Source organism: Delphinus delphis, chromosome 3, assembly GCF_949987515.2.
Source record: "Delphinus delphis chromosome 3, mDelDel1.2, whole genome shotgun sequence".
NCBI lineage: Eukaryota > Metazoa > Chordata > Mammalia > Artiodactyla > Delphinidae > Delphinus > Delphinus delphis.
Window position 1 is genome coordinate 50,555,887 of NC_082685.1, and position 128,054 is coordinate 50,683,940.

Consider the following 128,054-nt stretch of genomic DNA (forward strand, 5'->3'; position numbering starts at 1 on the left):
AACTGAATTCTTATTCATGCCAGACACTACAGTAAGTTCCCTCCATACGAACGAGTTCCTTTCTGAGAGTGTGTTCATAAGTCCAATTTGTTTGTAAGTCCAACAAAGTTAGCCTAGGTACCCAACTAATACCATCGGCTATATAATACTGTAATACGTTTATAATACTTTTCACACAAGTAATACATAAAAAGCAAACAAACAAAAAATAAAACATTTTTAATCTACAGTACAGTACCTTGAAAAGTACAGTAGTACAACAGATGGCATACAGGGGCTGGCATCAAGTGAATAGGCCAGAGGAGTTACTGACTGGAGGAGGGAGAGGAGGTGGGAGATGGTAGAGCTGAAGGATCATCAGCAATAGGAGATGGAGGGCGAGCTGCAGTTTCACTCACGCCTGACGCTGATGGCACAGGTTCTGGCTCCTTGCTGGAACCAGATGCACGTTCACATCTTTGAAAGTTCGCAGCTTGGAGGTTCGTATGTAGGGGACTTACTGTATACATATAGCTTTTCATTCATTATCTCATGTAATCCTCACAGCATGCCATAAAATTCACTGTTAACCCTACTTTACAGATTAAAAAAAGTGAGGCTAAGAAAGATTCAACTGTCCTGTGCTAGGTAAGTGGCAGAACAGAGTTTGGATCTTGCTCCCCGTCCTCAAGATCTGACTTATATAAAGCCCACGCTCTTAACAACTACATTATTGTATGTATACTATTTCTAAGTGGCCAAATTCAAACACATTATTCTGCGGGGAAATGGTGGAAGGAAATCATTTGGAAGCTTACACATGGGCCCCTCAAAAAGTTGCAGTCATCTTTTTTATTTACTACAGTTCCTGAAATCATAAAAATGATAGGTTCCATGCTAATAATCCCAAGAGACCGTCAACCAACAGAACACAAATTACATTGTTTGTGTACCTATTCCCCAGGCAGATCAGAACTGACTTTTGCTTAAAGGTATTTGCCACCAATGTCTTCAGGTAATCTGTGAACCCCCTAAAGTTAAAGTTAAATTTATCTGTATCTACATGGATTTTTCTGGGATGAAATTTCACAGCTTCGACCAGTTTTTCAAAGGGCTACAGGACCACTACACTAGAGACAGACAGTATTTAGATACTGCACCAAGAGAAAAATTCCTATAAATTTCATCTTCCTCGAAATGACAGAGGTGCCCACAAACAAAATACCAACATTTCAAGGAATTAAAAAATAAATTCTGTTAAAGGTACACGATTTTTAACTTTACTAATAACTGTATACCCTTACGCATATAACAACATAACTCTTTCTTCCTGAGTCCTCTCAAGCAGTATCTGAGACAGCCTTCAGAATGCAAAGATTCTTCTGAATTGCTTTTGGCCTTGGGCAGTCTTGTTGGCATTGTAGCAATGCTTAGCTTTCCCTAACTCACATTTGTGATCTTGACCTTTATGACACTACTTCAGGAGTAGGAGAAAAATATTGAAGTAAATCAAAGCATACTGTTAAATGAAAAAAGCTGAGTATTGAACAACATGCTTTGTATGCGTCTCTTTGTTTTGTTTGTTTCGCTTTGGGAGTTTTTTGTTTAATTTAGTTTTTTAAAAAGAGGAAGAGGATGAGGTAGCAGCAAGAGAAGATAATCATATTTGCTTATTTTCATATAAATTTCACACAAGAAACAAACACTGGCTGCTTCCAGGGAGAACAGGGTAAGAGGGAGACACTTAACTGTTTACTTTTATAACTCTTGAATTTGCAATCATGTAAAGGTATAATTTTTTAAATACTTTCAAGACAACTCAAAGTATAACAAGACTTCACCTTCATTTCCTGTTTGGTTAAACTCATCATTTCTGTTTTCCTTAACTGAAATATATGCAACTGGAAGTTAAATAGCTTCTTTCTAAAGTCAATCATAGGAAGTTCAAGCACATGAATTGTCATACCAGCCTCTTAGAGCTTAGAAAACTCTATCAACTATTCTAAGACATTTAGAAAACATTACTGCATTTAGTTGCAACTGTGGCAATGTATATTTACAATAATTTTGTTTCTATGTTGCATGACAGTATGATCTTTTTGAAGATACTTTAACCAGCAACGAGATATCCACATTTAATTTTAGATTTACTTTGAAAGGTGCTACCAAAAAAATCTCTCAGGCAAGGTAATAATCGGTGGACAGAGTCCATCTATGAACTCTAAGTTTGAATTTGAACAGTCAAAGACAATCTCTGACCTGTCACTACTTATTCCTCTGCCTGGTAAATTTCTTTTGATATTAACTCAAAAAACATCTTAACTTCAAAAGTGTTAAGAAACAAAATTTTTTTTTAATGTTAAGATGAAGAGCAGGGAGGATAAGAGCATATCCACTAGCATGGCTAAATTTTAAAAGACAATACTAAGTGTGGACAAGGATACAGAGCACATGGAACAGTCACATACTTCTGATAGAAATGAAAAAGGGTACAATCACTTTCAAAAACAGTTTGGCACTTTTCTACCATATGACCCATAAATTTCACTCCTATATTCCTAAGAGAAGTGAGTGCATATGTCCACAAAAATGCATCTACATCAATGTCCATAGCATCATTATTTATACTAACATAAGACAGAAATGACCTAAATATTCATTATCAGGAGAATGGATGAACTGTGGTATATCCATATCATTGAATATTTCTCAGCAGTTAGAATGGACTACTACAAGCAACAACTTGGATGAATGCCAAAAACATTAGGCTGAATGAAAGAAATCAGTCACCAAAAAAAAGAATGAACACCAAATGATTCGATTTACATGAAATTCAAAACTAGCCCAAATAACCACCAGTGGTAGAAATTGCAATAGTGATTGCCTCCAGTGGTAAGGAAGGGTTGACTGCAACAGGGAGCAAAGGAAGATTCAGAGGTGGTGGAAAACTTCCGTATCTTAATCTGGGTGATGGCTACACACATGTATGTGTTTGTCAAAACTCATCAAGTTGCGTGTTTAAAATCTGTGCATTTTACTCTATGTAAACTATTCCTTAATAAAGTATTGTTAGCATTTAAAAATGTGAAAAATCTACCTTACGATTGAGGGTATGTGTTATACAGTTTTGTTTGTGAATACCTAATTCCCAAAAATGAGACTAAAAGCAATGAATAGGAACTCAGTAAATGCAAATCCCATCTCAGCACTGAATTTACTGCCTTCACCCTGGTAATTTGCTCTCTTTTCCGTCTTGTGGAGCAGCTGGACTAGATTAGTGGGTTTGTCTTTAGATTTTAATCTTTGAGAATCTGATTCAAGCAATGAAGCAAAGCTCCAGAAAAATTACTATAAATATGGGCTTCCCTGGTGGCACAGTGGTTGAGAGTCCGCCTGCCGATGCAGGAGACACGGGTTCGTGCCCAGGACCGGGAAGATCCCACATGCCGCAGAGAGGCTGGGCCCGTGAGCCATGGCCTCTGAGCCTGCGCGTCCGGAGCCTGTGCTCCGTAGCGGGAGAGGCCACAACAGGGAGAGGCCCGCGTGCCGCAGGAAAAAAAAAAAAAAAAAAAATTACTATAAATACACCATTTTGCATAGGATCCCATGGGGATGAAAATGATCTGAAGACCATCCATAGAAGCCAGGATAGGTAGCCCTGGAGAGATGTTTTCTGAGACTCTTTGTTCAAAGCTCAGAGGTTTTTTATTTTCTAAACCAAACCAAAGGCCTGTAAAATGCAAATTGGTCCACTGAAGTATGGAAATATTTATTGTTTTAATCAAAAAATAAGCATTTATACTTTACTAATATTTAACCTATGTTGAATCATTAACAGACATAATTTATAAATAAATATATATAAACTAAGATTTCCTGCTCAAAATTTTGTATAAAAAGTGATATATAACCTAAAAAATGCAGAGCCCCCTCTCCTATTTTAGACCTTCAAATTTCGTGAAATTTACCCACCTACCCACAAAATGGAGACACACGTTTGGGGGTTTTGGTTTTTTGCCTTTTTGCCTTAAAAAAAGAAAGGATTGTTCCCTACCTTTACTATAGTATATGAAAGAAAGATAAAAGGTAGGAAGAGGGCTTCCCTGATGGCGCAGTGGTTGGGAGTCCGCCTGCCGAGGCGTGGGACACGGGTTCGTGCCCCGGTCCGGGAGGGTCCCGCATGCCGCAGAGCGGCTGGGGCCGTGAGCCATGGCCGCGGAGCCTGTGCTCCGCAACGGGAGAGGCCACAACAGTGAGAGGCCCGCGTACCTCCAGAAAAAAAAAAAAGGTAGGAAGAACATAGTCTCAGGATTTTTTTTTAATCCTTTAAAACAATAAATTCAGCTTTATGAATAACTCAAGATAGTATCTTGATTTTTTTCAAACTTTACTAGAAAAGGAAAAACGGTGCAAAGCAGTTCTAGTGCATAGTCTTAAATGCTGGTTTCCTTGAAATCTCAACCCTATTTTACTTTGCCCCCACCAAGCTCACGTATGAGGAAGAGAAAGAGCTCAGACATTTTTTTAATGTAAAAGACTGATGGCCCGTTGCAGAAAAAGAAGAGGAGAAGGAGGATGGGATACAGTTCCATTCTCACCTGCATTCCTGGCAGCACCCAGCCTCACAGCATTAACATGAGGGCTCTATATCAATGCCCATGCATTGGGATGACAGAAGAATCTAGAGCTAGGAAAAGGAAGCCCACAGGGAAATAAATACAAAGAATGTATAGCCCTCAGAGGCAAAATAAGTTAAAAAATAGGAAGAGCAATATCAACGACCATCGATTGTCAAACATGTCCTACACTAACTATGCCATATATTGGTGCGATCTTATGTCTTGATAACTAACTAAAACTCCACGTAACAAACAGAGAAACGGATGCTCAGAGAGGTTATTTGTCAGATGTCATACAGGTAGTTAGAGAAAGAGGCTTGAAACCAGGTCGGCCCAATATCAAAGCCCATCCTTTGACTATTGGAGATCCTCTACCTCAGAAACAGGTCCTGTGAGATAAACCAACTGCCAAGGTCATAAGATAGAGCTCTGGAGTAAAAATTGGGTTCAAGTCCTACTTATTCCTCCCTATGTGACCTTCAGCAATTGACCTTTCTGAATCCCTAATTTCTTCCCCTTTTAAATGGGGTTAATACTGCCTGTACCCCGAAGTTACCTTGAGGATTAAATGACGAAAATAAATAAATAATTAAAGCTCCTAGTATAGTAATTGACACATCCCAGGAGCTTGACAAGTGCTGGTCTGAGGTTCCCCTGCCTTGGCTGGCCCAGCGTGGTTGTGTTTTCCTGGAAGTCTCCACTCAATCCCAGCCCCTTCACAACTACAGCTCTGCAGAATTCATCCCAAAGGTAAATGCAGCTGCTTCTGTGGGACTGGCAGCAGGCACTAACCACTGCAAGTCTTATCCTTCACTGGCTCCTGGTAATGAATTGTGCTTTTAACCAGCCTGATGCAGCCAGGCCTCCTGTTCCCAAGCCGAAGCCCATTAGCATACACAGCCCCATTTACCGATAAATGCATGTAATTTGTTTCCAGCCTGTCACTGTTTTATGGCTGCTTCCTGTCTTGGGGCTCAAGTGATAAAGTTTTATGCAGTTGTGGGTTTGTTTATTTTTCTTTTAATTGGAGCTTTAGATTTCAGGAAACAAAAAAAATAGCGTTTAATTTAAATCACTCATGGGTTTGCAATCCTTTGGTGCATTAAAAGGGGGAAAAGAGGGGTGAACAAATTGGTTGGGGGGGTTGGGAATTGAAGAGATCAACTGGGTAATGAAAATCAAGGCGGCTCTTATCTTGTTAAAGGGAGGAAATACTTAGTCATGTGTCTTTTCTGAAGAATAGGCCATTCTGTTGTTTTTCTCAGATGCTGCAACCCCATCTAACAGACCAGGCAAGCAGAGGTAAGGGTCCGTTTAATCGGCCAACGGAAGGGACGATTCTAGTATCTGATGTCTGGGAGATTGAGTCCCAGCCCTGCAACATGCTCACACACAACCTCACTCAAGTTATTTATCTTACATGAGTTTCAGTCTCCTCTCCCGTAAAGTAGGAAGAATAACAGCACTCGATTCGTAGATACGACAGGGTACTCGGTTGCAAGCAAGAAGAACGTATTAGAATCCACAGAAATAGGGCTTCCCTGGTGGCGCAGTGGTTGAGAGTCTGCCTGCCGATGCAGGGGACACGGGTTCGTGCCCCGGTCCGGGAGGATCCCACATGCCGCGGAGCGGCTGTGCCCGTGAGCCACGGCCGCTGAGCCTGTGCGTCTGGAGCCTGTGCTCCAGACGGGAGCAGTCACAACAGTGAGAGGCCCACGTACCGCAAAAATAAAAAAGAATCCACAGAAGTAGAGATGTGCACACGTGCAGGAGCAGCCCTGAGCGCTCTGGCCACCGGGCAGTGCATCGTCTAGAACGCTGCTACAGCAGCACAGATTCTGCCATCCTGTCTCTGCCCTCTCACCTCTGGGCTCAGGCTCACATTCAAAGAATCCAACATGAGTGTCTGCTGGCTGACCTGTCGGCTGGCGGCAGGGAGAGGGAAGATGAGGAGACATCCATGGAGGTAGAGCCCTGCCTGGATTCCCCCACACAAGGGAGAATCACATAAAGACATGCACAACGGCAGCGCTCCCCCAGAAGAAATGCCTACGACAGTAGGATGGCTGTGGAGAATAAACAAGATAATGCACGGAAAGCCCTTAGCAACTTACCAGAACCTAGCAGACGGCCAATAAATGGCAGCTATTATTATTAGTGCTACAATTAGCATTATTTTCAGCAACTACTGCTCTGGCCACTGGGGGTGATCCAGGCAGATGATAGAAATAGACTCATTTTAGATGTATCCATGATGAGAGTCATGGGGAAAGGGTAGAACTATAGACACTCAACATATAGATAGGCCAGTGCCTCTGACACCTGAGAACATCAAGGCCACTTGTGTACTACTCTTGACATCACTGTTAGCCTGGCCACCCAGGGACCATCGTCTGCTCTGCCGCTAAACTGGCGCTGTGATGCCAGGGCCTCCCTTGCATTTTCCAGATTCCACCGTGCCACAGGTGGGCTCCTCAGCTCGGCACGTGAGGGTTCTTCCATTTTAATGACTTGCCTCAAGTCCCATGTGTGGAAAAGAGAAATCTGAGGTCTTCATGGGGCTCACGAGTAGGCTCCAACCTTGCCATTTAAAAAGGACACAGGGGGCTTCCCTCGTGGCGCAGTGGTTGAGAATCTGCCTGCCAATGCAGGGGATACAGGTTCAAGCCCTAGTCTGGGTGGATCCCACATGCCGCGGAGCAACTGGGCCCGTGCGCCACAACTACTGAGCCTGCGCGTCTGGAGCCCGTGCTCCGTGACAACAGAGGCCGCGACAGTGAGAGGCCCGCTCACCGCGATGAAGAGTGGCCCCCGCTTGCCACAACTAGAGAAAACGCTCGCACAGAAACGAAGACCCAACGCAGCCAAAAATAAATTTAAAAAAAAAAAAGGACACGGGTATGCTTGCACACTTGGCTGAAGTCTAAAGATTAGCCCAGTGGAACTATGCAGAAAATGAAGCCTGACATGGCAATTCATTCTTTGCATCCCTCTGCTGTCTACAATGGGGATTTTTTTTTTCTCTAAGGGCAGAGTGCTTACCATGGATTCAAGTCCTATTTGTCAGTGGCTTAGAGCTAAACTTCAAAGTGAAATGCTTCCTTGGAAACCATGGTCCTGAAGTCATTCTGATATTGCAGAAGAAGAGAATTGTTCTCTTAAATATGTGTGGTTTGAGTTGCCTCTGACGGTCTTAAGCTGACCGTGTATTGCTTGGTCCTTCCTCACAGCCAAGGTATATGATGGTATGTACATGATGAATCTGAGGCCTTGAAAGGCTCAGAAGGGCCATCACAGTTTTTAAAAAGAAAAAAGAATATGTATATGTATAACTGATTCACTTTTCTGTACACCTGAAACTAACACAACATTGTAAATCAACTATACTCCAATAAGAAATTTTAAAAAAAAAGGAAAAGAAAAAAAGCAACAAAGCATGTTCATTATCGGGTAAAGTTTAGTGAAGTTAAAAGAAAATTTAGTATTGGGTGTAAGGTTAGTGTAATCTAGAATATGTAATTATTTAGAGAAACCATACTGCACCTCCCACCATGCCAAATCTTTCACCCATCCTAATATATTAAAGTTGTAATTCAAGTTGTGATAGTGATAATGCTAAATGATGGTAATTAATCAAAATGCAATTAAAAGTTAATGTACTGGGTAGTCATTCCTTCATCCAAACAATCTTGACACAACGTCTGCTATCTTCCAGGAATCATACAGAGTTTGGGGCCACAATGAAGAACAAAGGTAGTCAAGCACCTCAGGGTGTTCCCAGGCTAGTGGACGAAAAAGCTAGTGATTGTATAAAGATGCAGATGTAGAGAATGGACTTGAGGACACGGGGAGGGGGAAGGGTAAGCTGGGACAAAGTGAGAGTGGCATGGACGTATATACAGAACCAAATGTAAAATAGATAGCTAGTGGGAAGCAGCCGCATAGCACAGGGAGATCAGCTCGGTGCTTTGTGTCCACCTAGAGGGGTGAAATAGGGAAGGTGGGAGGGAGACGCAAGAGGGAGGGGATATGGGGATATATGTATACGTATAGCTGACTCACTCTGTTATACAGCAGAAACCAACACACCATTGTAAAGCAATTATAACATCCAATAAAGATGTTTAAAAAAAAAAAAGCTAGTGATTGTATAAAGAAACACAAAGTAGTAAAAGTTGCCAGTACTATCAGAGGGATAAGCTACCCAGATAAGACAAGGACTTCTCTGAGGAAGTGTGGCCAATAAGTTGATACCCAAAGGATATGAGCTGGTACCAAGGTAAAGAGTGGATGGGGGTAGGTGGAGAGGAGGATATTTGGTCAGGCAGTCATCCACCTTGCCTTATCCTCACCCCTCCCTCAGAAATTCAAAGGTCCCTGAACATCATCATTTACAGGCTGGAAAGTATATGCCCCTAGACCCAGCCATGGAATGGCAACAACCTAAAGGACAAAATTCTCAAATCAAACACTATTGTTTAAGTCTCTATGAACAGGTCAATGAAGATTACACAAATGAGAATAAGGTCTGGTTCATCCCTGCCCTCCATAGTACCCATTCTAGTTTTGAAGCCAATAGAAATTCATAAATAGTTAAGAAAAAATGTGTAGGTTGTTCAATGCAACAACAGAAGGTGTAGTCTTTTATTCATTCAGCAAGTATTTATTCAGCAACTATTATGGACTCAACATTGCGTAGAAAAGAAAAATGACTGAGACACATTATCTGGGTCAAGAAAGATAAGGTTCACCACATACCTATCAAAATAGCCAAAACCCAGAACACGGACAGCACCAAATGCTGATGAGGATACGGAGCAACAGGAACTCTCATACATTGTTGGAGAGAATGCAAAATGGTACAGCTACTGTGGAAGACAGCTTCCTAAGAAAACAGTTTCTTACAAAACTAAACATGCTCTTACCATATGACCCAGCTATCATGCACCTTGGTATTTACCCAAAGAAGCTGAAAACTTATATCCACACAAAATCTGCACATGGATATTTACAGCAGCTTTATTCATAATTGCCAACACTTGGAAGCAACCAAGATACCCTTCAGTAGGTGAATGGATAAATAAACTGTGGGTTAACCAGACAATGAAATATTATTCGGCACTAAAAGGAATGAGTCACCAGGCCATGAAAAGATGTGGAGAAATCTTCAATGCGTATTGCTAAATGAAAGAAGCCAATCTGAAAAGGTTACTTCTTTGAAAATCAGACTATATAATTCTAACTACATAAAAAAGGCAAAGCTCTGAAAAAAAAGCAAAACAATGGAGACAATAAAAATAACAGTGGTTGTGGGGAAGGCGGGGTGTGTGAATAGGTAGAGCACAGGACTTTTAGCGCAGTGAAAATACTCTGAATGATATAATGACAGACACATGGCATTATACATTTGTACATTTGTAAACCTAAAACAGCTCTAAAACACAGTCTTTATGGAAGAAAGAAAATAGGGTTGTCACTGCATCTTCAGAGAGAGGACAAATTGGATTGGTGGGAAAATGAAGAAATATAGCCCAGGGAGAACCCTCTTGTACTGTTGGTGGGAATGTAAGTTGATACAGCCACTATGGAGAACAGTATGGAGGTTCCTTAAAAAACTAAAAATAGAACTACCATACGACCCAGCAATCCCACTACTGGGCATATACCCTGAGAAAACCATAATTCAAAAAGAGTCATGTACCACAGTGTTCATTGCAGCTCTATTTACAATAGCCAGGACATGGAAGCAACGTAAGTGTCCATCGACAGATGAATGGATAAAGAAGATGTGGCACATGTATACAATGGAACATTACTCAGCCATAAAAAGAAACGGAACTGAGTTATTTGTAGCGAGGTGGATGGACATAGAGACTGTCATACAGAGTGAAGTAAGTCAGAAAGAGAAAAACAAATACCGTATGCTAACACATATATATGGAATCTTAAAAAAAAAAAAAGGTTCTGAAGAACCTAGGGGCAGGACAGGAATAAAGATGCAGACGTAGAGAATGGACTTGAGGACACGGGGAAGGGGAGGGGTAAGCTGGGATGAAGTGAGAGAGTGGCGTGGACATATATACACTACCAAATGTAAAATAGATAGCTAGTGGGAGGCAGCCGCATAGCACAGGGAGATCAGCTCGGTGCTTTGTGTCCACCTAGAGGGGTGGGATAGGGAGGGTGGGAGGGAGATGCAAGAGGGAGGGGATATGGGGATGTATGTATATGTATAGCAGATTCACTTTGTTATACAGCAGAAACTAACACACCATTGTAAAGCAGTTATACTCCAATAAAGACGTTAAAAAAAAAAGAAAGAAAGAAATATAGCCCAGGGAGATGTAATGGAGGAAATAAAGTCAGAGAAAAGGGACAAAATGCCCAGTTTAGTTGTAGCTGAGTAGTTGATCAAGCTGGCCAACTCTGCCCACTCTGTACCCAAGGCCGAAAATAATAACTGATGTCCATTCCACTCTTCTTAGATTTCAGGAATCTTTCTTTCCAGGCAGCCACTCCTGATAAGTTGAAATATGAAACTTATCCAGCAAAATTGTGGCACCATTAACAGAAACAGGGGAGAGAAGAAAGAGAGCTGAGCTTGGAGGGAAATGCAAAGGGCTAATTTAATTTGTTGGTAAGGTTGTGTCTAGGAGCAAACTAGTAAAATTCAGCAAGACCTATTAACCTGGGAATCAGCCTCAGAAAGATGCTTCTTGATCAATATTCACTCTCTTGAGCCCTCTTTGCTAGAGAAAACCACAAAGTCTGGCTACTTTGGATAGGTATGAATAAGCTCTTCATTTAAGAGGCTACATAATCATGGAAACCATGTAGCGAAATGACTGAGTGCAGAAGTCTGCTAATGGACTGGATCAGGGTTTTTCAAACTACATTCATTCATATCATTCCTGTTAGTGAGTGTAAAAAAGGTGGTAATAGACATACTAGCAACTAACCAAGAAGTTGTCCTTGAAAGATGAAAGAAGAATTGAAATAGAGGGACTTCCTTGGTGGTCCAGTGGTTGAGATGTTGCCTTCCAATACAGGGGGTGCGGGTTCAATCCCTGGTCAGACAGCTAAGATCCCACATGCCCCAAGGCCAAAAAACCAAAACATAAAACAGGAGCAGTGGGGCTTCCCTGGTGGCGCAGTGGTTGAGAGTCCGCTTGCCGATGCAGGGGACAGGGGTTCGTGCCCCAGTCCGGGAAGATCCCACATGCTGCGGAGTGGCTGGGCCCATGAGCCATGGCCGCTGAGCCTGCGCGTCCGGAGCCTGTGCTCCGCGCACTGAAAAAAAAAAAAGCTTTATATTCCAAACAACTCCAGTTTATATATGAGAAAAAAAATGGGATGTGAGGTTAAGAAATTTCCCTGGGTCATACTACCAGGAAATGGTTGAGCTGGGATTCAAACCTAGTCAGCCTAGCTCCAGAGGCCATCCTCTAACTAGAATACTATGCTGGCTGGCCACAGACTGAAGCATCTCTGTAGAGTGATGTGGGAAGGTTGACCTCACAGGTTGCTGAAGGTGTCAGGGACAGAGAGGAGGGTCTCTGGAAATGCAGAGTTTTGACGGATTGCACATACCCCACAGTTGTAAGAACACAGAGAATAGCATTTTACTAATAGAGAAAGTTAAGGTAGGGCCTCCACGGGTAAGAACACCATACGAATAGACATTTTCAAAGAACATAATTTAATATAGTGTATTAACTACAAATTCAAGATTGTGTGATTGACTATATATATATCACACATACATACATACACACGGGGTGGGGAAGGAGGGAGAATGTCTAAGGTAATATTTATTTACTGGTCGGAGTTTAGTGCAGGAAGCAAAAACCACTCTAGATATCTTGAGAAGCATGAGATTTAAATCTGGGATTAGATGCTTGCAAAATCGGCGGAAGTGTTAGCTGAACGGAATTCAAAAGGTTGCCTCTAGGTTCCTGTAGGAGTATAAGAACTGTTCACCTAGTCTTTCCAGCTTTCCACCTTCTGGGAACACTTCCTAGCCCCTCTGTGGTTAGGTGGGACTTGTGACTAGTTATGACCATTGGATTTTGAGAGTAAGTGACATGTACTGCTTCCAGGTCAGAGCATTTAATTGCTAGCACAATATCCCTACACCTTACCACCCCTCTGCCCCAGTACCCAGCAAAGATAGAGCTGATAGCTGCTGCATCAGTGTGGATCCTAGCATGAGGAGGCACGAGGCACAGCCCCTCAGCAATCCACAGCCAGCACATAGCAGAAACAAGAAATAAAGCTTGATTGTAAGGAAAAACAAAACAAAACACTTAAGATTTCGAGGTTGTTTGTTACCACAGCAGCACCGCGCCTACGCTGACTGAAACGGGTTCTGACTTCAAAATTATAACTCCCATAGCCATGATCCAGAGGACAGGGACTATTACTGCCAATGAGGTGTCAGGCTATGGCTGTTTCCACAGCTCCCACCACTGCTGAAGCCACAGCTTCTCCAGACGGTGAAGCTAGGTAAACAGTGACTGAGAAGTCCAGCTACTGCCAACATTCACATATATCAGCAGCACAAAATCTCAAGGGGAAAGAAAAAAAAGGAAAAGGATGGTCTTTGCCTCTCTTCTACCTTCAAGATCGCAAGGGCGTCTCCTTACCAAAATCTAAACTGCACCCAGAATCCTAGTGGCCAAAGAGTCAGGAGAATGTGGTTCTTAGCCTTCTAGCCCCTGTGATGAGGGGTATGGGGACACAGAGGGTGATGGAAACAGATGCTGAGTGCCAAGACACAACATGTAGCACAAATTCTCAAAGTGTGCTCCAGGGAGCCTCTGCCTCAGAACTGTTGGGGGTGCCTACCACCAGATGGCAAACATATACACTCAATCTCTGGGCATCTGCATTTTAACAAGGGCCTCAAGAATCCTTCAACACACACTAAAGATTGAGATCCTCTGGTTTATAGCAAAAGGAATTTACCTATAAACGTGATGGGAGAGGTGGGAAGAAAAAGATTCAAAGCAAAATGGCTCCTATGTGAAAATTGTTTTAATATTTTAATGCCCCCTATGAAGCTCGTGTTTCTTGCATAATTTTAAATCACATTAAAGTTGCAAATCATAAAAGTTAGATTTAGACTTCACAGAAAATAAAACCCAACACCTTCATTTTAAAAACTAGGAAAACGAAGCACAGACAGGTTAAGAATTTTCCTTAAAATACTTTTAGTGAGACAGAATTTTGTGGACCAAAGAAATGACTGAAAACCAAATAAATTAGATTTAACCTCAGAAGGCAAGTCTATTCACCAGCCACCTGAGTATTACCCACAGATCCCAGGAAACCCTGAATGCAGAAGTTACAAATGGGTAGCCCTCAAGCCACAGCTGTATTCTTTTATTGATATTATACACTGTGCATCCTTTTAACATTTGAGCTAACATCTAAAATTTGGGAGATTTCATGTAAAAATCTATATATCTGGTTTCTTTTGAAAAAGTAGAAGAACTAACCATTTGGAGACCACATCCCCAACTGACAGCTGGCTCCTCTGGGAAGCAGATGCCGACCCCTCTACTTTACTACAATCTCCACCCTTCCTTACTGTCTCCTGGAATTTCAGGCTGAGGGTCGATGGCCCTTATCACCATGCTTGAAATAGTCTTTTTTACCATAAAGAAAGATTTCTCAAGCAGAAACAGACCCACAGACATAGAGAACAGACTTGTGGTTGCCAAGGGGGAGGGGGCTGGGTGAGGGATGGACTGGGAGCTTGGGGTTAGCAGATGCAAACTATCACATAGAGAATAGATGGACAACAAGGTCTTGCTGTAAAGCATGGGGAACTATATTCAGTGTCCTGGAATAAACCATAATGGAAAAGAATATGAAGAAGAATATATCTAGATAGATAGAACAGAAAAAAGAAAGTTTTCTAGTAACTCTACGTTGATCAAAAGCACAGAAACAAATATAGACCAGTGAGGCTGTGTGAGGTCTTAGACCTTCCCATTTCATCCTTTTTATGGCCAACCTCACCACCGCCCCTCCCAACCCCCCAAACAATTTGCTTCTCTGGCATTAGAGCAGTTGGTAGCGTTTAGGCCCTGAGATCAGCACTGTGGCATAAGGTCTGAACTCCAATTGAGGAGAGCCCTCACCTGGCCACCTGAAAAACAACACCCTGGAGAGCTCGCTATTTTTATATGCTGGCACGCAGGGCAGTGAGAGCACGTCTCCATACAGGATACCACAGCGCTGTGTGTTTGAGGTAATTAGCTCGGCTCTAAAATTAGCAGTTAAATAAATGTTAATGAACAGCTGTTCCCAATAAACAGGATAAATTGAAATTAATAATTGCTGTATTCATTTAACAAATGAATTACCCACTTTTTAAATACAACGACATCACATGTGTGATCTCCCACCAAGCCAGCCTAGGAAAATTTATTTAGTGGTGAAATGGGACAGACTGGGAGCTGAGCAGGGCAGATGCTGTGCGGCCCAGTCTGACAATACCGAGAAAACATGTGACTGCTTTGCTTGCTTTGACTTTAAAAGGTAAAAATAGCTGACAGACTTAATTGCTTATGGATCTTTAAAGAACCCAACTGTGTTATGTCCCAGGGGAAAAAAAAACAAAAAAAAAAAACTGCTAGCAACATTGAGTTCTTGGGCAGTGAGAAGGGCATGAGCTTTAGAGGGACAGATCTAGATCCTGTAAGTCAAGTAGTTAGCACGATGTGTGCCACATAACATTTGCTTATTACATATTCATTTCCCTGTACATGGTAAAGGAAAAGGCAGATTCCAAAAAGGAACCAACTTACAGGTAAACTAAACATTGATCTGCCAGAGCCCCAGCTTTCATCCTTCACAAAATGGCTATCTATCGTGCCAGATGCTGTTCCAGGCGGGGATGCAGTGTGACAAGGGCTCTGCCTGGTGGAGGTCTCACCCGGGCTCCTCGTGAGGCACAAGAACTTCCCAGGGAGTGCCCTTAGAGACTAGAGTACAGCGGGGGAGGGACTGGGTGGCTCCCACCGGGATCACAGAGCAAGTGAGGGAGCGCTTCCCTGAGAGGACAAATAAGCCAACACCTGCAGGAGAACAGAAGCCTGTGAAGAGAAGATCTCCAGGAAGAGCATTCCAGAAAAAAAAGCAAGTGTCAAGATGTTCAAGTGGGAAAGTGTTCTGGCATATTCCAGCAAGAAGATCAGTGTGGTTAGAGCACAGTGATACTATCTGATTTTCATTTCTAAAAGATCACTCTGTGTGCCATGTGGGACAAAGGCAGAAGGACGGAGATGAGAAGAAAGGTCTGGAAGACAGTGGCTTCAACTAGGGTTTGCCATAGATTGCCCAACCTACCTCTTCCTATGCAAAGGCATCCTCCCCACCCCAGAAACTCACATAGCGCATCGTGTTCATCACAAAATACAAGGTCATGACTGACAGAAGGGTTACAGCAACAACTAGTGGAGTCTTACACGCTCTCCCTCTGGCCTGGAGCTGGGCCTTGAAGGTGATGACGGGGCTGTACATAAGATCTTCCTAAGTTTCTCCATTCACTCTCCTGTCCCTCTCCCTACTCCCAACATCCACACTGCTCGTTATCAGAGTGCTTTGCATGTGGAGGGACTCAATAACGATCATGTGTTTAAAATATTAATCTACCACAGGCATGTGCAATATTTCAGAATGAATAAGAGATCTTAGCCCGGTCTGAATCCCAACTCTACCACCTTCTGTGTGTACAATCCTGGACAATTTACTTAACCTTCTTCATGTGTCAGGAGAAGATCAATAATGGGAAGATCTTTGGACATAAGTGTGTCAAGCATATAGTCAGTCAGTGCTCAGTCAATGTCAGCTCTTAGTAATAGGCCCCTAGTACACAAAGGTCTTCTCTCTGATTGACACAAATCCTGTTCCTCTGATGGCCAACATATGGCCGTAAAATAGTTCCATTCAAAATGAGAAACAAAGTTGGCGGTAAAATTACTTAATAGACAGGACATTTGAAGTTTTAGATAAAAACTAATTTATGAATCAAATTAGTGGCAAACTCATTAGTCTCAGCAGGCATCTCTTTGTATCCAATATAAGGTGCTTAAAATTTTACAGTAATAGAACATCAATATAGGCAAAGTTAGGTGAGACAGAACCCTCATCCACAGATGGAAAGGGTATAAAATCATAGAGCCAGTTTAGAGGCAAATTTGGCTGTATCTGATACATTTTGAATGAGCATAAACTTCAACCCACCAGTTTCACTTCTCGAATATCTCTTCTGGAATATGACACCTGCTATGGTCTGAAGGTTTAAGTACCCCCCAAAATAATTCACGTTGGAATCCTAACATTCAATGTGATGGTATTAAGTGGTGGGGCCTTTGGGGGTGATTAGGTCATGAGGGTGGAGTCCTCAAGAATTGGATTAGTGGTCTTATAATATAGACCCATGGAGCTCCCTAGCCCCCTTCCAGCCTGTGAGGACACAGCAAGAAGTTATCAGTCTGCAAACCTGGAAGAGAGCCCTCACATGGTCATGCTGGCACCCAGATCTTGGACTTCCAGACTCCAGAACTGTGTGAGATACATTTCTGTTGTTTATAAGCCACCCAGTCTGTGGTATTTTATTACAGTAGCCTGAACAGACTAAGATAGCAGCCAAGTGTGCACAAGAAACACTGTCCAAGGGGATCCATCACGGTACTGTTTGTAAGCGAAAAGCTGGAAATAACTTAAATGATTACCTGTGGAGAAGTAGCTGAACAAATTACAATATTTTCACAATATGGAATACTATGCAGCGGTGACTGAAATGCAGTAGATATGTACTAACATGCTAAGATCTCTAAAACATATTATACTGGGGAAAAAAACAAGTTGAAATATTATATGTGGGGAAGATGTAAAAATAATGCCATGTAATTTTATATACACGTTTGCACGACAGAGATTGCTAGTTGCCCAGTCTACTTGCTATTTAATAATAGAACCATGATTTTATTGGTTTGTAGCAATTAATTCAGCCAAAAGACTACAGTTCCCAGGATCTCTTGCATCTAAGCATAGCATTATGACTAAATTCTGGTCAATGAGATGTACTCAGAAGTGAAAGCCCTCCTTCCTTCTATGTCTGGCCTGGGATGTGGACAGAATGGTTAGTGCTTTGCCACCATCATGGACCAGGAGGTGACCTTGAGGATGGAGACAATGGAAAGAGGAGGGCAGACTGGCACCTGGATCCCTGAGAACAACCTGGCGCCACCATGCCAACCCTGGCATGTGAGAAAGAAACTTCTGTTTTATTTTAAGCTATTCTTATTTGAGGTTTCCCTATCATACACAGCCAAATCTAATCCTAAGTCAGAGAGTAGGCAAATCCAACTGTCTGCAAAGATACGCACTAAACTAATTTCAGTTATTCATCTCAGGGGAGAGGAGGAAAGGAGTGCAGTTACAGAGGGAAGTCCAAGGAAAACAGGGCTTGTTCATACTTGATTCTTTAGAATTCATTCATGTGTTTGTACACCTAAAAAGTGATTTTTAAATAAGGGGGAAACATCCATGTTAAATTAAAAAGAGAAAGAGTCTGAGGAAGCAGCAGCTGGCAGAGCCCAGGGCCTCAGCTGCTCCAGAGCTGCTTTTTACCAGGCTAGCCTGCTGCAGCCCCAGAAGGGCTGGGTCATCATAGCAACCACTCCACCAGAGGACTCTTACCTGGGCACCCCCATCAGAGACATTTCACCTGTGGAATGACCGCCCCAAACCCTCCAGCAGGCCATAAGCCTGGTTCCCTCCCAATAAAAACAAACACCAGATGAGATATTTGTGGGGCTCTGTAGTCACTGAATCATCAGACTCCAGAGGCAAGGGTTAGGTTCAATCACCTTCCCTGTCGGAGAATTATTTTCTCTTTCGAGATCAGTATTTATAAGTTGGGAGGGAGCTGTACGGAAGTGACAGAGATGATGCTGTTTCGGCATTCTCCCGTGTGATAAGAGTGACGCCATACGACTCCATCCTGTGTCAGCAAAGAGTCCAGGATAAAAGGCTGACTTACAAATTCTGCTGGTCCCCAAATAACAGAGGGACGGGAAGCTAATTAGCCAGGTGTAGGAGGACATGGGGCACGTCACTAAGATTTTAAGTCCATATTCAATTCACATTCACCAGCTTCACATTTTTAGCAACATCAGCAAGGACTCCCAGATGTATCACAGTGGGGCACGAATGGAGAGCGACCCTCCCTGATTTCGACAGATCTGTCCTCATTTACCTGCAGACTTGGCCAAAGCACAACCCTGAAGAGCCCAACCATCAGCTTCCTCTATGCCCACACCTGTGAAGCCTGGCCTGGGCAGACCCACCAATTCTGCTGTTTCAGAGTAACAGGCCTTAATTTGTCCTAATTCTCAAACCTTCCACACTCTGTCCCCTGCTATTTACTGGCTGCTATCAAGAAAACAGGAGTGGCCACTTCCAAACAGCAAATGCTCCCTGTGTCTGCACCCATCTGCCACCTGCCCTCTTCCACAGCAGACAACTAACTGCCCTCCTCCTATTTAAGGCCAGTCCCCAACACGGGATCTGGATCCCCTGCCTCCCGACTTCCCAAAGCAGTTGCCACTCCTTGGGCTGTTTCAGTGTGTCTGGAGTGATCAGTCTCTCTTTCACCTCTGCATCATTCTCTCCAACACACACGTTGGCTCTAGTGAAGAACAGGGACCAGTGCTGTTAAAAGGAGGCATGAGAAATATCAGGAAGGTTTCCCAGAGGAAGCAGTTGTTGAACAAGATCTGAAGAATGAGAAGGAGTTAACTGGGAAAAAAGGGAAAAAATAATATCCCAGGCAGTGAGACCCTGCGTTTTCATAGATCCTATGAAAAAACAAAGAGTTCACATGGTACTTTGAAATTCAACTGTTAGAATCACCCAGGTATTTTTATTTGCAAATATAAATTCTGAAGAAGGATAGTCTTCCAGATATATAACCACCAAGTAATCTATATCTGTTAGCTGTCTTGATCCATTCGGGCTGCTATAACAAAATCCCACAGACTGGGTGGCTTATAAAAAACAGAAATGTGCTTCTAACAGTTCTGGAGGCTAGAAGTCCAAGATCAGGGTGCCAGCATTGTCAGGTGAGAGCCCTCTTCCTGGTCACAAACTTCTCATTCGACCCCCACATGGCAGATGGGGCTAGGGAGCTCTGTGGGGTCTCCTTGAGAAGGGTGCTAATTCCATAAATGAGGGCTCTGCCCTCATGACCTAATCACCTCCCAAATGCTCCACCTCCTAACACCGTCACCTTGGGGGTTAAGATTTCAACATATGAATTTTGGAGGAACACAAACACTCAGACCATAGCAGTAGCCAATATCCACATGTGGCAATTTTAACTAAAATTAAATAAAACGAACTATCCAGTTCCTCAGTTTCGCCAGCCACATTTCATATTGAACAGTACAAAGAGAGAACATTTCCATCACCATACAAAGGGCTATTGGACCTTGCTGATCTAAACCACTGGAAGCAGGGAGGTGAATAGGAGTTTGGGGTTCTGTTTGATTTTATTTGTAAATACATTTTTTGGATTAATTATAGAAGATCAGTAAACTAATGATCTGTGGTTAATATTACAAATTTGGTGAACAATATTCTTCAACAAACATGTTAACAAATGCTGTTTTACTTATAAGCAGCTTCAAAGTTACAGGTCTACAATCCTTGGAAGATAACTATTCAACCCAATCACTGAATATTACTGGGAAGTTTCTTTGCCCTTTTTAAGTAAACACTTAGAAATGCAACTTTTTACTGATAAGATAATCAGTACATATTTAACTCAAATTTTATGGTTTCCAGTTTGTTAATATTCCCTATCCTTTTCCTTTAGGTCTCTAAATAAAAGATAAAGAATAACTGTAACTCGAAACTCTTATGTCTACACCACCTTTACTCAGTGCTTCTCATCCAGTTCCACAGAACTTGTTGCCTGTGATTTCAACTATAACTTTAAGCAAAGCTCTCTTGGGAGGTTTAAAATAGATTTGTTCCAAAGCTGTGAGGTGAAGGAACATGGTAACTGCAAGGCCAGGGTGGCTGGAGTGCAAAGAGGAGGAGATGGTTGAGATAAATCGGGAGAAACAGGCATGGAGAGGTCTATCTTTAACATAAGGAACACTAAGGGGCCCCTGGAGGATTATAAGAGTACAAGGAAGACCTCCTAGAGAAATGGAAATAAAAACAAAAATAAACAAGTGGGACCTAATGAAACTTAAAAGCTTTTGCACAGCAAAGGAAAACAAAAACAAGACAAAAAGACAACACTCAGAATGCAAATGAAGGAACTGTTGAAGCATTAATCTCCAAAATTTACAAGCAGCTCATGTAGCTCAATATCAAAAAAAAAAAAAAAAAAAAAAACCCAATCCAAAAATGGGCAGAAGACCTAAATAGACATTTCTCCAAAGAAGATATACAGATTGCCAACACACACATGAAAGGATGCTCAACATCACTAATCATTAGGGAAATGCAAATCAAAACTACAGTGAGGTATCACCTCATACCAGTCAGAATGGCCATCAGCAAAAATTCTACAAACAATAAATGCTGGAGAGGGTGTGGAAAAAAGGGAACCCTCTTGCACCGTTGGTGGGAATGTAAATTGATACAGCCACAATGGAGAACAGTATGGAGGTTCCCTAAAAAACTAAAAATAGAACTACCATACGACCCAGCAATCCCACTACTGGGGATATACCCTGAGAAAACCATAATTCAAGAAGAGTCACGTACCACAATGTTCACTTCAGCTCTATTTACAATAGCCAGGACGTAGAAGCAACCTAAGTGTCCATCGACAGATGAATGGATAAGGAAGATGTGGCTGCTGCTGGATAGGAACTAATCAGAGAGAAAGAGGAGGAAGACAGAGAAGGAGGGTGCCCAGGACTTTCCCAATCACAAATCTCACCTCCACTCCAACTCTCTTTATACTTTTCTTGCAAAAATAATAATAGAACTGAGGAGGTGGTGGGGTTTCCAAAAACAAAAATTGTAACCTTCAACAATTCGGGGAAGGCAAAATTCCCATCCACTGCAAATCTCAGTTCAAAAGTAAAGATTTCTCAACAGTGATGTCACAGGATTGACCACACTGATCACAAGCCGTGTGGATGACAGGCTCTTGGTGCTGCAGCCAGGCCTCAGGGCTGTGCCTCTGAGGTGGGAGAGCCAAGTTCAGGACACGGTCCACAAGAGACCTCCCAGATCCACATAGTATCAAATGGCGAAAATCTACCAGAGATCTCCATCTCAACACCAACACCCAGCTCCATTCAATGACCAGCAAGCTACAGTGCTGGATACCCTATGCCAAACAACTAGCAACACAGGAACACAACCTCATGCATTAGCACAGAGGCTGCCTAAAATCATAATAAGGCCACAGACACCCCAAAACACACCACCAGATGTGGACCTGCCCACCAGAAAGACAAGATCCAGCCTCATCCACCAGAACACAGGCACCAGTCCCCTCCACCAGGAAGCCTACATAACCCACTGAACCAACCTTAGCCACTGGGGACAGACACCAAAAACAACGGGAACTACGAACCTGCAGCCTGCGAAAAGGAGACCCCAAACACAGTAAGTTAAGCAAAATGAGAAGACAGAGAAACACACAACAGTTGAAGGAGCAGGGCAAAAACCCACCAGAACTAACAAAATGAAGAGGAAATAGGCAGTCTACCTGAAAAAGAATTCAGAATAATGAGAGTAAAGATGATCCAAAATCTTGGAAGTAGAATGGAGAAAATACAAGAAACGTTTAACAAGGACCTAGAAGAATGAAAGAGTAAACAAACAGTGATGAAAAAAGCAATAAATGAAATTAAAAATTCTCTAGAAGGGATCAATGGCAGAAGAACGGATAAGTGACCTGGAAGATAAAATAATGGAAATAACTACTGCAGAGCAGAATAAAGAAAAAAGAACGAAAAGAACTGAGAACAGTCCCAGAGACCTCTGGGACAATATTAAATGCACCAACATTCGAATTATAGGGGTTCCAGAAAAAGAAGAGAAAAAGAAAGGGATTGAGAAAATATTTGAAGAGATTATAGTTGAAAACTTCCCTAATATGGGAAAGGAAATAGTTAATTAAGTCCAGGAAGCACAGAGAATACCATACGGATAAATCCAAGGAGAAACATGCCAAGACACGTATTAGTCAAACTATCAAAAATTAAATACAAAGAAAAAATGTTAAAAGCATCAAGGGAAAAGAGACAAATAACACACAAGGGAATCCCCATGAGGTTAACAGCTGACCTTTCAGCAGAAACTCTGCAAGCCAGAAGGGAGTGACAGGACATATTTAAAGTGATGAAGGAGAAAAACCTACAACCAAGATTACTCTACCCAGCAAGGATCTCATTCAGATTCGACAGAGAAATTAAAATCTTTACAGATGAGTAAAAGCTAAGAGAATTCAGCACCACAAAACCAGCTTTACAACAAATGCTAAAGGAACTTCCCTAGGCAAGAAACACAAGAGAAGGAAAAGACCTACAATAACAAATCCAAAACAATTAAGAAAATGCTAATAGGAACACACATATCGATAATTACCTTAAATATAAATGGATTAAATGCTGCAACCAAAAGAAATAGACTGGCCAAATGTGTACAAAAACAAGACCTGCATATATGCTGTCTATGAGAGACCCACTTCAGACCTAGGGAAACATACAGACTGAAAGTGAGGGGATGGAAAAAGATATTCCATGCAAATGGAAATTAAAAGAAAGCTGGAGTAGCAATTCTCATATCAGACAAAATAGACTTTAAAACAAAGACTATTACAAGAGACAAAGAGGACACTACATAATGATCCAGGGATCAACGCAAGAAGAACATATAACAATTGTAAATATTTATGCACCCAACATAGGAGCACTTCAATACATAAGGCAAATGCTAACAGCCATAAAATGGGAAATCAACAGTAACACAATTGTAGTAGGGGACTTTAACACCCCACTTTCACCAATGGACAGATCATCCAAAATGAAAATAAATACAGAAACACAAGCTTTAAATGACACATTAAACAAGATGGATTTAATTGATATTTATAGGACATTCCAACCAAAAACAACAGAATACACTTTCCTCTCAAGTGCTCATGGAACATTCTCCAGGATAGATCATATCTTGGGTCACAAAGCAAGCCTTGGTACATTTAAGAAAATTGAAATTGTATCAAGTATCTTTTCCGACCACAATGCTATAAGACTAGATATCAATTACAGGAAAAAATCTGTAAAAAATACACATACATGGAGGCTAAACAACACACTACTTAATAACCAAGAGATCACTGAAGAAATCAAAGAGGAAATCAAAAAATACCTAGAAACAAATGACAATGAAAACACGACGACCCAAAACCTATGGGATGCAGCAAAGGCAGTTCTAAGAGGGAAGTTTATAGCAATACATCCTACCTTAAGAAACAAGAAACACCTCAAATAAACAACCTAACCTTACACCTAAAGCAATTAGAGAAAGAAGAACAAAAAACCCCAAAGTTAGCAGAAGGAAAGAAATCATAAAGATCAGGTCAGAAATAAATGAAAAAGAAATGAGGGAAATGATAGCAAAGATCAATAAAACTAAAAGCTGTTTCTTTGAAAAGATAAACAAAATTGATAAACCATTAGCCAGACTCATCAAGAAAAAAGGGAGAAGACTCAAATCAATAGAATTAGAAATGAAAAGGCAGAAGTAACTACTGAACCTGCAGAAATACAAAGGATCATGAGAGATTACTACAAGCAACTCTATGCCAATAAAATGGACAACCTGGAAGAAATGGAAAAATTCTTAGAAATGCACAACCTGCCGAGACTGAACCAGGAAGAAATAGAAAATATGAACAGACCAATCACAAGCACTGAAATTGAAACTGTGATTAAAAATCTTCCAACAAACAAAAGCCCAGGACCAGATGCCTTCACAGGTGAATTCTATCAAACATTTAGAGAAGAGATAACACCCATCCTTCTCAAACTCTTCTAAAATATAGCAGAGGGAGGAACACTCCCAAACTCATTCTACGAGGCCATCATCACCCTGATACCAAAACCAGACAAAGATGTCACAAAGAAAGAAAACTACATGCCAATATCACTGATGAACATAGATGCAAAAATCCTCAACTAAATACTAGCAAACAGAATCCAACAGCACATTAAAAGGATGATACACCATGATCAAGTGGAGTTTACCCCAGGAATGCAAGGATTCTTCAATATACACAAATCAATCAATGTGATACACCATATTAACAAATAAAAGGAGAAAAACCATATGATCATCTCAATAGATGCAGAGAAAGCTTACAACAAAATTCAACACCCATTTATGATAAAAACCCTCCAGAAAGTAGGCATAGAGGGAACTTTCCTCAATATAGTAAAGGCCATATATGAAAAACCCACAGCCAACATCATCCTGAATGGTGAAAAACTGAAACCATTTCCACTAAGATCAGGAACAAGACAAGGTTGCCCACTCTCACCACTATTATTCAACTTAGTTTTGGAAGTTTTAGCCACAGCAATCAGAGATGAAAAAGAAATAAAAGGAATCCAAATCGGAAAAGAAGAAGTAAAGCTGTCACTGTTTGCAGATGACATGATACTATACATAGAGAATGCTAAAGATGCTACCAGAAAACTACTAGAGCTAATCAATGAATTTGGTAAAGTAGCAGGATACAAAATTAATGTACAGAAATCTCTTGCATTCCTATACATTAATGATGAAAAATATGAAAGTGAAATTAAGAGAACATTCCCATTTACCATTGCAACAAAAAGAATAAAATATCTAGGAATAAACCTACCTAAGGAGACAAAAGACCTGTAGGCAGAAAATTATAAGACACTGATGAAAGAAATTAAGGATGATACAAATAGATGGAGAGATATACCATGTTCTTGGAAGAATCAACATTGTGAAAATGACTCTACTCCCCAAAGCAATCTACAGATTCAATGCAATCCCTATCAAACTATCACTGGCATTTTTCACAGAACTAGAACAAAAAATTGCACAATTTGTTTGGAAACACAAAAGACCCAAAATAGCCAAAGCAATCTTGAGAAAGAAAAACGGAACTGGAGAAATCAGCATCCCTGACCTCAGACTATATTACAAAGCTAGAGTAATCAAGACAGTATGGTACTGGCACAAAAATAGAAACATAGATCAAGGGAAGAGGATAGAAAGTCCAGAGATAAACCCATGCACATATGGTCACCTTATCTTTGATAAAGGAGGCAAGAATATACGGTGGAGAAAAGACATCCTCTTCAATAAGTGGTGCTGGGAAAACTGGACAGCTACATGTAAAAGAATGAAATTAGAACAATCCCTAACACCATACACAAAAATAAACTCAAAATGGATTAAAGACCTAATGTAAGGCCAGACACCATCAAACTCTTAGAGGAAAACATAGGCAGAACATTCTATGACATAAATCACAGCAAGATCCTTTTTGACCCATCTCCTATAGAAATGGAAGTAAAAACAAAAATAAACAAATGGGACCTAATGAAACTTAAAAGCTTTTGCACAGCAAAGGAAAACATAAACAAGATGAAAAGACAACCTTCAGAATGGGAGAAAATATTTGCAAACGAAGCAACTGACAAAGGATTAATCTCCAAAATTTACAAGCAGCTCATGCAGCTCAATATAAAAACAAACAAAAAACCCAATCCAACAATGGGCAGAAGACCTAAATAGACCTTTCTCCAAAGAAGATATACAGATCACCAACAAACACATAAAAGAATGCTCAACATCATTAATCATTAGAGAAATGCACATCAAAACTACAATGAGATATCATCTCACACCGGTCAGAATGGCCATCATCAAAAAATCTACAAACAGTAAATGATGGAGAGGGTGTGGAAGAAAAGGAACCCTCTTGCACTGTTGGTGGGAATGTAAATTGATACAGCTACCATGGAGAACAGTATGGAGGTTCCTTAAAAAACTAAAAATAGAACAACCGTATGACCCAGCAATCCCACTACTGGCATATACCCTGAGAAAACAATAATTCAAAAAGAGTCATGTACCAAAATGTTCATTGCAGCACTATTTACAATAGCCAAGACACGGAAGCAACCTAAGTGTCTATCAACAGATGAATGGATCAAGAAGATGTGGCACATATATACAATGGAATATTACTCAGCCATAAAACGGAACTAAATTGAGTTATTTATACTGAGGTGGATGGACCTAGAGTCTGTCGTACAGTGTGAAGTAAGTCAGAAAGAGAAAAACAAATACCATATGCTAACACATATGTATGGAATCTAAAAAAAAAAAAGGTTCTGAAGAACCTAGGGGCAATACGGGAATAAAGATGCAGATGTACTAGGGAATGGACTTGAGGATACGGGGACAGGGAAGGGTAAGCTGGGACAAAGTGAGAGAGTGGCATGGACATATATACACAACCAAATGTAAAATAGATAGCTAGTGGGAAGCAGCCACATAGCACAGGGAGATCAGCATGTTGCTTTGTGACCACCTAGAGGGGTGGGATAGGGAGGGTGGGAGGGAGGGAGACGCAAGAGGGAAGAGATATGGGGACATATGTATATGTATAATGGATTCACCTTGTTATACAGCAGAAACTAACACACCATTGTAAAGCAATTATACTCCAATAAAGATGTTTAAGAAAGTAAAATAAAATAAATGGCATCACAAAATAAAGAAAAAAAAAGATGTAGCACATATATACAATGGAATATACTCAGTCATAAAAAGAAACAAAATTGAGTTATTTGTAGTGAAGTGGATGGACCTAGAATCTGTCAAACAGAGTGAAGTAAGTCAGAAAGAGAAAAACAAATACCGTATGCTAACACATATAAATGGAAACTAAAAAAAAAAAAAAAAAAAAAAAATGGTTCTGAAGAACCTAGGGGCAGGACAGGAATAAAGATGCAGACGTAGAGAATGGACTTGAGGACACAGGGAGGGGAAAGGGTAAGCTGGGACAAAGTGAGAGAGTGGCATGGACATATATACACTACCAGATGTAAAATAGATAGCTAGTGGGAAGCAGCGGCATAGCTCAGGGAGATCAGCTTGGTGCTTTGTGACCACCTAGAGGGGTAGGACAGGGAGGATGGGAGGGAGACGCAAGAGGGAGGGGATATGGAGATATATGTATATGCATAACTGATTCACTTTGTTATAAAGCAGAACCTAACACACCATTGTAAAGCAATTATACTCCAATAAAGATGTTTAAAAAAAAAGTAAAGGAAGAATGCGGAAGCAGGAAAAACTTCATCAAATTGGAGTTTTCAAAAGATGACTCTGGTAGCCTTGTGGAGAAAAATTACAAGAAGAACATGGATGAAGACCAGAAAAATGCAGACAGACCTCTTAGGAGGCTCTCTCTCATAGTAGAACTTGAGGGCGGGCTGTGGGTCACCAGCCAGAGAGTACTCCGCCTTTCAAATTAAAAGTAAGACACCATCCTCACAAGTGTGGAAATAGTTATAGGGAAACAAGGCAGAATATTTAGAAGTCCAACAATCCCACAAAACCTGGTGTGGTCATTCCTACAGCAGTAGGCTTACTATAAATACTTATTTAAAATATTTTTATTATAGATACTCAGAGTAATTTATTACTGGAAGGAGAATTCTTGTCTAACAAGCAGGTCAATTCCTATCAGGATTCCAAAACAAAAGCTTCTTGTCGTCTTGAAATTTTAATCCAGTTGAGACTGCACAACTTCCTCCTGAAATATTAAAGCCACTCTACCTTTGTTGTCTAGACTTCACTCTCCCCCCTTTTAAAGAAATACTATGGAAATGTCCTTTTAGAAAAAGAGACAAACAAGACTGGGCCATTTATAATCCTGGGATCCTACAGATTTTTTTTTTTTTTTTTTTTTGCCCTGAATGATGCTTTAAAAGAAAGTAAGCAATCTTTTTAAATCAGAAAATTTCAGAGAGAAATTTGAAATGTTTTCTCTCCTGAAAAATCAGACCTGGCAACACGAGGGCTTTCTTTCACAAGACAACCATTAGAGAACTGAGTGCAAGTCTGTGCTTTCAGACCTGGAACCCCTCTCCAGCTCACTAAATTCTCCACCACCCGTACCATCTAGGCGTCTGAATTCATACATGCTACACCTCCTTGGTGTTAGCATCGGCAAGGTATGTTAGTCTCTCGCCCTCTGCTGACGATTCCATGCAGCTGCACAAAACTACCAAATTATTCCAGCCTGATGATTGGCATAATTCGGTAGGTCAGCCACTAAAAAAACAAAATTCTTTACCAAAACCAAAACAAAAATTCCTGACCTCCTCCCAACATCAGATGATATGTATTCAAAAAATGCAAACTGAATTTGGTTTTTTCACAGAGCACCATTTGAAAGGTGCACAAGAATGCCTGTGCATTCATCAAATACAAATCGCTTATTTCAGTTTGGATTTATTTGTGAAGAGAATTCAGAATTACTTCATTTACATAACAAAGCTTTAACTTTTTCCAAAAATAGCGTATGCAATCATTTCCCACTATATTCCTGAATATGATTAAGGCACATTAATTTCATCCCGAAGTTTCCGTGAGCTACACTGCACTTAATCATCCCAAAGATTGTGATGCTAAACTAATGTCACAACTCAGTGCTCACAGTAGCCATCACAGGGGTCAAAACAAAACAAGAGGCTCTTTGTCACTGAGCTGCCAAATGCAACCCTCCAAGCAGGGGAAATCACCGCCTCACAGGGCATCCCCGGTCTGCGTGCAGAGACTTTATAGCCCACTGCAATTTGATGTACTTCAACAGTTCTATTTGGAAAGTCATATATTCAATTAAAGAGATTCCTACTCTACTTTTTACCACTATTTTCTTCTCTCTAAAAGATAAAATATGACAAGAAAGCAATGCTTTGATCATACCCTGTAAGTTAATCACCAATTCCTAACTAGCAGCAGGAACAGCCAAAGAATACAAAAAGTTACAATTTTTGCAGCTGAATTGGAAGTCTAGGGGTAATTGCTAAGGGCACCCAATCAAAGACTCCCGTGGAAAGATGATAAAACCCACAGGTGTGTATGACCAATCCGAATTAGCAAAAATGGAGAGTTATCATTCTTACAGAAATTCTGTTTCATGCATTTCAAGTACAGCGTGGGATCCCAGCAGAGCTTTGCCCTATTAAGCAATTAATTAATGTAGAAAATAAATATTTCAACTACATATATTTGCTTGCAATGAATGTACTTTCATCTTTTAAATCCCCAGTTTCCTGGGAGTCCCTGAGACATTTTCAGGGGGTCTACAAGATCAAACCCAATTCTTAGTAATACTAAAATATGATGTGCCTTTTCCACTCTCATTTGCTCCTGTATGTATACAGTGGACTCTTCTAGAGGCCACATGATGAGTGATACGTCCACATACTGAATGCAGAAGCAGACCAAGAGAATCCAGCTCTATTCTATGAAGCCAGGCTTTAAGGAGATTTGCAAAAACGTGGAAAAATACCACTCTTCTCACTAATTTTTTCTTTTCTCTTTTTGGCCACACCACGCGGCTTGCAGGATCTCAGTTCCCGTTGAACCCAGGCCCAGGCAGTGAAAGCCTAGAATCCTAACAACTAGGCCATCAGGGAACTAAATTTTTTTGTTTTAGAAAGTATAGTTATTTCTTATAAAAGTATTGCTTAATATTAACATGCAGTGGGTTATTATTTCTTTTAAATTAATATTTTAAAATGTTCTCAGCTTTAGTTTCGAATAGGGTCAATTTCGATAGATATAATCACATAAACAAAAAGCTCTGTGGGATCCTCAATAATGGTAAAGGGGTCCTCTAAGACCAAAAAGTTTGAGAACCACTGTTTTAAACAGTTTTTCCTGCTGCTTCCTAGATTAAGCAAACTCTCAGAAAACTGGTTTGACCTTAAACAATCCTTTTTGCATCACGGATGAAAAGTCTGGGTCAAGTGTTCAGAGTTCAGCGCTTCAAGGCTCCAGCCGTCCCAGGATCCACGTCCACTCACCAAACCTACAGTCTTCACTTCTTCAGCTGAGGAATTCCATTCCATCCCACTTGCTAAAGGCCATGCTTTAGAGTGATTATAATAATCACAGCCCATCATTTTTTAAGATTTGATGAGGCTTACCATTTGCCCGGTATGTAGCCTTCCCCATCCCATTCATGAATTCTTAAAAAGTGCTTAGGACAGTGCCTGGAGTGTGGTGAGCCCTCATTAAACATTAGCGATGATGCTGGTGATGGCGGTGATGGTGGTGGTGGCCATTGCCTAACAATAATCCTGTGAGGGATGTACTGGTATTATTCCTCGTTTACAGATGAGGAAACTGAGGCACAGAAATGTTACCTGCTCAAGTTCACCCCGGTAGTAAGTGGCAGAATTGGCATTCCAACCCAATTCTACCTAAGTCTTAAGTCCACGGGCCAAGCACTTCTGCCACGCTGTACACCAGCGTTTCTCACACTTTACCATGCAGATGAATCATCTGCAGTCCTTGTTAAATGCAGATTCCGATTCGAGGGTCTGGAGTGGGACCTGGGATTCTGCATTTCTAACAAGCTCCCAAGCAGTACCCACGTTGCTGGTCCTCCTTCCACAGTTTAGAAGAAGATTGCACACCTCCTCTCATGGGCATCTTTAACCATTTCTTATTTCTGTGTTCATTTTCTTCCGTCTATACTCAAACATGCTTATCCTAAAAGTACTTTTCATCCATGTCCCATTCAACAAACGTCCCTGACCTTCATTCAACTTTTATTTTGTATGTTAGTCACTGATGCCCAGAAACTACCTTTTTTGTTGTTGTTGAAGTATATAGTTGATTTACAATGTTGTGTTAGTGTCAGCAAAGTGATTCAGATATATATCTATTCTTTTTCAGATTCTTTTCCCTTTATAGGTTATTACAAAATATTGAGTAGAGTTCCCTGTGCTATACAGTAGGTCCTTGTTGGTTATCTGTTTTATATATAGTAGTATGTCTATATTAACCCCAAACTCCTCATTTATCCCTCCCCTCCTTTCCCCTTTGGTAATCATGTTTGTATTCTATATCTGTGGGTCTATTTCTGTTTTGTAAATAAGTTCATTTGTGTCTCCTTTTTTTTTTTTTAGATTCCACATATAAGTGATATCATATATTTGTCTTTGGCCTACTTCAATTAGTATGATAATCTCTAGGTCTATCCATTTTGCTGCAAATGGGAAAAAAACAAACAAAAAAAAACTACCTTTAGAACAAACACCACAATCATTCTTTTCTCCATCAGCTGAACTAGTGTTTTGAGCTGCCCACAAGGGGCACTGCCTGCCCATCCGTAGTTCAGGTTAGGCAGCAGCGTTGGTAGAGCTGTGGAACTGCATGATTACATGAACATATTATTAAAAATAGATGGGAATTGGAAGAATGAAATTGCAGGTGGTGACCAGAAGCATAAGTCTCAAACAGAGCACAAGTGATCCAGCAATAGCCATGATTAAGTAGGCCAAAATGAAATAAAAATGGAAACTCTGGGCTTCCCTGGTGGCGCAGTGGTTAAGAGTCCGCCTGCCGATGCAGGGGACACGGGTTCGTGCCCCGGTCCGGGAAGATCCCACATGCCGCGGAGCGGCTGGGCCCGTGAGCCATGGCCGCTGAGCCTGCGTGTCCGGAGCCTGTGCTCCGCAACGGGAGAGGCCACAACAGTGAGAGGCCCGCATACTGCAAAAAAAAAAAAAAAAAAAAAAAAATGAAAACTCTTTGGCCTTAGTAGAGGCTTCATGACAATCAGCTGTGTTTGTTTATGAAAAACAAGAAAATTAAGACCTTGTCTGATTCCAAGAAACAGATTGAATATTAATTCTAAAGCCAAGTTATTATTGGGTAATTTATAATATTTATTAATTGCACCTTGAACAGAGCTCTGTCTCATCGTAGGTCACCTCCACACACATCTCTGGCAAAAAAGTCTCTAAAGCAATGGTATTGCACGTGGCACACAGTAAGAAAGAGTGTATTCCTGTATGATGGAATCTAGTAGGGTGCCATTTTAAATCACATACATGTATATAGTTTATTTGTAAATTTGGATAAAGACATATATGGAAGGGTGTTCACCAAACCACTGAGTTATTTTTACAGTAAAGCAGGGCTGCTGTTGAGAGGGGACCCCATGGAGGAGATATCTAGGTTCTGGTCAATATGATGGGAGGAATAACGACTTCATATGAGAAAGAGAGACAGTGTTTATTACATTTGTCCTATTCACCAGGGGCCTCCCTTTGATAACTCATTATCTACTGTTACCGTTATTGGAAAGAAAGCCTATTTTGGAGACGGGTTAATGAGTTGGCGTTCAAATGCCAAAACCAGACTACCTGGGTTCAAATTTTAGGCCTATCACTCACTAGCCATGTAAACTTGAATCCATTACTTCATGCAGTGGAATGCTCAAGATTGGGTGGGACAAGACCTTGAAATAGATGACATGAAGAACTCAAAGCCTCAACCTGATTCAATTATCCATGTAATTCCTGTGCCCACATAACACAGGTAATGCAAACGACGGTAGCAAGATTTAAAGCCAATTCACTGATCTCCAGTGTCATTTGGCATTTATGCACAGGAATAGCTCTTTCTAAAAAATAATTGGCTGGTTCTGAGTAAAGAATATACCCAAGGATCTTGGGAAGGGCCTGGCTTAGGTCAGTGACATGAGATCCTAAGGATTCCCCTTTCTCCCCAACCTATGCCCTGTCCCATACAAGAATAAAAGAGAACCCTCAAGCACCATTTTAAAGACGCAGATCAGGTGATAACAGAGAGTTACTTATGACATAATAGAAGAAGAAAAAGCAAATTTACAATAGCATCTAATGGTAACCTTTCAAAATTATATATGTGTACAAAATGTATTTGAAAGTATGCATATAGAGATATCTGGGAAGTATCATGTCTCTCCTTTCCATGAAGCCTTCCCTCAGAAACCCAGGAACACTCCTGCCTCTTAGCTTTTAAACCCTTTTCTGGACTTTGTCAGTGACTTATACCCCCTAGAGTTTCAGGGAGGTACCTCAACGGCCACAGCAGTAAAAGAGGGGGCCTCGGAAAATAGGACCACGATTCCACCCAACACTTGCTTCACACAGGACAGCCCCCCTTTCATCCGTCACAGTTATTGGACTTCTACCTACGATTTCATCTGAAAAAATGTTTTCCACAGCTAAAGTAAGTGTGAACATCATTGGCCGTAACATTAACATGGTACTTTCTTTACAACGTTTCCAATGATATAGTCTTATATAACATTACAGATGATCTTTTCACCAAAGTGCATGCTGTTTCCCCAGAATTTCTTCAAAGATCTGACAGGCCCTTCCTACTTCCTTGATTCTCCCACAATTTCTAGACTATCTTCATACCTTTTGTTGAATGATTGAAGAGTTCTTTCACTAGGACATCCATCTTTAGGGGAGACTGTCAACTAACCAACACCCCACAAAGTTCCATCAAAGACTAGGACTCAGTGGTCTACAAATCTCCACTGGCTCTGCCCATGACACCTGAAATCCTGCCTTACTATTATCTCCCAACCCAAATGCACCTCCTTTTCAGAAGCATTTCCTGAAGCTATCAACAACCATTCTTCAAATGACATTTGATACCAAGGAATTACCAAATACAATATTATGCTCAAAAGTAAAGTAACTACATGGGCCTGGCTAAACTTAAACATCATACAGAAGAATAAAGAACGGGGCTGTCCAATTTGGAAACCATTAGCCACATGTGATTATTTCTACTTAAATAATTTAAATCAAATAAAATTTAAAATTCAGTCCCTCAGTTGTCCACACCACATTTCAAGTGTTGAATAGCCACATGTGGCTAGTGGCTCCCATACTTGACAACGCAGATACAGAACATTTCCATCATCACACAAAGTTCTATAGGACAGCATTGATATAAAGGCCAACAAGCTTAACGTTTCATAAAGTGTTCTGAAGAACACTAGCCTGGTAAGATACCATGACTCTGGGTAAATTAATCTGGAAATTTCTGCATCCTAAACCCCCTGCTTTACATATTACAATATTAATATTATAAAACTCCAAGACTGGGGCGCTCCAGGATCGTGACGAGTTACAGCGGGGATAAGGGAGGATGAGGGTGTCGGCTACTTCTTTTAGATGCTAGGGAAGGCAGGTGGACCTGGATCCAAAACAGGCTCTCCATATCGACCAGGCCCAGAGGACTGTCCAGCTGGAGGACTGCGCAGAGCACAGAAGGCTGGCCACCTTGTGCCTTTGGATTGGAGAATTTAACCCATTTATATGTAAGCCATGTGGCTGACAGGGTCTTGGTGCTCTGGCCAGGTGTCAGGTCTGAGCCTCTGAGGTGGGAGAGCCGAGTTTAGGACATTGGACCACCAGAGACTTCCCAGCCCCACATAATATCAATCGGTGAGAGCTCTCCCAGAGACCTCTGTCTCAGCACTAAGACCCAGCTCCACTCAACAACCAGCAAGCTCCAGTGCTAGACACCCCATGCCAAACAACTAGCAAGACAGGAACACAACCCCACCCAGTAGCAGAGACTCTGCCTAAGATCATAATAAGTTCACAGACAAACCAGAACACACCACCAGACGCAGTCCTACCACCAGAAACACAAGATCCAGCCTCATCCACCAGAACACAGGCACCAGCCCCCTCCACCAGGAAGCCTACACAACCCATTGAACCAACCTTACCCACTGGGGGCAGACACCAAAAACAACAGGAACTACAAACCTGCAGCCTGTGAAAAGGAGACCCCAAAAACAGTAAGTTAAGCAAAATGAGAAGACACAGAAATATGCAGCAGATGAAGGAGCAAAGTAAAAACCCACCAGACCAAACAAATGAAGAGGAAATAGGCAGTCTACCTGAAAAAGAATTCAGAGTAATGATAGTAAAGGTGATCCAAAATCTTGGAAATAGAATGGAGAAAATACAAGAAATGTTTAACAAGAACCTAGAAGAACTAAAGAGCAAACAAACAATGAAGAACAACACAATAAATGAAATTAAAAATTCTCTAGAAGGAATCAATAGCAGAATAACTGAAGCAGAAGAATGGATAAGCGACCTGGAATATAAAATAGTGGAAATAACTACTGCAGAGCATAATAAAGAAAAAATAATGAAAAGAATTGAGGACAGCCTCAGAGACTTCTGGGACAACATTAAATGCAGCAACATTCAAATTATAGAGGTCCCAGAAGAAGAAGAGAAAAAGAAAGGAACTGAGAAAATGTTTGAAGAGATTATAGTTGAAAACTTCCCTAATATGGGAAAGGAAATAGTCAAATCCAGGAAGAACAGAGAGTACCATAAGGGATAAAACCAAGGAGAAACACTCCAAAACACATATTAATCAAACCACCAAAAATTAGATACAAAGAAAAAATATTAAAAGCAACAAGGGAAAAGCAACAAATAACATACAAGGAAATCCCCATAAGGTTAACAGCTGATCTTGCAGCAGAAATTGTGCAAGCCAAAAGGCAGTGCAGGACTTATTTAAAGTGATGAAAGGGAAAACCCTACAACCAAGATTACCGTACCCAGCAAGGATCTCATTCAGATTCGACAGAGAAATTAAAATCTTTAAAGAGAAGCAAAAGCTAAGAGAAGTCAGCACCACCAAACCAGCTTTACAACAAATGCTACAGAAACTTCTCTAGGTGGGAAACACAAGAGAAGAAAAAGACCCACAAAAACAAACCCAAAACAATTAAGAAAATGGTAATAGGAGCATACATATCAATAATTACCTTATATGTAAATGGATTAAATGCTCCAACCAAAAGACATAGGTTGGCTGAATGGATACAAAAACAAGACCCTTATATATGCTGTCTACAAGAAACCCACTTCAGGCCTAGGGACACATACAGACTGAAAGTGAGGGGATGGAAAAAGATATTCCATGCAAATGGAAATCAAAAGAAAGCTGGAGTAGCAATTCTTATATCAAACAAAATAGGCTTTAAAATAAAGAATATTATAAGAGACAAAGAGGGACACTATATAATGATCCAGGGATCAGTCCAAGAAGAAGATATAACAATTGTAAATGTTTATATTTATAAATATTTATAAACATAAGGCAAATCCTAACAGCCATAAAAGGGGAAATAGTAACACAATCATAGTAGGGGACTTTAACACCCCACTTTCACCAATGGACAGATCATCCAAAATGAAAATAAATATGGAAACACAAGCTTTAAATGACACATTAAACAAGATGGATTTAATTGATATTTATAGGACATTCCAACCAAAAAAAACAGAATACACTTTCTTCTCAAGTTCTCATGGAACATTCTGCAGGATAGATCACATCTTGGGTGACAAATCAAGCCTTGGTACATTTAAGAAAACTGAAATCATAGTAAGTATCTTTTACGACCACAATGTTATGAAACTAGATATCAATTACAGGAAAAAATCTGTAAAAAATACACACACATAGAGGCTAAACAACACATTACTTAATAACCAAGAGATCATTGAAGAAATCAAAGAGGAAATCAAAAAATACCTAGAAACAAATGACAATGAAAACACAATGACCCAAAACCTATGGGATGCGCAAAAGCAGTTCTAAGAGGGAAATTTATAGCAATACATCCTACCTTAAGAAACAAGAAACACCTCAAATAAACAACCTAACCTTACACCTAAAGCAATTAGAGAAAGAGAACCAAAAAAAAAAACGCCAAAGTTAGCAGAAGGAAAGAAATCATAAAGATCAGATCAGAAATAAATGAAAAAGAAATGAAGGAAACGATAGCAAAGATCAATAAAACTAAAAGCTGTTTCTTTGAAAAGATAAACAAAATTGATAAGCCATTAGCCAGACTCATCAAGAAAAAAGGGAGAAGACTCAAATCAATAGAATTAGAAGTGAAAAGGGAGAAGTAACAACTGACACTGCAGAAATACAAAGGATCGTGAGAGATTACTACAAACAACTCTATGCCAATAAAATGGACAACCTGGAAGAAATGGAAAAATTCTTAGAAATGCACAACCTGCCGAGACTGAACTAGGAAGAAATAGAAAATATGAACAGACCAATCACAAGCACTGAAATTGAAACTGTGATTAAAAATCTTCCAAAAACAAAAGCCCAGGACCAGATGGCTTCACAGGTGAATTCTATCAAACATTTAGAGAAGAGCTAACACCTATCTTTCTCAAACTCTTCCAAAATATAGCAGAGTGAAGAACACTCTCAAACTCATTCTATGAGGCCACCATTAATTACCCTGATGCCAAAACCAGACAAAGATGTCGTAAAGAAAGAAAACTACATGCCAATATCACTGATGAACATAGATGCAAAGATCCTCAACAAAATACTAGCAAACAGAATCCAACAGCACATTAAAAAGATCATACACCATGATCAAGTGGGGTTTACCCCAGGAATGCAAGGATTCTTCAATATACGCAAATCAATCAATGTGATACACCATATTAACAAATAGAAGGAGAAAAATCATATGATCACCTCAATAGATGCAGAGAAAGCTTTCAACAAAATTCAACACCCATTTATGATAAAAACCCTCCAGAAAGTAGGCATACAGGGAATTTACCTCAACATAATAAAGGTCATATATAACAAACCCACAGCCAACATCATTCTCAATGGTGAAACACTGAAACATTTCCACTAAGATCAGGAACAAGACAAGGTTGCCCACTCTCACCACTATTATTCAACATAGTTTTGGAAGTTTTAGCCACAGCAATCAGAGATGAAAAAGAAATAAAAGGAATCCAAATCAGAAAAGAAGAAGTAAAGCTGTCACTGTTTGCAGATGACATGATACTATACAGAGGGAAGCATAACAATGCTACCAGAAAACTACTAGAGGTAATCAATGAATTTGGTAAAGTAGCAGCATACAAAATTAATACACAGAAATCTCTTGCATTACTATACACTAATGATGAAAAATCTGAAAGAGAAATTAAGGAAACACTCCCATTTACCATTGCAACAAAAAGAATAAAATTTCTAGGAATAAACCTACCTAAGGAGACAATAGACCTATATGCAGAAAACTATAAGACACTGATGGAAGAAATTAAATATGATACAAATAGATGGAGAGGTATACCATGTTCTTGGATTGGAAGAATCAACACTGTGAAAATGATTAAACTACCCAAAGCTATCTCTACAGATTCAGTGCAATCACTATCAAACTACCAGTGGCATTTTTCACAGAACTAGAACAAAAGTTTTCAGTTTGCATGGAAACACAACAGACCCTGAATAGCTAAAGCAATCTTGAGAAAGAAAAATGGAACTGGAGGAATCTGACCCCCTGACTTCAGACTATACAACAAAGCTACAGTAAGCAAGATAGTATGGTACTGTCACAAAAACAGAAATATAGATCAATGGAACAGGATAGAAAGCCCAGAGATAAACCCACACACATATGGTCACCTTATCTTTGATAAAGGAGGCAAGAATATACAGTGGAGAAAAGACAGCCCCTTCAATAAGTGGTGCTGGAAAAACTGTACAGCTACATGTAAAAGAATGAAATTAGAACACTCCCTAACACCATATACAAAAACAAACTAAAAATGGATTAAAGACCTAAATGTAAGGCCAGGCACTATAAAACTCTTAGAGGAAAACATAGGCACGACACTCTATGACATAAATCACAGCAAGATCTTTTTAGACCCACCTCCTAAAGAAATGGAGATAAAAACAAAAATAAACAAATGGGACTTAATGAAACTTAAAAGCTTTTGCAGAGCAAAGGAAAACATAAACAAGATGAAAAGACAACCTTCAGAATGGGAGAAAATATTTGCAAACGAAGCAACTGACAAAGCATTAATCTCCAAAATATACAAGCAGCTCATGCAGCTCAACATCAGAAGAACAAACCCAATCCAAAAAATGGGCAGAAGACCTAAACTGTCATTTCTCCAGAGAATATATGAAGACTGACAACAAACACATGAAAGGATGATCAATATCACTAATCATTAGAGAAATGCAAATCACAACTACAATGGGGAGTCAGAATGGCCATCACACCAGTCAGAATGGCCATCATCAAAAACTCTACAAACAATAAATGGTGGAGAGGGTGTGGAGAAAACGGAACCCTCTTGCATCATTGGTGGGAATGTAAGTTGATACAGCCACTATGGAGAACAGTATGGAGGTTCCTTAAAAAACTAAAAATAGAACTACCATATGACCCGGCAACCCCACTACTGGGCATATACCCTGAGAAAACCATAATTCAAAAAGAGTCATGTACCACAGTGTTCATTGCAGCTGTATTTACAATAGCCAGGACATGGAAGCAACCTAAGTGTCCATCGACAGAGGAATGGATAAAGAAGATGTGGCACATATATGCAATGGAATATTACTCAGCCATAAAAAGAAACGAAATTGAGTTATATGTAGTGAGGTGGATGGATCTAGAGTCTGTCATACAGAGTGAAGTCAGAAAGAGGAAAACAAATACCGTATGCTAACACATATATATGGAATCTAAAAAAAAAAAAAAGTTCTGAAGAACCTAGGGGCAGGACAAGAATAAAGATGCAGACACAGAGAATGGACTTGAGGACATGGGAAGCTAGAAGGGTAAGCTGCGACGAAGTGCGAGAGTGGCATGGACATATATACACAACCAAATATAAAATAGATAGCTAGTGGGAAGCAGCTGCATAGCACAGGGTGATCAGCTCCGTGCTTTGTGACCACCTCATTACAACAAAGTGGTGGGATAGGGAGGTTGAGAGGGAGACGCAAGAAGGAGGAGATATGGGTATAGCTGATTCACTTTGTTGTAAAGCAGAAAATAACACACCACTGTAAAGAAATTATATTGCAATAAAGATTTTTTAAAAAATTAAAATGTGGGCTTCCCTGGTGGCGCAGCGGTTGAGAGTCCGCCTGCCGATGCAGGGGACCTGGGTTCGTGCCTCGGTCCGGGAAGATCCCACATGCCGCGGAGCGGCTGGGCCCGTGAGCCATGGCTGCTGAGCCTGTGCGTCTGGAGCCTGTGCTCCACAATGCGAGAGGCCACAACAGTGAGAGGCCCGGGTACCGCAAAAAAATAAAAAAAATAAAAATAAAAAACATAAAAATAAAAAAGCTAGAAACAATAAATGCTGGAAAGGGTGGGGTGAAAAGGGAACCCTCTTGCACTGTTGGTGGGAATGTAAATTGATACAGCCACTAGGGAGAACAGTATGGAGATTCCTTAAAAAACTAAAAATAGGACTACCATATGACCTGGCAATCCCACTACTGGGCATATACCCTGAGAAAACCATAATTCAAAAAGAGTCACGTACCACAATGTTCACTGCCACACTATTTACAGTAGCCAGAACATGGAAGCAACCTAAGTGTCCATCGACAGATGAATGGATAAAGAAGATGTCGCACATATATACAATGGAATATTACTCAGCCATAAAAAGAAACGAAATTGAATTATTTGTAGTGACGTGGATAGGCCTAGAGTCTGTCATACAGAGTGAAAGAAGTCAGAAAGAGAAAAACAAATACTGTATGCTAACACATATATATGGAATCTAAAGAAAAAAAGGTTCTGAAGATCCTAGGGGCGGGACAGGAATAAAGACGCAGATGTATGTAGAGAATGGACTTGAGGACACGGGGAGGGGGAAATGTAAGCTGGGACAAAGTGAGAGAGTGGCATGGACATATAACCACTACCAAATGTAAAACAGATAGCTAATGGGAAGCAGCCGCATAACACGGGGAGATCAGCTCGGTGCTTTGTGACCACCTAGAGGGGTGGGATAGGGAGGGTGGGAGGGAGATGCAAGAGGGGGGAAATATGGGGATATATGTATACGTATAGCTGATTCACTTTGTTATACAGCAGAAACTAACATACCATTGTAAAGCAATTATACTCCAATAAAGATGTTTAAAAAAAAAAAAGAAAACTCCAAGACTCATGCTCTAGCATGAAATAGATCTGAGTTTGAATCCCAGCTGTGCCACTGATTTAGCAATGTGAACTTGAGCAAGTTCCTTCACTTTTTTTGTTTGTTTTATTGGAGTATATCTGCTTTACAATACTGTGTTAATATCTGCTGTACAACGAAGTGAATCAGCTATATGTATACATGTATCTCCTCCCTCTTGGACCTCCCTCCCATCCCCCCATCCCACCCCTCTAGGTCATCACAGAGCACCCAGCTGAGCTCCCTGTGCTATAGAGCAGGTTCTCACTAGCTACCTATTTTGCACAGGGTAGTGTATATGTGTCAAAATCCTAATCTCCCAATTCGTCCAACCCTAGTTTCTTCATTTGATAAATGGGAACAGAACTCCTTAGTATTGTCATGAGAATGAAATGAGATAATACATGTAAAATTTAGCAAAGTGCTTCACAAATAGTGAAGTCTCAACAAATATAAGCTTTGGTTATTATTTTTATTTGGCTATATATTTTTTAAAGTGCAAGAAGTCCTATTTAACACAGCATATACCAAATTTACTACCACCAAACTTTTTTAGAATACATGGAGCAGAGAAAAATAACTTCCCAAAAGACATCTGTTCCTAATCCCAGGAACCTGTGAATATTCACCTTACCTGACCAAAGGAACTTTGCAGATATTATTAAGGTAAGGATTTGGAGATGGAGAAATTATCCTGGATTATGCAGTGGGCCCAGTGTAATCACAAAGGTCCTTTATATAAGGAGGAAGTGGTAGGGTCAGAAGCCAGAGTCAGAGAAGGATATGCGACGAAAACAGAAGTTAGAGAAAGAGAGAGAGAAAGATGAAGATGATATGCTGCTGGCTTTGCAGATGAAGGAAAGGGTGAGGAGCCAGGAACTGTGGGTGACCTCTAGAAGCTGGAAAAGACTCCCCTAAAGCCTCCTGAAAGAATGCAGGCCAGCTGTGACCTTTATTTTAGGACTCTCAATCTCCAGGACTATTGCATGTGTTGTTTCAAGGTGGTAAATTCATGGTAATTTCAGTAGCAGCAACAAGAAACTAAAACAGAACACCTGAAAACATCTTTCAATATACTGATGTCCCGTTGGGAGCCTGATCTGGTGGGAAGAACTGGAACTAGAATCAGGAATTCAGGGTCTCTCTCAGTTCAGTAACTAACAAGTTTTGTAACTACCAGAAAGTCAAAACCTCTGGGGTGCTTCAGTTTCTTCTACAAAATGATAACATTATCACCTCTTTTACCTAATATTAAAAATTTTTATGAAGGTAAACATTATAGACGTTACAAGAATAAATCAAACTTCCATATCTCAACTTCTCAATTACAACTACTGAATAAGGGCTAAAATAATGCATACAGTGGAAAGTTTTAAACTTTTAGAAGAATTTCCTGAACTTTCAACAAGGATTTGTGAGGGACTGAAAAGTGTTAAAAGGTTTTGTTTTAATGCACTGAGCAGAAAAGCTGATTGAGTGTTTTGTACCCAGGTTGAAACATTTGAAATCAAATTCAACCCCTCCTTCCTTTCCATCCAAACATTTTTTCTTTCCAGGATTTGGAATATGATATTATTGAGGATTATTTAAAAAAATTTTTTTTTTACTTTTTTTCCTCCCAAGAGTAAACATGAAGGGCAAGACCTACAGACACAAGAGCTGCCTCTCCCATTTTAAAAAGGAGGGCAAAGTCGGGGACTTGGGGATGGTGGTGTACTCTCCTTTCTAATAGGCCCCCGGGAAACTGCTTTAGCGTGAGATCTCTGAACACAGCGCATTCCCTCCCCAGCCCATCTAGTCCTGGGATGTCTGAGACGTGTGCAACGATGCCACACCACCTGCTGGATTCAGTAGTCATGGAAACAACTCTAGGCGGTGCTGAAGACAGCATCACATCTACACTAGCCACTTATGATGGGCAACAATGTGAAAAGAGTAAAATACCAAAAACCACTGAATTATACATTCAATAGGTGAAGCGTATGGTATGTGAATTATATATCAATACAGCTCTTTTTAAAAAAAAAGTGTGAAAAAATTCACTGTACAAGGTGGATATAGCAATAAATTTTTGTTTTTTGGTTTTTTTTGCGGTACGCGGGCCTCTCACTGTTGTGGCCTCTCCCGTTGCGGAGCACAGGCTCCGGACGCGCAGGCTCAGCGGTCATGGCTCACGGGCCCAGCCGCTCCGCGGCATGTGGGATCTTCCTGGACCGGGGCACAAACCCGTGTCCCCTGCATCGGCAGGGAGACTCTCGGCCACTGAGCCACCAGGGAAGCCCAAATTTTGGGGGTTTTTTTTAACAACTAGATTTTCCTCTAAATGACAGGACACGTCGTTCAGTAAGAACACAGAGCAAACTGTACCCTGAAAAAACATGCATCCAAAGCATGATTTTAACCATTCTGGGCCCATATATATATATGTTAATCCTTTACTTGCTGTTCTCCGAGGACTATGGCCTCTACAAAAAGCAGACTGTCATCTTCACTGTGGTGAAATCAACCCTGAGGACAGTTCTCTCTAGGATCATTTTGGACAATCAGTGCCTCTCATTACAACAAAAATCAGAGCTTCAATTACAATTTGCATTCTAACAATGTAAAAAGCAAACAAACTCTTGGAACCAAAAAAAAACGTAAAAGAAAATACATCATCATATTAACCACAGCTGTGTTTTGATAGGACAAGAAATTTGTTTTTTTCAAGAAACGAAAGTTTAAGTTCTACAGAAGCTGGTGCAATGCAACCACCTTATGTTCTCACCATCTTCTTGCTTTCCAAAGGGGCTTCACATCTACATCCCAATTTTATCCTCCATAAAGTCAAAACACAAGTTATTAGCAAAGGCAAAAAAGCCAGCAGGAAAAAGTCCAAGACAGTATGAAGAACAAAAGGCATCCACCTAGCAGCTGAGATTCCTGGATCCCAGCAGGTGCCCAGCTACCAAGGAGCCAAGTGACCTAGAACAGGTCACTTAACACTTTCTGAGCCTCTGTCTCCCAATCTGGAAAATGAAGTTGTGACACAAACAATCCAAAAGGGTCCCTTGCAGATCTAACAGTCTCATTTTGTAAGGAAGGGTTCAGATCTCCTGACTCCCAGTCTGTGGAATGTGAAATAGACAGGCCATCCAGTGTGGAAACGTGTGCTAACACATAATAAATGGTTACTGATGTTAAATAACATGACAAGATAATGATCTATGTTTCCAGACTTGCCCGCTTTGTAACTAACAGCACAATTCATCTACTTCCATCATCTTCCCCACAGTGGACTTAAGAGCTACCTAACCAACAGCAGAAGCAGGAGGGAGAGGGAAGGGGCTGTCTTGTAGGAGCGGCCACTCAGACCCAGCCAGACTTACCCAACACTTTCCTTAGAGATGGAGCGTCACTCAGCTTTGCACCCGCAGCCTGGAACGACACTCCAAGACGCCGGACACGAAATACTGGGACAGGTCACTCAGGAAGGCCGCACAGCAAAAGATACTCCACAAAAACAAGGAACTGTGGTCCAGAAAGGAGCACCGTCAGAGGACTGGAGAAAGGAAGCTTCAGCAAAGCAAGACTGTTGTCCAAGAAGGAACCACCAACTGTGTATTACTGACCTTGGGAGTGGGAGCGCAGGGTGGTAAAGTGCGTGCACGTCTGAGAGCTCCGTTCTCTACTGCCCACGGAGACGGAACTGAGCATGCTCTACAAGCCAACAAAGTGCCGCTGGTCAAGAAGCCCCACCTGACCCACTCTGCTCCTCCCTGAGCTCCGCCTGCAACCTTCAGAACCTGAAAATCCACAGGTGGAAGGAGGTTACTCTTAGAACCCGAAAACCGGCCATGCTAAGTAACTTCTCTGATGAGAAGCAGCTGTTTACTGGTGTGTTCGCTCCAGGCGCCCCTCGCGCAGGCATCATCAGCTGGTATCTTGTAGCGCAGTCATTGCAACTTCTTGCTTGTTCACCTCTCCAACTACATGGTAACTCCTCTAGAAAAGGGACCCTTCTACCACAGTGGGTTCCCAGGCGTTGGCATTGTGTTTGGCCCAGGGGAAGTGGCTCAGCAAACATTCACTGAAAGAAAAATACACGAGATCTGGGTTAGTGCCCCAGGAGCCTGGGTGGGTGTGCCAGGCACATGCCTGCTTGAGGCATTGGAGACAGGTGCTTCCAGGGGTGGGGTGGCCCGAGAGCGAGAGGAAACCCAGGGATCCCCTTCTTCTCTCTCCACTGATGGATTTAGAGCCCCTATTTCTCTTCCAGGACTCATGGAACATCTCCCCTCCAGAACTCAAGGGTCTAGGGCCTTTGGTTCCCTCCTAGGACCAAGGGACCCCAGACTCTAATTCCACACCCCACACCTGCTTCACATAAGGTCCAAGCTCTGATCCTAGGCCCTCAGCTTCTCTCCTGGAGCCAGGCATCACCCAGGCTTCCAATTCCCATTCAGGACTGGGGGACCCAATGTACCCATTCACCCTACAGGACCGAGGGATCCCAGACAGCCAGCTCCCACTCTAGACCCAGGAATCCCATATACCTATGTAGCTGGGATCCTTTCTTGGACCCAAGTGTCAGAAGCACCCAGCTCCTCTTAGACCCAGGGTGTTCCAGGTTCCCAACTTACTGCCTAGACCAAGGTATATCAGGTCCCCAGCTCCTGGCCTAGACTCACAATGCCAGGTCCTCAGAAAAGCAGAAAAGAAAAGTACGTGGACTTTATATTCCCAGTGCCAAAGGGCTCAATACATGCTTGTTGAAGTGACCAATTTCATAATCGCAATGCTTAGAGAACAGTGAGTATCCCACAACGTCCTTAGTGGGGCAGGACAGCACACAGCTTACAAACACCAGCTCTGGAACCCCGACTTGGGGCTCAGACCCATGGGGGTCTCTATACCAACTCTCTCATCTACTAGCTGTGTGACCTACATTCCCACGGGTGAGTTATTCACCTCTTTATGCCCCAGGGTCATCATCTGTAAGAAGGGGATAGTAATAGTATCTCCAGGAGCTATCGTGAAGACTCAGGGCATAGAAAGCTTAGCACAGAAGTTGGCACTGAGGACTCACTCAATGAATGATTGTTTTCATTATCTCCCCTTCCCTGGAACTGAGCTATAGGATAAACTTTACCTACTTTACTCTAGTTTAAGTAAACTAGTTTACTCTAGTTTAAGAGCTCACACCTAGTTCTGCTTTTATCAGAAGCCACTTAACAATCTTGGCCACTCATTTGCTTTGCCTGGGTTCTTTTGAGGATTAAGTTGTCTGAGGTCCCTTGTAACTTAAAATTTAAAAAAAAAAAAGGCTCAGATTTTCCATTGTTTTGTTACTGTTTCTCAGTTTCCAAGGGTTACCTCTTGGCATCATCACTGTGGGTGGCGTCCCTGTCAGGGAAAGGAAAAGTAGCCTGGAACCCAGCTGAGGTATTTGGATGTGACAGCTGCCCTGCTGCTAGTGTCTTGGCAGGAGTGTGGAAGCAGAGGGGGAAGGCTATGATGAAAGCCCATTTCCAAGCTGGGGGAGCCAGGCAACAGGGGCAGCAAGTTCTGAATCCCAGCATTCTGGGTCTCCCTTCTCCCCACTGCCCTTTCCCACCTAGTACTGTCCTTTGGCTTGGTCCTTCTAGGTCACAATCTCTCCCTGGCTCCATATATATATATTAATCACAGTTTCAGAATGGAATATCCCCTCATACTGGAGGCTACTCAGCATTCTAAGAGCAAAAACATCTGCTCTTTACCTTTTCTCCATCCCAAATAACTTAAAAAAAAAACCAACAGTTTTATTGAGGTATGATTTACATACCATAAAAATCATTCGTTTTCAGTGTACCATTCAAGGTTTTCAGTACATTTACAGAGTTCTATAACCATCCCCACGATCCCAATTGAGAACATTTTCCTCACCCCAAAAAAGGTCCTTTGTGCCCATTTGCAGTCACTCCCATTTCCCACCCCTAGCTCCAGGGAACCACTATTCTACTTTCCATCTCTATAGATTTGCCTTTTCTGGGCATTTCATATAAATGGAATCTCACAATATGTCATCTTTGTGTCTGGCTTCTTTCCACTGGCATAGTATTTGTGAGGTTCCTCCATGTTGTAGTATTTATTCCTTTATATTGCTAAATAGTAGTCCATTGTATGAATACATCCATTTCTTTATCCATTCACCAACTGGTGGATAGTTGAGTTCTTTCCAGCATTTTGGGGTGAGGGTAAGGGGCTGTTTCCAGTTTTCATCCCAAACACTCTCAGTCTTTTTTCTGTATTGTACTTCTCCATCCACCTCACCTGTATCATTTTTCCCCAGGATCCCTTCTATCAAATAAGAAAGAGGCAACTCCCCAAAATAAAAAAAAATAAGGAAACCTAACAAATGTCCACCACGCATATAATTTAATCCTGTATTTTAAATGAATATGCTATCAAGAAAGATCAAAATAACTTGAATTCATAATGTAAATAACAAAAATTCATATGATGTAATTCTTCTTTTAGGTTGGCTAAGTTACACTTATCCTTTAAATGGAAACGATGTTAAAACAAAGAGCAGATACAAGCTACATATTACATTTGTCAAATACCTAGATGCACAAGTGCTGATATATCAAAAGACAAACAGAAACTTGGATTGGTTAATGAGGGTTGCCAAAGGAGAGAATTCCTTTTTGCTACAAGCACATAGTCTCATTTTGATTTTTATATCTAATGATAATCCAGGAAGAAAACTCAAAAATTCATTTCCAATTCTCAAATGGTTCAGAAAACAATACATATGTTTATGTGTGTATATATATGCAAGTAAGTGTGTGTGTGTGTGTACAGTGTGCACACAAACTGTTAATAATTAGAAAATCAGAATGAAGTGTATAGGATAATTCTTTGTACTATTCTTGCTTTTTTTTTTCCTATAAGTTTGCAATTATTTCAAAACAAAAAGTTAGAATCAAACTTTCATGCTGTTAAAACCTCCTTGAATCATTTAGCTTTTTGTCTTCTGTATCTTCAGGAGCCTTGAGCATGCCAAGTTTATAAGCCCTAATGTAAAGTAGTATTTGTTTTCTGGTCCTGAACTCATCTCTTCTACATACATCAGGTAGGACTGGCTCTGCTGTAGCCTATAATTCACAAAACATTCATTTGCTCTAAGTAGTACTCAACGTGTTTCTCTGCATACTGCCCCCCCACCACCGTTTGCCTTCCTAGAAGATGGTGTGGGCCTCTTCACCCTCAAAAGTGGTTCTATTGAAGCTTAAGGATATTTCATTGTCCACAGCAGTAACTGGGGGTTACCACGAATTGCTGGGACAAGACATTACCCCCGTTTACTGTTCCATAGATACAGCTACTTCCTACAGGGAAAGGGAAAGAAAACAGAAAAGGTAACCCAGCACCACGGACAGCTTTCCTAATATTCACTACGTTTTTATTGAGTCAATACTTATTTGTTGAGTTCCGGGTCTTTGGGGAGATTTTAAATGTAATCCTTAGTTTCCAGAGAAAAACTGGTGAAAGCAGTTAGAACCAGAGCTCAGTCGTCAGACTCTGAGCTCAGCACACTTTCCATTATATGACACTAAGCATTTCTGATTCAGCACAGAGTAGGACACAAAATCCTTTCAATTCCACAAACCCTTTTGCCTGAACAATTCCAGCTCCTCTGACCTCCTCCAGAGTATCCTTCCACTGCCCATTATAAAATTTCAAGACTGGTTCTAGAATCATTTTATCCAAGAAGATTTTCTTTTCCCAACTTTAAAATGTCATTTTCTTTAAAATCTCGTAAATGTCTTCTGCATAGAAATTATTTTCTTTTTATTTCACTTGTCAGTAAATCCTTTAGGAATTCTCTCTGAAAAGAAGCCTAATTCATCATTTGGTTGCTTTAATCACCATCACTTGTTTAAGAGTCTTATTAGTATGTAAACTTGTTCTAATGCAGTGCTCCGAAATACCTCTAAGAAATTCGCAATAGACTAAACTTAGAGTAATCCATAATTAGATTTTTTTAATAGGACTTCTCACCAGTAGCTTTTTTTCATTATCTAGCTCTGTGTGTTTGACCTCAGCCAGCCGTTGATGGGGCTGAAGTGGTGGTGAGGGTTTGGTAAAAGAAGAGGAAGCTCATCCCTGCAGAAGGGAGGGGGAAAAGCAGTGTTGGTTCTTCCTTTAAAAATGTGGTTCCCCCAACCCGCATCATCATCATCCCCTGGGAACTTGTTAGAAATGCACATTTTAGGGCCCTTCCCCAGGCCCGCTGGATCAAGCCACGCAGGTGATTCTAATACGTCCCTAAGTGTAAAGGACTTGCTTATTCAGATGTGGTGTTTGCTGTATTACAGACGGAGGTCTAGCTTTAGAAACAGCTAGTTGAAAATAATTGCCTTAACTGGCTCTAGTGACCCCCCAGGAACATAACTCACTTACATGTATGTTCTCCGCATTTATCATTGATGGGTATATTGGGGAGTTTTTTTACTCCAAAGAGCTGACAATCTGATATTAGACTTGCTAATGAGCAGCAACCATGCTCTCCTGCTGCTTGTCACTCAGTGCAGGCAAGAAATAGCACACGCAGCAACGAGCAGAGAAGAGTCAAACTTCTTCCACAGTCTGCTCTCAGGAAATAAGCAAGAGGAGGGTCCAGAGGTGTCAGTTGACACTGACGATGACGTATTTACTTCCTACACAAAAGAGCCAAGGCAGAAAGGCAAATAGAAGCTAACTTCTGCAAGTAGAAGCTGGATGGAAAGGGGTATGCTGACAGCTGCCTTGGCAGACTCCAACTCCAGCACCATGAACGGGTCCTTTGCTCACCTCCACTTTGCCGGTGGGTACCTGCCCTCTGACTCCAAGGACTGGAGGACCATAGTCCCAGCTCTCTTGGTGGCTGTCTGCCTGGTGGGCTTCGTGGGGAATCTGTGTGTGATTGGCATCCTCCTCCACAGTGCTTGGAAAGGAAAGCCATCCATGATCCACTCCCTGATTCTGAATCTCAGCCTGGCTGATCTCTCTCTCCTGATGTTTTCTGCACCTGTCCGAGCTACAGCATACTCCAAAGGTGTTTGGGATCTAGGCTGGTTTGTCTGCAAGTCCTCTGACTGGTTCATCCACACATGCATGGCAGCCAAGAGCCTGACAATCGTTGCAGTGGCCAAAGTATGCTTCATGTATGCTTGTGACCCAGCCAAGCAAGAAAATATCCACAACTGCACCATCTGGTCAGTGCTGGCAGCCATCTGGGCTGTGGCTAGCCTGCTACCCCTGCCAGAATGGTTCTTTAGCACCACCAGGCATCACGCAGGTGTGGAAATGTGCCTCATGGATGTACCCGCTATGGCCGAAGAGTTCATGTCAACGTTTGGTAAGCTCTACCCTCTCCTGGTATTTTGCTTTCCGTTACTCTTTGCCGGCTTTTATTTCTGGAGAGCTTATGGCCAATGTCAGAAACGAGGAACTAAGACTCAAAATCTTCGAAGCCAGATGCACTCAAAGCAACTCACAGTGATGTTGCTGAGCATTGCCATCACCTCCGCTATTCTGTGGCTCCCTGAATGGATAGCGTGGCTGTGGATGTGGCATCTGAAGGCCGGAGGCCCGGCCCCACCGCAAGGTTTTATAGCCCTGTCTCAAGTCCTAATGTTTTCCATCTCTTCAGCAAATCCTCTCATTTTTCTAGTGATGTCAGAGGAGTTCAAAGAAGGCTTAAAAGGCTTATGGAAATGGATGATAACAAAAAAACATCCAACTGCTTCAGAGTCTCAGGAAACACCCGCTGGTAACTCACAGGTCCTTCGTGACAATGTTCCATCTCCAGAATCCCCATCATCCATCCCAGAGAGAGAGAAAACTGGCTCTCCCTCATCCAGCAAAGAGAAGGTTGAGAAGGCAGAGATTCCCATTCTCCCTGATGTAGAGCAGTTTTGGCATGAGAGAGACACAGTCCCTTGTGTACAGGACAATGACCCTATCCCCTGGGAACACAAAGATCAAGGGACAGGAGATGGTGATAAATAGTTTCAAAGCAAAACAAATTGCGATACTGTTATTTATTTGTAATGCTGCTAATCAGTATTGTTGACTTTGCCATAACATAACAAAATTACCATTAGGAATTACAAAAATGCTTCGCAGTCTGCATTTCCAAAATGTGCAATTTGGTAAGTAGGACACCGTATTAGAATAACTATGTTATAACCTGGTTATCCAAAGAACTAACTGTGTTGTTTGAAGATGCTTCTGTCACAAGTGATTAGAAAGGCCAGCTGTTTTGTCACTTGTCCACAATCGCTGTTTTAATGGGTAGTCCTTAGGACCAGCCATGTACTGGCTGGAGTGGAGCTTATCTGTCAAAGGTTCAATCTCTTTACGTTTAGTTTCTTCCTGAACCTGCTAACTCTAACTTCACCTATCAAACCTTACTGCACATAACCAGAGCTCAAAATCTACTTCTACTTGAGATTTTTAACACATAAATTTTAATGAGTTATCTTCATTTGCTTAAGAAATGTTCATTTACTTGATGAAAATCCATACAGAATTTCCATGACTGAAGGTTGAAGAATAAGGAACATCACCTTATTCCAATTCTGGGCTAATTTCAAACCATGGCTTATTCTGGCTAAGTTTAAGTAAATTCAGACTTTGCCTTATACTAAAATCTGCTTCACTGATCTTTTTAAAGCACCTCTGTGAGTCTTCAGTTTCTAAGTCTGGGGATTTTAGCAGCCTATCATGATATTCTATATTCTGATTTTGAGAAAGAACTTAATAACCACCCTTAATTCTCTTCCCAATTAACTCCTCTTCCAAAGAGTAGCAGGAGACAATCTTCTACAAGCTGAAATCAATGTTTCTCCCAAAATCTTCTTTCTCTCAAGATAAACTATAAGCTATGTTATGGTTAACCATACCATTATGGTTAATGATAAAGGTATTAATTGGTGAATGTAACCCTCAAATATAAAGATGATCATCTTTTTTGTTAAATGAGCATTAAACATAGCCCTAACACTGAACATGAACTGTGCCCAACTTTTAAAATACCTCCGGGTTTTTAAGTTACAAAGACTATCAAGAGTAACCCAAGGTGGGGTGGGGGTAGGGAGTGGGGGAAAAGAGAGAGAGGAAGAAAGGGAGGGAGGAAGAGAGAAAGAGAGAGTTAGCATGGAAAAGAGAAAATTCAATGGACACAAGACAGAGAATCTGGGTAATAGAAAACAAGGCAATGCAGAAAAAGCAATAAAATTAAATTCTGTGTTCCAAAACGTATTACCAGTATAATTTGAATAACAAGCAATAACTGTTCCATTTACAGCATGGTAAAGCATACCCAATAAAGCAATGATGATGATAACATTTCTTCCCCTATTAAATATAATAAAGACATTTATCCATGATTCTTGGTTACTCTAATGGAATTCTGGGATATTTTCACTGAGGGGTTCTCTCTGAAAAAAAACAAAAAAACTGCATTTAGGGCAAGCAGTGGAGAAAATATAAAAATATGCTGTGGATGGAATTTTTTTTAATGTACAGTCTGTGGGTTTTTTGGTTTATTCTTTATAAATGGTCATGATTTGCTTTTTTAACACAGAAGGTAAGGCTTTTTGCCTTGGTTCATAACATATTTCATTTTAAGGCTCACAAGAGCACATACAGTTAATCCAAGTACCTAAAATACTGTCTTGTGAGACAATAGTTATGTAATTGGATTACCTTTAAAACTGTGATGAACTATTTGAATTAAAGATTTCTATGTTCATTATCTATAGTAAATGCACGATGTAAGCTTTCACTGTGTGACATTTTAACTTGTAAACAAATAAAAACAATTATGTTTTACTTCAGATAGTTTTGGAGACTTAAAGCTGTCTTTGTTTTGAATGCTGCTTTCGAAATCATCATTGCACAAGGGGGCTTTACAGGGAGGTCAGACCTTAACACTTGCACAGGTATCAGCACGCCAACAAACCATGTATTTTTAAAGAGCTTGCTGATAAGCTCCAGATCAAAATGAAGATATTGAAACACAATGTAATTACAATGACCCTGTCATTAAGAACCTAATGGGGGGTAGGGGGGATAAATTAGGAGTTTGGGATTAATATACACACACTACTGTATATAAAACAGATAAACAACAAGGGCCTACTGTATAGCACAGGAAACTATACTCAATATCTTATAAGGTTAAATAAGGGAAAAGAACCTGAAAAAGTATATACATATGTATAACTGAATCACTCTGCTGTTACCTGAAACTAACATGACACTGTAAATCAACTATACTTCAAGTAAAAAAAAAAGAACCTAATATACAAAGTCCTCACTCCCTTTAAGAAATCTGCATAGAAAAGTTTGATTTACACCTTACGTGAAACATTAATCCCAAATACTTTACAGCAAAAGTAGGAAATTAAAATAGGTATCACCAAACCATTTTCTTCACACTTTTCTATGGTGAGAAATGGAACATAGTGAGTATGCAAACAATATATGTGGAATTCAGAATAACAAAATAAAGCATTCTAGAAACTTCACCTTTGTAGGACAGTCCTATTCTATAATAGTTGTGTTCCTTTGGGCACGCATTTTGTTTCACTTCTGACAAGCTTCAAAATCACTCAATGGATTTATTAAAAAAAAATCCTGTTAATTACCAATTTTATAGGTTAGACTTCAGTCAGATAACCCACTCCAGGTTTCTACATATAGAACTCACATCATCTCTGTGGTGCTTCATCATATATTTAAGCTAAGCACTAAGTCACAGAGATATGACTGTATTTTTGTATGTGTGTGATGCATGTCTGGGTCCGTACGCATACAACAAATATAAATATCGTCGCTTTTTTTAGGTTTTGTTGCAATCATAGCAGGTGTGAGGTAACAGGGAAAACAATTTATCCTGTTAACATATTTTTCTTAAACATTTTATTTATGTGGTAACTCAAACTAGGAATCTATGAAGGAATGAAATAGAGGGATCTTTTTAAACTGGGGAGGTAAAGCTAGAAAGAGCACTTGGGAATCAAAGGTAAGTTTCACGGTATGATGTGCATGACACACTGAAAGGAGTCCAAAAAGGCATTCATCATCAATATGTTAATATAAAAGACAAAAACAAGAAAACAGACAAAAATCAGCATCTTCTTGCTATGAAGCAATAAGATACTGCTAAGAGACTGAGCACCAAAATGGTTCTTCAAACTCCTTCCCTTTTATGATGCAGGCAATTTATTATATTCAAGCCTTTTAAAATGATGAGATTTTCAAAATTTAAACTTTCTTTGTGCCAAATTACATTTGCTGCTGCTTTTAAGAACAGGTTTAAAAGTATTTATAAATTATATAACAATAATCATATACAATCCATGTATATAAAAAGGGTTGGTTTATTGTAGTTCAAATACATAAACTGAACATTCAAACATCTTAAAATTAAACTTTAGAAACAAAAATTTAACATTCAAATAGGAGTACAGTTTACAGGGAACACCCAAGAAAGGTAATTTGTTGTCTAATCCAGAATATTGATAAAGATCACTTAATGGTGAATAAAATGTTTTTAACCAGCAGTCCTAGTCTGGTCAACATGTTAGTTATGACCGTGGTTCCATACCTGAGAAGAAATTACTAAATAAATCTTCTCTTAGGCTAAACAACAAGACTTGGCCTATAATTCAAAGGGGATAATCAAAGCACATAAGTGAACAAATAAAACTAAAGTGTTCTTTAGAGACAAAGGTAAAAGTATGTCCATTATAATAATCTTAGCCTCTGGAAGATAAGAATTCAATTTTCAGTGTTTTGTCTTTTACCCGCTTTAAAAAACAAAATCAAAACAAAACAAACCCCAACTTAGGTTTTTTTGGAGTCTGTGGTATCTGCATCTTGCAAGTTCAAACCACAAATGCTCTTACGTCTTGCATGTATTATAACACTGCTAGAAAGAACGTCACCAAAAGTCACTGACTTCCACACCTCATAAAAGGATAATTTTTTAGCTTCAAGATTTTAGATTTACTAGAGACAGCCTATATTTGAGTATGCAAGTCAGTCATGCCACACAAAGAAAAGCATAAATATTTCCAAAGTGTTCTCTGTTCAGAAACTGTTCATGGATGCTTCTCCTTCTGTTCATCAGATGGTTTTGCAATAGTTTGACTAATGCACATACATGTAAAAACCTGAAAATTGGCTCATGCAAGCGTTTTGAATTAACAGACACCCCTGTGGAAGAGTATTCAGAATTATTTTGTTGATCGTCTTGTGGGCTCTGATGCTGTGGGAGGTGGGGGTGGACCCCGGCGATCCAGGTCATCCACATATGCCACAATCAGTTTGCGCCTCTCCTCTGGCACACAGTCTAGTACTAGATACCGTTTGTCATTCTGCAAAATTTTTTCTACATCTTTCAGGTGCTGATCAGATTCCTGGATTAGCTTTTTGGATCTGAAATAAGAAAAGAAGTCCAAGAATTACTGACTGCTGTTCATAGGTCTTTCAGAAATGAGCTGGAAATGTCCATCTAGTTCCTAATTGTGTTTCCATTTTTTTTTTTTTTTTTTTTTTAAGAAAAATTCACTGCAGTGGTCACCTTTGTAAGTCGCCTCAGCAAAGACTCCAAGGAGTGAAAGGGCCTCAGAAGCTGAATTACCCTCCCACCCCTACTGGTGGTCCCTCCAGATCAGGGCTGAGGGTGGGTGGGTAAATCTTGCCCGTGCTGTACCTGTTCTGTGGATGAACAGAGGACTTCAGTCTGCGGGGCTGCCAATCCCAGCATCTTTCACAAGCTTTCACTTTCACATCTTTCACTAAATTAACTATAAAAATGTAGAAAGAAGTCTTACTTCACATCTAATTTAAAAGCCCAAGCTGATGCAAAACATTAAGGATCCTGACCAAAAAATCCAATCACAAAATACCTAAAAACCACACCCTCAGCACTATCTATCCTCCCGTGCACATACCCTTCATTAAGATATTTCAAATTTTTCTCTTAAAAGAAGAAAAGCTGGAGCATGAAACAAAAATGGTTTCCTGCATACTGATTGCTAAGCAATGTAAAATTGTTCTCCCGATGACAACTTGCTGGGGGTGGGGAACTACTGGGTATGTTACAGAGAAAATTTGTTTTAAAGCTCTGATTTTATAATTTAAAGTTTTAATTTAAAAGTATCCAGCAAACTGCTTTCCTCTGAGAAAAAATGTTTTTGCTGAGCTCAAATAAGATGATTTCAAGCTTTAGAATGAACACTGAATAGTCTTCAGAGGAGGCAAAGATAATTGATAGTGAAAGATTTTTTTTTTTTAAGTCTCTTCATGAAATACAATTCTTATATATTTGGAAATACTTCTAAAAAAGCAGTGAAGTGAAAACAAAAGTATGTTTAAAAACTGGATGGGTGGGTAACACAAAATAAGAATTAACATCTGGGCCCTTTCTTTGAAAAAAAAAAGAGAAAAAAGAAAGAAAAAAGGTAAGGGTAGATATGGGCTGTATTCAGTCTTTGATAAAGTTGCCTTCTTCTTATTCCTAAAAATTAATAATGTCAACATGTGTGTGAATGCAAAGTATGCTTTGGCCATCAGAGTAAGGACTAGTAAAGACAATGACTGCTGATATGAAACATTTCATTGCACACACCTATATGTTATAAATTTGGTCTCTTTCAAAAGCGTCCTGAAGTCAGCTTTGGCTGTGATGTATTTGTCTCTGATGTATTCTTCAAATTCTCTTTGTTTTTTCTGCAAAAAGACAATGAGATTAGGGGGGAAAATTCTACTAATTCCAAAATTAGTATCAATTATTTATTAAACAAGTAACCTGTAAGTCACGACATAAAATAATTCAGAAGAGAAAGGAAATAAGGTATGTTCTATCCATGTAACATTCATTAAAAAGGAAAATCTGCAGTGTACATTTTTAAGGGAAAAAGCAAGAATGAGAAACCATATAATATATTAGTAGTAGCTAAAACTTCAGGGCTTGCTATGTGCTACACTGTGCTGAGGGTTTTATAAGATATCTCCTTTACCCTTCATAACAACCTCAAGGGGTAGACACTCTTAAAAATAAGGAAATTAAGGGTTAAATGTGCATTCCTAAAGACTGTATTTATATCTTCAAGCACAAAAATAATGTGGCATAATTTATAAGATAATGCTCAGAACTTTAAAGTTCAACTGAGCGTTTAGCTCAGTAAGGGAGCTTTGTAAGGGAATAGCAAAGTATAAACTCTGAGCTTTAAAAAAAAAAAAAAGACCTTATTATCAATTCTAAAAATCAGAAAAGTTAGAGACTGAGACTGGTTCTCTCAGCTATCCATCTACCACTCTTTTCCAACCACGTATATTTTGCGGTCCACACATCTAAAATTCCACCTAATGGAGTAGGAGGGGGAAGAATATTAGATCATGGGCTATTTGGACTCTAGACCTAGAGAAACGAACCAGGACAGAATGATGGGAAGAAGGAACATATGAAGGCTGAGGGACAAAATGGACTGGAATAAGCTACACTTTCCTTGACATCATTCACTATTTCAGACCCTTGGTGAGTTCTTCTCCTACACAGGAGCCAGAGTGCACCAGAAGAGAGCTCAGCTTCTACAAACCTCACACATCTGAGGTTCCCCTACTCCAAAGTCTCTGGAGCATATAAGAACTAGAGATCATGTTATGTTTTTTTGCTAGCGTGGCTGTAAGAGTCAAGCACTTTGATAGCCTGGTACCAACTGCCAGGCTGAATAATATCTATCTAGTGGGACCTGACTATACAATAAATAAAAACTATAGCTTCATTAGTCTCTTAGAAGATCCCAAAACACAGGCTTAACCCCAAGGATTAAATTTTTAAAGTTCCTCTTGTGCTGTCTTATTAATATACTGTACAAGAAAGAAAATATAAACTTGAAATTCAGATTTATTTCTCATACACTTAAAAGTTATTCACTTAAAACCATCAACTTCATTTCAGTCAAGATATTAATGCTGCTGATTAAGCACCCAATTAATATTTATAAACTGAAAGCAAATCTCAGACAAAATTTTCTTACCCTGTCACTGGAGGAGAACTTAATGCACCGAGGATCTTCCTTAATGATTTTTTTTACTTCTTTCCACGTGGATGTTAAGGTAATCTTTGAAAGACAAGTGAATAAAAAACATAAATAGAACTCACTTTTATCGAGGGGATCAAACTGCAGCACATATGGTACATAACATTACACTGACCTGCAATCTCTTGTAATGCCCAAGCATAACTGGACTAAGTTAGGGACAGGGAAGCAGCTTTAATGCAATTTCTTTTTGTTGGCTTGCCACAAGAGTTATGTTCATGGCCATACTTTCAAGATGACCTAAGACAATCACCTGCAAACCCTGTATCTCCATGGGCAACATCGTAACTTCTGAAGAAACCATCACCAAAGAGAGATCAGATAATAGGAGCAAAACCTGAACGGAGGGTACAAACTGCCAAACAAGAGGGCCACAGTACCAAATTGAAAATGGAGCAAAAGAAGGAATCTATTAACTCTATCATCAGGAAGCATCAATGATCACACACAGCTAAGGACATATGGAATTACTAAGGGAGCATATACAAACTTAAAAACTGCAAAAGGAAGTAACTTCTAAACAGTGAAAGTACCATCAACATTTTACTTAAGCAAACAAACAAAAAAATCAGAGAAGAAAGTGTCATAAAACCCATGAACTCCAGTAATGGGTCTAAAGAGAATGACATTAAAAGTCATATCAATGTTTTACTTTGGGAATTATTAACAAAGATTCACCTAGATTAAAGTAGAAAAGTAAGAGCCGCTTACTGCAGAAGTTTCATCCAAAAGTTGCCTAAAGTGCTCCCTCTTCTTTTTGGTAAGTGCTTCAATGTGTTCATTAAAAAGCTTCTCTTTCTCCTCTCTTTCCAACAAGGATCCAGATTCCCAGCGGTGATCTTTCCGAAGAGTCCTCCGAGTATCAGACCAGGACACATCTGAAGAACGTACCTAAAAAGAGAGAATGGTATCTATCACCAAACAGACTTACCTTTTCATTATTTCATCAATAAAAGACTCATGTATTTGGTTTAGGAACAATACACTTAATAAAAGAAGTTTCTGATGACTCCATCTTAGTCAAGCAGTCACTGAACATCTACTTCTTTAAGCCAGAAATCTCACCTCCCAGAGCTCACCTAAGTTATGTAGTATGGGTTTAGAGGTGGCAAGGATGAAGAGAAGATATCTCCCATCAACCGTGGTCCCTAAGAACTTTAAGTACCTAGGTACCTACTGAACATCTTACCAACTTCTGTTAGTAGTAGAAATGGATATAAATAAAAGAGGAAATATACCATCTCACAGCACAAGCAGCTCACCAGATAAAAAAATTTTTTCTTGAGCTCAATCGGGACTTAACAACATTTATCAAGCACCTAAAACCATGTCAGGTGAACACTGAACTTGGCACTGGGAATACTAAATAAATAACACAGTTATGTCTTCCTTCAAAGGGCTTACTTTTTGTAGGGAAGATAAAGAACTGCACTAACATGTAGTAAGTGCTGCAAAGGCATATGCTGAGCACAAGTTTGGTAAATGGCAACAGTGAGATCAAATCTGCCCAGATGGGTCAGGATCAGCCTTACAGAGAGATACTTGAGTGTGCTCCTCAAGAATGACAAAGTTTGCCACTGTGGTGGGAAATTTAAAAGCATTATAGGGCTTCCCTGGTGGCGCAGTGGTTGAGAGTCCGCCTGCTGATGCAGGGGACACGGGTTTGTGCCCCGGTCCAGGAAGATCCCACATGCCACGGAGCGGCTGGGCCCGTGAGCCATGGCCGCTGAGCCTGCGCATCTAGAGCCTGTGCTCCGCAACAGGAGAGGCCACAACAGTGAGAGGCCCGCGTACCGCAAAAAATAATAATAATAATAAAAAAATAAAAACATTATAGGTGGAGGGATTGGCATGTGTAATGGTAGCATTCATTAAACTAAGTATGGTTCATTAAAGGTAAGTTCAGCAAGGCTACAGCTTAGGGGGCAAGAGAGGAAACCAGAGGATAAGGTAATATGAAGGTAGGGAGTCAAGGAATGAACAGTTTCTTATATTATGCTAAGGAGCCTGAATTTGAAATGTAGGGAACTTCCAGAAGTAGGGAGGACCTTTACCTTCTTCAAGTAACAGGGAGAGTGACAAAATCATCAGATTTGCTTTTTACAAAGACTTCTGTGATTGCAATAAAGAGGATGAATTTGGGGGAAGCAGAGGCAGAGACAGAAAACAAGAAACAACTGTAATTGCCCAGAGAACAGAAAAAAGTCATTGAAAACAGATCAGCAGAAGCAAGGGAAGAAATCAGAAGAAGCAACAGGAGTGATGAGAAGAGCTTTCTTGAAAGAAAGAAAAGAAACAGGAGGAGAGACAGTGACGAAGAGAAGAAGAAAAAACAAATAGAACAGCAGAGTGGTCTGGGGGCATTCGGTGTAGGGACAAAAAACCCTACCTACCTCAACAACCCTGGATAATACAGGAGGATTTTCAAAAAAATCCCAGGAGTCAGTAAACCTCCAGTCCTACATTCCATACCATCTACATGTACAATAACTGATCATCACAATGATGACCCAAATCATCTAAAGATGAACTCATGTTCAGCACACTTTATTACTATGACATGCAAGTGTGTGATGATTTAAGATGACTTCATCAAGGATAATTTTTTAAAAAGCTTTGAGACTAAAAGACCATGAATTTTTATACAAAACATCAAACCTCTGAAAATTTTAAATAACTAGGGTTTTCCTATTCTAATGGTGTTAATACCAAGTACTCAATTTTAAAATACTTCATAGGTAACTTACTAAATTATATCTCTGAGTCAATTTAAAGAATATTAAAATGTCCACTAATAAGGTAATGTAATAGATTTCTAACATCCAGTACTTCAGAGAAAAAAGCAAAAGAGTAATACCATATCAGACAGAAGAGCCTTGAAATTCTGGATAGCTTCTTCTCGTTTGTGCTGTTCTCTCTCTCGATCTATTTCTTTTGTTTGTTCTGAACGAGCCTTCTGCACCTCTCTTTCTCTTTCTCGGAGGCTTGCCTCAATGCGGGCTTGCCTTTCAAGCTCCTTTTCTTTTTCTGAGTCTAAATTCTGTAAAAGTGAAATTACATTAACCTTCTTACTAACTCCATCAAAATATGCCTCCACAGAATAACTAGTTGGCCAAATACAAAATTTCAAACCTAGTTTTTAACCAATATACCTAAATACTCATTTCAAAGTCAACTACTAGAGAGTATTAGGAATACCAACAAGAAAAATTCTAAACCCAAAACAGTAGCAAATGGCTTTACACTGCAATTAAGAATTTTACTATTCCATGGTTACTATATGAGTAAACACAATGGTTACCTTGGCTATTTTTTCAATGTACTGTTTGAAAAGGTCTTCTCTCATTGATGAACTATCCACTGCTTTGTAACGTGGATCACTTTCTACTTTGTCTTTTACTTTGCTCCATCGAGACTGACTGTCCAAGTGATGATTAGATAATAGTTCAAAGAAATCTGATTTTATCTGTATTTCAAAACAGGTGTGAGGTGGGAGGAAAACAATATGCCGTAAGAAATTCCTCATATATAAATGTTTACAACTAGAAAAAAAGTTCACTTACCTTAAAGATGAGAATAACTTTTTTAATGCAGTTAGAGCAGAATTTTAGTAAAAAAGAATATCAGAATTGCTCTTTTATGAGAAATATAAAAATCAATACACATATAGGCTCTCATTTAAAATCTACCAAATTCAAAATAAATCATATCCTTCAATGAAATTATTCAAATACAGAAATAACTTTTTTAGGTTGTTTATAACTTCTGATCTCAGAACTGTCATGTTTTTATGAAGAATATGAATTTGCCATAAGATTCAGGCTTATGAACTAATGGCAAAAATACTTTAACATCAAGATAGCAAGAATATTTTAAAGAGCAGATGAATAAAACTGTTTGTTAAAATTAATAGGGGAATTTAGAAACAGTTGAGCACAAAGAGCAAGTTTTATTCATTACAAATCTGAAACTATACTGTCAAATGTGTAAAAACAAACAAAAAATAAACTTTTATATTTTGGTTTTAAAAAAGAGCAATGTTTTTACCTTTATATATAAGAAAATTATAGAATTTCTATGGTCATAATTAGTCATTTCTTAAAAAAACACTATATTCAGATTTCCTGTGCTCTTTAGCCATTAAACATGTATGGCTTCACCAGAATGTGTCAATGAAATTAACGTTCTTAACAAATCAAGTACCAAGCTAGTAACATTATACTAAAGGTATTAAATAATATTAACCTTTTAGTGTCAACGTATACAATACTTAGAACGTCTCTTCCAAATTCTTAAAACTGGAAAAATTTGTTAGAATTGTTAAAAATTTTACTTTAATAAGAGAAAAATTTTACTTTAATAATATTTTTATAAGAATAAACAAGGCATTTGTCTTTATGCACTTTGAGGACCTCTTCTAAAATTCAGTCTCATTTAAATTATTATGTACTGCTACCAGGGAAGACATCCGAGGTAGCTAAAGTCATTTCAACAGAGGATTCTGACCAGGTCAAGAACCTCTCCTCCCCATAGGAAGTAAACATGCTACCTTCCTACCTGACCAAGGGAGTGAGAAATCAGAAATGGAATCAGAATTTCTGTGTGGGCACAAAATAAATGAATCATTCCTTCTGCCTATTCCAACTCTCTCACTTCTCGCTGTAACCTCATTTCTCCTAATAGAGGATTAAAAGGGAGGTAGATGTCCTTTCTAGAAAACACTTGTAAGGTTATAAAAAACAGAGCTTCTGCATTAGAGAACTTTTTAAAATATGAGCTATTCAGCTGTGGATTTCTTCACTCACCTAACTTGGCTCTTGACTGTTAGGATTAATGAGAAATAACTCATAAGCCCAATATTTCTAGATGGCAATAAACAAACTATACTTGAGGTAGCGATGTAACACAACTTTTCTGTTCATCTGTCTAACTTTGTATCTGACACAATGAACACCAAATTCCCAGATGCATGGGATAACTAGAAGGCAAAATTTACGTTAAATAAAACATGTAAGCTGCATCAAATAGGAATCTTTCTAAGCCATAAGAATTCACATTAACTTAAAAATATTTCAAACATTAGACATGAAGCCTATAAATATCATATAGTTTAAAAAATATATGGTGTATAAACAAGTGAACTTTAAATAAAATTTAACTTCTTTCACTGTGGATATTACCATGACAGGCTACAAATGGCTTACTGAAGCTTTTTTTTTTTTTGAAGCTGCTTTTTATATGAGAAGAATTATTTAACAACTGCATAAATGTCAATTTCCATTAGCAACAATTCAAGGTCCTACTGTCCATATTTTCTTCTCTCCAAAAATGGAAGTACCTTACCAACTAAGCTGTTTAGTTAAAAAGGGAGAAATAGTTTCCTCAGCCAAATGTACTGAAACAAAAATTGCTCAGCAGCTAATTCAAAAGAGAGGGAAGAGAGAAAAATGCCAACTTCATAAGAGGATTAACTCCATTATATGCAACTTCAAATCTGTTGTTCCAAAAAATAAATCATTTGAAACACAATTTAATAAAAATTGGTTATAATAATAAACTATAATCAAATAAACAAAAACTAGAGGGTAGCTACTTTGGTAAACAAAATAATCCAGTAAAACAGCTTTGGGGGCATTTTTTATTAAACTACCAGTGAAAAGCTACATGAAAATGATGATTGCACCCTTTAGCTTGAAAATGCCTACTAAAGGGAAAAAAGGATTTCACCAAAAGTCAATGCCCTTCACAGGTTTTTGACTCAGCAAGTAATTACCTTTAAATTTTTACTATTCAGCTATTGATTCAACTCTCTCAATGTTACAAAGACCAGTTAGGAATCTTAAGAACAAAGAAACTCCAATATACCAGTTTATTATTCAATTACACACAGATAAAATGCCATTTTTAAAAAACGTACTGCCGATATACTTCATAAGAATAAATACACAGTGAAAGTCATGAAATGATAAAACTTCACTAACCAGATACTTCTCAAAATGTAAGTATAAAAAGTACATTTAAACCTTTATAAAGATTTCTGCTTTCATAAGCTAGTTAGTAATTGATTTTGTATTCTTTAAACTGGCTGAGAAAGTTTTACTTCGGTAATTTCCTTTTTTTTCAATGTAATAGTACAAAGATAAACCTTTAATTTAGAGAATTCAAATTTTACAATCAAAAGAAAGTAAAGCTGAATATATTAAGTTCATTTAGATGTAATGTCTATTTAATTTCTTATTTTAATTAACACATCCTGGGCACAACTCTCATTACTTCATAAGGAAAAAGACTAAAAAAAATGTAATGTACCGGAACTGTGGGAGGCTAAAGTGACCACACAGAGAGATATCAATTCTTTCCTCACTAGAGAATCCCATAATACTTTGCATAGCAGTGATTGACAGCTGTCAAACCAAACTGATTGACAGGCCACACAGCACAAAACTGTAAAGTCTACCCACTTGTTATAAAACAGAATACATAAAATAATTACCAAAAAAAGTGTTCAGAAAAAGAACATTAGTTACAAATGCAAAGAGAAAAACATTCAGTTTGTTTAAAAGCAATCATACAGTATCAATCATTTATTTACTTGGTTTTCTTTAAAAAAAATAGGTTCTTACTAAAAGTCAAAAGTAGCAAACAATTCATTGACATGATTCTAATTCAACAGTCAAAATGTTTATGCAGAGCTCAACCTTGCACATTTCCTCTGAGAAGCATAATCATTTACCAAAGACAGTCAACAGTGAAATAATTCTCGAAAAATCTACCTTGAAGCATAATAAATCAGATAATCAGGAAATTTCAGTTATTTCTGACAAAAGTTATTTCACCTAATACTGTTGCTATTTTCAATGAAAGAGGCTTCCTCCCAATAAGATTGGTGTTACTTCCATAACAACATTTCTTAATAGAATCTGTAATATTTTAACTTTCTAGAATAAGAGGCAATTTTAAATGTCAAGAATGATAAAGCTTCAGAGGTTCTTTTTCTCTATTCACAAAGCACACAGGGTCACTAAGGACAGTGGCTGCATGTTTTGATGGTTTACGCACCACTGGTGCCACCTCCCTACCAGTCTACCTCCTCAGTGGTGAGCTCCTCTCCACTCCTGACACCACTGTCAAATGACATTTGGAATTCATTAATCTTTAATAGCTGACCTTTAATTCTGATAAGCAATAATTCATATGTAAGCTATGTTTACTAAAAGATTAGAAAGTCACCAAAATGCTATCTTTTAGAGGGCAAAAAATATAAAGAAGCTTTTTGAAAAACTTAAATGTTACTACCTATAAAGAACCTTGAAATCTTAGCAGGTAGGCACCAGTGAATACATAGGCCTAATAACCACTTCTGGGTTTATTGGGCATCCTAGTATTAATAAAATTTAAGAAAATCTATGCAGCTTAGTGACACTACTAAAATGTATGCATTATTGAAGTGAAGTGATAATATAAACAACTGTAAAAGTTAACTTAAAAAGCTAAACAATAAATGTGGGTCCTGTTATGTATGCCCATGAATGAGATTAGAAACGCAGCCCCAGTTCAGTTCCTTCCCATTCACACTCCCATCAATCACACCAATGGAACTAAAACCATCTTACCTTCTCACCTCTGGTCTTCGAATCTTCTTTCTCTTTTTTCCTTGCAGCTGCCACAAATTCATTAAACAAGGCTTCTCGATCTTTCATCTTTTCAATTGCTTTGAATCTTGAATCTTTAGCATGCTTGGCTGCAAATTCACTAAAAGTAGCTCTGTAACAAAATGGCAAGTGTGCTAACTTTGGTAGAGCTTTTTCTACTTGTAGAAAGGTATAGCAGACGATACCATCTTCCCAGTAAGAATATGTGCCAACAAGACAATGAGTCCCAAATCTGCCTACAGAAAGGAGTGAAAGGGCTAAAGAGTGAAAATGTGGTTAGAGATCTGTATACTATCAGCATAGTGTTAGGGGGATAGACATCTGAGAGCAAAGAATTTGTGTACTTCAAGAGACTTAAAGAGTCCATCTATTTCCACCCTAAGATGAGGCTGAATTCTTGCTTCCATCCATGGTGGAGTAACTCTTATTGAATTAGCTCTCCTTCCATAAGCAACTATAAATCCAGACAAAATATATGAGGCAACTGATTTCAAGCAGTGGACAACAGGTAGAGTAAGACTGAGGTAAGAAGCCCCGTGGCACTGTGCCTCAGGACAATTTTCCAAAATGCAAAGAGGTAGAGTCCAAGCAGAGTACAGTGGTCCCAATGAGCTAGAAGCAGCAGAGATCAGAGTTTCGGTGCTAAAATGGCAGAGGAATAAGCTATAGAAAGAGGGTACTACCCCAGAAGAATACCATTTCGAAATCTCTCATGAATAAGTAGATAGCCAAGGCCAAGCTATAAAACAGCAGAAAGACCACTCCCGGTACCAAACTGCTACATGCTTAAGAGCAAAAAAGAGATACCAGACACTGAATAGTGCTGGAAAAAGAACAATATTAAGACAACAAAGCCCACAAAAGATCCACAAAGGAGACAAAGTAGGAAGTTTGACAAAAACTCCTTCCATTTTCTGAGATCCACACTAACAAAGCAGAAACTCAAACCTAAAATTAAAGTGACTGGCCTGCTAAAATAAGAATACACACTCTTGAGAGAAAGATAACAGATTCAAGTCTCTACCTATTATCCACAATTTCCAATATTCAATTAAAAATCACTAAACATACAAAGAAACATGGGCTCCATATGAAAAATTATTTTTAAGCCAATAGAAATTATCCCAGGATGCCCAGATGTTGTTTTAGGTACAGACAAATCCTTTAAAACTATTATAATTGGGCTTCCCTGGTGGCGCAGTGGTTGAGAGTCCGCCTGCCGATGCAGGGGACGCAGGTTCGTGCCCCTGGTCCGGGAGGATCCCACATGCCGTGGAGCGGCTGGGCCTGTGAGCCATGGCCGCTGAGCCTGCACGTCCGGAGCCTGTGATCCGCAACGGGAGAGGCCACAACAGTGAGAGGCCCGTGTACCGCAAAAAAAAAAAAAAAAAAAAAAAAAAAAAAAAACTATTATAATTATATTGGAAGAATTAAAAAATATGTTCAAAGACATGATCTTAATGGATGAACAATTAGGGAGTTCCAGCAGAGATATGGAAAATTAAGGTCTATGAGGGCTAATGAAACTAAGTATTAAAAAATTTCTTCATGAATAAAAGGCATTTATAATGCTTTCATATATTTGAATATATTTCACCTTACATAATAAGAATTCACTCTTATAATAAACACTCCCATATTTAGCACATTTTTAGAGGTGAAAAATAAAGCTTACTTTCCCCTATAAAACTACTTATCTCAATTCAAAAATAAAACACCTCCGCTTAGGTATTAACACAAAGATTAAATTACTACTTTAATTATCAAGAAAAAACTGGCTGGTTAACTTTAGAATTTGGAGTTTAAAACATCAGCTGAAGAATAGGCGTACTACTCACTGCTAACATTTGCTATTTTTTTTTATAAATTTATTTATTTATTTTTGGCTGTGTTGGCTGCTGTGCGCGGGCTTTCTCTAGTTGTGGCAAGCAGGGGGGCTACTCTTCGTTGCGGTGCACGGGCTTCCCACTGCGGTGGCTCCCCCTGTTGCGGAGCCCAGGCTCTAGGCACACGGGCCTCAGTAGTTGCGGCACGTGGGCTCAGTAGTTGTGGCCCGCGGGCTCCAGAGCGTAGGCTCAGCAGTTGTGGCACACGGGCCCAGCCGCTCCGCAGCATGTGGAATCCTCCCGGACCAGGGCTCGAACCCGTGTCCCCTGCACTAGCAGGTGGACTCTCAACCACAGCGCCACCGGGGAAGCCCTAACATTTGCTATTTTTAAGCTTTGCTAACCAAAGCCAGATTCTAACAATCTTTTTATATGCAACTGGTATTAACTCAAAATTTTTAACAAAAGGATACATTGCAAAACTGGGTATGTAACCACACATATACATACAATGGATATGTAACCATAATAAAATTATATGGTAAAATAAAAATGCATAACCCAGAAAAGGGATAATATGTAGTCCATTAAACCTATTTTCTTTTCATGATAAGTATACCTTGCTTTATAATTTTAAGACAAAAAAAGCAATTATTACTATGATTAAACTTTTTAAAATGTAAAATCAATGTATAAAAGTGAGAATTCAATTATTTTATACATACTTATATTATTCAGAATAGGTTAAAAAATATGTAAAATATATCTTTTTTTTTTACCAGAAGAGACTAAAATGAAGTTTTAGCATTAGATTCCCATACAGATGTTTTCATATGACTCATCTTTTAATTCCAAAAATGCTATTTTATAACAGACAAGGTAGAGAATCTTTTGCAGGAAAAAAGTGAGGTGGATAGTTGGTTGGTGGTAGGGGATGGGAAAGAGAATAGTGACTCGCAGTTGACCATAGGAGGTATACCTGAAATTTCCATTGGAAAAGAAAAAAGACATAGAAGAAACAGGCACTAAAGTTAGGTAATTCTCCCCAGCCATTCCTTCCCTTGGAATAAACTCCAGTGCTTTATATCTATGAACTGTACTGAAGAACAGTTAGTGGTCTTTTCCCAATTCAAAGTAGCTCTATGGACGGTATTTTCTCAACTTTAAGTTTTTCCTCTTTGTTTTCTACTACTTACTAAAATTGGTCCTAATCTCTATGCTAGTATTAAAATGCATCAACTTAGCAATACAGCACAATGTCCCAAGTGCTAAGACTTCCAGTTATGTGCCTGATGGTTTTACTTTCTGAAATAACCTGCATAGTAAAGATCACTTCAACAATTCTATCTGCCCCGTAAGAATATCAGTAGGGTACTGTGATACAGCAAGACTTAATTTGTCAAATCCACAAAAGAGAAATCTCATTGGAGTCTCAATTATTCCCAGACCCATAAAGGGTTTTTATAGATATATTTTGCTGAATCATTTGAAAATAACCTGTAGACATCATGAGACTCCATCTATAAACACTTCAGCATACATCTCCTGAGGCTAAATACTTTTTCTTCCATAACCACAATATCCAAGAAAATTACTAATCTCTAATATTATATAATACCAATTCATGTTCCAATTTCCTCAACTGCCTTCCAAAACGTCTTTTATAACCCAGTCGCAATTGCATTGACCCATGAACTTACCCTTTTGATTAAGAAAAAGCCCAAGACCCCCTGGAAAGTCTGAAACTCTGTTAACCTCTGAAGAATATTACATTCTTTATGGTCACAAATACTCAGCTTGCTTTTATGAAATCTGTATTAATAACACCATTAAGTTTTCCTTCATTTTTCAAATATACACTTCTGAAAAAGTGTACCAAATACACTTTTCCAAACAACAATACTCTTCCCTGTCTCCACTGACAAAAGTAACTGTTTAAACAAGATAAACTTTTATAAAAAGTGCCATTTAACCCAGAGACTCCATGATTCTACCCCATAGTTTTAGAGATTCTCCATGTTCTTGTATACTCAAAGCAACTTAATATCTCTACAAGAAAGTGATTCTCCCTGTCTTGACTATTCTGTGTAATACTGGAACCCAGCTGAAATCCCACATTCACTCAGGGAAGTTACCTAATTTGCATATATCTTACTTTCCTTATCTGTAAAATAGGTAGGATATGAGCACCTGAATCACACTGGTTGTTTTGAAGACTGAATGAGATAATATACATACACATATGCATGTACTTTAACTGCATATATGTGTAAGTTCATACATCTAAAATATCCAATAACTGATGCCATTATTATTATAATGCTAATAAGCACATAAGTTTAAAATGTCTCCTTTCTTTAGCCCTTTACATATATTCAATATATATTAACAATTAAATGAAAATGTCAGACAAGACAATAATCTAGACACTTTGAAATTTTTGAAATGAAAGGTCCTTCACCACTTCAATTCAATCAAAATAATGTTCCCACTCTGCAATTCATTATGTGTAAAACTTAAAGAAGACAGGGACAGATTTTTAATCATTTACCAGTTTCCAGAGAAGGAAACTTATTCTCAGAGGGAAGCCTTTAAAACAAAGGTACCCTTTCTTGAAAACCAATGCCTCACAGAGCACCAGGGATTCCCTCCAAAGAACGAAGATTCTTAGAAAGGCAGAAACCAATAATGAAACAAGAAGTTCTTCATGTCCAGAAGTCCAAAAGATGTGTGTGTGTGTGCGCATGTGTGTACACACACATATATATATTCAACTGATCTAGGAGAAAATATATACATACTTCGATATTTGATAGTAATAAACCATATACCTTGGATTAAATTTTGCTTCTTCCATCATTTTTTTGAAATCTTCCTTGGCTTGCATTATTTTGTTTTTCTTTTCCCTGCGTTCTTCCTCTGCCCTGGTCTTTACATACTGATCAAATACCTATTACAAAAATAAACCAATTTGACAAGTTAGTCTTTCATGTAGGTAATCTAAATACCAAAGTGTAGAATCTTTGCTTCTCTCTTTTTTTTTTTTTTTTTTGCGGTATGCGGGCCTCTCACCGCTGTGGCCCCTCCCGCTGCAGAGCACAGGCTCCGGACACGCAGGCTCAGTGGCCACACGGGCCACAGGCCCAGCCGCTCCACAGCATGTGGGATCCTCCGGGACCGGGGCACGAACCCGCGCCCCCTGCATCGGCAGGCAGATTCCCAACCACTGCGCCACCAGGGAAGCCCCTGCTTCTCTTTAAGACATAATTATTTTCACCCAGAATGTAATCTTGCTTTACACATATTCTATATATTTTTTCCCACTTAATAATGTATAGTCAAGATGATGAACTTTTGAAGTCACAAACCAGTAAGAACAGAGAAATGTGGAAAAAAGAAAACAGCAACTCTGGAAGCTGAAAAGCACATGGAGAGGTGATAAAGGATTTGGCAGACACAAGAAAGCTGGCCCTAAACCAGCAGTCAAGAAAACAAAGTAACCAATTTTGTAAATTAGAGAATCCTCAAACAGCTCCAGAATTGATAGCACCAGATACCCATGAAGTGAGGATAGGGTAATGCTACAATAAAGCTTTTTAAGAAGCAGTTTAACCACTAGATCCTCGTTGCCAACTTTATGTATCTGGGGCACTGCCACTCCTGAAACTCAGTAAGGCAACAGGTTATTCTCTAGAGTAAGGGTTACCAAATCGCAATCTGCTAGCCAAATCTGGCCTGTTGCCTCTTTCTTTACAGCACAAGAATAGTTTTGATATTTTTATATGGTTGGGGAAAGTAAGAGAAAACTTCATGATACACGAAAATTAAATGAAATTTAAATTTCAGTGTCCATAAAGCTTTATTTGAACACAGTCATGTTCATTCCTTTACATAAATCCGTGGGTCTTCTCACACTACAACAGTAGAGTTACACAATCATGACGGAGACCACGTGGCCCACAAAACCTAAAATATTTATTATCTAACCCTTTATGTTAAAAATTTGCTGACCCTTGTTCTAAAAGGCAAAACACTCTCTCTGGTCTGGAGGAACATAAATTAAGAATGAGGCGTACCAGATTGAGAAAACAGGGAATTAAGCAGTTACTTACCACATATCAAGACACAGTTCTTTCAGAACCAATGCAGCAAGAGCAAGGAGACTAAAAGTCCTTATCCAGGATCTAACCAGCCTAAAAATTACTTGCTCTGCAGGATCGCAACAAACTAGCCTAAATCACCTTACAGCGGGGTGGCTCAACCTCAGCACTTTTGACATTTTGGACCAGATCATGTTCAGCAGCATCGCTGGCCAAAAGATGCCAGCAGCACTCCCTCAGTTGTGACAAACAAAAATGTCCCCTAGGGCAAAAATGCCCTGGTTGAGAACCACTGTTCTACAGTAAAGTCAACAATCATGAGAGACCACCAGATGCTAAGAGTGCCCAAATAGCACCTTAGTGCCTTGTTCTTAATCATCAGCAGTTAGGGTCCACAAAAACATCTAAGGATACTCTCCAACATGAAAAAAGAGACCAAGACAGAAAAAACTTAGGGGAAAGAGAGACTATACAGGAAAATGAAAAATAAGAAAAAAATCCTAAACTATATCATAAAATTAAGACATTGCAACCATGAAACAAGAAAACTCAACAAAAAAAGAACTCCTAAAGCATGACAAAGAAAATAAAAAATCTAACTGAAGGGTTATTAGACAATAAAGTTGAGAAAATCATCCAGAAAGTTTTTTAAAAAGACAGAGATAGAAAACAAGAGAGAAAAGATACGAAACTCTGAGGACCAGCCCAGAGCACAAATGCTCTGGCCGAGAATGGAAAAATAAAGCAGCTGGAAGGAAATCAAAAAAGCAATGCAAGAAAATCTAAGAACTGAAAGATAAAAGTTTCTACATTGGAAGGGCCACCAAGTGCCTAGCACAAAGGGCCCTTCCACCAGCCATACACAATCACCATGAAATTTCAGAACACTGAAGACTAACAGAAGATCCTACATGTTACAGAAAAAATAAGGTCCACATACAAGGGAACAAGTAATAAACAGAAGTTCCAAAAATAACAGTGAAAACTATATGCAGAGCAATGCCTTCAAAATCCTGAAGGAACAAGATTTCCAACTTCAAATTCCTTAGCAAGCCAAACAATTCCAAATAAGGGTACAATAAAAGTGTTTTCAAATATATAAGGCCTCAAAAATTTATTTCCCATGCACATTCTCTCAGGAAGCTACTACAGAGATAGAATGCATTAAAAGAGAGTAAACCAAGAAAGAAACGACATACAATGCAGGAGACAGGTAAACTTCCCCCTCCACAAAAAAAGAGAGATGAAGGAAATCCCCAGGATGATGATCAAGAGCTGTCATCCTCAAAAATGACAGCTGTACATCAGGTGTTGAGGGCAACCAGTCCAGACTGAAGAAAGTCAGAAGGCTCTGAAAGAAATGTCTTCTGGAAGATAAAACACTCTTAATATTTTTCCAAACATATCTTAAAGAACTCTGTGGCTCCTTAAAAATGTGCATGCACGTCTTAGAAAAAGGTAAAACAGAAGAAGTTGTTTTTTTTTTTAATACTTAAGACCTTGGGTTCGATCCCTGATCAGGGAACTAGATCCCACACGCATGCCACAACTAAGGAGCCTCCCTGCCACAACAAAGACCCAGCGCAACCAAACAAACAAATAAATAAATAAATACTTAAACACTTCAGACCTCTTTCCAGGTAAGTTCATATATATCCACAAATCTTTAAAAGCTATATAGAAATATATACAATTATCTCCGCAGTCCCCTGCTAGGCATGTAGGTCATTTTCAAAACCTTCTAAATATAGCACTGTAGTAGCTCATGAAAGTATCTGCAGGCTAACAGAAGTGGGGAAGAGTGTTGTTTCCAACCCCTCTCCTATCTCAGTATATAGTTCTTACTTGTAAAAGTACTAAATTATATATAAAAGCCAAGTGAATTTATATTAAGTTTCCTTTCAGAAGCTGGAAAAAACTTCATATCCTCTCCTCTAGGATATCCCACACCAAGGTTAGGATTCACTCTCTGAGATGAACATCTCATAGAAAATTAGAAATTCTGGTATGCTTCCAAGTTTCTCCTAATTATTTGTGCCATGCCTCCCAATACAATCGGCTTTACGTTCCCTCATTCCTTACACTCCAGTTTTAAAAAAAGATTTCTACTCAAAAAGTATGAGAACCTTTGAGTTTTTATTTAAAACAGAATAATGCTTGATACTTTTTCTCTTTTTAACTGTAACTCTATTAAGGAGTTAATAATACCACCAGCTTATAAAATGCCTTCAAAATTAAAAAAGAATTTTAGTTCTCAATATGTACTTGTAATTTAACTCAGAAACTGCAACACTCAGTGCCATGAAGAGTAAAAGTCATAAAAGTTTTAAAGTTAAGTCTTCAGGGATATTCGGGTTAAAGCACTGTTCCAGGCACCACATACAGAGCAATCAACAAAACAAAGTTCCTGCCCTCTGTGGTAGGAAAAGACAGATGGTTAAGATAATTTTAGATAGAATTCTGAGTGCTACAAAGAAAGTAAAGAAGGCAAAGAGACAGGTTAATCAGAAGGCACCTGGTCAAGTATCTGAATGTAATGATTTAGTCAGCTATGCAAGCACCTAGGGGAAGAACATTCCAGGAAAAGGGACTAATAAGTACCAGAATATGCCTGTATTGGCCAAGGCATATCAAGGCCAGCGTGGCTAGAATAAATGAACATAAAAAAGAGGCCTGAGAAGTATGCAGACATGAGTGTATGTAGAATCTTATAGGTCATGAAAAAGAGTTTCAATTTTATCCTAAATGAAATAGTATGCAATGCACATTTTTTAAGCAAGGGAACAGTGCCTTAATTTGTCAAACTTTAAAACTAGTCTGGCTGCTGTGTGGAAAAAGAACTTGACTACAGAGGAGAGCAAGAATGGAAGGAGGCAAGGAGATCAATTAGGGGCCACACAGATGACCATGGTACCTTGAATTAGGGTATAGCAAGGGAAATGGTAAATAAGAGGTAAATAAATGGTAAATAATTTAGAAAAGGTTGTGGAGGTAGATTTTGCTGATAAGACTTGAAATGCACAGTGGGGAAAAGTAAAGAATCAAGCTAATTTATAGGTTTTGATAGGGCCATCAACTGAGGTGAAAATGAGACCATCACAAATAGTTTAAAATAAAAAAGACTACAGTGCATGAAACACAGATGCAAGTACATATGGAAAGTCATGTCTTCCTATTATGAGTCTAAAATACATGTTTGGTACACTGTAAATTTCATCTCTTCATAAAATGTCTATGATTAGACCTACATGCATAATGGTACAAACTGTGCAGAGAATTATTACAACCATTAAACTATAAATATGGAAGATGGACACTACTTCTACCAAATGAAATTGTGTAGCTCAACAGCACTATAGCAAGTGGTTCGACATACTCACCATTTTACAGAAATGACTGTCAGGGTGGTCCAGGTAATTCAGGAATTATATAAGTTGGAAGTGTGCAACACTTTAGAGGAAGCAGCAATCACTATGAGATGGTATGTGTCACTGAATCATCGTGGAAATAAATGGCAGCTCAGTAACAAGTTAACTCTAGTTCTTATAATTCTTATTAGTTCAGTAGAGACCTTGAAGCGTCCATTATTACTCTAAGTTTACGATGAAAAGACATTTTAACAGTTGCCACTTAATAGATGTGGAATTTGTGTGGGTAGCATGTGTGAGATAAAAACACGCTGAGTCTTGTCTATCTACAATACAGACACATATATATGTATATGTATATTAGCACATAACAGTTGGGAAGGGTCAAGTGTTCAACAATGGGCCTATCAGCTGGAAATGATTGGAGGTAGGTTTTATTCCTTTTTACTCATCTGTATTTTGCTATTTTTCTACATTAAATTTGCATCATTTGACCAGTAAAAACTAAGTTAATAAATGCATGTGAAATGACCCTGAAACCTTGGTATAACATCAGTATGTATGAAGCATAAGGACAAAATGTGCATGAGGCAAAGCCATGTCCACAATGGCAAAAGAATCCAAGTATTTCTGAGGCAGAAATGTCCACACAAAGGATCACTATGTTCTAAGGTATGAAACTGTTCTTAAAGTACTATGTTAGAAAAATAAAGGATCGTACTTTATTCCTTACAATTTAAAAATTATACTGGGGACTTCCCTGGTGGCGCAGTGGTTAAGAATCCGCCTGCCAATGCAGGGGACACGGGTTTGAGCCCTGGTCCGGGAAGATCCCACATGCCATGGAGCACCGAGGCCCATGCGCCACAACTACTGAGCCCGTGCTCTAGAGCCCACGTGCCACAACTACTGAGCCTGCATGCCACAACCAGTGAAGCCTGCGTGCCTAGAGCCCGTGCTCCACAACAAGAGAAGCCACCACAATGAGAAGCCGGTGCACCGCAACAAAGACCCAAAACAGCCATAAATAAATAAATAAATTTATATTAATTAATTAATTTAAAAAATTGTGCTGGCAAGGGATATACATTACTTAAATACTGTTATTTTCCTTTTACCTGTTTTCTCTCTTTTGGATTAAGCAATAAGTACCGAGGATCAAAAACTATCTTGTGTAACTCCTTCTCCCATGTTGAAAAAGCAGACACCTTTAAAATAAAAAAATGTATTGCCTCATAATTAAGTTGGCTCTAAAAACAGAAAGGTCATATAATTTTGCTTGAAATCTACAGGACATCTGCTTAAAAAGGACACATAATAAAAGCCATACTGCCGTTTCCATCACTAATAAATGACAAGCAGTGGGAGGCTAGCAATAGCACACTTCCACACTAATTGGCTCTGAACATTTCTATATTATATAGAAATAACACACACTTAATTACTCATTAAAATAACCACTACTGTGTGACATTTTAAAAATCAGTACATCAGAAAAAGCCTTGAAGATTTGCATTTTGATTTCCCAAGCTTGCTCCAACCTTGTGAACAATGTTGGGATTTAAAGTTGAACAATTTTACTTACTCAAATGAATCTGTGAATATAATCAAAAGGTTGAAATCCCTTCTCAATTAAGCTTCATTAACAGTAATATCATAAAGTACCAGTTCTCCTTTAACCAAAAGCCATTCTGTAGATATTAAAAGAATCACATACACCTTACCTATTCCGTGTAGTCCGCCATTCTGTAATGTTAATATTCGTCTTATATTACTCACCAAAATTTAATGACCCAATAAATGTTAAATGTTATTTGTACTTAAAAGGACAGTAAAATGGCATCTAGTTAAACATGATATCATTAGCCAGGAAAAAGGCTGTTTGAAAGAGTACAGTGATTTGACAGGCTTCCCTTATCCGCCCCCCACAACATGAGCACTAACCTTAGATTTGACCTTTTAGCAAGACATATTTATATTACTTATACAAAACAGAAATATCTCCCCCAAAGATTGTTTTCTGACCCCTCTCTCTAGCAGCATGTCCTTGAACTGCTTCATTCGGGCCTCCAGAGGGACAATGGCCCTTTCTCGGGCAGCTTTAATTTCAGCTTCCATGGCAGCTTCTTTCTCTGAATCAATGTCTTTATTATCGTCTCTCCTATAAAAAAGAAAATATAGGCATCAACTGACAAAATATTAATAAGGAATCTTATTAAAATCTTAAAATCACCGGAATATCCAAGACTCACTACTGAGCAGCATATTTTTGGCAAAAAAGAATTATATTGAGGGTTTCAAATAAACTCTAAGGGATAAGCAACTTTCACTAAAATAATAATAATAAAGTTACAATGAGCTTCTAATGATGTTACAGTGGCTGCATTGTTAGGAATGAAAAATACCTTTAATGTGCTGTCTCTCCCTGACACTAGCTGATACACAAAATGAACTACCTTACTTAAAAACAAAAACAAAAAACTTATCTAATATTGCATTAAAACTCTATGTGTTAGAATCAAACAGCACAGAATATAGTTTTTAGTTCTTGAAATTATATAGGAAAAGCAATATTTTCCAAAATGTTTTACATTATAAATGCATACAATTTTTAATCTAATAAAAATTGGTATAAGTCTTAGTAATCTCAAATATTTATTTTGAAAATAAAATATCTGCAAACCTGGCCAAGTGGATATGTGAGATATATACCTTACCTACCTGACATTTTTTTTACTCACTTTCTGGGTGATAAGTTGAGATTTAAGTTGAAGGACAGGTCCCAGAGAGCAACATAGGCCCCGGAGTGGTTAGGTGGAATTAGAACTGTTCATCAATGACTAAACTACTTCTTGTTTCTCCAAAAATGCACCTCAGGGCTAAGGGCAACCCTGCTGCTGTACGGTACTCAAGTGAGATTGTAAACATGAAATTGAGTCAACTCTCAAACCTCTGCCCTATGAAGAAGGACCATTCATGTGAATAATCAAAAAAAGTAATTCAGTAACATTCAGGTGTGTTTAAGCAGATCTTCCTTCTTAAATTCGATCTGCTAAGTATAAAAATAAAATTGGTTCATATTTCCTGCATAAACTTAAAGAGAATTAGGAAAACAGAACATCAGGAAATTCAAAAGCATGCTATATAGGAAAATGAAGGTAGCCCAGGAGATGAATGGAACTAATAAGGCCAGCCCACAAATATAGTGAGAGGTAACTGGCAATTTAGGGAATGAATCAAAAAATAGAAGATATAGTCCGTGACCTGCAGGAACTTAGCGAGATAGTCTGTGACCTAAGATATGCACAAAACAAACAGGTAAAAGCAATTTGCCAAACAATATACCCTCTTATAATAATTCACTTAAGAACTATTTAAATAAAGAGTTAAAAGACATCCAAGAAATACAACTAATGAAAACAAATAACCTTTATAGAATTATACTAAATGAAAATGTCACAATACAAACTATCACTATCTATCTCAATAAAAGAAATAAAGAAAAACTAAGCCAGGAAAAATAGGCTTTTAGCTTTGTACCTAAATAGAGAAGCTCGGGCAATCCACATAAAGGACTTCTTTGACATTCTCCTGATAAAAGCAGTTAAAAACCTTACAGAGTTGTCTATAAGAACAAACAATTAAAAACAACCTAAAAGTTTAACATTGTAGGAACATCCAAAATTATGGTACATAAACAGAATGAATACAGTCATTTATAATAATTAAGAAAACAAACATCTTATTCTACATTTTTTAAAAAAAGAACACAAATTCAGTTGATTACAACCAATAAAAATACTTATACATTTGGTCAAGAACTAAAAAAGTCAACTGTAAAAATTCAAACAGCTGTTGTTACTGTGGTCAATTATGAGTGACTCTTTAATATCTTACTTTCTTTAACATTGTTGCCAATAAAGAAAATTTTTTAAAAAAGAACCACCCTTGACAGGGGTTGTCTCACTGATTTCTTTGCCGTAATTTGGCTGCATTCAATCTGTCCTTTTCAGATAAGGACTATGATAAACCAGTCCATAGTAACATCTTCAAACTTTCCTTTTTGCTGCTAAATAATGGTCCCATGCCTCCCCGGCCCATACACAAACACCTTCTACCCCACCCTTTCACCCCCCATAGTTAGTAACATTCATTTTACCAAGCACTGGTCAAGCTAATACTTCCACTTATACCACTCTCTTTCTCTCAGAGCACTTTCTAATAAGCTTATGGGTTCCCTCCAAGTAATGACCACGGACACAAGGACTAGTGAAGTGACCAGTATATAAAAAGAGAGAGAAATCTGGGTCTACATTTATCAGATTTTTGGAATGGTGTCTGTTGGGGTCTACATTAAGGAGGTAACATTTTTATAAAATTCAGGCATAATGAATGTCTGAAAATAATTTATCAACTCCTAAAATGTCATTTGACTTCATAATACATATTTAAATAACCAAATCTTTTGCACATCTAGCAACAGAAGGGACACCATTTCTACATCCTGAAGCAAAGCTTTTTAATAACAGGCCTAAAGAGAGCAATCATGACTTCTGTCTCCTAACACACACATTACCTGTCCCAATCATGAACTGACTGCACCTAATCACAGCTTTTAAAAGGTAAAAATCTACCTAAATTACATAAACAGTAAGTATTACTTACTTCCGTTTTTTGGCTTTAACAGGTTCATCTTCATTCATTTCTTCCATTAATTCTTGTTCTTCTTTAACTATAAGAAAATTTAATTAAACTATCAGAATAAAAATAAGCAAGCAGGGGCTTCCCTGGTGGCGCAGTGGTTGAGAGTCCACCTGCCGATGCAGGGGATACGGGTTCGTGCCCTGGTCCGGGAGGATCCCATATGCCACGGAGCGGCTGGGCCCGTGAGCCATGGCCACTGAGTCTGCGTGTCCGGAGCCTGTGCTCCGCAACGGGAGAGGCCATAGCAGTGAGAGGCCCGCATGCCGCAAAAAATAAAATAAAATAAAATCAGTAAGCAAAAATTTAAATATTTAGGTATGAATCCTTCCACTAACCACTACTGGAACACTGGTGTTAGCAGCATTTTTTTAAAGCTGCAACTTATAGTTCACTCACTTGCGCTCATAGAGAACTGCCACTTTTGGATGGACAGCATTGTCGGGGTTGGGTGCCCTGGCAAAAAAAAAAACATTTCAAATATTATGAATAGTATATGCACATGGTACACAATCTTTTCTTTTAAAAAATTACTGTTTATATATCTATCTCATAACACTTCTTTATAAAACATTAAACAAAGCATGATAATTCTAAACCTCCTCTATTCATCTTCCCTTTACATTAAATCTTTGATTCATTTTGAAATCTTTATTAACACATGTATTTATCAAATAAATGAATCAAATCCTTGTATCTTCTGCACCGGGTAGATGAAGTTTCACTAATTTGGAAATCACTAGTAAGCAGAAAATGTTAGTATCACGTATACATAATCTACGAAGATTTCTCAATTATTATTAAATGACATACCAGGATTTGTTTCAATTGAATTATTAAATGATTCATTTATCATGCTTCTATACTACACAAGGGGGTTCTTTAAAAACACAACCATATCAATACAATGGCAAATTACCAATAAAACACATGCAATAAAAATATGTACAAATATTTCTATTTATTATATATCATATATACTGAAATGCTATCTGAACATAAAGTAGGTTAAAAGATTATCTCTTAATAAGGTGCAGGAGTCTCCCTAGTCTCAGGAATAAGGCTTACCTTCCCTATATTTCATCAAGTTTAAAAGACCTTTGCATTTTTATTTTACAAAACTTTAGTAAACTTTATTTTAAAAATACTCTGTACAGTTTGATTATTTCAAAATATATATTACTAATCACAAAAGGTGCTAAAAGGCTCACTGAGGAGCATTTTAATAAGCATGGAGCAAGCATGAGCAGTACCTACATATCTTGGACTGACAACCCTGAAAAGGACAAGAAGTTAAAAAAATATATATAATATTTTACAAAACATAATTTTACCCAAATTCTCTATTTTTTAAATTATTGAACTCAACCTAGAAGAGCAGTCTATTTTCCATTTCTCAAATATTCCTTTTCTTATATTCCTTGAAAACAGAGAGGATTTCTAAGTTGCCTCACATTTTCCATAAAAATATTAAAAGAATATTAAAATTAGAGGGTAACTCCTAATTTAAAACTTACTTAGTTTCTTCATTTCTTCCATTCCTTTTTTATGAGGGGGCTCCTGAATAATTTTGTCAACATCCGCCCTTCCAATCAGATCATCAGGTCGGTCCCACATAGAAAGACGGGTGGTAGGATTATAAAAGAAGACCCTCTCATCACCAGTCCAAACAACACACCTATGAATTGATTCAAACATTATTTTCTTATGTTATGGAACATTATTTTATAGTTAGGTCTTTTACTACCATCCAACCAAAAGGGGAGGTGGTGGTGGGGAAGGACACACTAATATTATTAGTTACTTATAGAGAGCAAAATATGATTTTTAGAACAGAACAGAGCTGACTGGCTATGGGTAAAATAGCAGCTCAACATACTTATGGAGAAAACCAGGAAAAGCAAAGCAATTTGTGATCAGAATTTAGAGTGCTCAGGAACTTAAGTCTGGCACACTCAATTTTAACCTATCACAAAAGATGAATTTACTAGCGAAAAATAATGCTATTAAGCAGTTCTGAAGCTGAAGAACAGACCATGGCACCCTACGTATTACATAATACTTCTTAATGTTTCTTACCAAACCAGATTACAAACTCAAATGCAATCATTTATGAAGGCTTTAATATCTGACTATATCAAATATTAAAAAAGAAAGAGAAGTCCCTATCGTGTATGGCACTGTAGCCCACTACAGCCCACTGTTCCTATTAATTACAACTAGAAACTCAGCAACAACATAGAAAAGACAAGTACATGAGAACTCTGTAAGGTTTTTTAAAAAAAATAAACAGACATATGGAGTCAAAATTTAGAGAAGCAAGGGTATAAATTTCCCCTCCTCTCTCAAACCTCTGCCCTGAGGTGGCCCCTAGTTGCACAGTGATAGTAGCACAGGCAGCTAAAACTCTAAGAGAAACCAGGTCTTTATGACCAGATAATCAAAAGTTAATCCACAGCTGCCATCAAGGTGACCTAGATGTTGAAATTATCAAACAAAGCTTCTATTGTTGAAATAATCAAAGACTTTACAGCAGCAGTTAGAAAAACAAAAACAAAGATAAGCAAAAACTTGAAATGAATGAAGACAGAAGTTCTCAGCAGAGAAACTGAAAAAAAAGAATGAGGAGTGTCTCAGAAACCTATGGGACTATATCAAAATGCCTAACAGACACGTCTTTCGGATCCCAGAAGAAGAGACTATTGGGGCAGAAAAAATTTGAAGACAAAATGGCTCCCAAAAATCTCCAAATTTGGTAAAAGACATAAATACTAAGGAAGCTCAGTGAACCCCAAACAGGATAAACTTCCAGAAAATCATTTTTAGACACACATAATCAAACAGGTGAAAATCAAATAGAAAAATCCTTGATAGCAGCTAAGAAAAATATGGCACAAAACAAACAGGGAAACAAGTCCAATGATCATGAATTAATTACCAGAAATCAGAGGCAAAAATACAGTAAAACAACATCCTTAAAGCCCTGGAAAAAGGAAATGCAAACCTAGAACTCCATATACAGCAAAAATATCCTTCAGGAACAAGGGAAAAGACATTCCCCAATGAAGGGAAACTAAGAGATTTCATCTCCATCAGAATTGCCCTATAAGAAAGTTTTTCTGAAAGGAAATGATTCTTCAAAAAAAAAAAAAAACAACCCCTGGATCTTTAGTAATGAAGGGAAAACAACAGAAATGGTAAATATCAAAGATATTTTTTCCTCTTAAGTTCTTCAAAATATGTATGAAAAATTACTCAAAACGAACCTATATGGTAGCAAGGTTTCCATATTTTATGTGAAGTGGTACAATAATAATTCTAAGTAGGCTATAATGGTTAGGTATGTATACTGTAATCCCTAGAACAACAAAAGTTAATGCAAAGAGATATCACCAGAAAGCCAACAGATAAATTATTAAATGGAATGTTGGAAAATGCTCAAATAATTCAAATGCAAGTAGTAAAGGGGGAACAGAGGAACAAAAATAAAGAAGACAGAAAAAATAATAGATCTAAATCCAACCAAAAGTTACATTCATGTGGTTGTTCTTTCTGTTTATTTTTCTCAGCCTTCTCAAATGTTTCTTCTTGTTCTTGACTATGTACCAAGCAGAGCCTGTTCACCTTTTTACTATTTCTAATGTGGCTTTAATTTCTATTATTATATTCTGTTATTTCTGATTTCATATTTCTCTTTCATTTATTTCATGAATTGCATCAGAATTGACAGTGAATAAAAACACAAGACACTACTATAAGCTGTCTTAAGAGACAAACTTTAAACATAAAATCATAGAAAGGGTGAAAGTAAATGGATGGAAAAAGATGCACACAACATTAAGGCAGGCATGGCTATTTTAATAACAGATGAAGACAAAGGGTATTATGAGATAAATAGGGTCATTTCATAATGATAAAAAAAAGACAATCAGGAACACATAACAACTGTAAAATGTATATAAGCCTATTTACAGAGCTTAAAAATAGATGAAGAACGGACCAATTAGAGAGGAATACGCAATCCCACTATTGTAAAAGATTAATAGAACTCTCTCTCAACAACTGACAAACCAAACCCCAAAACTAAGAGTACTAAAGGCCATCTGCTGAACAATAAAAAAAAAAGACAGTGAATTTTAAAGTATCAAAACCAAAGAAAATGCATTCTTTGACCACAATTAAATCAGTAACAGTGAAATATCTAGAAAAACCCCAAATTAAGGAAATGAAATGACAGACTTCTAAATAATACATGAGTCAAAGACAAAATCAAAAAGTAAATTTCATAATAGTAAGAACTGAATGGTAACGAAAATACAACATATCAAAATCTGTAGACTGGTGCTAAAGTAGTGCTTAAAAGGAAACTATGTTAAGCTTTAAATGATTATATTAGAAAAGAACTAATACTAATGACCTAAGAGGACATCATAAGAAGCTAGAAAAAGCATAAAGTAAACCCAAAGTAATTACAAAAAAGGAAATAAGAGCGGGAAAAGGGGGGAGGGGCCCAACCACCCCAAAGCTGGTGGTCTTTACGAAAGACCACAAAATTGGCAAACCTCTGGTTTGACTGATCCAAAAAAAAGAACACATCACCACTATGTGGAAAGAAAAAGGCGTTATCACCACAGATCATAGACATTAAAGGATATTAAGAGAATAATTAAGAACAAAGACATTTAAAGGATATTAAGAGGGGACTTCCCTGATAGTCCAGTGGTAAAGAATCTGCCTTCCAATTCAGGGGACACAAGATGGATCCCTGGTCGGGGAACTAAGATCCCACATGCTGTGGGGCAACTGAGCCTGCATGGTGCAACTACAGAGAGAAAACCTGCTAGCCACAACTAGAGAGAAGCCCATGTGCCACAAGGAAGACCCAATGCAGCCAAAAGAAAAAATAAAGAAAATATTTTAAAAAATAAAGGATATTAAGAGAATAACTAGAACAAATTCAACCTAGATAAAATAAGCAAATTTCTTGAAAAACTTACCAAAGCTGACAGAAGAAACAACAAAAATAACTGAATAGTCCTATAACTATTAAAGAAGTTTAATTTGTTATCAAAAACCTTCCCCTCCAAAAAAATTCTGATCCCAGATGGTTTACTTGTTAATTCTATAAAACCTTAAGGAAAAAGTACTATCATCTTATAAACTTTCAGTAAACAGAGGAATGGAAATCACCAATCACCACCCAACTCATTTTTATGAAACCAGCATAAGCCTAATACCAAAACCTAACAAAAACATTACAAAAGAAACTTACAGATCCATATCCCACAGGAGTATAGATGCAAACATACTTAATCAAACATTAGCAAATCAAATCCAACAATATACTAAAAAGATTAATCTACCATGACAAGGTTTATTCCAGAAATGCAAAGCTAGTTTAACATTCAAAACTCAGTGTAATTCACCATATTAAAAGAATGAAGGAGAAAAACTCATTTTGAAAGATGCAGATTTATGATAAAAACAGTAGCAAATTAAAAAAGAAACCATATAGCTAGTATTATATCTGATGTAAAAGACTGAATTTTCGGAATTCCCTGGTGGTGCAGTGGTTAAGAATCCGCCTGCCAATATGCAGGAGACATGGGTTTGAACCCTGGTCCGGGAAGATCCCACATGTCACGGAGCAACTAAGCCCGTGTGCCGCAACTACTGAGCCTGTGCTCTGGAGCTCGCGAGCCACAACTACTGAGCCTGTGTACCACAACTACTGAAGCCCGCGAGCCTAGAGCCCATGCTCTGCAGCAAGAGAAGCCACTGCAATGAGAATCACGTGCACCACAATGAAGAGTAGCCCCGCTCACCGCAACTAGAGAAAGCTCACGTGCAGCAACGAAGACCCAACACAGCCAAAAATAAATAAATTTATATTAAAATAAAATTTAAAAAAAGATTGAATTTTCTCATTCTACATGGTGAATAAGGCAGGGATGTTCACCTCTTTTATTTAGCATTGCTCTGATATGATAGTCCTAGCAATAAGAAGAGAAAAATAAGTGGCATTAAAGATCAGAGAATAAGAAATAAATGTGCTCCCATCTGCAGGTGATACGATTATTTATGTAGAAAATCCCAGAGAATCTACAAAACAGTAATAAATGCATTTAGCAAGAGTCAAGTCTACAAAATTAATATATGAAACCATATCACATATAAATTTTATATTTTTATGAGGTCAAATTTATTTATCTTTTTATTTACAGCTTCTAGGTTGTGCCTTAGGAAGCACCCCATTCCTTCTCCAAACATGCAACTACATGGTCCTAGTGTTTTTACAGTCCATCTGAATACACGAAAGATAACCACTTGTCCAAATTATCTTCCAAGTTCTGTCGATGAAGGAATGTACTATCAGTGTAACCTTAATTCCCTAATTTATTTTCTATTTCTTATAAGATGGGTAAGTGCTAACTCTAAGTTAAACAAATTGTTCAGCTAAGCAAGTATGCTACTTCATTTGGATAATCACACTTTATTAGTTTATTTTTTTGATATCTTTACATGTTGCTCTTCAAATTATTATTCCTTTAGAGATAAGAAGCTAAATGTAAAAAACATGAAGTTCCATGTTTTCCTTAACTATACTAGAATTCTTTTCCTGGTATTTCAGAGCATCAATCTGACTTTTTGTTGTTGTTGTTTTAAGAATAAAGAGAGGTCAAAATTAGAAGCATTTTATATTTCCTAGATCAGTAAGCTTTAGTTTCTGGTTCTAAGAGAGTTTTTAATGTTTTGACAAAAATTTTTAAGGTCATTGAGAACTGTAACTTTTTCCATTGCTTACTAAGATTGCATCACAAAGATTTAGCCTGCCATAAATTTTTTACAGTCCCGTACAAAGTGCAAATTGAGGGCTGCCTGTATTTGCCATGTTTTATTTGTCTGTAATCTGTGTTGGGTTTTAACTTATGAAAAATTTATCTTTGAACTTATAGTATTTAAACTTTTGTATTTACCTGTAGTGGCACAGGGACTTTATTTTTATTTATATATACATTTATATCAATCAACTGCTGCTTTTCTAGAGTTTCTTTTGTTTCCATAGTTTTTTACCCCCAATATTATGAAAAAATTGAAACATACAGAAATAACGAAAGAATGTTTCTAGAACAATGAATACTAGATACTGACCACCTAGATTTTACATTTAACATTTTATCATATATGCTTTATCACTTATCTATCCTTCCATCAATGCATCTGCCAGTCTTACTTTTCTTGATACATTAAAAAATGCAGATTATCAGTACACTTCACCCCTAATCACTTTAACATGCATATTATTAGCACAGGGTAGTTTTGCGACACAAGAATTCTTTGTCCATAGTTTTTCTATTAATGCTGAAATGTCCTGACAGCTTCTCACTCCACATTTACCGCTAATACCATTGGAGCTGTATTAGCACACCTAGGTATTTTGAAGCCAACATGAGTTAGTAGAATAGCACCTCCACCTCAAAGTAGTTATTGCTATTAATATGGATCAAACAGTGTTTCAGAAATTGGTATTGAAAATTTAGGCTTAGTTTTTTCCCAATAAAGTTAAACATCTAACAAGATCGCTTAAGTGTCTCAGGATGGTTCTAATGGAAATTCTTGAAGAGGATTCTGCACTGAATAATTGGATGAAAATGTATTACACTCACCCGCCCCAACTCCTGCCTTTAAATTAATTATAAAGAAAGATCAAAACTAGAAGTATTTTGTATTCCCTAGGATCAGTAGGCCCTAGTTTTTGGTTGGATTCCATGACAAAAATAATTTCCACAAAAGATTTCACCTAGCAATAATGACTTCGATATTCATCTATGTTGTTGAGTGCATCTATAGTTGTTCCTTTTTATTGCTGAGTAGCATGCCACAATTTGTTTATCCATACACCTGTTGATGCACATTTGGGGTGTTTCTAGTTTTCTATTTTTCCACTCCTAGATACTTGCTTATTTGTAATAGCCAAAAATTGGAAACAGCCCAAATAAATTACAAATAAAACTGTTACGAACATTCCTGTAAAAGTATAGACATATGTTTTTGTTTCTCTCGAATAAATAGAAGTGGAATGGCTGAATTATTTATTATATATTCTTCCTAGGAAACTGCCCAACTGCTCTGCAAAGTGGTCCTACCATTTTGAAATTCCCATCAGCAGTGTATGAGAGTTTCAGCTGCTCACCATCCTCTAAAACATTTGGCATGCCCAGTTTTCAAAACTTTTAGCCATTCTAATAGGTGTGGTTTTTTGTGGGGTTTTTTGCAGTACGCGGGTCTCTCACTGTTGTGGCCTCTCCCGTTGCGGAGCACAGGCTCTGGACGCGCAGGCTCAGCGGCCACAGCTCACGGGCCCAGCCGCTCCACAGCACGTGGGATCTTCCCAGACCGGGGCATGAACCCGTGTCCCCTGCATCGGCAGGTGGACTCTCAACCACTGTGCCACCAGGGAAGCCCATAGGTGTGGTTTTAATTTACATTTCTCTGAGTACTAATGACAAGGAGCTTCCTTCACACGTACTGCTTGTAAAGTACATGTTCATGTCTTTTGACTACTTTTTTGTTGGATTGTTTTCCATATTATTGAGGTGTGCGAGTTCTTTATGTCAGCGTTAAAAGCAGTATACATACAAAGCTCCCACATACCAATAAGAAAAAGACAAGTCCATAAAAAGATGAGCAAAAACTGCAAAGAGGCAATGCACAGCCAACAGACATAAAATAGGTTCAATTATACCAACATTCTGGAAACATACAAGATTTCTTTTCTTATCAGGATACTAAAGATTTAAAAGGAATATCCCTACACTGGTGAGAGTGAGAGAAAACTGGTACGCTCAGGCTGTTGCTGGGAATATTAACTGGTACACCCCCTTCTTCCCACAAAAAAAACCCTTTCTGAGGTCTATTTAGCAATATTCACCAAAATTTTAAATAGCTTTATCACTTGATTCAACAATTTCACTTCTAGAAATAAATCCAACAGAAATACTTGCATGTGTTCACAAAGAAATATGTATGTATAAAGGATGCCCTAAACAGCAACTTTCGTAATGCCAGGGCAAAACAAACAAAAAAACACAAACAATACAAAAACAGAAGACCACCTAATCACCCATTTGTAGGCAAATTACCTATTTTCATACAACAGAAAACTATGCTATCACAAATAGATTTACATGTACTAAAATTGCAAAATGTCTAGGACATATTTACTAAAAAATTCAGAAATAATATACTTTCTAAAGACACTGTAATGTGAATGTATAACACACACACATCTCCACACACATGTGCATAAAACACAATATAGCAAAAGGTGCAGAAAGCATATGTACCAAACTTTTACTAACGAGGAAGGGCTTGGTGACAGTGGAATTCTGTAATTTTTTACTTCATATAATTCCTTTATATTGTATGCTTTCTTTTGTATGCTTTCATCTAATATCATATCAGATCAATGAGAAAATAACAAAGCAAAGTACAGGAATTATAGATATAAAGCGTAAGAGAAAAAGTAAGAGATTTAGCATAAGTACAAGATACTCAACAAGCAAGTTACAAATGTTCCAGAAAGGGGAAAAGAAAGATGAAAAAAGGCATTACTTAAACAAATTCCAAAAGAAAATTTTAATAATCTGAGAAAAGACCCAAGTCTGAAAACTGGTAACGTCCACAAACTCCAGACTGGTAGGGTTTGGAGCTGGTTACCGGCTTTTCATGTACAATTCTCAGAGAAACCACAATCTAGAAATACATTCTTTTTTTTTGTGGTACGCGGGCCTCTCATCATTGTGGCCTCTCCTGTTGTGGAGCACAGGCTCCAGACGCGCAGGCTCAGCAGCCATGGCTCACGGGCCCAGCCGCTCCGCGGCATGTGGGATCTTCCCGGACTGGGGCACGAACCCGTATCCCCTGCATCGGCAGGCGGACTCTCAACCACTGCGCCACCAGGGAAGTCCAAAAATTGCATTCTTTTAAACAAATTGTTTTCATAACTTTGATTCTAGAACTGGGTAAATATTTTGCACAATTATTTTTGAAAGGGAACCTGTGTACCAAGTTGGTAGAATAACTACATAAAAAACAACTATTCCAGGGCTTCCCTGGTGGCGCAGTGGTTGAGAGTCCGCCTGCCAATGCAGGGGATGCGGGTTCGTGCCCCGGTCCGGGAGGATTCCGCATGCCGTGGAGCGGCTGGGCCCGTGAGCCACGGCTGCTGAGCCTGCGCGTCCGGAGCCTGTGCTCCGCAACGGGAGAGGCCACAGCAGTGAGAGGCCCGCGTACCGCAAAAAACAAAACAAAAAAAAACAACTATTCCAAAATGCTTTTAAAACACAATGATTTGACTATACATCCCTAGAGTAATATAACCTAAACATAAAAATAACTGGAAAAAAAAAGCTTAAACTGTCTTCAGTAATCACACTGTTGGTGATAGTACTGGTCTTGCCTGTGAGAAAAGCAAATGAATAATTATGTTGCTATCACTCAAAGATGGTTTTCAGAAGAAAAGGAGGTACTGAATTAAGATAGATGATGAGAGTCAGTAAAAATCTTGTAGTAGACTTGAACTGCAAGTAATGGTGTGAACTTAAGATGTATCTTTAAACAAATGTATCTTCCACCTCTGTCTACCAAAGAGGTCTAAAAATAATGACTAATTCAGTAGTAACAACTATCCCTAGATCCCACATGGTGTAAAAATGCCACTTCTCACAAAAAGAAACCAGGGCTCCTTGGAAAATGGCTGAATCTAGGTCTGAAATAGGAAATATATGAGATAAAGATCACACATGAATCCGGCACATCTCTGTAACTGCCTGCTAACTTGCAGGAAATTCAGGAATGGAGGATTCTATTAAAGAGTACCATGAGAATGCAATAATAAAATCCAGACTGTGGGACTCTACAGAACACACACATTTATTTTTTTCAATATAAAAACAAGGAGGAAAAAGCAAGGAAAACAAGTTGGAGGGGAATCTGTAGATTATAACACTTAAGAAACAAGCCAACTCATTGCCATGTGTAGACTGTACACGGATTAAATAAGTTAGAATAGGAACAGGAGAGAAAACCCTCATGTGGGGAGAGGAAGAAAAGGGAAAACCAAACATAAGAAGAAAAGAAAAAAAATAGACTATTCAATGCTAAGATAAAAAGACATAATTTTACAAAGTTCTGTAAACATAATCACATATGAGGAGATATATACAAAAGCAATTTTAAAACATTTTAAACAATAAAAAAGTAGATTCAGGATCTTAGTGGTTCAAATCTATAATTTTAAACAATAAATATTAATGGAGAGTTCCATGAAGGGAGGAAGACACTGCAGCAGTTGAATTTTGAGCACCCAAAATACAATGAACAAGAACCAAAAAATATTCAGTAGATAGAAACAGGTATTTGAGGACTTCCCTGGTGGCGCAGTGGTTAAGAATCCACCTGCCAATGCAGGGGACATGGGTTCGAGCCCTGGTCCAGGAAGATCCCACATGCCGCAGAGACACTAAGCCCGTGCGTCACAACTACTCAGCCTGCGCTCTAGAGCCCGCAAGCCACAACTGCTGAGCCCATGTGCCACAACTACTGAAGCCTGCACGCCTAGAGCCTGTGCTCAGCAACAAGAGAAGCCACCGCAATGAGAGGCCCACACACCGCAGCGAAGAGTGGCCCCTGCTCACCACAACTAGAGAGAAAGCCCATGCACAGCAAAGAAGACCCAACGCAGCCAAAATAAATAAATAAATAAGCAAACAGGTATTTCACACATGCTTTTTTAAAGTACTTTTTCTTCCTATTGGATAATAATGTAATAATCAAGCATGGCAATCAAACCGCTTAAGTCAAGTACATACCATGGAGTACCAGGAATAGGAGTAGTAGCCACTGGTTTTGCCTTCTGGGCAGCCTTTTCTTCCTCAGTCATCTCCTCTTCTTTGGGCTCCTATGGGAAATGATATTACTCCCATTAAATTAATATTACAAAACTATACCTGAATATCCCACAAATACAAGAAAGATTGCAAATACCTTAAAGTACAACCAACATAAGGTGTGTTGCTAGCATACAGAGGAGAGACTCTGAGTCAGAATTTCTAAATAAGTTCTCAATCCTCGCCCCCTAGACAGAGCCGAATTGCACAACAGTAGACCCGATCAGCAGCAGGTCCTATCTTACAGACTCACTAACCATCTGTTTAAGAGTAGAAATAAGGAGAAGGGTATAGAAGATGACAGGAGACCACTTCATCTAAGACTGTTTCTTTTTTCTGCGAAATTCCTTACTGATAAGACAAGACTACCATTGGTCCCTCATTGAATAAAAAAAGCTTCCAAAAAGCAGAGCTCTTTTAGTGCTGTACAGAGATTATTCCATGCCACGAGAGGACAAATAAAATACAACGATCATTCCCCAATATGAAGTTGTACTTCTAATTATAACATGTACCAGTCTGTAAGTCAGGAGGGGACATCAGCTCTGGTCCAAGGTCCTTTCTTTCTAAGGGGGTCTTGGTTTAGTATAAGAAGTAATTTAATGAAACTTTCAAAGGAAAAACTGAATTAGAAATTTCAAAGAACCCTAAAATTGCAGAGGTCAGATTTTCAGCAATTATCTAAAACTACAGCAAATGGGTTTCCCTGGTGGCACAGTTAAGAATCCGCCTGCCACTGCAGGGGACTCAGGTTCGAGCCCTGGTCCGGGAAGATCTCACATGCCGCGGAGCAACTAAGCCCATGTGCCACAACTACTGAGCCTGCGCTCTAGAGCCCGCGAGCCACAACTACTGACCATGCATGCTGCAACTACTGAAGCCTGTGCACCTAGGGCCCGTGCTCTGGAACAATAGAAGCCACTGCAATGAGAAGCCTGCGCACCGCAATGAAGAGTAGCTGCCACTCGCCTCAACTAGAGAAAGCCTGCGCACAGCAAAGAAGACCAAATGCAGCCAAAAATAAAATAAATTTGTAAAAAATAAAACTACAGCAAATGGATTTTCAGTTACAAGTAAACTGTACCCAACAATCAATGGTGGCTCCCAGGTAAACAGGTAACGGCCCTTTACCTCTTTTATCTCCTTTATTGGCTCTTCTTTAGGATCCTCCTCCTCCGTTTCCATTGGCAGAGGTTCTTCAGAAGGTTCTTTAATTGGCTCTTTAATCTTCTCCTCTAATTTTTCTATTAAAAATTGAGATAACATCACACAGTGGTTCTGAAGTAACTTCTGATGAACTTTCAGAGACTAGGCAGTTAAGATATTCCATTTCTAGTTATTAACCACAAAAATAAAATGTTCTTCCTTGTAATATCATTGATTTGCATCTAATATAATGTTCAACTTCAAATACCTTGCTATACCAATCAGGAAACTGTCAGTAGAAAAGAACTACTGATTTCAGAGGGACATAAAGTCGTTCAGGTCATTCATATATCATTTGTAGCAATCATTCATTTTGCTGAAAGTGATAACATACTAAAAAACACAAACAGGGACTTGTGAAATAGAAAATTATGAGTCCTCTTCCTCCAAGATTCCAACAGCCTAAAGTTTTTCTTCAGAACACATACAATAAACACATTCCTTCCTGACCATTACTATCAATCTCAATAAGGATAACGATAATTATTCAGTAGAATAATTATGCAATTCCTGACCAGAGTAAAAAATATATATTAGTGTGTACATATAATTTAACTTCTCCAGATGGTAAAGTGATGGACAAACATGTAAGTAGAAGAACTGGCTTTTTAAATGAATACATATTTAACAATTCAGAGGAAATAAATAATCCAACACTATGTAACTAAAAAATCCCTCAAACGTTTTAAAAAAGGAATTAACTCAGAATTTCAAATAGCATTTCTATTTATACTATGTCCCACCAAGTCATTAAAACTATACCTTTTTCCTTTAGCTCTTGGGGTTTTTCCCAGGTTGATTCTAATGTTCTATTATTATAATAATATGTCTTCCCATCTGCTGTTTTATATTCAGTCCACTCAGAAACTGCTGTTGCTCCAGCTAAGGTAGCAGGTGAAGCTGCAATAGCAACCTGGGGGTGTATCATGGGTACAATAGGAGGGGCCATTCCTGGCAATACACCTAGAAGAAAAAGAATAAAAAAATTAGATCCAAGTATCAAATTGTGATATAAAATAAAACTTTGAAATATGAGCTAAATCTTTCTACTAAACATTAATAATGAATGAGCCAGTTGAAACAAAAAAAATCATATAAATTATGATTTAATTACTTAAATCTATATCCCTGGTTTACTTCTAATGCCTAAATTCAATTAGATTCAGAAATTGAACCCAAGAAGTACCTTAAGAACAGTCAGAAATTTGGGTCACACCTATAAGTGAAATCTTAATAAAATATAACATAATAAATTATAAAAATAATGGTACATTCTCTACTTATTAATAGAAATATATTTTTATAAAGAATTTCCTGGGCTTCCCTGGTGGCGCAGTGGTTAGGAATCCGCCTGCCAATGCAGGGGACACGGGTTCGATCCCTGGTCTGGGAGGACCCCACATGCCGAGGAGCAGCTGGGCCCATGCGCCGCAACTACTGAGCCCGCATGCCACAAATGCTGAGGCCCGTGTGCCTGGAGCCTGTGCTCCGCAAGGAAGGGCCCGCCACGGTGAGAAGCCCGTGCACTGCAGCGAAAGAGGGGCCCCCGCTCGTGCAACTAGAGAAAGCCTGTGCACAGCAACAAAGACCCAGCACAGCCAAAAATAAATAAATAAAATTTATTTGGAAAAAAAAAAGAATTTCCTCAAATTCTAATGAAATCAAGGCAACAAGCACATTTACTAAGCATATTTCCTGAGGCAAAATTGTTTTCTTGTTCTAAGGTACCTAAAAAGGATATGAATAAAATTCTATTTTAAGGTAAATGATTGAAAAAATAAATAAGTAAAAATAAAGTAAATGACTGAGTTTACTATCAAATCAACTTTAATATACTAAGTGATTAAGTGAGATATCCCTGTAAACTCTTTGACAGTTTATTCTTTTCCGGAAAGAGAGCAATGTTTCTTTTTTTTTTTTTTTAAAAGATAAGCCAAGATCTGTATTTTTCACCAGACAACTAAACAAGCTGGTATTATAAATAATCAAAAACGTGAATCAAAATTGAAAAAAAAAAAAACTCAAATCCTATACCAGAATTTAAGTTTCAGGTAGATAACTTCAGTAACTTTAAAATGCAAATTTATACTATACACACAAATATTCACACACATATACTCACTAGCATGCAAGCATAATCACATCACTTTACACATGGAAATGATTTTTTTATATTTAACTTAAAAACACACGTCAAAAAATAAAATTAAATGTTATGAATATGAGAATGAAGTTGTTTACACTTATTACAAAAATTAAGATATAAAGTGATTTGACCTTATTTGCTTTTGTGAACCAACGAAGCTAATACTACAGGCAATTGGGAAAATTAAGTGTTGGCCAAATATGACAACTGCATTTATACTGCTCATTAAAAAGAAAAATATAAAAAAATCCACTCACTTGGGCAAAATAAATAAATAAAAGGATAAACAACAACATTCACTACCATGCCAACTTACAGACAAAACAAACTAAGATGGTTTTAAAAATTACCGGTCTTGGTGGTAGCGACTGTCTTTACATACGGGCAGCTGACTATTTGCATCATTGCTACACCTGTAAAATGGATAAGCAAGCATACGTTGGAAAGCTGCCATTGTATGTCGGCTACCACTGGGATTCAGGGAAATAATTTACCACTACAATTTAGAATGTTATTTCCAATGAAAAAGACCAAGGATGGAGTAGAATTTCTTTTTGTTTGACATTTTGTGGGAAGTGGTGCCAAATTCAATGATAACTAATTCTAAATTATAGCATCAATTACCTTTTTATCAAACCAGCTGATAATATTTGAAGGAGTCTCAAGAGTTTAAATTCAACAAAGGAAAGCCCCTTCATTACGTATGCATAACAAGTTTTCATGTTTTCATGTGGGACATTTTCCCACAGGACATCAAACCCATGCTGCTTAAGACACCAGTGAAAGGCAGACGCAGCATGACACTAACAAGACACCTTCTCTGTGCTGCTGCTAAGTGGGAACTACATGCAAAAGCAGAGGCATGGAGCATAACCATGCAGAAGTAGAAAAAGAGTAAGATAGGACAAAGAGGGGTGGGAGGAAAAGGAAGAAAATAAAGTATAAAACAGATCCCAATATACCACTGCAAATAATACTTTAAATAAAAGGGCAAAGATGAAGAGGAGGGTAGCATTCAACTGACAAAATATCCATGTGTAGTGCCTGCTGTATGGAATGCCACGGGCTTGGAACACTGTGGGGGCAGGCTAACAAATTAAGAAGAAGACAGCCCCTTTAGTATCATTAATGACTACCTGGGCTGATTACTTTAGAAACCTCAATCGTTTAAGCCAGCTAAAGGAGTAGCACTTGTATTAAAGAATGGAAATTACGTACAGTTCTTAGAAGAATGAAGACTCATCATGATGCATTACAATGGTGATAAAAAGGGAATGAAACGAAAAGCTGGAAAACTAAGACTGATTAATTGAGGAAAATCAAAATTAAGAGTTTTTTAAAACTTTTAAAGGAAAAGGCTGAAGGCAAAGGGTTGGGAAGTTAAATTTTATTTTCTATTTGTTTTGGCTAAAAAAAAACACTAAACCTATTTTGGTACCGATAAAAATTAAAAGTAATAAATTCTTTTCCCCACTAAAGTACATAAAAATAAATTTTTCCTAATTCAGAGACAAAAATTAAATTAAACCCCTGCATTTGTAAATAACATACCTATGTTCACGCGCACACACACACAAAATACTGCCAATTTTTGAAAAGTGCCTTAATTTCTTAATTACTATTTTAAATAAAAATATTAAAGCTAAACTTTCTATTAACAATGAAACTAAAACGCACTAGATCAAAAAAGTATGCTGAATAAAGTTTATGTATAGTTTTATTTTCCATAATGTTTAAAGAAAGCAATGGAAAAATTCATTTGATTAAGGAAGTTACAGCATATATTAGGTTTAAATTAGTATAAATACTGCTATCTGCAGGATCACTGAGCCTACTAAGTCAGCACTAGAAATTCAATTCTTAGACTCTGAACTTTACTCTCAAAGACTGTTCTCCAAAACCATCTCCTAATAAGTAATTTCAACTATACAACTTAAACAAAAGAAAGTCAAATATACTCATATTCAGGCCTAACTGCCATTGCTAAATATCAGCTGGGCCAACACAGAACTCTTGTATTTGACTATCAACATTATAGGCCATAATAAAAGGACATATTTGTTTCTTCTCATGTTAAAAAGACCAACTTAAGGTTTTCTAAGGGTGACTATATGCATATCATGAAGACTCACAAAATAACCAAACATCTAAATTTTTAACCTTCTTTTAAAAAGGAGCATTTGTTCAATTTTCCTACAACTCTACCCTCAAATTATATTCTACCAGGAAATTAGAAAATTCCATTTAGTATTCTGGATAATCCTGATGTCACTGACCATAAGCTTCTTAAAATTCCAAATAAGATTTTACAGACTAAGAAGTAGAAATCCTGTAATCCTAATCCAATTCACTATCCCCAACTCCACCTCTTACTCCTATATTTTACCTAACTCTTCCACTCCTTTTCTTCATCTTCACTATCCCTTCTTTAATCATCCTCATTAGCACCATACATTGCTATTTCAGATAGAATATAAGGCTCCAAGATAAATTACATCCAAATTCCTCCTGCTTTACCTTACTGTTGAATTGATATAAAAAAGGAAAAACAGAGATAGATGGCATTATACATAAAACCAAAGATTTGGGGAGGAGAAAAACAAGTCTTCTTTTCCATTCTTTTTTTTTTTTTTTACTAAAGTACCTTAGATGACTGAATTAAAAGGGGAAATGAGAAAATGAACGAATTCTAAGATGCCTTACTATATAAAACAAATATTACTTTCTATAAAACATTACTTCCCTCTCCAAAGAATCTCTGGTATCTTGCATAAAATTTTACAGATTATCTAACTCAGGTTCTCTTCCAACTGACCTACAAAGTATTATTAGTGGCTCCCATTTATTAAATGCCTTTTACTGCCAAACTTCATAGGTACTACCTCATCTGGTAACACAAACGGTTACCACCTGTTCTAAAATTTAACGGTGGGATGAGGACCAGAGAAGACCAAGACATCCAAAGACAGCTATAACTGAAGGGATTTTACTGTGACAAAATTTCACTTTCTACAGAAATAAATTTTGCTACTCTTTCACCCACTGGTCCTATTAAGAACCTCTAAAGCAAAACCAAAGTTCTTTTAGACAACAGCCTTTCTAATACCTCATATATGTTATTATGCTACCTCAATCTTCTCTCTACAGAATTAACAATCTCAGCTCCTTACGATCGCTCAGAATCCAGGATCTGGTCTTAACACTGTCCCTGACCCTAAAGCAGACCAAGATTGCAAGAGGTTATGATGAATATCAAGCTTTTATCCATTCATCACTTAATTTTCTACAAAGAGTATATCCAAAGAGGAAAGTATCAGCTGCTTAATCTTAAATTTAATTTTGAAAAAGGGTAATCCCTAGTATTAGAGACAACATTTTTAATTTTCTTCTTACTTTTAAGTGATTTCGGTTTCTTAAACATCACATACTGGTCATTTAATTATCTAACACTACATCGACAACATGTAAAAAGGTTTTCCAAAAAACCCACTAATTCTTAAATTTTTGGTTTCTTTCTTGCTAAGGTGTAATATATGAAAGTGTTCTTTTCGAAGTAGTTACAAGGAAATAGTGTGATAATTAAAATGTGTGCAAATCTAAGAAATAGCTGTATCACAACCCTATTCTTACACAAAAACTAGTACAATAAAGCAGCAACCATAGTGAAAGGAGTGTGAAATTAGAAGACAAGAGGCCTAGGTTCTATTCATCTTTGCTACAAACTAGCCTTGTGAGCTTGACCTCTCTAAGGCGTCAACATTTTCAACTATAATTCTAGGAGAACGGACCATGGATTAAGGAGTAAATATGTTTGACAACAGCAAACACACTCAAATTACAATGCCAAACACTACCACTGTTCAATCCCTGTGGGAAAAATTCTACTGCACAATCTTTTAATTCCTTCTCTAGTTGAAATGATTTCCCCTAAAAAAATAAAACACATGAACTCACCATAATTAAACGTTAAAATGGTGCCTGTTATACTTCACAATTGTTACAAGGAAAACTTATGCTTTCTGTTTTAGATGAATTTTTTTAAGTTAAGTGACTCACATTTTCTTCTCAGTATAACGTAATTATTACGAGCATGATTTTTGGATCTGGAGTGCCCAGACTCAAACCCCAACACCATCACTTATTAGCTACGTGACCATGGGCAAGTAACTTAACCTGTGTGTGTATCTACCTCATAAGACAGTTGTGAAAACTAAACGAATTGTTCCATGTAAAGTGCTTAGACCAATGCATGATACAGAAATCACTTAACTTGTTTTACCTATTGTGACCTGTGATTTCTTAACTTCATACACTTAGTCCCTTAAAATATTGCATTTAGAACATATTTACACAAAAAGATGATCATTTTTAATTCATTGGGGCCATTATCCAAAATGAGTGTAGCTTTAAATGTGGCTCTAATTTTAAGACATGTAAACAACAACAGAAAAGGACATTTACCAAAACTGAAGAGAAAAATACTGCAGTTAGCCATGAATCTTTCAAAAATGTTTCAAACAAGTGAGATTCAAGGCAAATTTCAAATGCAACAGACACATGAGAACAAACTAACTGACAATATGAAAACATAGCTGGAAAAACTATTATTATCTATTGGTTTACCTGGAAGTGGAATTGGCATGCCAGGAAGGGGAACACGAAATGGAGGTACCATTACTGGTGGAAAAGCAGGTATTGCTGCTGCTGGCTGAGGTACTGAATGAGGAACGGCAGGAGGTAACGCCTGGGGGTGTGGCTGAGGAACAGTTTGCACAGGTGTGGCTGTAGGAGCAGGAGTTGAAACACTAACTGTAGGCGTGGCAACTGAAACAGCAGAACTTGGGGTCTGATCTTGTGTTGTGGGTGCTGATAAAAGATAAAACAGAAATATGTATCACTCCTTCATAAACCATTTTACTATATTCATTCATCATTCACTCATTCAGTATGTAAGTATTTAGGGCCCATTCCATGCACTGCAAGGAATTTATAACAAGGTCTCTGTCTTCCAAGAAGCTTGAAAATAGTTAAATGAAACATAAACAATAACTAAAACACAAAGTGAAATGGGATAAATGTATAGGAGTGTAACTCAAGACCCAAAGACCATTTCTTACTGTGAGACAGTACAGAAAATTTTATACTGTGGTGATAGGCCTTGAAAGATTAGGATTTCAACAAGGAAAATGACAAAGTGAAAGGAGTAAATAAGCAAGTGGTGAGAAAAGTGAGTAAAAGCAAAGAGTAGGGGACAACAAGGTATTGTTTAGAAAACAGAAGACAAGCAGTCAACTAGTAAAACACTAGGCATACCAACAGAACCAGTGAGTTACAGCTGGAAAGGCAGGCCAGAGGCATAAAGTGGGAGGCCTTGAACAGACGACTAAGGAGTCAGCACTTGACTGGGTAGGGAAAGGGAAGAACTTATGTAAACGTAGAGAAATGATCTAAAAGAATGAACACCAAAACGTATGTGTACACCTTTTACTTTTTACTACACATGCTTCGTTAGAGTTTGATTTTTTTTATAAGAATGCATTCACACGTTATTTATGTGACTTCATGAATGTAAAAGGGATGTGGGGGAGGTAGAATGAAGGCTTCTGTATGGAAGAGTAACAATCACTGTTCATTTGATGAATTAACCTGGCGGATGCATAGGAAGAAAAGGAAGAACAGAGGTGGGAAAATCAATTTCAACGTATCTGGAGTTGTCCAAGCAAGGAAGAACAGAGAGAAAAAGGTATGCAATAACTAATGACTGACTGGATATGAACAAATGGAGTCAAAAACGACTTGGGTTTCTCTATAATTATTTCAAAATAAAAAGGTAAAAAAAGAAAAAAAAATAACTCAGGTTTCCAGTGTGAGAGACCAGCAAAATGTGAAATTCAGGATAATTTGGTTCTGCTAATATGTTATTTTTAAATATCAAAAATAAAACATTTTATCCCTAGTAATCACACTTTGTGACCCCCAAAATATATAAAATTCATATTTCCTTTAAGTTTCAGTTCTCAAATATTACAAAACATTTTTTGTTATTTATTCACAACCCATCTAGTTCCAAAACAAAATTCATTTTCATAATTCATTGGTAACTAATACTTCATCTTTATCTTGATATAAAGAAAAATGCCAAACTTTACCTATACTGGAATAAGAATGAAATTTATCAAATTAAATAAAACAGTGCTTTCCTAATCTTTATGCCAATTTTATTCTAAGGGAAAGCACACTGTTTAATGCAAACCACCCAATAATCCAACTGAAAAAATTTCTCACTGTCTTTCCTTCAGCTCCTAACAATGAAAAACTCACTTAGGCTGGGAAGATGTCAGCAATTTCATACTTGTTAATGAGGGACTCACCTTGGCTAAATAGACAGCAGGGCCAAACAAGTATCTTCAGGGGCCCAGGAATGAATTGGTGGTCTAGCATAGACCTAGCCTTAGGGTACAGTATCATATTAATATAATTTTATAACAGTATGAAAAATACAAATTACATGCAACATTTGCCCAGTCCCATACATATACCATTTAGCATTTGTAATCTACTGCAATGGCTGAATATATATCAAGTTATTCTTCCCAACTTCCCTGAGGAGGAGGATTTCATCAGCATTTTTCACAAAACTTGCATAGGATAAAATGAGTTTATGCTCAACTGAGGTTAAAATATAAATTCCTTAATTTTTAGTTCAATTTACCCACAGGTTTATACTGCAGTTCACAGAATTACATTTTTTAAAAAATCATGGTAATAGTATTTAGTAATATTTGCTAAACTCACAATACAAAGTACTGAGTCAGGAAAATAAAATGAGTTACAAAGGCATCAAATTTCAGGGGGAAAGGAACACGAAATGGAGATGGCAAAAAGTATTCACTCAACCTATTCCTCTTGCTGACACAGGATTTTCTGAATTTGATTAGTTGCCATGCGTCATGAGAGAAAAGGGACAAAGGCAACAAAAGAATTAACTGGGAAGCTGGGAGAATGGTTAGCTAGGACTTTAGAGCAGGTAAATTCCTACTAACTCCATTTGCTAAAGTAACTAGTGTAACACTTGATCTCAAAATATACTACTAATCCAGCCTCAGATCTTAACTAAAAAAGACAAGTGACTATCTCTAAGAGATGGAGAAATATTAAGACTGATAACACTTCTTGACACTCAATCAAGCGAAATAAAAACAGCTATCAGGAATACTCAGAAAGACAACATCAAAATTGATGTTTAAAGGCTGTAAAAAGAACAAGATTTTGCTATTCTGTTCTTAGAATAAAGGCCTCCCTATCACTGAAGGGTAGTACAAAAAATGAAAAACAGGAATTCTGAATAGAATGGTTGGTAATGGACAAGATACCTATGGGCCTACTGATAGACCACTCCGATATGGAAATGAAATACAAAGAGAACAGTTAAAAGTTTTTGGCTACCCACCTCCCTTAAAACAAAGTACTACTATTTTTCCTTCCGAAGAGGCAGGGAATAAAACAGAAGCAACACAGAGCCTCCACATAGAACCACACTGCTTTTAATTAATCTCCTTCTCCCATCACCACAAGTACCCCATAAAAACTGACTGTTTTCTGCCTTGCCCCACAGGTTTTAGAAGCATTTGCCTATAAAAAGGCAAAGACCTTCAACCAACTAGCTAGTATCACTGTTAATCTGTATTTTCAGAATTCAACTTAGCTACAAGAGACCTGGTAAAGCATTATTTACATCTTCCTATTAAGTACATTTTCTCCCAAGCCCTCTAAAAAATATCAAATAGGGCCTTTAAAAAAACTGTCTCCATATCACAGGTACCTTACTTCTTCGGTTACTACGCACATCAGTAAAATAAAATCAAATTTGAATTTAAATTCAGTAGGATGACTAAATTTCTCTCATGTACATATTTCTTACAAGGTAATATACACTAATAATTCCCTAGTCCCTGAAGCTACTGGGGGAGAGAAGAGAGACAGTTTTTTTTTTTTTTTAAATTCTCTCCCATTATCCAGGTAGCAAAATAATCTAAATTATAATCGCCTTGTAGGGATAATTATGTATCTTCATGCCAGTATCATAACAAATAATCCAATAAATAAAATTATGTAAATATTTGGGGGCTCAATCTCAGCCTGTAGAAAAAGCAGCAGCATACTTATATCAAAAAAAAAAAAAAGAACAAAATAAAATCCAGAACTAGTAGCATAAATATTAATGACAATCTTTCAAGCAAATTAATATTCTTCTCTCCTCATCCCTGAAATCTATTAATTGTCTCTCATCTTTATAAAAAAGATGTAACCTTTGGGCCTCTGTGTCTTCATACCTGAAAATTCTCTTACCTTTCGGACTGCTTCTAACACAATTCCACATTTCATCTGCCTGCATCCCATTCTGGGACCCAGCTACCTCTAAACAAGGTTACTGAAAAGTTCCTAAGTTTCCCTGATTTCAACACTACCCAGAGAACGAATAAAAATCTTCCAGAATACTGCATTCATATAGACCGCCTAGTGCCTGCCTGCCTCATCCATTTGCCTTGTTCTTAAAACTCTTCATAACCTGGTCTCTTATTCAATATATTAACCAATATAAATCCTCCCACCTAACAATTCATAAACTACATTTATCCTCATTTCCTGACCTACGTTTCCCACTACCTGAAACACCTCTCTGAAACTTTGAACCTATTCAAATCCTATCACACATCCTTTATGATAAACCTCAATACCCATGTAGTCCACTCACTTGTCTCTCCGTTTTCTTGAATTCTTATATCTTCTATTTTCGCTGCATAACTTTGCACGCTATTCTCTAATTGTTTCACATGCATTATTCTTGCCTCCTCAATTAGAAAAACTGGAAACTCTGCAAGATAGGGGCAGGGGCCAAGACTTACACTTATTCTGCAAACCCCGCATCACCCAGCATTACTGTTGGCCAAGTTGAATAGCTAACTCTACACTTCCCCAGTTTAGCTTCATGAATTTCAACTGGGCAAATAATTTCTTCTACTAATGTAAATTTCTGTTCTTTTTAGCCAAAAGTCTTAATGTCAAAAACATATTTTAAATAACATCAAGGATAATACCTAAAACACTAGGATCATTTGGAATGCATTCCCACTTGTCCATTTCTCTAGCCCCTAAATGAAAACACATGCTGACTAGTACTCACTTGATACTGTCTGCGAAACTGAAGAGGCAGTTGTTGTGGTAGAAGTGGTAGAGGATGGGGTTGATGATGACGTTGAAGTGGATACCGCAGGTGCTGGGCTACTGGTCGTAGGGGTGGAAGCTCCCACTGCTTGTGCTTGCACTTGCGCCTGCACCTGGGCCTGGGCCTGGGCCTGGGCCTGGGCCTGGGCCTGAGCCTGAGCCTGAGCCTGAGCCTGTGCCTGTGCCTGTGCCTGTGCCTGTGCCTGCGCCTGCGCTTGTGCCTGGGCCTGCGCTTGAGCTTGAGCTTGAGCTTGAGCTTGAGCTTGTGCCTGTGCCTGTGCCTGGGCCTGGGCCTGAACCTGGGCCTGGGCTGCAAGCATAGGTGTCAATTCTGACTGCTGAATGACCTTAACTCCATCTGGCTTGGTCCATGCAGATTCACGTGTCCGAGCATTGTAATAATAAACCTGCAGAGAAAGCAAAATCATCAGTATCAACGAATCTGTCAACTATCATTTATAAACAATAATACAACTATATTTTGTCTTAAACAGTATTAAAAAAAACCTTACAAAACAGAAAGTACACCAAAATTGGCTGTTTGTATATGATGAGACTAAAGGTACTTTTTCACTCCTTTTTTCCTCCCCCCCCCCAGTTTTCTATAATGAGCACACTATATTTTTAACACACACCAAAAAAAGGAGAACCAAGGTTATATTTTGTGCACAAAGTTAACACAGCGGGCCTGAGACTGCTATCCTTAGAAAGTCCCGCCCACAATGTTGGTCCTTGGCTGGCATCTGGAAACTTAGATTTCAGGAGGGTTCCCATCATTCCCTAACTGATAAGAATGGCTCATTATGTTGAAACTGTTTATGCAAACAATGCAGTTTATGCTGAATACATGCCTTCCTTCTGGGAGTCTGGAATGTGGTATGTGCTGGGCAGATGTTGCCAGATATAGGACCAGTCCCCAATGAAAACCCTCGACTCCTCAGCTCAGGAGAGCTTTCCCAGCAGACAACACTTCACCTGTGTGTTCACAATGCCAAGTCGCAGGAATTAAACACATTCTATACGATTCCACTGAAAGGACTCCGGAAAGCTTGTGCGTGGTTGCTCCAGACTGCAGCCCATGCACCTCCTTCTCTTTGCTGGTTTTGCTTTGTATCTTTTCTCTGTAATTAGTCTTAGCTGCAAATACAACTACATGCTGAGTCTTGTGAGTTCTCCTAGCAAACACTAAACCTGAGGGCTGTTTTGGGGACCCAAGGCACATATTTAAAATACAGGCTTCCAGAATCATAGGCAAACCTATGTAAGTGCTCCAGGCCACCTTATGTCTGTGCATAAGTCCAATCCAGTGAGGCTTTCCAGGACTCCTGCCCCACCCTGGCTTACCCAAGGCTCATTCCTAATTGGCAAAGATATAGGCACTGATCTCAATCTGCCAGAACTCCTGTTTTACTCTTCTGTTACTAAGAAGCTAACAACCTAAATACATTTTATAATTTACCTTCCCATCTGGAGTTTTATTTTCAACCCATATCTCCTCAGTAGGAGGCAGCGCTGGAGTACCAGGAGCAGTCACAGGAGGCATTCCTGGTGGAAACATCATACCCGGTGGAGGAGGCATGGTTCCCATGGGTGGAGGCATGAAAGGTGGTCTCTGTTAATTCACAAGAAGTAATGTCACTTGTGTTTATCTTTTTTCCTTCAAATTATTACTAAATTCTACCCAAAAGTAAAGCACTGTAAGAGAAACTAGTTTTATAGTCAATTCAGATACATTTATCTAGGTTATGTAAGAGAAGTTTCTCTGTAATAAAAATGATTACTAAATAGACTAGAAAGAAGTACATCAAAATACTAATAGGGCTTCCCTGGTGGCGCAGTGGTTTAGAGTCTGCCTGCTGATGCAGGGGACACGAGTTTGTGCCCCGGTCCGGGAGGATCCCACATGCCGCAGAGCGGCTGGGCCCGTGAGCCATGGCCGCTGAGCCTGCGTGTCCGGAGCCCGTGCTCCACTACGGGAGAGGCCACAGCAGTGAGAGGCCCACGTACCGCAAAAAAAAAAAAAAAACAAACAAAAAAGTACTAACAATAGTCATCTCTGGGTTATAGCATTATGGGTGAGTTTTGCTTTGTTCTTTATACCCTAACTGCCTATTTCATACATTAGGCACTAGATTACTTTCAAAAGAAAAAAACTGATTCTTATTTACAAATAACATAGCAATAACTAAAAAGGAAAAACCAGATATACCTAACCCTTTGTTCTCTTTTCCTAGAAGAAAAAAAAAAAATTAGCCAGGAAAATGGCTAATTTAAATGAGAATTTAAATGGTATATATTATAGTTAAAAAAAAAAACAACTCCTGGAACCATTCATTACTGATTCAACACTATCTGATAATTCCTTCAACGACTGCTGACCCAAGCCAAGATCCTGAACCAATTTAACTGTAACTGCTATATCTTACTCACCAAACCAGAAAAGAGGTCTGCCATTTTGAAAACAGATTTTGAACAGGGATTAAAAGATTTCCTCTATAATCTACAAGTAACATTAGAATTCAATTATCCAAAGCATCTTAATCTGGATAATGGAATTGACATTATGCTAATAATGTGCAACTGTATTTCATTTTCCTAAAAATGTTTTCTTTTCCATACTCCAGTCTTTCTGGATTCAGCTCGCTGTCTTTCAAGCATCAGCACACAGGCCCATGTTCTATAAAATATCTACCCCAAAAATATCTCATGCACCAGGAGCTGGAAATCACTTGGATTTACTGTAAAACCACACAATCATCCACCAAGACCAAGAAAAGCATCACAACATTAGAAAGTATCCCATTATAACATCTGATATACTTCCATTAGAGGGTTACATTAATCCATTACATTTTATAATATTCTGCAAGGACTTTAACTATTAAAGGCACAAAGTAGAATAAACTCACATGTAACAAGTTATACCAGTCAGTAGGTCAAAAAGTTACTTCCTATTCTAATCCTGAAGAAAACATAAAACCATTTAACAATTTGTTTAAGGGGGTGGGGGAAAGGGGGGCTGCTCATTACTAGGAAGGCAACAAAATTACTAAGCAAAGTATTAAAACCTGGTGTTTCTTCCATAAATATAACCCTACTGAAACAGAGTTAACATCATTTAAACAGTAGCTCATTATCTCTTTCTATTTTTAGTAAGTTCATTCTTGATTATCCAAGCTAACAGAAGGGAGATGATACTACTGTATTTATTTCGTTTCAGAATTGTACAGGCTGAATAAACTAAGAAAACATAGAAACATACTCAGTCAAAAAGAATATAATCTCAAAAGTAGATATTTTTGAGAGTTGATACCTTCATAACCTCATTTCAGACAATAACTGGGTCTATTTACACTAAAGAGGGATATATGCCTCAGGTTAAAACACCACAAAAGTTTTTATTTAAAGAAATCCCACAACAATTCTATTTCTAAAATTGTAAGATAACCGTATTTTTTTTCTGGGGAAGGAAAAAAATCCAAATATTGTGCTTACAAAATGTGTTTGTTGTCACTTTCTAGATTCTATACTAGGCATCATTTCTGGGGAGAACTGCTCAGGAATATACATACATATATATTTAAGTTTACCTGCAATATGTATCACTGAAAACAAATTTCCCCTACTCTATACATAAGATTTCAAACTTCATTTCCCATAAAGAAGATGGATTACTAAAGACAATTTTCAGAGACTAAGGCAGGTTAGAACTACCCTATTCAATCCTAACTTAACACATTTTTCTATCACCATATACATTTCCAGTCTGAATTTCCATACTAATTATTGTTACCAGTGCTTTTAGAGCAACACATTAATATAAGGATGTTCTCTTTAGTTCCCATTTTCCTATAAAACCAAGAACACAGGTTTTAAAGGCAAAACCCATATATAATATTGACACTAACGCCAACAAAGAAACAGCTACCTCTATATTCTTTACCTGGAGGTGTGGAGGGCCCATAGGTGGAGGAATCCCTCCTGGGGGAGGCATTGGTGGCATATTAGGATCAAAAGGAGGACGTCCAAATGGGGGCCGAGGTGGTGGAGGAGGGCCTCGCATCATACCAAAAGGTGGAGGAGGTCGCATGAGAGGTGGTGGGCCTCGCATCACTGCATTTGGTGGGGGAGCTGGGCCTCGGAACCTCAAGGCCTGCTGTTGAGCCATCCTGTGTGGGAAAGCCATGAATAAATTTTTCTTTCTCAACGTAACAAAAATGTAGCTACTAATCTCTAATTACATCAAATTTTTAAAGCCCTTAAAAGCAAGTAGAGTTGGAAAGTCATATTGTACACTGCAATAGAGTGCATCAGTAAGAATGATGAATGGACACCAAATCTAGGAGGAAATTTAGATGAGGGAGGTTATTTGGATAGTCTTAAAGTATCTTCCCACATGTTTCTTACAGTTGCAAAGAATGATGAACAAAACACCTATGCAATAGAGAAACTGACCTAATGTGACTGAGAGGGACACAACATCACCTATTCCAGGCAAGAATGCATAACCTCAATCTAATAAGGAGCTATTCGACAAACACAAAATGAAGAATGTTCTATTAGAAAGGGGGCAGCAGGGAGTATACTCTTCAGAAATGTTGATGTTATACAAAAAAGACAAAGGAAGGCTGTGGAAATGTTCTAGATTAAAGAGGCCAAAGAGACATGACAACACAATACCAACTCTAGACAGGATCCTAAACTAGAGAGAAGAAATGCTATAAAGGACATAATGGATTAATAGACAACACTGGAATACGGACAACAGATTAAAGTATTTTATCAACGCAAATTAGTAGACAACACTGGAATACGGACAAGAGATTAAAGTATTTTATCAACGCAAATTTACATTGATGCCTGTGCTGTAGTTAAGTAAGAAAAGATCTCTACCCTCAGAAAAGAAATACTCAAGTATTTAGGGGTAAAGAGCTGTGTGTGTGTGGTGTGTGTGTGTGTGTGTGTGTGTGTGTGTGTGTGTGTGTGTATCTATCTTACCCTCAAATGGCTCAGAGAAACAGAGAGCATGTATGTGACAAGTAATAAAGCAGAACAGGTAAAATATTAACACTAAGCATTGTGTGTGTGTGTGTGTGTGTGTGTGTGTGTGTGTGTGTATCTATCTTACCCTCAAATGGCTCAGAGAAACAGAGAGCATGTATGTGACAAGTAATAAAGCAGAACAGGTAAAATATTAACACTAAGCATACTATTTGTTTTTGCAACTTTTTGGAAGTTTGAAATTACTTCCAAATACAAGGTTTTTATAGCAGGGAAGGGGAGCAGCTTAAGAGATCATTAGTATTCTCTAACTAAAGGGAAAGCCCTCTGTACACTGCACCCCACCCCACCCTTCAATCTCTAGCTAAACACCCTATTTTCTCCACGGCACTCAGGCACATAAGCAATATCATGTAAGATGGCATTATCTATCTCCTCTCATAAGTGCTTTTTTAAAAAAATTATTTAACAAGTGCTTACTATGTGCCAGGCAGTAATCATAAGCTTTTTAAATTATTTAATCATCACAGCAACCCTGAGATAGATTTTATCAAACTCATTTTACAGATTAAGGTGCACAAAAGTAAGATAACTTGCCCAAGGCCACACAGCTGGTTCAGTGGTAAAGCCAGAATTCAAACACAGGTGAATGGCTCTTAAATGCTATACCATGCTTTCTATCTAAGCCCCCTTTGAGCAACAATTGTCTGTCCTGTTCACCTTTATATCCCCAGCACATAGTTATGCCTGCCCATAGTAAGGCTCAATAAGTATTTGCTGAATGTACCATTGAACACCTAGGTAATACTGTATCTTACAAATAGGGTATATAGAATGTTAAAAAAATCTTTACTATAATTTGCCAATTTACTGAGCACCTATCACAGTCTTCCCAGTAGCTATGATAAATCTCTCCATTATACATGAAATTTACATTTCAGTGCTCAAGAGAAGATTAACAATTATATTCCTCATGCACATTTGATGGTAATCATTCTTATACTCTCTCCTCACCAGGCTCTTCCAACTTTCCTACACTTTTCAATCCTGTGCTTAAGACTACCCCCGTTTCAATGTTCTCTAAGTTTTCCACATCGTAATTCAATTCTGACACAAAAAATCCTAATAAAGAACCAATTTGCCTTCTAGGAGAGCACTAGGATTGTAAACACATCCAGAACTACCACACCAAATATATTTCACCAAATCTGCAAATGATCCTACACTCAATGTTAGAAAGTATGAGTTTAAAAGTGATTGCAAAAAGAATAATCAGTCTTTTTCAAATTATATGCACTCCCAAAAGACAGATGGTCACTGTTATTGAAGCAATGTCTTAACCTTTAGGGCAGGAAAAAACTTAACCACCAAGAAAAGATATTCCATTTCAGCCTTCAGTTAACAATGTATCTTAATCTAAGATTTCCTGAATCTGCCTCTTCCTTTTCAAAAAATCTATACTATTTCTCTCTTTAGAATTTCACACTTCCTAGTTATAACTTGAAGTTAAGCATTTTAGGTTCTAAAAGCATGAAGAGTCAAATCAGGGCTCTGCCTTTTGCTGTCAGGCTGCTCACATTTTTTCTGAGCCTGAATATACTCACATGTAAATGAGCAGGGAGTGGGGTGGGGGGGGGAATAGAAATAAAACCTCTCTGTTCAATGAGATAATCCCCATGAAACATTTAGGATAGTACCTGGTACACAGTAAACTATTTTAACTATCATTACTTTCATTCCCCCACAAACCTAGCATAGTGCTCTACCTGAAAAGCCCTTGGTGGCCAATTTGACTAGATGGCTTTCAAAGTCTGCCATGAAAATGGTGGCAAAATTCGCATAATTTCCTCTATCGACAGCCTCAAGTTGCCATTTTCTGATGTCAGATATGTATAGCACATGTGCTGAGCTCTTTATATACACTGCTTCATCACAACAACCTCACCAGACCTGCACTGAGGATTAAATGAGCTAATAAAGAACTTGGAACAGCACCCAGCACGTTAAGTATTAGCTATTATTGCTGTTGCTGTAACATCAGTATAGTAAGAGTATTAGTAAAATACTAATAATTTAGTAAAATACTAAAATTACTGTTAAACGGTTTTAATATTAGTAGTGTAACTATTACTATAATTATTATTAGCAGGCTCTACATAACCTGGCCCTTGCTGACCTCTCTACAGACTCTAGTCTTTCTGATCAACTACCTGATTACCCTGAAGCCTCTGCAGTTGTTCCCTCTGCCTGGCATGCTTTTCCCCAGATCTTTATATAACTGACTCACTCTTCAGTCTCAGCTCAAAGTTCACCTTAAACTCCTTTCTCACCCTAGTCTCTCCCAGCCCCTCTCTATTTCATTACCCAATTTGAGTTTACAATTATGGTAAATGCTATGAAAAAACATCTCACTTATTTGTTTACTTTTGTATTATCTCTACCCACTAGTACATAGTTTCTCCTTATTATAGTGATGCATCTCAGTGTCCAGGATGGTAGTGTTCAATTATTGTTTTAATAATGATAGTGAACCCTGGGTACTTCCTATATACTTGGTACGGTTATAGGGACATTATTTGTACTAAGTCTTTCAATACTAACAACAACCCAATGAGATAAGTTTGGCACCATTTTTACAGAGGAAACTATGGCACAGAAAAAGAACTTGTTTATGGTAGTTAGTCAGTGGTAACACCAACATATTCTTATTCCCATTATACAGCTGAGGAAATTTAGACTGCCAAGTACCTTATCATAAGTCATAAAGCATTAATAAGTAAATATAGGCCTTGGGTAAAGGATCTATACAAATATAACTCTAAATTTTAATGGCCCTAAACCATAAAGGAATAGAAAGGCATTTGGAACTCCAAATAAATTCTGTCTATTGCAGGTTATTTGCATTCCTACCACTTTCAATCTTTAGGAAAACAGAAGCCTACTTGCATGAACAGAAACCCAAAAAATTTTTTTACAAGAACAAATGTATTTCCCTAGAAGTACTAAATCCAGATATGCAATCTTCCCAATGGTGAAGACAAGTCTGCAAATACTTTAATATAACAGGAAGAGCAAAAATTTTTTAAATGCTGATATATGGCAGGCAAATTAAAAGGAAGACTAAGTGAGGAGACCTAGGTTTTAATCCAGACCCTGCCAATACCTCGGTGACCCTGTGTAAGTCTCTTCACATTTGCAGGCTGATTTCCTCATTTGATGTGGTTAGTTTGGAATTTAGATCAATCTTAATTAGCATGGAAGGTCCCTGAGGAAAAAGGTTTTTAGTCTGGTTCAGGACTCTACTGCCAGCACCTTAGGTCAGTGACTCTCACACTGCACACAATTAATGTGGGTCCACTACACGGACCATCTCTAAATCTCCTCTATTCATTTATTTACAATATATATACACTGAACACCTTATTCTTCAGGCACTATGATACTGACACACCATGACATGCGTTCAGAATACAAATACAAAAATTAAGCCCCAATTTCTGCCATCAGAGGCCACAAAAACAACTAATTTCTCTTAAACCATGACAAATGTTAAAATAAAAGTCTACAATATGCTCTGGAAGGAACTTCCAACCCAACAGGCTAAGGTATAAAACATTTCCAACAGAACACCTAATTTAAAGTCCATTCAAATCAGTTTTGCAACAATATCTAGACTACTATTAAAGTCTAAAAGGCTACTCATTGTAAAACTGAAGAAAAATACTCTCTAAAACGCAAAGTAATGTTCCCAAATAAACCTGTAAGACTAGTAACCTTCTCTTAAGGTCAGAATCAGGAATGAACCTTTCATCACGAAAACTGAACGACCCTGGCAATGCACTTTGATCACTCATTACTGAAGTGTACACGTGGGGTTTAAAGGATTTGAGATACATCCCTGAAATAAGACTTTATTCCTACCAGAGTAAGAATTTTTGTGACCATTCAGAATCTAAAAAACATGACTTTTTCTTTTTCCCTGAAAACTTAAGTAACAATACCCGTTTTCCTTATACAATTTCATCTGGTGCTCTAGACAATACTAGAGTCCTCATAACTTATTCTGCGCTTTTTCATTCTCAAAGACTGACAGTGGCACAATTCAGAATGGGAGCTGAACATCTGACATGACATTTTTCCCACCCAGAAACATTAAAAAAAAAAAAGTATCAAATACACGCAAAGCTCAGTACCTCGTTTTCCTTAGAAACCACTGACTAAAGATTTTTCTCTCCAAGACACTTAATTACAAATTCCAGAGGCAGGGAAAAACCAAGGCAAGAAAGGTCACTGCCATCCTTAGGGCGATGGCGTGAGCAGACAAACAGAAAGAAGAGGAATGGAAGAGTGCACCGAGTCTGGCTGCCTGGGTTCAAGCCACTTCCTGGAGCCACGATTCCACCAAACCGAGCCGGTTCTACTTCCCCAACCTCTACGAGGCTCAGTTTCCTCACCTGTAAGATGGGCAAGTCACTTAACTGAAGATGGCTCTTGCACTGGGGCCTGCAAAATGATAACAGCAACTACTCCAAAGGATGAGTGTGAGGATCACAAGAGACAAGTCTAAGGAAAGGGTCCTCTGGCCCCTGGAAGTACCTAACAAACGCCTGCTGCTATTGTTACTACTCACAAATACGGGGTAAGAAACCAAAGGATACGAGAAAGGAAGGCCGCACGAAGTTAATGAAAAGCAAGCAACGTGGGGAAGAAGGAACAGGGCAGACGTGGGGACCCCAAAGGGCGGCGGAGGGCGTGGAGAAGACCGAGCCGGGGAGTTGGCTGAGGCGTGGAAGGCTTCCGGGAGGAAAACTGGGCCCCCGCCGGCGTCGCGCCGGGAGCAAGGCTGAGGCGGCCCGCGCCTGAGGCGGGGCCCCAAAGCGGGAACGCCGGGTCCGGCCCAAGGGCCGCAGGCCGCGAAGGGCGCCGGGGCCCCGCGAAAACCGCAGGAAGCGCCCCGAGAACGTGCAGGAGGCCGCGACCCAGTCCCGGCCCGGCTCCCTCATTCAAGCCGCCTTCCCTTCCCCCTTCTCCAATCCCATGCGGTCCTGACCCCCAGCCGCCGCGCGTCTTCGGCCCACCCTCCACCCCGGCCCTCCGCGCGGCGGGCCGAGCCCCTGGGACGCCGGAGCGCCAAGATGTAAGGTAGAGCAGCGCCCTTACCTGAGCTCCCCCGGGTTGAATCGCTCACCGTCCCCCCCGTCCCCGCCACGCTCCGCCATTACAGAGGGCCGCGTTCTTCCACCCGCCGCCTCAGCGTTCCCTATTGGCCGGGCGGATCGTCAATCTCGCGCGAGCGAGGCGGAGATAGCAGAGATCTGTGAAATGACTGGTCAGACTTTCTATCAATCCTCGAGCTGAGGATGGTATCTGCCTTATTATTGGTGAAAGGGCCCGCCGACTTTGAAAGCGGTATGGAGACAGCCAGTTGATTGGTCGCTCGGAGGCTTTATGGTAAACGAGACTTCAGCAATGGGGAACTGCCGGCGCCCTCTCGCGGTAAGTGAAACTGGGTCCTCCCACGTACTCCTCGGCCTGCGGTAGCCACGTGTCTGCCGGCTTCCAGAAAAGTCAGTTGTGGAGCCATATTGGCCTCATACTGGACATATTGGCTCGGGTGGAGACCATGTCCATTGCGTGAGCCAATCAAAAATCGACCTGGGTCGCCGGTAAACCAATCACAGAGTTGCTGTGGAAATGAGCCATTTCCCAGCTTTTCAGAATCAGGAGTCTTAAGGCACCACTGGATTATACCCGTGTTATTAAATAATATATTACTAACTACAAGAATACCTCAAATTGTATTAAATAATTAGTCGCAGGCTAAGAAGTGTTGTAAGTTGCTGTATTAAGTAAGTTGCAGGAGGCAAGCCTCAGGCAATTTACAGTTTAAACCATCTGTCCTTCAATTTCAAAATACACTTGTCTGAAATTAGCATACCCTGATACCCAGAAGGAATTCTGAATATTTATTTGTCTTTTTATTAAAAAAAACAAAACAAAACAAAACTTTAGGCACTGGAGTTTCAAAGTCATGATGAAGATGAATTCTACCATTAAGGAACTCGAAATATTAAACTAATAATAGATATATTTTACTCAGACCTAAGCATATATACCAAGCACTGTCCTAATTACTTTCCATGTATTATCTGTTTTAGGCCTCATAAAAAGGCCTTATAAGAGGTGAGTACTATGAATAGCCACAGTTTATAGATGAGACTGAGGCAGAGAGAAGTTAAGTAACTTGGCCAAGTTTACACAGCTAATAAATGGCAGAGCCTGGCCTTAAACCTGAGACAGTATATCAGCAAATCTCCATTGCTAAACACCGTGATCCAAGAAAAACTGAAAACATACATGTACACAAAAACTTGTACAAAAATATTCATAGCAGCATTATTCATAATAGCTAAAATGTCCAAGCAATTGGTGAATCGATTTAAAAATATGGTATATTTATACAAAGGGATATTATTCAGCCATAAAAAATAATTAAGTACTGATACATGCTACAACATGGATGAACCTTGAAAACGTTATGCTAGGTGAAAGAAGCCAGACACCAAAGGCTACATATCATATTGAGGCAAGAGATAGGTGGGCCCCCCTGCAGGGTAAACAACTGAAGTTTCTGTCCACAGGGAACGAACTCCAGTTGCTTACCCTGGGCAGGGTGGGTGGCCAACTATGTCCTGCCTCAATCTTGGCTGATAGAGTTGTGCCCTCGTGGTAGTTTACAATCACTTATGTGGGGTATTTCTTCCGGGTTTTCTTTGGCCAATCATTTTGACTTGCCTGGTTCAGAGTCCGTAATTGGTATATCTCAGGATCTTCCCATGTGTGTGCGTGCATCTCTCAGTCAAGATGGATTCCAGCAAAGAGGCCTATGGGTATACTTGATATCATTCCCCTTTTGACCTCCAAGGAGCTTTCTAGTCGAGAAGGTCTCCTTGACTTCAAAAATGAGAAATATGTGGTCTCTTATCTTTTATCTGGGCAGGGCCCAGCCTCCTCTCTCAATTGTCCTGCTGTTGATATTTTGGAGTTTCTGTTCACAGGGAACGAACTCCAATTGCTAACCCTGGGGGGGCCCATCTACCTCCTGCCTCAATATGATTCCATTTAATGAAGTAGCCAGAATAGGCAAGTCCATAGAGATGGAAAGTAGATTTCCAGGATGGGGGTGGGGAGTGACTGCTAATGGGTATGGGATTTCTTTTTGGATGATAAAAATATTCTAAAATTAGATAGTGGTGATGATTGCACAATTTGGTGACTATACTAAAACCTGTTGAATGGTACACTTTAAAGAGTGAATTTTATTGTATGTGAATTACAGTATTTCAATAAGTACCATGCTATACTGAATGCCAGTTAAATATTCAAAATCAACGAAGTATGATAAAATGTGATAAAGGCTGAACACAGTTCTGACCATGATCGTTTGGAAAAAGGAAAGTATGGTTAAAATTTCACTAAATACGTAACATTTGAACAAACTGGAGCTTGAATGAGAGTGATGGTTAGATCCCTTTTTCAACACCAGCATGTATCTCCAAGTCCTGGCAAACTATTCCAAAAATAATACTTATATAGATGGCTCAAGACAGACTAATCCCCACTGCTGGAAAACAAAACGAAACAAAGAAAACCCACCTCAAAATGGATACCTTACAGAAAGATAGTCACTGGCATATTATAAAAGATGACAACAAACTGTCAGTTTGAATGGATAGAAGAATGCCTTGTGGGGCAGACATATATACATATGTAGACGTATCACACGTATTAGATATAGAGATAGAGACAGATATAATTCGATAAATATAATTAGATAGATATAGATAGATATAAAATCATTTCATTGCTTCACTACTATAGTTTATTCACATAAACATGTCCTTGAAATTCAGGTATTTTGCACTCAATAGTTATTAAAAACATAATGCAAATATGAGCTGTGTCTTCAGTGAACCATTTGATTAAATCAATGTAAAAAAAGAATTAAAGAAATTCAGTGAATCTTTTAAGAAACCAAATAGACTTCCTGTAGTCAAAGCTTGATGACTCTTAAGATACTACAGATGGGCATAGCTGTACAGAACAGAAAAACAAATACCATCTTTGCCCAATTGGCAGCAACTGAATTATAGATCCTAACATTTAGTATATCAGAGTGAACTGAAGAGGCAGTGTTGGCTCAAAACTGATTAATATCATCAGGGCTCTAAGTCTTTGTTATGAAGTCACTCTTCAGAAGTGACTCTTGAGAAGTGTTTCCAATGCTGAGTCAGTTTTTTTTTTTTCTTAATAACTACCATTTTTGAACACTTATCTTAAGCCCATGGTAGGTACTTTGCATACACTATTTTTAATCCCCTGCAGGGCAGGCATACTGTCCCCATTTTACATATGGGGACACTGAGCCTCAGGGGTAAGACTCACCCAAGGTTGTATTGATAGAATCTGCTTCTGAGTTCACGCACATGATTGTTGGCATATGTCACTTCCTCGTGGGTTGTTAGACTGAGGACATACCACATGGGTCTCTTCATGGGGCTGATGACAACATGGCAGTTTGCTTCTCCCAGCATGAGCAATCTAAGAAAGAGAGGAAGAGAGAGAGACAGAGGGAGAATACCCAAGATGGAAGCCACAGACATTTTGTAACCTAATATTAGAGTGAAATTCCATCACTTCTGCCCATACTCTATTCATTAAAGCAAGTCAATACATCCAGCCCACACTTAAGGGGAGCGGATTGCACAAGAGCTGAATACCAGGAGGTGGGATCACTGGGGGCCATCTCACCTACCACACTTCCTTTCAGGTCTCAACTTACGCAATTACTTCCTCCAGGAAGCATTCTTCAGAGAGAAAATCTGACCGCTAGCCACCCCCATCTAGGTAATTTCCCCAATCATATTCTCCTATAGCACACAAGATGCCTTTGTAACATTCCAAGCACTTGTTACTACCTATTGTAACATTGAGCATTATGGGTATAATGTGTTTTACATATTTTACCTTATTTCTTTTCCTGTCAACTCACTTTATTGTTTTTAATTCTGAAGTATTTTAAAGTAAATTATAAACATCATGACATTCCATCCTTCAATACATCAGTATTTATCTCTTTTTAAAAATCCCATAGTTTTCTACAGATCAAAAATAACATTTTCACTTCTAACATAATTAGCAGTAATACCAAATCCATATTCAAATTTCCCCAACTGTCGCTAAAATGTCCTTTTCAACTGGTTTGTTCTGATCCAATCAGGATCCAATTCAGAACCATACAATGCATCTGGTTGCTATGTCACTTAAGACCCTTTTAACCTAGAACAGTCCGTTTTTTCATGACACTGACTTGCTGAAGATCCCAGACCAGTTCCACCTTTTGGATCTGTCTGATTGATTCCTCTAACCCTTGTATTTTTTATAAGTTAGAAGTTAGATCTGAAGACTTGATCAGATACAAATTGAACATTTTTATCAAGAGGACTTCATAAGTAGTACTGTGTATTTCAGTTACATCATACCAGGAGACACATGAATATCTAAATTTCCCACCCTTAATCACTGACATTGGGTTAAGGTTATGACAGCTCAATCCTTACATTGTAATCAGAATGTTATCTGCACTATTAATGATTACTTTTGGACAACAGTCATAAACCAAGACCATCTCCAGCAAAATTGAACAAATGGTCACCCTACCTATCCACCATGACCTAATGGTTTAATGATTTTATCTTTTCCTGAATCAATACTTTCCTTAGGGCAAGCAAAATAATGATTTTCTAATTACATGTTACTTTCTACATTTACTAGCTAACAATTCTTCTGTAAATTAGAGATTTCCTTCAACAACAGGGGCTATTGCCCCCAAATACAGTTTCTATGCTAAAAGTGGATAAATGCTTAGTCCTTCCCCTTCATTTATTAACTTTCAAAATAAAATGATGGTTTGATAGTCATCTCAACTGGGAACAGATTCCTTTTTTCTGACTTCTTTAAGTATTATTACGGACACACGGGTTTTCAGTTATTCAATCCATTTCAATTAGCTACAATCAATAATTTTTGATGCTAGAATTTTCATACATTATCCATTTTCTTTTCACAACAATCATCTAAGTAAGGTAACATCACTGTCTCTTTTACATATCAAGAAACTGAGACAAAGAGAAGTTAGGTAACTAAGAAATTTACTAAGGTGGCTCAGATTATAACTTCAATGTGCAGTTGAATACAGACTCCAAGAGAGTAGGAATGCATTCATGTTTTTTAATCAGGTTCTCCTGAATATAGCTCAGTGCCATTTAATAAATAAGTCAATGAGTAAATTAGTTAATGATTATCATTTCTAGTTGACACCAAAAAAAAATTCTAATACCTACTAAAGACTTTAGGATAAAATAATATCTGGGATTAGCTTCAAAATAAACAAGAATGGGGAGCAGCAAGGTCAGGGAGAGAATGTGAGGGGAGGGCAGCAGGTTATAGATGAAAAAAGGTTGACTATACCTTTATAACTGTTGAAGCTGGGTGATGGGGAGATGAGGGTTTATGATACTATCCTCTCTACTTTTTTAATATTGAAATCATCCATTCATAGAGAAAATATTCTAAGCCCTTGAAACATTCAACTATAGGAAGCTGCCTAAAAGTACTTAAACTGATACACAGCAAAATGTGTCTGCTTACATTGTTAGTTTTTAGTTGGACAGTCGATGAGAAAGTAAAGGAGATGATATGAGGTACCCCAACACACGTAAAGAGTAAAAACATCTTCATAAGGGAGATTAAGGTAACAAAAATCTCATGTTTGACTTCTTAAAAATTGAGATATAATTAACTCGTTTGACCTTTTGTTGGAAAGTCAACAATGCTGTATGCTTTTTTTTTTAATGCCAAAACTTGTAGAAAATCTGATGACTACAAAAGGAAGGGGAAAAGAAACTTGTGAATCTGTCTTCTAGAAGAAAAGATATCTTCAAGAGAAGGACTTATCCAAGTTGACCAAATTGAGAAGCCAGATAAAAAGACACCAGGTCACAAAACACACTGGGGTACAAATAGATATCCATTTACAACCTTGTTTGCAAATAAACATGAAAAGAATGAGGAAAACAGGAAATTACCATTAGAACACCACAGTAATCATTGCTGCAGGCAAGATCTACTGATGAGTGCTAAAATGAGTGGGTGAAACTTTAAGGAGAAACAGGATATTGCATTACTCAAAGTATCTCCACCCCAAATTTATAAATCACTGTGGTGGTTTTAACATATGTCCACAAGTTCTTTGGTAGTCCTCCCTTCAGAAGGTGGAGTTAAGTCCCCTCTCCTTGAGTGTAAGTTAGACTTAGTGACCACCAGATACAGCTTACATTTGCAGTGGAGAAACCCAACAGACATCATCTTAACCAAGTGATGGAGATTAACATCTTCAGTGACAGCATGCACCCCTAATATGACATGATGAGAAGGGCTCTTCACCTCTGTGCTATTCTTCCGCAAAATCTGTAACCTCCATCTAAACTTGAGGAAACATTAAACAAACTCAAATTGAAGAACATTTTACAAAACACCTGATCACTATTCTTCAAAAGTGTCTAAGTCATGAAAGACAGGTAAAGACAGAAAAACTGTTTAAGGCAACAAAGGAAACATGACAACTAACTGCAATGTGGGATCTTGGCTTGCATCCCGGAACCAAAAAAGGACACTAGCGGGAAAAGCCATGGAAATCTTAATACAGTGTGTAGTTTAGTTAGTATTGTACCTCTTAGGTTTGTTTGTTTGTTTGTTTTATTTTTGTCTGCGTTGGGTCTTCATTGCTGCGTGTGGGCTTTCTCTAGTTGCTGCGAGCAGGGGCTACTCTTCATTGCGGTGCACAGGCTTCTCATTGCGGTGGCTTCTCGTTGCAGAGCACAGGCTCTAGGTGCACGGGCTTCAGTAGTTGTGGCATGCGGGCTCAGTAGTTGTGGCACGTGGGCTCAGTAGTTGTGGCTCGTGGGCTTAGCTGCTCCACAGCTTGTGGGATCTTTGCAGACCAGGGCTCAAACCTGTGTCCCCTGCATTGGCAGGCAGATTCTTAACCACTGTGCCACAAGGGAAGTCCCCTGTACCTCTTAGTTTTGATAAATGTACCATGGTTATGTTGACACTAAGGGAAGCTGGGTGCAGAGGATTTCAGTATTAACTTTGCAACTCTTCTGTAAATCCAAAATTATTTCAAAATAAAAAGTTTTTAAAATATGTTTTCAGCTTCCAGATAGCTAACTCTCAATGATGCCAAGTGCAGAGGGTGGAAACCACAGCCATATTGTGATGTATGCCTTATTATCCATCTATAAAATGAGAGAGTTGGACAAGATGCTCATCCAATGATCAGGGCAAGCAGTACACAGAAATGTCCCTAGTAAAGGCTCAGTTACCTGAGTGCCAAAAGAGCACCCAAGGTACCCTTGACCTTGGGAAATACGTGTGGTTAAGGACTGTACTCCTAGCTTTACTGTTCTCCAAATATATTTTCTTGGCAAAATAAGACTAGAACCAGGGACTTCCCTGATGGCACAGTGGTTAAGAATCCACCTGCCAATGCAGGGGACACAGGTTCAATCCCTCATCCAGGAAGATCCCACATGCTGTGAAGCAGCTAAGCCCGTGCACCACAACTACTGAGCCTGCACTCTACAGCCCGCAAGCCACAACTACTGAGCCCATGTGCCACAACTACTGAAGCCTGCGCACCTAGAGTCCGTGTTCCACAACAAGAGAAGCCACCACAATGAGAAGCCCGCACTCCACAACGAAGAGTAGCCCGTGCTCACCACAACTAGAGAAAGCCCACATGCAGCAACGAAGACCCAACACAGCCAATAATAAATAAATAAATATATTTATTAAAAAAAAGACTAGAACCAAAGATCCAATTTGATAAACCAGAATGCCAATTTATTTACAGAGAATTACACCTGTCAGATGAGCCAGACATTCCTATCCTCTCTGTGGGCAGAATTACAGAGCAAGCAAAATTATCAGAAAGCAGTTCAATGTGATTGGAAGCAGAACAAGGGCAGTAAGTTATTTGATTTGAATCTTTAGTGGGATTGGGTCATGATAGTCTGAAAATTCACTATTCCAAATAGAGATATACTTTCCACTTAGAGCATCTTTGCCTACTCTTGCATTGGGAAACTCTCTGTCCCACCCAAGAACCTCTTCCTTGCATATATAGCTAAGCCTACTTCTCTAGCTAAGAGGAGATTTAAAAAGAGGTGTGTTCTTTTCTGTTCCGCTCTATAGGAAGCAAACAGAAAGGAAGTCATTTTTAGTATTAACATCACTGGCTGATTCAGTCAACAAACAATAAACAATTAGTGAGCTCATGAATTTGCAGTCCTTTAAGATAATTTCATGGACCTCCTGGGATCTGCAAGCCACAGGGTAGAGTACAGTACTCTGGGATGACCATCTATGTTTCGTTTCCACAATTTTTTCCCAATAGAATACCATATAATTATTTAGGCTTCCACTTATTAAATGATAATCACATTCCCTAGGATTACCCTCATTTGGATTTGTCCTAGAATAATCAACCACTCATTTGCAATCCCTTGGTTTATTAACGTAAGTGTCTATACCTAAGTCCATTGTATTATATATGCATTTTACTAGTTTAACTCCAAGAAACTCTGGATTTGTTCCAAAATACTCAATGACACATTTATAATCTCTTGGTTCATTAATATAAACTGTTAATCAAATGCATTGTTTAAAGTAACTGCTATTTATCTTACTAAATTGGTGAGGCATTTCTCTTTCCTTCTTTTAGCAACAACAATTATGTCTTTCGGGGTTCATTCCAGCTCTAAAATCATACTATTAAAATTTTTCTGTTTTTCTTTTTTTTTTTTGCGGTACGCGGGCCTCTCACTGCTGTGGCCTCTCCTGTTGCGGAGCACAGGCTCCGGACGCGCAGGCTCAGCGGCCATGGCTCACGGGCCCAGCCGCTCTGCGGCATGTGGGATCTTCCCGGACCGGGGCACGAACCCGTGTCCCCTGCATCGGCAGGCAGACTCTCAACCACTGCACCACCAGGGAAGTCCCAATTTTTCTGTTTTTCAAAATTAAAACAACATCATCTCAGGAATCATCACATAATGGTTATTTTTTTAATTAGGAAGTTACGGATTTTTTTTTTTTTTTTTTTTTTTTTTGCGGTATGCGGGCCTCTCACTGTTGTGGCCTCTCCCGTTGCGGAGCACAGGCTCCAGACGGGCAGGTTCAGCGGCCACGGCTCACGGGCCTAGCCGCTCCACGGCATATGGGATCTTTCCAGACCGGGGCACGAACCCATGTCCCCTGCATCAGCAGGCGGACTCTCAACCACTGCGCCACCAGGGAAGCCCCGGATTTTTTTTATTTTAAGAGACGTTATGATTGAAAGTGGTGAAAGGACAGCTCTAAAAGATAACATTATTTTTAAAAGACTTTAATTAGCTAGCTAAAACAACAAATACTTTCCCTACACATAGTAAAATGAATGGGTTTACTGTCCAAGGAAGAGGTGTGTCCCTAAAGCAATCCTGGGACCCAAGGGAAAGGGTTCAAGTTGGCTAAAGAGCATTCTTAGTCTTTGTTTTTTTTCATAAAAGTAATATTTAAGACTCTATTATAATGCAATTGTTTTAAATACTGTCATACACAATTTCCCCAAATTGCCAACTTGAGAAGTTACAAAAGGAGTTAATTGGAAAGCTAAAAAGAATCTTTGAGATCATCTAGTCCAACATTCTTTGCACAAATTTGATGAGGAAGCAGAGACCCTGAGAGTTTGATTATTAACTTTCTCACAGTCACATATCCAGTTAGTGGCAAAAACAGGACTAGAACCCAAGTCTTGACAACATTGTGCTTCCTCAGTTCAATTTGAAAGCTCTGTCTCTTAAAATTTACAAAACTCAACATCTGTAGTGTATCATTAAGCACCACACCAGTCTCAGGACAAAGTAAAGTAATAATTTGTTATTGCTGTAGCAATAACTCCATCTTAGAAGTTACATGAACTCCTCTCCATTACAAAAACATATCAGACCAAGTGTTCTAATTTCGAATTCAGAAGATAATTCATTTGTCGATCTGGCAAATCCATTCATTTGTCCATTTGGCAAACATTTGATGAACACTTACTGTGTGCCAGGAACTATCACAGTTGCTAAAGAAACAAGACTCGCTGTCCATGGAGTACACAGCCTAGAAGAGGAAGTAGATAAACCAAATCATAGCCATGGCAAATGACTAGTGTTGACTAAGCGATTACCACATGCAAGCATTTTATATGGAACTTCCCAGTTAAGTCCTCATGACAGTCATATGCGGCAACAATTTATCCCCACTTCACGGATGAGGTAGCTGAGAATTAGAAAGGTTCATCGAGTTGCCCAAACTCATACAGTTTAAGTGGTGTAGTCAGGTAATTCCACACTATTGCATTTGCCCTGAATCTTTATGCCATACTGCTGGGAATTCAGGCAGAAACACAGAAGCAGGGGCTCTGATTGGAGGGAAAGTCCACTGTGAAGATGGAAACTGAGGAAGCAAACAAGGACCAGGAAAGGATGCATTAAGGGATAGCATTTTGGAAGCAATTTTAGGAACCAAAGCACTGATGTACAGGGGAGTGGCAGGAGATGAACTAGAAAGGTGGGTGAGGTTATATTTATTCCATAGGTAATAAGTTTTGTGGGGTTTTTTTGCGGTACGCGGGCCTCTCATTGTTGTGGCCTCTCCCGTTGCGGAGCACAGGCTCCGGACGCACAGGCTCAGCGGCCATGGCCCACGGGTCCAGCCGCTCTGCAGCATGTGGGATCCTCCTGGACCGGGGCACGAACCCGCGTCCCCTGCCTCAGCAGGCGGACCCTCAACCACTGCGCCACCAGGGAAGCCCGGTAATAAGTTTTTATTCAGGGGTTTCAAGTACGGAAGTGACAGGATCAGATTTGCTGACTACAGTCAGTATGATGAGTTAGAAAAGAGTTAAGTTTGCAGTCAGGGAGACAGTAGAAATTGTTGTGATTGACCATAATGAGACTTTGAGCTAAGACAATGACAGCAAGACTGGAGAAGAGGGGACAGGTTCAGGAGCTTTTTTTTTTTTTTTTTTCTGATTAGAAGTTATTTGATTTGAGTTGGTCAAAGACCAGAGATATGAAATGTTGCAAATACATCATCAAAGATAAGCTCTAAACAAACGGTTAAGTGTAACTGTGAATTTGTAATCTTTTATAGATTCGTCCTTATTACATGTAAGTGTGTATATATATATATATATATGTATATAACTTTTCAGAAATATATTTTGTAAAACAGGATGGAATCACCTGTAATTAAACAAGGAGGTTGCAGGTGTAATATCAAAAGAGAAGACTTTAGAAACTTTTAGCTATTTGTCCACTTTTCTGCAAGTAGCCCTTGCTTGAAATATTGGCATATTCCATTTGGAACATACTTCTATTCTCTTTCTTCCACTCAGGTGGAAACAAAGTGAGGGATTTTTTTGTTTTGTTTTTTCCTTTTTCTTTTTTTTTTTGCTGCACCCGTGCGTCTTGAGGGATCTCAGTTCCCGGACCAGGGATTGAACCCTGGCCACCGCAGTGAAAGTGCCAAATCCTAACCACTAGACCACCAGGGAACTCCCGAGGGTTCTTAAATCTCAATGAGATTATGATGATTGTTGAAACACAAAATGGTCAGTTATACAAGCCTCAGCCCCCGAAGATCCGCGTTGCTGAAGCTAATGGCTAAGTGAAGACAATTTAAGAGAAGGGAAGGCAGCAAAGTGACACATGTTGAAGGGAAATGACTAGCTTTCATACCTAATCTATTACTTCACCCCTTATGTCAAAGGCCATGCCGACAGTCTCCCTTCGCCGGCGCTGTTTTCCGCCAGCCCTCTTTCATGCCTGACCTCGCGAGATGCACATGTGCTCTACCTCCTCCTCCTCCAGGGGCACCTCACCTGACAGATTGCTGCACATGTGCTCTACCTCCCGCCTCCAGGGGCACCTCACCTGACAGATTGCTGGTTCCCCGCACTGCCCCAGAGCAGGAGCTATTTAAAAGGTAGGATCAACAAAACTAGGTGAGTGATTGGATTTGAGTGTGGGACAGGTGGGGAATTTTAGGCCACATTAAGATTTCTGACTGGGGCAGCCTGGGTTACATAGGGATAACTTCTCCAACCTTAAAGATCAAGTATATAGTTATAGTCACAGACATAAATTCTAAATAGACTTGCTGGGTTTGGACTCTCTGTATCATATTCAAATTTCCTTGTTTACCAGATACTGTAGGACTTTTAGAACGAAACAGAAACAGAGGAATGTGGAAATTAAATGGTTTACCCACAGCCCAGTTACTTGCATCAGAACATCAAAACTTCATGAGATTTGAATTAGGAAGTTTCCAGAACTAACATGAAAGGTCACAGGTCCCTTTATACAGAAGAACTTTTTAGGCCAAAGTAATCATACTAAAAAGTAAATAATAAAGCAAATCACTTTTAGTGGAATTCACTATTAGTGAAATGACACATTCATTCCTAGCCTTTCTAACTTATACATTTCTACACTTGTAAATGGAAACAGTATAACGAGACCCAGCTCCTGCCCTCAAGGAGCTTATGGTCTAGTTTAGGAAGACTAAGAAGCAAAAACTGCAGCACAGATGATAAAATTTCCAACAGGATTAGCTCAGATGCTGGGAATCCCAGAAGAGGGTAAGGAGACCCAGACCTGCGGGCAGTGGCCCCTCCCCCCTGAGGTCAGGCCGCCTACCCTGTAGGAAGCATGTGATTGTATTAGGCACAGACAATGTGGTGAGCATTTCAGGTAGCAGCAAAGCATGGGATGGAAGAAGGACATTTTGACTCACCCCACCATTTTGTTCCAGGGGATGTTTCAATGCTGCAAT

General features: G+C 38.7%; 2 protein-coding genes across 9 annotated transcripts; one reads left to right on the forward strand and one right to left on the reverse strand.

Moving 5' to 3' along the window:
- The first annotated feature begins 50,512 nt into the window (after positions 1 to 50,512).
- Positions 50,513 to 51,784, forward strand: GPR151 (G protein-coupled receptor 151). Its single transcript, XM_060006866.1, has one exon. It carries the CDS (start codon positions 50,513 to 50,515, stop codon positions 51,782 to 51,784), a length of 1,272 nt encoding a protein of 423 aa, XP_059862849.1.
- Positions 51,785 to 54,901: 3,117 nt separating this feature from the next.
- TCERG1 (transcription elongation regulator 1) lies at positions 54,902 to 115,306 on the reverse strand. Of its 8 annotated transcripts, XR_009518947.1 has the most exons (24): positions 115,230 to 115,306; positions 109,012 to 109,237; positions 106,528 to 106,680; positions 105,028 to 105,475; positions 104,599 to 104,718; positions 100,467 to 100,709; positions 96,194 to 96,256; positions 94,460 to 94,660; positions 93,623 to 93,735; positions 92,414 to 92,502; positions 82,058 to 82,218; positions 80,940 to 80,996; positions 80,505 to 80,571; positions 77,865 to 78,000; positions 76,958 to 77,047; positions 71,203 to 71,321; positions 66,507 to 66,657; positions 62,195 to 62,359; positions 61,751 to 61,933; positions 59,605 to 59,784; positions 58,831 to 58,914; positions 57,420 to 57,520; positions 56,502 to 56,595; positions 56,061 to 56,224 (listed from the first exon to the last, which is right to left on the reverse strand). XR_009518947.1 is itself a non-coding variant. In XM_060008599.1 (23 exons), exons 1-23 carry the CDS (start codon positions 115,286 to 115,288, stop codon positions 56,023 to 56,025), a joined length of 3,342 nt encoding a protein of 1,113 aa, XP_059864582.1. In that variant the 5' UTR covers positions 115,289 to 115,306; the 3' UTR covers positions 54,902 to 56,022. The 8 variants fall into 8 exon arrangements, 7 of the variants coding, with proteins under 7 accessions (XP_059864582.1, XP_059864577.1, XP_059864583.1 ...); XM_060008599.1 differs by lacking the exons at positions 56,502 to 56,595; positions 104,599 to 104,718 and adding an exon at positions 79,380 to 79,430 and having other exon boundaries at positions 54,902 to 56,224; XM_060008594.1 differs by lacking the exon at positions 56,502 to 56,595 and having other exon boundaries at positions 54,902 to 56,224.
- Between the last annotated feature and the right edge of the window lie 12,748 nt (positions 115,307 to 128,054).

Bases quoted from the DNA above. Each gene is read 5' to 3' on its own strand.
- TCERG1 (XM_060008594.1), bottom strand. From the start codon at position 115,288: ATGGCGGAGCGTGGCGGGGACGGGGGGGACGGTGAGCGATTCAACCCG. The intron at 82,219-92,413 runs GTATGTACTTGA...ATCAATTCATAG, and splicing joins CCTATTCCTGGTACTCCATG to GTGTGTTGTTTGGACTGGTG. The intron at 66,658-71,202 runs GTATATGGTTTA...ATTTTGTTACAG, and splicing joins GAAGCAAAATTTAATCCAAG to AGCTACTTTTAGTGAATTTG.
- GPR151 (XM_060006866.1), top strand. From the start codon at position 50,513: ATGGAAAGGGGTATGCTGACAGCTGCCTTGGCAGACTCCAACTCCAGC.